This window comes from Bombina bombina, chromosome 1 (genome assembly GCF_027579735.1).
Source record: "Bombina bombina isolate aBomBom1 chromosome 1, aBomBom1.pri, whole genome shotgun sequence".
NCBI classification, from domain to species: domain Eukaryota; kingdom Metazoa; phylum Chordata; class Amphibia; order Anura; family Bombinatoridae; genus Bombina; species Bombina bombina.
Window position 1 is genome coordinate 546,823,612 of NC_069499.1, and position 144,179 is coordinate 546,967,790.

A 144,179-nucleotide genomic window follows, 5' to 3' on the forward strand; every position below is an offset into this window, starting at 1 on the left:
TACTGAGCCTATCTCGATATGCTTTTCAAGCAAAGTATGTCAAGATAGGAAGAGAAGTAAATACACTCTTTAAATCTCTTAAAGGGACACTGTCCAAACAAATTTAGCGTTGGTGATTCAGATTGAGCATGAAATGTTAATCAACGTTATAATTTAATCCGATTCTCAAATGTTAACAATTATCTTGTTATCTTTCTTTGCAAATCAATAATGATATTTGAGATTACGGACAATTGTTTCAAAAAACCTGGGCTGTCCTTGATGATTGTTGGATAAATTAATCCACCACAAAAAACCAAGTTCAGTCAAGAGTACTGAAGCTAATAAATTATCTATTTAATGCCTTATTTTTAAAGTAATGATAGCAACATCACAAGGAGCATTCATAATATGAGACAATTTTTAAAGTTGCTTAAAATAGAATACTCATTCAGAATGTATAAATCATTCATTTTTTAACTGTCTCCCTTTAAGTATATTTTTAGTTCATGTCCCTTTAAATAAACATTTCACAATAATGCTTGAAATATCAGAAACCTAGGCAGCTTCCTTTTGATAAATTAGTATAACATATGAGTATATAAAATTTATATTAACTTCTGGATTGTTTTACACACCGACTGAAATATATGTTGTAAAGGAGGTATTTCGGAGTCTTCAGCTTAGAGGGACATTAAGCTATATGTTATATATGCATTTTGGATAAGATTATAATATTTGAACAACTTAATATGTTTTGGTATTCAATCATTAGATTGTAATTATATATATTTTTGGATTAAATACATATCTACATAGGCTATTTTGATGCTGATTGTTGGTTGCACATAGATACCTTATGTAATTGACTAAGATATGTGCATTGGTTTTTTTTTTACAAAGTATATTTAAAGACTGAATGTAATTCTATAGTACTTTCTAAATATGTTTAAATTCTTTTATGAATTATTTAAAAATCAATACACAATATACTTTGTGAATGTCCCTTTAAGGACCAAAATATTTGTAATGTTGATTTAACATTGTCAAAATAAACTAAAGGGGAATGAAAATTATATATAGATATGTGGTCTAACCCAAGAGGTAAGATTTTAAAAACTACATAATATTATTAACTATAGTTAAATGACTCCACTAGAAAATCAAATCGATTAACCTGCCATCCAATAACTAGCTTGTGAAAAATATAAAGTTAAATGACCTACCATTTATAAATGTAAAAATTAAAATAATTTAGCAAATAATGTTTTGAGATACCTAAGGAAGATACAAGATCTTATAAAATTAATTTTACATTCAACAACACTGTCACTTTAATGTAATTGAACCACTTCCCCTTCTTAAAAGTGAAAAAAATTAATTTTTGAGAAATTGACTACATATCCCAAATTATTTTAACATCTAAGAATTTCAAAAGAAAAGCATCGATGGATCTCACTCCCCAATGAATGTTAAAAAAGATAGTTTAATGTAATATTCTCTGAATCAGTGGATTTTCCACAATTAATGCATTATTTGATCTTATGCATGTGCTTGTCAAATAGACAACTACCAGTCATGGGAGTCAAATTGATTTTTATTGACAGATTATATGGATATTTATTATAATCTGTTCCAAAGAGTGTATTTAATACTAAAATGTTTATTATTACCATTTTAAAATTTAATAGTTTCTGAACCAAAAATAAAAAAATATTCCTGGAAGTCATCAGATGCCAATCTGAAATGTAAATTTTTTTTTTACAAAAGTTAATACACACGTAGTCAAATATTCATAAAATACATTTACAATCATCTTGTGTCTATGCTCTAACTTTGTTCAACATTTTTTAAAGATATTTATTAATTATATTTAAAAAAATAAATAAAAATATTGTGTAATAAAATAAAAAAAATAAAAAAATCTGATTTTCGAATTATACATAAAAATGTATATCACATTTCAATAATATATATGTTGAACATAAGTGTCATATTTCATGTCCATTCAAATACCTCTATATCAACTATAATATGTATTCCTTTTTATGATTGTGATCCCTAAATATCTAATGATGAAATATGTATGACTAATGTATGTAAGCTACCAATAATCAACATTCTTCCTGTGATTCTTAACTAGCATGCATTGGTACACCAACCTGGATAATGCATGGTCTTTGAAAGTCAATTCAGGGGTAAACAGTTGATCTTCAATAGGTGTCTTATTCATCATTTCAAAAATAGAGGACTGAAATCCCATCTAAAAATTAGAAATTCATCTAAGTGTCTGATTGTGATCCCTAAATATCTAATTAAGAACTAAATATGACTAATGTATGGAAGTTACTAATATTCAACATTCTTCCTGTGATTCTTAACTAGCATGCATTGGTACACCAACCTGGATAATGCATGGTCTTTGAAAGTCAATTCAGGGGTAAAAAGTTGATCTTCAATAGGTGTCTTATTCATCATTTCAAAAATAGAGGACTGTGAAATACCATCTAAAAATTTTAAAATCATCTAAGTGTCTCCAATAGGATGCCTCAACAGCCTTATTCTATTAAATAGTTGGCACTTACCATGTGAACATGTCTTTGTATGCTTTTCAAGGCCAGCAGATTTGAAAGATAATGCCAGACATGATCCCATTGGTATACTTCAATTTCAATCTTGGCTTTTTCCACTGTCAGTCTGGGCAATCTTCACTGTCAGGCTTCTAATTCTTCCCTTTCAGTCTTTAGATTAAGTCAGCTCCCTAATGGCATAAAAGGTTTATTCAAAATTACTACAAGTGTGTGAATCATTTCTCTAGCCCTCTCCCACCCACCATTTCATAAGAAATTTCTGTCACTAGCTTACTGTGTAGCATCTTGTGTTATGTTCTATCAAGTGTGAAGATGAGTCATATTGAGCAGAACAAACCTCTAATGTGTGACATTGAACCATAGTCATGCTAGAGGATCCCTTTCTGAGTATTTTCATTTTAAGTAATGTGTAAACTAAATACTAGTTTAGAAAATGTATGCCATATGATGTATTTGTGTACAATTCATGCCAGCAACAGTCCAGACATTTATACTTACCAGCTGATGTCCTCTTTAAAAACCAGGTGGCAAAGACTCGCTACAGGACCCAATGGCCAGAGCATCACCTATATTAATAAATGAAACACATTTTTAGCATTTGATGAACAATCCTAACATGTTTGCACAATTCTCTACTTGTCATTTCCCTACAGTTCACATCTATTGATAATACTCCAGTCTAACTTCTATTCTTTACCGTCTAAAGTTGCGGTTGATGATGTCTGCTCTGACATTGAGCCCCTCGTCCCGGAATGGCCCCTCTAGAACAGGATCATCCTCCTCATCTCTGAGGAGGTTTCTGTCCGGCCGGACGGCCTGCAGCATCAAAGCCCGCTGTGCAATATTATGCAGGACGCTACAGGCTACAACGATCTTAGCCACCTTCTTTGGGTTGTACTGGAGGGCTCCTCCCGACCTGTCCAGGCACCTGAACCTCATCTTCAGGAGCCCGAACATCCGTTCAACCACCGCCCTGGTTCTCTTATGAGCCCTATTGTAGCGCTCCTCAGACACATCAGTCGGGCTACGCAAGGGGGTAATGAGCCAAGGCCGGCTCATGTACCCAGAATCACCTATAAATTATGAACAGAACATAATTCAAACAGAATCCTCAAAATAGTATTTGTAGTACAATAAAAAGTTTTGTACACGATAATCCATTAACAAATGTTTATTTTAACTTTAAAATATCTAGTTCAATATTATTCTCTATCTTCCCATTTCAGCTAAGACATGCTACATATGCGTATTTCTCCTAAATCAAGCCATGTGTAAAATGCTAACTACATGGTTACATTACATTCTCTATCTGAGCATTTAAGGTAAGACATGCTACATATCTGCATTGACCTAAAAGACATTTGCGGAAAGAGACAATGACATGGTTAAATTGCATTAGCTAATATCTTCCCATTTCAGCTAAGACATGCTACATATGCGTATTTCTCCTAAATCATGCCTTGTGTAAAATGCTAACTACATGGTTACATTACATTCTCTATCTGAGCATTTAAGGTAAGACATGCTACATATCTGCATTGAACTAAAAGACATTTGCGGAAAGAGACAATGACATGGTTAAATTGCATTAGCTAATATCTTCACATTTCAGCTAAGACATGCTACATATGCATATTTCTCCTAAATCAAGCCTTGTGTAAAATGCTAACTACATGGTTACATTACATTCTCTATCTGAGCATTTAAGGTAAGACATGCTACATATCTGCATTGAACTAAAAGACATTTGCGGAAAGAGACAATGACATGGTTAAATTGCATTAGCTAATATCTTCACATTTCAGCTAAGACATGCTACATATGCGTATTTCTCCTAAATCAAGCCTTGTGTAAAATGCTAACTACATGGTTACATTACATTCTCTATCTGAGCATTTAAGGTAAGACATGCTACATATCTGCATTGAACTAAAAGACATTTGCGGAAAGAGAAAATGACATGGTTAAATTGCATTAGCTAATATCTTCCCATTTCAGCTAAGACATGCTACATATGCGTATTTCTCCTAAATCAAGCCTTGTGTAAAATGCTAAATACATGGTTACATTACATTCTCTATCTGAGCATTTAAGGTAAAACATGCTACATATCTGCATTGAACTAAAAGACATTTGCGGAAAGAGACAATGACATGGTTAAATTGCATTAGCTAATATCTTCCCATTTCAGCTAAGACATGCTACATATGCGTATTTCTCCTAAATCAAGCCTTGTGTAAAATGCTAACTACATGGTTACATTACATTCTCTATCTGAGCATTTAAGGTAAGACATGCTACATATCTGCATTGAACTAAAAGACATTTGCGGAAAGAGACAATGACATGGTTAAATTGCATTAGTTAATATCTTCACATTTCAGCTAAGACATGCTACATATGCGTATTTCTCCTAAATCAAGCCTTGTGTAAAATGCTAACTACGTGGTTACATTACATTCTCTATCTGAGCATTTAAGGTAAGACATGCTACATATCTGCATTGAACTAAAAGTAGACATTAGCGGGGGGAAAATATATGGTTAAATTGCATCCTATAGCTGAACATTACGCTAACATTTTAAAACTACAGTGGCAATTGTCAAAATAATTAACCATGTGCACAAATACTCACCAACGAGATAACCAGGGGGCATTTGTCTTTCCTCAAACTGTCTCCACAGGGACGACAGAGAGAGGATGCGGGCATCATGACAAGCTCCTCCAAAATTCGCACACACATGCATAATCCTCATCTGTGCGTCACAAACATACTGCACGTTGAGGCTATGAAAATGTTTGCGATTTCTGAAGGGCGAGTCATCAATTGGAGCACGCAGCGCAATGTGGGTACAATCTATGGCTCCCAAGACATTGGGCATTTGAGCAATATCAAAGAATTCCCGCTTCAGGCGCCTCCAATCACCATCATTCTGTGGGAATCCTATGTATTGCTTACTGATACGTACCATGGCGTCCAGAAAGTTATCAAACACCCCAGAGAATGTACCTTGAGCCAGGCCATGCATGTACAGTTCTCCGGATTGAAAACTCCCGGAGGCCAGGACGTATAGACAGCTTAGCATCCTACTCATGGCGGGAACAGCAGTCCTTATTCTTATACGTGGCTCCAAATGAGGTTTAAGAAGATCGTAAAGGCCAATGAGCTGTTCGCGACCTCAAAGTCGCTCATGTTTTCCAAGGTGGGTCTCACCCTGTAGACACGAGGACCTCGAACCAGATGACCCCTTCGTCTCAGTCTGAGCCGCCGAGGCTGCCTGATTCGACCAACAGCTAGTTCGCCAATAGCAGCACCAGCAGCGTCTACCATGTCATCGTCATCCATCTTTCAAAACAGCGTAACAAGGTAAGCACTTGATCTGATGTGGATCACAAGTGATGCATTGGCCATGTTGTTTGGGGGATTTATAGTACAATTAGTCCAATGGTAGTGAGTTTGTAATGATTGCTGATTGTATTCACCTGTTTGTATGTGAGCGGCGCAAATGCTTTCACAGTGGGCGTTTATTTGTTGTTTGCTGAAATGTTATTTTCAAACAATGATTCTCAATGTGAAAGTGTCAAAGATCACACATACAGTGCATGTTTGTAATGTTTGTTCAGATGCGTAATCAATATTTATTAAACACGATCTTATAGTAACAAGCACACGTCCAGGCTAACATGAATGAAAGTGCATAGTTGTGTATAATGTGCATCGAATGTGATCGATCAATGTTGCTGCAATATTGTTTGTAAACGATAAAGTAACAGCTGCCATCTGTAGTATTGTGTATATATAAGTGATTGCCGAGCTGTCAATATTGTATGCGTCCCTTTAAAATCGCACTAATGCTGAATAACTTCCGGCTGTCATCTGTAGTATTGTATATATAAGTGATTTCCGAGCTGTCAATATTGTACGCGTCCCTTTAAAATCGCAATAATAATTCCGAACTTCCCGTCTGCCATCTGTAGTATTGTATATATATGAGTGATTGCCGAGCTGTCAATATTGTATGCGTCCCTTTCAAATCGCAAGAATAATTCCGAACTTCCCGTCTGCCATCTGTAGTATTGTATATATAAGTGATTGCCGAGATGTGAATATTGTACGCGTCCCTTTCAAATCGCACTAATACTGAATAACTTCCGCTGTCATCTGTAGTATTGTATATATAAGTGATTGCCGAGATGTCAATATTGTATGCGTCCCTTTCAAATCGCACTAATACTGAATAACTTCCGGCTGTCATCTGTAGTATTGTATATATAAGTGATTGCCGAGATGTCAATATTGTATGCGTCCCTTTCAAATCGCACTAATACTGAATAACTTCCGGCTGTCATCTGTAGTATTGTGTATATATAAGTGATTGCCGAGCAGTCAATATTGTATGCGTCCCTTTCAAATCGCACTAATACTGAATAACTTCCGGCTGTCATCTGTAGTATTGTATATATAAGTGATTGCCGAGCTGTCAATATTGTATGCGTCCCTTTCAAATCGCACTAATACTGAATAACTTCCGGCTGTCATCTGTAGTATTGTATATATAAGTGATTGCCGAGATGTCAATATTGTATGCGTCCCATTCAAATGGCACTAATACTGAAGAACTTCCGGCTGTCATCTGTAGTATTATATATATAAGTGATTTGCGATCTGACAATATTTATTAATTGTCCCATTGAAATCGCCTTAAAAATGCTGTTCCAAACTGTTGTTTACGTATATGTTGTATTGTAGTATTGAGTGTTAAAGTTCCGAAAGGGGCGGTACAGTCGTGAATCTGTGATGTGTATGGTTGAATCTTCTAATGACGTCATGATATTATTAACCTGCCTATGTAGTTCTGAAATCCTCATTGTGTTGTTGTATTGTGCTACATTGTTATTGTGTGCTGAATAAAATCTAAATGTGTGCTTTGTGGTTGCGTGATGGGTGATGCGTGTTATGTACATGTACGTATATATTGTGATTGTGTCCCACATATGCTGACTTCTATATAGCGGTCTGGCATTGTTGTTCCTTCCCATAAAGTGACATCTGTAATCTGGTGTACTGATGTTCTTGTTGTACGTAATTCCTAATGGTTTCTGGTGATGGAATCATGATGTTAAAAGTACAGTAAAATCCATATGTTGTGTTTTGTGATTCCTCTAGAGAATGTAATGTGTTTTCCCCCCATCATTTGAATGCACATGTATGAGTGAATGTTAAAAGTAATGTATGTGCATCCATGAGTGATAATGTGTTAAGCCTATGTAGATATGCTGTTGCTGCAAGCATATGAGTTGAATAACTGAAATGCAATAATAAAGGTAAATGAGAATTGTTTCCCATTGTGTAGTGTTTGTGAATCCTGAAAAGTTGACATTATTTTTGTGTCCGTTTAAATGTAATATTTTTAAAACAAAAATGTTGTTACTAGTGATGTTGATTTGTAGTTGATGTAATATAAAATTCTGAAAGAATTTAATGGTGTTGTGAATATTCAAACAGTAAAATCCATAAATCCACCATAGGGAAATAGTAATTTCTTGATCTATTTATCATAGCTGGGTGTAACGCATGAAATCATGTCTTTTCTAGCGCTGGTATTTGGAGTTTTTCTGTCTACGCTATTTGAGTGCGTTAGGGAAATGAGGGTTTCGCGTGCACGAGCACGTATTCCCAATAGAAGTCAATGGAGGCTCTAAAATTTGTTCTTGTTTTTTTTCTAAGACTGGTTTTCCTCGTAAAGTGAATGACGTCATGAGCTTTTGTGAAAAAGTAACTAAATCGTGTTTTTTTTGTAATAAATAAATATTTTGTGTATGTCATGTGGTGTATATTGTTTGTATGCATCGATGAGTGTATATTTGTGATAATGTTATTAGTTAGATGTAGGTATATGAGGGTCTTTTCCCGTGTGTCAATGTAAGTCAATGGGAAAATGGATTTGTGCTGTTTTTTTTCTAACACCCGAGATCTCGCAACTTTAATCCTTTGTATTTTGATGAAAAATTATTAAATATGAAAAATAAACATAGTGTAGTGTTTGTATGACTGTAAGTGTAGTTTGTGTAATATTTTTTATTTGATTCGTGGATCTTTTTTTTGTCGGTATATGTTTACTACTGGGTCTGAGGTGTCGGTAGAAATGTGAGCGTTAGGTGTTTTCTGAGTGTCTGTAACTGAACTCTAAATACCGGAGTCCGTAAGAAACCCGCGTTAGGAGCCTCTAACGCTGGTTTTCACGGCTAACGCCAAACTCCAAATCTAGGCCATAATTTGCATAAATAAAAAGAGAGAAGCACTCAACCTGGGAACAAACAATAGCATAATAGCTTGTTCTATGGCTAGTTACCACCCAAGAAGCAGCCTCCTTTTGCTCAACATGTGCCTTTCACAGAGAAGAACTTTCCTGTAGCATATCAGTCTGATGTTGACTTAGCAGTACAGTTCAGCCCTGAAATACCAGGCAATCCCTCTCTGAACGAGAGAAATGGCAAAACTCCAGACGTACGTTTCGGCCTATTTTGGGCCTTATCAGTGAGGTGCAGCCATATCCCTCTAGGCACACTGAGCAACGGGTCCACGTCTGGATTCCCGCATCACCCTTAGGTAGACTTCCCTCAGGGTCATAATTTGCATAAATAAAAACAGAGAAGCGCTCAACCTAGGAACGAACAATAGAATAATAGCTTGTTCTATGGCTAGCTACCACCCAAGAAGCAGCCTCTGTTTGCTCAACATGTACCTTTCACAGAGAAGAACTTTCCTGTAGCATATCAGTCTGATCCTGACTTAACAGTACAGTCCAGAAATACCAGGCAATCCCTCTCTGAACGAGAGAAACAGCAAAACCCCAGATGTACATTTCGGTATATTGTGGGCCTCGTCAGTGAGGTGCAGCCATATCCCTCTAGGAACACTGAGCAACGGGTCCGCATCACGCTTAGGGAAACTTCCCTAAGTGTCATAATTTGGATAAATTGATTGATTTTCTATTACAGTACTACACTATTTTTAACTCTTTCATTTTTACTCTATCTGCAAAGAAAAATCCAAAGATCTGAAGAATTATACACATCCCAAGGACTATATACTTGCTATTAATTTTTGTCATATTATAGTGCACAGTGTTGTATATTACATTTTGTTTTTCACTTTACTTTTACTTTTATGTATTAGTATCTACATATAGTTATAACTGATTATTTCATTTTTTTATAACTCACATCTTTAATATAAACTTAGTTAAATTAATTATTCAATCTTTTTGTCCAATTTCTATAGTGAAAGTTTGACAACATAAAATGCCCTAAACATAAGAGCCCCAGGAAGAGGTTGGTTAATCACCAGATATAACCATATATTTGGACTTGTCCTAACCATTTTTTTCAGCAATCAGTTCTCACACTCACCTCCCACCTACTGTTAGAAGCTCACCAACTGGTACTCCCAAAACCTGGAAAATCTCCATTAAATGTACATGAAACACATTTCATAACCCACAAAATAATTACATAGTGAAAAAAAAAAACCTTGCTGTTCCACAACAAAACCAAGAGGTGTGTCATAGGACTGCAAAAGAATACAAACGGCTAAATTACGAGTTTTGCGGTATGAGTGAAAAAGCAGCGTTATGGCTCTTTTTCACTACCGCTGGTATTACGAGTCTTGCAGGTATTTCTGCACCGCACACTTTGTTGGCTGTAACGCAACGTAACTACTGCAGCTTTCAAAAAGTCTGTTTCAATGAGACTTCCATAGCGCCGGTATTACGAGTTTGACTGGGAGGCCAAAAAGTGAGCGGTACAGCCAATACCGTCAAGATCCATACCGTAAACTGAAAGTCAGTAGTTTTGGGTTTTGCGCTACAAATCTGTAACATAACTAAAGTGCCACAAAGTACACTAACAACCATAAACTACCTATTAACCCCTAAACCGAGGCCCTCCCGCATTGCAAACACTAAAATAAAATTATTAACCCCTAATCTGCCGCTCCCGACATCGCTGCCACTAGAATAAACATATTAACCCTTAAACTGCCGCACTCCCGCATCGCAAACAATAGTTAAATATTATTAACCCCTAATCTGCTGTCCCTAACATCACCCCAACCTACATTACTGTTATTAACCCCTAATCTGCCGCCCCCAATGTCGCCGCCACTATACTAAAGTTATTAACCCCTAAACCTAACCCTAAGTCTAACCCTAACACCCCTAACACTTTAATATAATTAAAATAAATCTAATTAAAAATTCCTATCATTAACTAAATAATTCCTATTTAAAACTAATTACCTATAAAATAAACCCTAAGCTAGCTACAATATAACTAATAGTTACATTGTAGCTATCTTAGGTTTTATTTTTATTTCACAGGCAAGTTTGTATTTATTTTATCTAGGTAGACTAGTTAGTAAATAGTTATTAACTATTTAATAACTACCTAGCTAAAATAAATACAAATTTACCTGTAACATAAAATCTAACCTGTCTTACACTAACACCTAACCTTACACTACAATTAAATAAATTACATTAATTAAATACAATTAAATAAATTACAAAAACAAACAAACAATAAATTACACAAAATAAAAAAGAAATGATCAGATATTTAAACTAATTACACCTAATCTAATAGTCCTATCAAAATAAAAAAGCCCCCCCAAAATAAAAAAAAACCCTAGCCTAAACTAAACTACCAATAGCCCTTAAAAGGGACTTTTGCGGGGCATTTCCCCAAAGAAATCAGCTCTTTTACCTGTAAAAGAAATACAAACAACCCCCAACAGTAAAACCCACCACCCACACAACCAACCCCCCAAATAAAATCCTAACTAAAAAACCTAAGCTCCCCATTGCCCTGAAAAGGGCATTTGTATGGGCATTGCCTTTTAAAGGGCATTTAGCTCTTTCTCTGCTCAAACCCTAATCTAAAAATAAAACCCACCCAATAAACCCTTAAAAAAATCTAACACTAACCCCCGAAGATCCACTTACAGTTTTTGAAGACCGAACATCCATCCTCAACGAAGCCGGGAGAAGTCCTCATCGAATCCGGGAGAAGTCTTCATCCAAGTGTCAAGAAGTGGTCCTCCAGATGGGCAGAAGTCTTCATCCAGATGGCATTTTCTATCTTCATCCATCCGGCGCGAAGCGGCTCCATCTTCAAGACATCCAGCGCAGAGCATCCTCTTCAATCGTCGTCTTCTTGAAGAATGAAGGTTCCTTTAAATGACGTCATCCAAGATGGCGTCCCTTGAATTCCAATTGGCTGATAGAATTCTATCAGCCAATCGGAATTAAAGGTTAAAAAATCCTATTGGCTGATGTTCCAATCAGCCAATAGAATGCAAGCTCAATCCTATTGGCTGATTGGACTAGCCAATAGGATTGAAGCTCTTGAATTCTATCAGCCAATCGGAATTCAAGGGACGCCATCTTGGATGACGTCATTTAAAGCAACCTTTATTCTTCAAGAAGATGTCGATTGAAGAGGATGCTTCACGCAGAGTGTCTTGAAGATGGAGCCGTTCCACGTCGGATGGATGAAGATAGAAGATGCCGTTTGGATGAAGACTTCTGCCCATCTGGAGGACCACTTCTTGCCGCTTGGATGAAGACTTCTCCCGGCTTCGTTGAGGATGGATGTCTGGTCTTCAAAAACTGTAAGTGGATCTTCGGGGGTTAGTGTTAGATTTTTTTAAGGGTTTATTGGGAGGGTTTTATTTTAGATTAGGGTTTGGGCAGAAAAAGAGCTAAATGCCCTTTTAAGGGCAATGCCCATACAAATGCCCTTTTCAGGGCAATGGGGAGCTTAGGTTTTTTAGTTAGGATTTTATTTGGGGGGTTGGTTGTGTGGGTGGTGGGTTTTACTGTTGGGGGTTGTTTGTATTTTTTTTTTTACAGGTAAAAGATCAGACCCAGTAGTTAATGATATACCGCTAACAAAAACATCCACAAATCACTTCAAAAACATTACACAAAGTACACTTACACTCATTCAAACAATTCACAATATTTATTTTTCATATTAAAATTTTTCATGTCAAAATAGAACGGATCAGTTACGAGATCTCGGGTGTTTGGAAAAAAAAAGGCACACAAAACCATTTTACATTGACTTACATAGACAGACGGGAACATACACTCATCTAGTTACATCTAACTACAAATATTATCACATACATACACAAATCAATACATACAAACAATATACAGCACATTACTACACAAAACATATTTTTATCATGAAATTAACACAATTTAGCTACTTTTTCACAGAAGCACATGACGTCACTCACTTTACGCTCAACACAAGTGTTGGATTTTATTTCTCTTCAAATTTTTCTCGTCCATTGACTTCTATGGGGAAGACGTGCTCCTGCACGCGACCGGCAGATTTACCCAACGCACGCAAAATGCATAGACTTGAAAACTCGTAATACCAGCGTTACAATTGTGGCACTAACTCATTCATTCTTGCGTTAGTCCCGCTATGACAAATAGATCAAGAATTTACTATTTCCCTATGGAGTTATGGCTTTTACTTGTGTGAACATCACTATAACATCAAATTCTTAAAGGAAATTACATCAACTACAAATCACCATCACCAATACGAAATCGGTTTTAAAAATTACATCATATTTAAACGGACAGAAAATTAATTTTTACATTTCATTATTCACAAACAGTAGCCAATTGTAAACATGTCTCATTTACCTCTATTATAACATTTCATTTATTTAACTCATATGCTTGGATGAACAGTATATCTACATAGGCTCACCAGATGATGATTGATGGATGCACATACATGACTTTTGTCATTGACTCATACATATGCATTGATATTCAGGGGAAAAAACACATATAAACAATGAACACATTTACATCATACAACTACATTGTGGAAGGTTGCTTAAGATTGGATTCTCTCTCGTAATCATGAAACATTAATTATAGATTTAGTGTCCCTTTAACATCACAATTTACTCATAATATACCATTAGGAATTACGTATAATAACAACAATGCTATAATGCTTTACATAAATCAGCATATGTGGGAGAGAATCACAATACATAGATATATGTACATAACACGCATCACACAAGAACAAAACACACATTTATCTTTTTAATCAGCACACAATAAGAATGCTGCAAAATACAACAACAGAACGAAGATTTGCAAACTAGACAGGCAGGTTGCTAATATGATGACATCATTCAAAGCTTCAACCATACAGATTACACGGTACAGCCTTAGGACTGTACCGTCCCTTTCATCAGTTTCTCACTCAATATTACATATATACGTAAATGCGAGTTTGGAACATCTTCATTTTTATTGCGGTTTCAATGGGACACGAAAAATATTGACATCTCGCAAATCACTTATAGATAGAATATTACAGATGTCAGCTGGAAGATCTTCATTATTATTGTGATTTCAATGGGACACGTAAAATATTGACATCTCGCCAATCACTTATAAATATAATATTATAGATGTCACCCGTTACTTTATCATTTTGAAACAATATTGCAACAACATTGATCAATCAGATTCTATGCCATGTCTATGCACACATTATACACAAGTATGCACTTTCATTCATGTTAGTGTGGTCGTGTGCTTTTTACTATAAGATTGCGTTTAATAAGTATTTATTACGCATATGAACAAACATCACGAAGATGCACTGTATATGTTATATTTTACACTTTCACATTGCAATTCCTTGGTGGAAAACAAAATTTCAGCAAACACCGAAAAATCCGCCCACTTTCAAAGCAATCACGCCGCTCACATACAATCAAGTGAATACAATAAGCAATCATTATGAACACGCTACCATTGGACATATTGCACTATAAATCCCCCAAACAACATGGCCAAAGCATCCCTTGTGATCGACATTGTATCAAATCGCTTTTATGTTTTTGCATACCTTGTTACTCCTTGTGTGTTTGCTCTGCTGTTTGGCTTTGTGCTGTTTGGCTTGGCAAATATGGATGATCCGCAGTTAGATGTTGCTGGTGCTGTTGCACAAATTATGTTCAACCGAATCAAGCATGCTCGACATCTTCTCCAAGAGAGACAAAGGGCTCGTCTGGTTAGAGGTCCTCGTGTTGAAAGGATGAGGCCCACCTTGGATAACATGAGCGACTTTAAGGTTTATAACAAGTATAGGCTCAATCGCGAACAGCTCATTAGCCTTTACTATGTACTTAAACCTCATAATGGAGCCTTGTAGACGTATGCGGACTGCGATCTCTGGCATGACTAAGATGCTAAGTTGCATACACATCCTGGCCTCCGGAAGTTTTCAATCCGGAGAGGGGTATAAGCATGGGCTGTCTCAGGGTACCTTCTCTGTGGTTTTTGACAACTTTCTGGACGCCATGGTATGAGTCAGTAAGCATTATATAGGATTCCCTCAAAATGATGGCGATTGGAGGCACCTGAAGAGGGAATTCTATGCAATAGCTTGAATGACCAATGTCTTGGGAGCAATAGATTGCATCCACATTGTGCTGCGTGCTACAGCAGATAACCTGCCCTTCCGAAATAGCAAACACTTCCATAGTCTCAATGAGCAGTTTGTTTGCGATGCACGGATGCGGATTATGCAGGTGTGTGCGAATTTTGGCGGAGCTTGTCATGATGCCCGCATCCTCAGACAGTCGTCCCAGTTTGAGGGCAGACAGTTTCCCCATGGGTGGCTCGTTGGTGAGTACTTGTGCACAACATGGTTAATTAGTTAGACAATTGCCACTGTAATTTTAATAAACAGTTGTGTTTGTGTAATGTGCAAAATGTGCAGCTATAGGATGCGCTTTAACCATTTAATTGTCTTTCAGCAAATGTCTAGTTTTAGCTCCAAACAGATATGTAGCATGTCCTAGCTTAAATGTGCAGCTATAGGATGCAATTTCACCACTTCTGTCTCTTTTAGCAAATGTCTTGTTTATGCAAAATACGCATATGTAGCATGTCCTAGCTTAAATGTGCAGCTATAGGATGCGCTTTAACCATTTCATTCTATTTTAGCAAATGTCTAGTTAATGCGAAATACGCATATGTAGTATGTCCTAGCTTAAATGTGCAGATATAGGAGGCGCTTTAACCATGTTATTGTCTCTTTCAGCAAATGTCTAGATTTAGCTCCAAACAGATATATAGCATGTCCTAGCTTAAATGTGCAGATATAGGATGCAATTTAACCATTTCTGTCTCTTTTAGCAAATGTCTTGTTTATGCGAAATACGCATATGTAGCATGTCCTAGCTTAAATGTGCAGCTCTAGGATGCGCTTTAACCATGTAATTGTCTCTTTCAGCAAATGTCTAGTTTTAGCTCCAAACAGATATGTAGCATGTCCTAGCTTAATTGTGCAGCTATAAGATGCAATTTAACCATTTCTGTCTCTTTTAGCACATGTCTCGTTTATGCGAAATACGCATATGTAGCATGTCCTAGATTAAATGTGCAGCTCTAGGATGCGCTTTAACCATGTAATGGTCTCTTTCAGCAAATGTCTTGTTTTAGCTCCAAAAAGATATGTAGTATATCCTAGCTTAAATGTGCAGCTATAAGATGCAATTTAACCATTTCTGTCTCATTTAGCACATGTCTCGTTTATGTGAAATACGCATATGTAGCATGTCCTAGCTTAAATGTGCAGATATAGGATGCGCTTTAACCATGTAATTGTCTCTTTCAGCAAATGTCTAGTTTTAGCTCCAAACAGATATGTAGCATGTCCTAGCTTAAATGTGCAACTCTAGGATGCAATTTAACCATTTCTTTCTCTTTCAGCAAATGTCTAGTTTTAGCTCCAAACAGATATGTAGCATGTCCTAGGTTAAATGTGCAGATATACGGCTAGATTACGAGACTTGCGTTAGCCTTAAAAAGCAGCGTTAAGGGGTCCTAACGCTGCTTTTTAATGCCCGCTGGTATTACGAGTCAGGCAGGAAAGGTCTACCGTTCACTTTTTTCCGCGATTTTAGCATACCGCAAATCCCTTTACGTCAATTGCGTATCCTATCTTTTTAATGGGATTTGCCTAACGCCGGTATTATGATTGCCTTAAAAATTGAGCGGTAGACCCTCTCCTGGCAAGACTCCTACCGCATTTAAAAGTCAGTAGTTATTATTATTTATTATAATAGTTAAAGGGCCACTGTAAGTAAATATTTTCTATGCCTGTTACTAACTAACTACTCCAAATACGCTTTTTATCAATAGCATTTCATTAACATATCTCTACCGTATATCAGAAATCATGTCAGCAAATTTAATTGTTTTCCAAACCCACTCCGTGGGTATCCTTTGCTCTGTACCAATCCGCTTACAATACCTAGGTTTCAAAATGGCGCTTTAAACACAAAGTTATTGGTTTAAGTATTTTGAACACACAGTGCTGAAAATAGTGGGCAGGATAACGTGACATCATCGGCGAAAAAAAGATATAACATTTAGAACGTTATGAAACTTCGTTTTGGAGAAAATATAGGTCAGTAGGTTTTAATTAATGTTTATTAACTTTAATATGTTAGTTGTTTAGCTTAAAAATTATAACATTAAGTAATCCTTTAAGAGTTTTATGGGTTAACGCCGGAACATAAAGCTCTTAACTAAAGTGCTAAAAGTACACTAACACCCATAAACTACCTATTAACCCCTAAACCGTGGCGCCCCCCCCCCCACATCGCAAACACTATAATAAAATTATTTAACCCCTAATCTGCAGACCGGAAATCGCCGCCACTGTATTAAATATATTAACCCCTAAACCGCCGCACTCCCACCCTGCAAACACTAGTTACATTTTATTAATCCCTAATCTGCCGTCCCTAACATCGCCAACACCTATCTACATATATTAACCCCTAATCTGCCGACCCCAACTTCGCTGCTACTATACTAAAGTTATTAACCCCTAAATCTAAGTCTAACCCTAACACCCCCTAACTTAAATATAATCTAAATAAAACGAAATAAATTTACTACTATTAAATAAATTAATCCTATTTAAAACTAAATACTTACCGATAAAATAAACCCTAAGCTAGCTACAATATAACTAATAGTTACATTGTAGCTAGCTTAGGATTTATATTTATTTTACAGGCAACTTTGTATTTATTTTAACTAGGTACAATAGTTATTAAATAGATATTAACTATTTAATAACTTCCTAGTTAAAATAAGTACAAATTTACCTGTAAAATAAATCCTAACCTAAATTACAATTACACCTAACACTACACTATAATTAAACTAATTACCTAAACTACCTACAATTAATTACAATTAAATAAACTAAATTACGAAAAAAAAACACTAAATTACAGAAAATGAAAAAAGAATTACAAGAATTTTAAACTAATTACACCTAATCTAATCCCCTTAATAAAATAAAAAAAGCCCCCCAAAATAATAAAATTCCCTACCCTATACTAAATTACAAATAGCCCTTAAAAGGGCCTTTTGCGGGACATTGCCCCAAAGTAATCAGCTCTTTCACCTGTAAAAAAAAATACAATACCCCCCCCAAACATTAAAAACCACCACCAACACACCCAACCCTACTCTAAAACCCACCCAATCCCCCCTTAAAAAAAATAACACTAACCCCCTGAAGATCACCCTACCTTGAGACATCTTCACCCAGCCGGGCACAAGTGGACCTCCAGAGGGGCAGAAATCTTCATCCGATCCGGGCAGAAGAGGTCCTCGAAGTGGCAGAAGTCTTCATCCAGACGGCATCTTCTATCTTCATGACATCCAACGCATATCATCTTCTTCATCCGATGGCTGATGACTGAATGACTGGTCCTTTAAGTGACGTCATCCAAGATGGCGTCCCTTGAATTCCGATTGGCTGATAGAATCCTATCAGCCAATCGGAATTAAGGTAGGAAAAATCCTACTGGCTGATGCAATCAGCCAAAAGGATTGACCTTGCATTCTATCAGCCAATCGGAATTCAAGGGACGCCATCTTGGATGATGTCATTTAAAGGAACCTTCATTTGTCGGGAGTCGTCGGAAGAAGAGGATGCTCCGCGTTGGCTGGCTTCAAGATGGACCTGCTCCTCTCTGGATGGATGAAGATATAAGATGGCGCCTGGATGAAGACTTCTGCTCGTCTGGAGGTCCTCTTCTGCCTGGATCAGATGAAGACTTCTGCCCCTCTGGAGGACCACTTGTGCCCGGGTGGGTGAAGACGGCTCAAGGTAGGGTGATCTTCAAGGGGGTAGTGTTGGGTTTTATTAAGGGGGGATTGGGTGGGTTTTAGACTAGGGTTGGGTGTGTGGGTGGTGGGTTTTAATGTTGTGGGGTATTGTATTTTTTTTTGACAGGTAAAAGAGCTGATTACTTTGGGGCAATGCCCCGCAAAAAGCCCTTTTAAGGGCTATTTTTAATTTAGTATAGGGTAGGGAATTTTATTATTTTGGGGGGCTTTTTTATTTTATTAAGGGGATTAGATTAGGTGTAATTAGTTTAAAATTATTGTAATTATTTTTTATTTTCTGTAATTTAGAGTTTGTTTTTTTTGTACTTTATTTTATTTTATTTAATTGTATTTAATTGTAGTTAGTTTAGGTAATTAATTTATTGATAGTGTAGTGTTAGGTGTAATTGTAATTTAGGTTAGGTTTTATTTTACAAGTATATTTGTATTTATTTTAACTAGGATGTTATTAAATAGTTAATAACTATTTAATAACTGTTGTACCTAGTTAAAATAAATACAAAGTTGCCTGTAAAATACATATAAACCCTAAGATAGATACAAATTTAACTATTAGTTATATTGTAGCTATCTTATGGTTTATTTTACAGGTAAGTATTTAGTTTTAAATAGGAATAATTTATTTAATTGTAGTAATTTAATTTTGTTTTATTTAAATTATATTTAAGTTACGGGGGTGTTAGACTTAGGTTTAGTCTTAGGTTTAGGGGTTAATAAATTTAATATAGTAGCAGCGATGTTGTGGGCGGCAGATTAGGGGTTAATAAATGTAGGTAGGTGTCAGCAATGTTAGGGACGTCAGATTAGGGGTTAATAATATTTAACTAGTGTTTGTGAGGCGGGAGTGCGGCAGTTTAGGGGTTAATATATTTATTAAAGTGGGGGCGATGTCCGGTTGGCAGATTAGGGGTTAAAAACTTTATTTAAGTGTTTCCGATGACTTGGCAAGATTTGCCCACTCTTCTTTGAAAAAACACTCCAAATCTGTCAGATTGCGAGGGCATCTCCTGTGCACAGCCCTCTTCAGATCACCCCACAGATTTTTGATTGGATTCAGGTCTGGGCTCTGGCTGGGCCATTCCAAAACTTTAATCTTCTCTGGTGAAACCATTCCTTTGTTGATTTGGATGTATGCTTTGGGTCGTTGTCATGCTGAAAGATGAAGTTCCTCTTCATGTTCAGCTTTCTAGCAGAAGCCTGAAGGTTTTGTGCCAATATTGACTGGTATTTGGAACTGTTCATAATTCCCTCTACCTTGAATAAGGCCCCAGTTCCAGCTGAAGAAAAACAGCCCCAAAGCATGATGCTGCCATCAACATGTTTCACTGTGGGTATGGTGTTCTTTTGGTGATATGCAGTGTTGTTTTTGCGCCAAACATATCTTTTGGAATTATTGCCAAAAAGTTCAACCTTAGTTTCATCAGACCATAACACATTTTCTCACATGCTTTTGGGACACTTCAGATGTGTTTTTGCTAAATTTAGCTGGGCTTGGATGTTTTTCTTCGCAAGAAAAGGTTTCCGTCTTGCCGTCTACCCCAAAGCCCAAACATATGAAGAATACGGGAGATTGTTGTCACATGTACCACACAGCCAGTACTTGCCAGATATTCCTGAAGCTCCTTTAATGTTGCTGTAGGCCTCTTGGTAGCCTCCCAGACCAGTTTTCTTCTCGTCTTTTCATCAGTTTTGGAGTCCAGTTCTTGGTAATGTCATTGTTGTCCCATATGTTCTCCACTTGATGATGACTGTCTTCACTGGTATATCTAATGCCTTGGAAATTCTTTTGTACCCTTCTCCTGACTGATAACTTTTAACAATGAGATCCCTCTGATGCTTTGGAAGCTCTCTGTGGACCATGGCTTTTGTGTAGGACGCGACTAAGAAAATGTCAGGAAAGACCTACTAGAACAGCTGAACTTTATTTGGGGTTAATCAGAGGCACTTTAAATTATTTAACATGGTTTTGAATGTGATTGCTTAATTCTGAACACAAGTTATACAACCACATTATTTTAGTTTTTTGTTTGTTTACTTCCCTCCACCTTAAAGATTTGAGTTTGTTTTTCAATTGAGTTGTGTGGTTTATAGGTCACATTAAAGGTGGAAAAAGTTCTGAAATGATTTATCATGTCTAATTTTTTTACATCACAGAAACCTGACATTTTAACAGGGGTGTGTAGACTTTATATCCACTTTATATGAAGGACTTTATATACAAATATACCATCACTTTAAGGGTTTTTAGGAGACAATAAAAGATTAAGAAAACTGCAAGTTTCCCTCCTCTTAATCAGATCTCTACAATTGGTACTGAACCCCGTAGAACTCAAAAGGTACAAATCCAAACTTAGCCCCTTACACTACAGATGACCATAGCACACAGGGACAGAAGCCATCACTGCTCCGATCTCGGAGAAAGGAGGCGGGTCACGTGATTTGAAAATGGCACGGCCGCTTCATTCCTAAAGTAAAGAAGGCGGAAACATGGTGCCTGATACTCTAAAAGTAGCACAAATATAAAGGACTATGAGAAAACAGAGCACTAGCTTTCTCCTCATCTCAATCTGACTACACCGTGGATACCACTCCAACTAGGAACGGAAGAGACAGGAGGGAGAGACAAAATCGGCATGAGGAGTGAACAGTGCTTAATAAAGCGCACACTCCCTGCCGATAGAGAAAAATGCCTCTTCCTTACTAGATAATTAAAATCATAAAAAGACATGTCTGCAAAAAATGTAAAATAAACCTATACATAAAAAATCTTAAACAATATGTTTGTTCCAAAGAAAATGAGCCTTACACACTGATTAACCCCTTCATCACCCATGAAGAAGCAATCTGTCTCTCACATAAGTCACAATAAGTGCCTGCACGCTGCCAAAGAAATATCCCAACTAGGGTTATATAATGTCCCAATCAGTGTTGCAGATTATTGAAAAGTGCACAGTCTCCCATACTTAGAAGATAAAAGGCACTTACCTGCATCTAGCCGTCAGGCAGGTGGACAGTTTACAAGGCATGAGGACACATCTCCTCACAAAGACCGTTAGACAAAAAAATAAAAATTATGCTTACCTGATAAATGTATTACTTTTTTGACACGATGAGTCCATGGATCATCTTAATTACTAATGGGATATTCACCTCCTGGTCAGCAGGAGGAGGCAAAGAGCACAACAGCAGAGCTGTTAAATAGCTCCTCCCTTCCCTCCCACTGTAGTCATTTGAAAGGAAAAGCCAAGGTGCAGAGGTGTCTGAAGTTTACAATAACCAACAACCTGTCTAAAAGAACAGGGCGGGCCGTGGACTCATCGTGTCAAAAAAGAAATAAATTTATCAGGTAAGCATACATTTTTTTTTCTTTTTTAAGACACGATGAGTCCACGGATCATCTTAATTACTAATGGGATTCAATACCCAAGCTAGAGTACATAGAAGTAGCCGTAGCTTTCTGTCCCTTACGTTTTCCTGAGAAAACCACCAACAAAGAATAAGACTGACGAAAGTCCTTAGACGCCTGCAGGTAAAACTTTAAAGCACGTATCACGTCCAAATTGTGCAGAAGTCTTTCCTTCTGAGAAGAAGGATTAGAACCCAAGGAAGGAACAACAATCTCTTGATTAATGTTCTGATCTGAAACAACCTTAGGAAGAAATCCTAATTTAGTACGTAAAACTGCCTTAGCTGAATGAAAAATAAGGTAAGGTGACTCATACTGTAAAGCCGAGAGCTCTGACACTCTCCGAGCAGAAGAAATAGTAACAAGAAATAAAACTTTCCAAGATAACAACTTAATATCTAAGAAATGTATAGGCTCAAATGGAGCCCCTTGAAAAACTTTGAGAACTAAATCAAGACTCCATGGAGGAGCAACTGGTTTAAACACAAGCCTGATCCTGACCAAGGCCTGACAGAATGATTGTACATCTGGAACAGCCGCCAGACATTTCTGTAACAAAATAGATAATGCCTAGATTTGCCCCTTTAGGGAACTCGTCAATAAACCTTTTCTCCACACCTTCTTGCAGAAAAGACAAAATTCTAAGAATCCTAACTCTACTCCATGGGTAGCCCTTGGATTCACACCAATAGAGACATTTACACCAAATCTTATGGTAAATCCTTCTAGTTACAGGCTTATGAGCCTGAATCATGGTCTCTATGACCGAGTCAGAAAATCCCCGATTGGATAAAAGTAAACGTTCCTTTAGAGAAACTAGGTTTGGGTGAAGGAAGGGCCCCTGAATCCGAAGAGCTTTCCTCAACGGAAGTCTCCAAGGTGGTAGAGATGTCATCTCCACCAGATCTGCATACCAAATCCTGCAAGGCCAGGTCGGTGCTATGAAGATCACCGAGGCCCTTTACTGTTTGATTCGAGCAATTACTCGAGGAAAAAGAGCAAAGGAGGAAACAGGTATGCTAGATTGAAGATTCAAGAGGGGCCACCAGAGCATCTATCAGTTCCACCCGTATCTCGTGAGCTTGGAATTCTGTTGCGATGCCATGAGATCTAATTTCGGCTAACCCCACTTGAAAATCAGGTTGGAGAACACTTTCGGATGAAGTTCCCACTCCCCAGGATGAAGGTCTGCCCGCTCAGGAAATCTGCCTCCCAGTTGTCCACCCCTGGGATGTGGATCGCCGACAGGCGGCAAGAATGGGCCTCCGCCCACTAAATTATTTTGGATACCTCTGTCGTCACTAAGGAATTCCTTGTTCCTCCCAGATGATTGATGTAAGCCACTGACGTTATGTTGTCTGACTGGAACCTGATACACTGTACCGAGGCTAACTGGGGCCAGGCCAGAAGAGCATTGTAGATCGCTCTCAGTTCCAGAATGTTTATGGGTAGAACAGACTCCGACCAAGTCCATGTTCCCTGAGCCCTAAGAGAGCCCCAGACTGCTCCCCCCCCTAGAAGGCTGGCATCTGTTGCCACAATCACCTAAGATGGTCTGCGAAAGCAGGTTCCCTAGGAGAGATGATCTAGAAACAACCACCATAGTAGAGAATCCCTTGTCTCCTGCTCAAGTAGTAATCGAAGAGACAAGTCCGCATAATCTCCGTTCCATTGTCTGAGCATGCTAAACTGTATAAGTTTGAAATAGAAGCGAGCAAACGGGATGATGTCTATTGTCGCCACCATCAGCCCGATTAACTCCATGCAGTGGGCCACTGATGGCCGAGAAGTGGACTGAAGGACTAGACAAGCATCGATAATCTTTAGTTTCCTGAAGTCAGTCAGAAAAATCTTCATAGACAGGGAGTCTATTATGGTTCCTAAGAAAGTTACCCTTGCATTTGGAACTAAGGAACTCTTTCCCAAATTCACCTTCCACTTGTGAAACCACAGGAAGGATAATACCGTATCCATGTGAGATCTTGCTTGATGTAAGGATGGCGCCTGGACTAGGATGTCGTCCAGATAGGGCGCCAATGTAGTGCCCCTTAACTGAAGCATCATCAACAGTGATCCCAGAACCCTTGATAAAATCCTGGAAGCTGTGGCAAGACCAGAGGAGGGAAGAGCCACAAAGTGGCAGATTCTGTCCAGGAAGGTAAACCTTAGGAACTTGTGATAATCTCTGTGAACGGGAACATACACATGTGTCCTTTAACTCCCCAGTTGTCATAAATTGACCCCCTTGGATCAACGGAAGAATGGAACGAATAGCTTACATCTGAGGACAGTACTCCGAAAAATTTGTTGGAATAAAATCCCAGACCTTGTCCCTGAAACTGAACAGAAACTATCAAGTCAGGGAGGTCTCCTATGCAGAGTAAGAACTCCTCTTTTCTACTGCAGATAATCTTGAAAACAAAGACCTGCCCCTGGGAGAAAAATCCTGAACTCTATATTGTATCCCTGGGATATAGAATTCTCCCGGATTGGGGACAGGCCTGTCATGCTGACTTTGGTTCATCAGCAGGATCTCCAGATTCCAAGATTGACTGAGTCAACAGTAAAATTTGGACAACTCCTGCTTGGAAGACAGAGTTAAACAACTTCCTTTGAAAAATCGAAAGGAAGTGAACTATACTTACAACTGCTTTCTAATTCTGAGGGAAGGAATTATCCTTACCTCATGTAATATCAGAGAAAATTTCCGCTAAAACAGATCCAAACAAGGTCTTCCCCTTATAGGGAACCACCAAAGGATTTATACTCAGATGAGGCATTCGCAGTCTTAACGTTCTGCTGGCCTTATGGCAAAGCCTGAAATCCTAGCTCCCAGTTTAAAAACCTTGAAGTGGAGCATCAGACATAGCAGCGTCAGCTAACTTAAGTGCCTCAACCCTATTCTGGATTTCTTCGAGAGTAGTGTCTATCCTGATAGAACAGACAACGCATCGACCAGTATGCCACTGCACCGGTGACAAAGTAATGCAAACCGCAGGTAGTTGTAACGGACATACACACAATTCCTGGGTACCATTGGAAAAAACTCATTGAAAGAGTCTGCTAAATCTGGAGAAAAGGGGATACCCAGTTTCTCCCTATCCTTCCAATCATCCTTATAAAGATTGCTGGAATTAAAAGAATTGACTACGCCAGAGAAATCGGCGACGTCCCGGGTAGCTCAAACCTCCTAAAATAACCAACGGAGGTGCTCAAGCTAAAAGGGCCATAATACCCAAATGTTTAAACACTTGAAAGTGCTGCAGCAAAGCTGTAAAAAGCTGACTAGAAAATATCACCTGAACATCTCTATGTAAAAAAGAAAGATATTTTACCTCAAAAGTTCCTCAGTAGCCACATCCCATTGTAAAGGATTTCTAAGCAGTAATTCAGTATGTCTGTCCTGGGGCAGCTGAAGGGATGAGCCTTGTGCACTCTCATCTTATTTCCCTATTCAGTTTAAAGAAAGTTTACTATGAAATCTCATGAGAGTTAAGTCAAATCTCATGAGATCACAGTAAAAGAGTTTAGGACCTCAGCACTGTTGATGCTGATTGACTGCTGTTCATTTCTTCATTTATTTTTTTTGGGCTGCAGCTGAGTATAACTTTTTACACAGAACTTACTCTGCTGAGCTGAGGAGATTGTGAGGTAAAATATCTTCCTTTTTTTACATAGAGATCCTCAGGTGATATTTTCCTCTCAGCTTTTTACAGTTATACTGCATCAGTTTCAAGTGATTTAGCATATGAGTATTATGACCCTTTAACTGAAAGAAAACACTTCAGTATCAGACAAAGGAATTACACAGACAGAGTCTGAGCTTTCCCCTTATATACTACCGAAGTATCCTCCTCTTCATGCTTCAGGGAGATACTACTGTATTAGCAACTTTTCCTCAAGCGATTTCCCTACAGTATGGGAAAAACAGACTATACAACAGATATCGCTTAAAAGTGTCGTATGGAAGCGATGGCTGGAGAATAACTAGGTGAAGTTTGTGAGGAAGCGCAGGGCACTGCATGAATATTTTATTCCTCTCGAAAAAATCTCTCACAACATAGGGAACAGAGAACAGATGATTAATCAAATAAAAGGTTTTTAATAATATTAACATATAAAAACCGTTACTGTCTCTTTAAATTTGAAAGAGTAACTCCTTTATTTAAGTAGCAGTCCTTTAATAACATAGTGAACAGAGACAAAATGATTAATCAAATAATCTGAACTTTATAATTAATCAAATAAAAGGTTTTTAATAAAATTCACATAAAAACTGTTGCTGTCTCTTTAAATTTGACAGAGTAACTGCTTTATTTAAGTAGCAGTCCTTTAATAACATAGTGAACAGAGACAAAATGATTAATCAAACAATCTGAATTTTATAATAAAAGTGAACACATAAAGACCGTTACTGTCTCTTTAAATGTTAAAGAGAAACTTTCGTATATGGTGGGCAGAGATGATTTAAGAGATCACATAACAGACTCTACTGTCTCTTTAAGTTTAGTTTAAGAGAACAAGTTTTGTTCTAAGGTAAGCAGAAAACAGGGGTGGATCGGTACATAAGGAAATCCTTTGTTGTTCAAGATTGCTGCCTCAGCAAACCCCCTCTACACCTAAGCTTAACGCAGCTTAGGTTCCTGTCAGCCCATCCGCACAAGATTCTGCTGTAACAGAAGCGCTTCTCTAAGCGCTGTGACGGATACCCCCGGCTACCCCGACTGGGTAGCTCCGCCAAAAGGGGTCCTGCTTCCTCCCTGCCGACTGTAGCAATGTAGCTGGCAAGTGACCACAGCCTGTAGACACCCCTGATGCCTGACAGCACAAGTACTTAGGGTCCCACCCTGTGGCAGACTCCAGCTACCCAGACTAGGTAGCTCTTCCAGCGTGTCCTTCCTCTGCCTGGAACAGGCTGCTATGTAGCTCAGGATAGTGATTTTAGCTGGAGCTCACCCAAATAACTAGACACACTAGCATTCAGGTTACACAGGAACTGATTTTATTGAAAACACACACTCCTTTTATACAGAGAGCTCATCTTGATAAGACCCTAGACAATCCCACTATTTTCCTGCCATTCCCGCCCCTCCAGACAGCCTGGCACCTCCATAGGAGCCACAGTCTCACATAATCCCAATACTTAGGGGTGGCGGTTTCGGGTGATTTCGGGCACTTCCGGGGTGTCATTTTAAAGCTCTCGGTCCCCAGATGCCACAGTCCAAAAATCAGCATGATTCGGGACCGGAGTTACAGTCCGTTGAAGTTATGGGGTTAGGGGAGTCCAAAACCCCCAGTTCCCAAAGGAGCTCCCCTCTGAAAATTGCCACAGCTCTTGTCCTCCATAGGGGCTACCAATCCCCAAAAGAGCAGAGCTCTGGAGTAAAGGGCTGCTGGAGTGACCAGGGTTAAAGTTAGCGGGTGTTCTGCTGTCCTGTGGCCGACCGTGAGTTCCAGGAGCCAGGCCAGCCTGAGAGGGGTAAGGCGGGTATCCGTTGTGAGGCGGCCGACCGGGAGTTCCAGGAGCCCGTCCAGCCTAGGAGGGTTTTCCTGGTCATAAACTAACTCTTCTCTGAACACAAAAACAAGCCAACACAGAGCAAACAAACAGTCTCCAGAGATGGTGGTTGCTCTGAGGAGCCCAAAAAACAATGAGAAACAACAGGGGTGAGGTTGTAGTGGGGTGGGGGGGTAGCCTTAGCCGTCTGATATCTGTGACAAGTGCCAACACCTTAAACTAAATAACCCTTCCGAAAACCGGAAGAGGAACAGCTGCACAACTAAAATGGCGACACATAAGTACCGCCCATCGTGGGCGTATCAATAACTCTCTGCCGCCATTACAAACTTTGTAAATAATTGCGTAGTTCATAAGTTTTAACATAAAAAAACCCCTACGCACTGAGCCTGCTCTAATGTTCATGCAGCAGCGCCCAAACCCGTAATAGTTAATATGTACTCTCCCGGTCGGTTAAAATTATGTTATGAAACCGCCAGGATATGAGGGGCATGTCTTTGAGCCCCAGTGCCTGCATTTAAGTTTGCCTATTATCTCCTAAAGCAGTAGGAGAATCTATCAACTTTAATGATACTTGTAGAATAATAAAAGCCAAACTGTCATAGTGCTCCCTAACATCATAGGAGAATCTATTCCTTATTGGTAATGAGGCTTTGAATAAAATAATACAGTGCCCAAACTTTTTTTCTGATTTCTTCTTCTATCCCTAGACAAAAAGTTAGCACTTACCTCATCTTCTGCCTGACAGCAAGGCAGATCCCAGGTTTAAGAGGTCCTCTCCCTCCCGTTGACCTGTGGAAAAAAGGCATGCTGAGTAATCCTTTTCCTCAGACTAAAGGCATACTGGGCAGCAAATACATGGGAGGCGCAGTGAGAATTATGTCCCACAAGTTCCCATTGCTCTAAAGCCACAAAAGCTCTACTGAAGAGACTGATATGGACAACGGCTACACCCTAGGACAATATTGCACTACTTTAAAAATAATAAACTCTTGATTGAAGAATCTTTTCTAACACCTCACTTTACCTCTTCCTATAACTAACATAGGCAAAGAGAATGACTGGAGTGGGAGGAGCTATTTATTAGGATATTGTATGGGTTACCTTAATTAGACCTAAAAGACCCACAATGCTGCCCAAAATACCAATATTCCCCCAATAAAGGTTAGATTAAATTGTTAATGTTTAAAGAAAGATGGGAAGCGCTAAAAAAGCTGTGGGATGGATATCTATTCAATCTTTTTTATTTGTACAATTCCACTAGTTTGTTATTATGCATAAATCACTATTTAGCGTCACTCCACTAGATACTCTTGAGTTAACTAGTGTACTGTGTCTTTAAATATGTTGTGGTTGTTTGTGACTCCCCTGATGGTTATCTGAAAATTCCTAAGCAGTGTTTCTTATATTCCCATTAACATAATCTTATACATAAATTCAGTGCTGAATATAATTTATTTATAACATTACTATGTCTTTTTCAGATACACAAATGAATAGTATCCTTTTAAAACCTTTATAAAAACAGTTCTTCGTTTTTTAACCCCTTAACGACACGCGTCGTACAGGGTACGTCTTGCACAAACTGGTCTTTAAAGACCAGCGACGTACCCTGTACGACGTTGGGGTTGAAAGCCACTTTCTGGTTATTGTAGTGATGCCTCGATATCGAGGCATCACTGCAATAACATTTTTCCCCATCCGATGCAGAGAGAGCCACTCTGTGGCCCTCTCTGCACCGGACATCGATGCCGCGATCGTTGGTGGGTGGGAGCAGACGTGGGAGGCGGGTGGGCGGCGATCGATGGCTTACCTGTGGGCGGGATCGTTGGCGGGATTGCTGGGGGGCGCGCACGGACGCGCGTGTGTGCACAGGGGAGGCGGGCGGGCGCGCGCACGGGGAGGGAGCGGGTGGGAACCATTACACTATGGAACAGTGGTTTCTATTTAGAGGGAGAGAGGGGGGATAAATATGTTAATCGAAGGGATCTGGGAGGGGGTGGGGGTTTAGTCTTGGGGGGGGGGGAAGCTACACTACAGAAAAGTGGGGGAAAAATAAAAAATATACATTTTTTTTGTAAACTGGGTACTGGCAGACAGCTGCCAGTACCCAAGATGGCTCCCAATAATGTAGAGGGGGAGGGTTAGAGAGCTGTTTGGGGGGGGGGGGATCAGGGAGGTTTGGGGCTAAGAGGGATCCTACACAGCAGCATATGTAAATATGCTCCAAAAAAGAAAAAAAAAAAAGATACCTTTTATTTTAGTACTGGCAGACTTTCTGCCAGTACTTAAGATGGCGGGGACAATTGTGGGGTGGGGGAGGGAAGAGAGCTGTTTGGGAGGGATCAGTGGGTCTGATGTGTCAGGTGGGAGGCTGATCTCTACACTAAAGCTAAAATTAACCCTGCAAGCTCCCTAATTAACCCCTTCACTGCTAGCCATAATACACGTGTGATGTGCAGCGGCATTTAGCAGCCTTCTAATTACCAAAAAGCATTGCCAAAGCCATATATGTCTGCTATTTCTGAACAAAGGGGATACCAGAGAAGCATTTACAACCATTTGTGCCATAATTGCACAAGCTGTTTGTAAATAATTTCAGTGAGAAACCTAAAATTGCGAAAAAAATTACGTTTTTTTTAAATTTGATCGCATTTGGCGGTGAAATGGTGGCATTAAATTTACCAAAATGGGCCTAGATCAATACTTTGGGTTGTCTACTACACTACACTAAAGCTAAAATTAACTCTACAAGCTCCCTACATGCTCCCTAATTAACCCCTTCACTGCTGGGCATAAAACACGTGTGGCGCGCAGTGGCATTTAGCAGCCTTCTAATTACCAAAAAGCAACGCCAAAGCCATATAAGTCTGCTATTTCTGAACAAAGGGGATCCCAGAGAAGCACTTACAACCATTTATGCCATAATTGCACAAGTTGTTTGTAAATAATTTCTGTGAGAAACCTAAAGTTTGTGAAAAAGTTACCATTTTTTTTTATTTGATCGCATTTGGCGGTTAAATGGTGGCATGAAATATACCAAAATGGGCCTAGATCAATACTTTGGGATGTCTTCTAAAAAAATATATATACATGTCAAGGGATATTTAGGTATTCCCGACAGATATCAGGGTTCCAATGTAACTAGCGCTCATTTTGAAAAAAAGTGGTTTTGAAATAGCAAAGTGCTACTTGTATTTATGGCCCTATAACTTGCAAAAAAAGCAAAGAAGATGTAAACATTGGCTATTTCTAAACTCAGGACAAATTTTAGAAACTATTTAGCATGGTTGTTTTTTGGTGGTTGTAGATGTGTAACAGATTTTGGGGGTCAAAGTTAGAAAAAGTGTGTTTTTTTCCATTTTTTCCTCATATTTTATAATATTTTTAATAGTAAATTATAAGATATGATGAAAATAATGGTATCTTTAGAAAGTCCATTTAGTGGCGAGAAAAACGGTATATAATATGTGTGGGTACAGTAAACGAGTAAGAGGAAAATTACAGCTAAACACAAACACCGCAGAAATGTAAAAATAGCCCTGGTCCTTAAGGGAAAGAAATTGAAAAATGGCCGTGTCCTTAAGGGGTTAAAAGTTCTTTGTCTTTTAAATTGTGGCCACAATTATATCTCTGTTCAAAGTTCAAAATTTGCAAAAAAAATATAAAAAATTGCTCCGTGCATGCACAAAAGGATAAAAAGTATTGCAAGATGTGATCGATCTTTATTCCTATTCCTTATGTCACTTTGTGATAGAGTTAGTTTGTATTGTGCTGATCCTTATGTTAAAGAATACAATTCCTCTACAAAGTCAAATTAAACAATGTCTCTAGTTGAAGTTTACCCCTTACTGGACCTCCGATGGCTTAAACACCTCCTCTCCCTGGGTTATGGAAGGGCTGCGTTCAGTTGTATTTCAGCATCTTCGCTGTATGGCGGTCAAAATTCCCGGTGGATCCCTTCTACCCAGTCACGTACCTTGTTTGTACCTCGTGACTTTGGAGGGCCAATCGGGAAACCGGTAGTCGAAAGGGGAAGAATCTCTGATGTTCCTTTCAACGTTATGTTTTGAGCCAGTAAGATTCTCATTTTATAGGCGTTCTAGGAAAGAAAAAACTCCTATCTTCACTTCATATTTAATGGATGTTAAATCATGTTCAATGTGTAAATGTATACATTATATTCATTCTGTACCATATCAGTTCTGTAATAAATTGTTACATATGTATCAGTGTGGGTTATTTGACATATTGTATATTTCTTTCTGTTATTTCCATCTTAATTGTATTTGGAATTGTTTGCTTCATTTCTTTATTCCATTTTATATTCTATCCCATATCTTGCTATGGGTAATATTCTTTTGTTTTCCTTATGTTGTATGGGGGCTTTATATGATAATCCCATTAATAGAATAACGAGTATTCATATACTGTAGGGAAAGAAATATGCTAACCATTTTCTTGTCGTTTGTATTTATACTTTAATACTGTGATATCATTAAATTTGTCCCACAGTATTTTAAACTTTACTATAGACGAACTTGGATAAATATCTATGGTTTATAGCCTTATAATACATTTATTTCCAACTAAATGGTAATATTTATTCTAAGCTAAAGAATATTTTTGGACTATAATGGCAGGTGTTTTTACCCTTTCTTTACCACTTTGTATTTGGTTTACAATAATATCCCTATTAGTATCATAATAGGGATGGGAGGAACTATTTAACAGCTCTGCTGTGGTACTCTTTGCCTCCTCCTGCTGACCAGGAGGTGAATATCCCATTAGTAATTAAGATGATCTGTAGACTCATTGTGTCTTAAAAAAAGAAAAGAACAGAGTAAACCTACTCTGGCTTTCTGTACCATGGGCAGCAAACATGTTAGGAAAACGCAGCAAGGCCCACCTTACAAGTTCCTAACTGTTTTAAAGCCACCACTGTCCTACTGAAGAGACTAACGTGGAGAAAGGGAAAGATCAGAGTAAACCTACTCCGGCTTTCAACCAGTTAAAAATCTTGCTTGAAGAAATCCTCCATGCACCAAAGAGAATGACTGGGGATTGAGGTATGAGAAGTGATACTTAATAGCTTTGCTATGGTGCTCTTTGCCTCCTCCTGCTGGCCAGGAGTGATATTCCCAATAGTAATTGAGGACGTTGTGGACTCAACATATTTTAGGAATAAAGTTGTATGTTCTTTCTGAAACATGAAAAAAACCTTTTGGGTTTCATGCCCCTTTAAAGTATAATGCAGATTTAATATTTTGCTTTTTGTAATAACACTGAAAATGTATTTACATCTGTTTTAAAGGGACAGTCAACACCAGAATTGTTGTTGTTTTGAAAGATAGATAATCCCTTTATTACCCATTCCCCAGTTTTGCATAAACAACAGTTATATTAATATACTTTTAACCTCTGTGATTACCTTGTATCTAAGCATCTTCTGACAGCCCCCTGATCACATGACATTTTATTTATTATCTATTGACTTTCATTTTAGCCAATTAGTGCAGTGTCTGCCACAATCCACAGACGTGCTCACAATGTTATCTATAGGGTTTACCTGAACTAGCTCTCCCCTGCTGTGAAAAGCAAGTACAAAAGCATGTGATTATAGAGGCGGCCTTCAAGGGCATAGAAATTATCATATGAGCCTTCCTAGGTCTAGCTTTCAACTAAGAATATTAAAAGAACAAAGCAAAATTGGTGATAAAAGTAAATTGGAAAGTTGTTTAAAATTACATGCCCTATTTGAAACATGAAAGTTTTTTTTGGACTTGACTGTCCCTTTAAAGGCAAAGTAAAGTCAAAAATACATTTTACATGATTCAGATAGTGTGTAGTTTTAAACAGTATTACACTTCAACAAAGCAAATATGATAGTTTATTGTAAACTGAAGTAGGCTGAGCTCAGGAGTGTGCACGTCTTTAGCACTCTATGGCAGTAAAGTTTCTCTGTATAAGATTGCTATATATACACACATAAGCACATTGCTTAAACTGACAGTTTACCCTTTAATTTGATCCAGTTAACCTGCTGGAGTGTATTCAATTGTTTACAAGTAGTTCCTTTACCCCTATATCTGCATTTAGAAAAGCTAATTTAGCCTGTGGTATCCCTACGTATACTGAAAGGGACATGAATTGGCTTCATTCTTCAGCTATCCTTCGATGAAAAAAAATAGCAATGCACATGGGTGAGCTAATCACTCGAGGCATCTGCAGTCACTAATCAGCTCCTGAGCATATTTAAATATGCTTTCAACAAATGAGAATGAAGCAAATTAGATAATGGAAGTACATTGGAAAGTTAATATATATATATTTTTTTTTTAATTGAATGTCACTATGTATGGGCTATCGCCAATCTATGTAAAACAGAAAAAAATACAATCCCAGTGGGGTGTAGAGGATATAAGTAATAAAATGTTAATATTCAATTGTTTTGTCCTGATACACTGGCAATGAGTAGTCAATACATGGAATAGATATCCAGAAGAGGTGGTATGGTATCTCAGCATTGCTATGGTTAATCTGAAATGTTCTCTTTGTGTAACATCTGTATTTGTTAAGGTATGCAGTGATCCTTAAGACCACCCCCTCCTCCTGGTGCCTGCTGTCTCTTGGTAACACGGTTTAAGGACTTGCAAGAAGTTTTTAGATGATTGTAAATTTACCCAAAGGGCTATGGTCTTAACAAGAACAAAGGAAGACAGATAATTGAATGTTAAAGAAAAATTATTCAGAACTTGCTTGAAACAGAAAGAGTAACATCAGAAGGAAGTTCTCACACATACCTATTGAAGCTTGGTAACATGTGCAAAGTGTAGGCGTCATGTTTAGTTTAAGTTCCAATTTTAATTCAAAGAACTGCATCTTTGCATTTATTCTTGTTCTTTTTGTCTTCTGTTTTTGTAATTTGGCACTGTGTAACCTGCATTTGTCTTGTTATTAAACATATAATCTAATTCTGTCTTTGGGCTCTAATATCTGAATTTACACTCTGAAGAGACAAGGTTAAAGCCACTTTTATCTAATTGTTTCTTGTCCATTTGGCCCATAAATATTACATAGGGTCCACAGTGTATTCTCTATTTTTATTTGTACAGTTATATATCTCCCTTCAGGGTCCAGTTCTTGTCTTATAATTTTATATCCCACATTTTTATTGAAGAATACAGCTACTCCTTTCTTACGCTTATTGCATGGTGTGGATATGATCTCCGCTATCCAATTTGTTTTCAGCTTTTCTATCTAGGGCCCTTTTAAATGAAGTTCTTGTAAGCATATGTTGGGTGAACCTTTTTTGATCATTTTAAGGACATTTTTGCGTTTAGCGGGGGAAGTAATTCCCCCTACGTTCCATGACATTATTTTTAATGGTGTGGTCATTCTAGCCATTTAAAAAAAATAAAAATTAAATATCGCTGGCGGAAGAGGGAAGTAGATTAAGAAGGGGAAATGAGAGAGGGAGAGAGAGAGGGGGAAAAAAAAAGGGAAAGAAATTTTTTTTCACTACTAGTGGCATCCTGTAAAACAGTTCTTTGTTTTTACTGTAGTTTCATATTGCAATGTTATTTTCATTACAAAAGGCTTTGGCTTCATTTACCGAATTTAAAGCTATGGTGCCCTCCATACTGAGTACTGTTATTTTTGCAGGATATTTCATCATTGCTTTCAGCCCTGCTTTGATCAGGCCTGTACAATATGGCGCCATAGCTTTACGTTTGGCAGATGTTTCCAGGGAAAAATCCTGGAATAGGTATACTTGTTTCTGTTCTATTATTAAAGTGATGGTAAACTCTCCCCTTTTTAAAATCAGATTTGGAATGTAAGCGCTATTTTAGATGGAGTTTAATTCATTAGCTGTAATGAAGATGCAGTATAACATGCTTTTTAATATAGATATGAAATTCAAATACTGCATGCTCCTCCACCCACTTCAAAAGTTTGAATTTTTGTCCAATCAGCGCTCTCCCCATATGGCACTTTTGTTGTAGCTAGAGTTTTGTTGTAGCTAGAGCATTGATTGGAGAGTAATTCAATCATTTAGCTGACAGGAAAATTGAATTTTGAAGTGGGTGGTGTAACGTGGGGTATTTGAATTTCATATCTATATTAATAACTAAGTTATAGCGCATCTTCATTGCACATGATGAATAAAACTCCTTCTAAAATAGCGCTTACATTCCAGATCTGATTTTAAAAAGGGGAGAGTTTACCATCACTTTAATGGTTGTGTTTTTCTATACTGCCTCATTAAGTTGATCTTATCTTGAAAATATAAGATCCCCTCCAGATGTTCTCTAATGTTACCAAGTCTGTGTGCTCTCTCAACTTGCATTTTTCCCTCAGTTATCTGTATTCCTAATAAATTTGGCAAAGTTACTTCTCCGAATCTTAATAGATCTGTATATTCCCTGGTCTCTGGTAGGCCCACTACTCTAACGTTACTACGTCGAGATCTATCTTCCAGATCTTCTACTTTCAATTGTAGTGTCTTGATCTGATCTGCATATAATCTTACGTCTTTATCTTGTGTATCCATTTTATCCTCCAGATCAGAGACCCTGCCTTCAACTTCTGTCATTCTAATTGAAAACTGTTTAACCTCTTGCGAGAGATCAGCTATCTCACTCTTTATAATCTCGAATTGTGGTAGGATCAGATCTGCTAATTGGTTTATTGTTAACTGTACCTCTGAACTTTTCCCCATGCTTTCTGAGTCTACTTCTACAATACTTTCCTGTAACGATTTCAGTTTTTTATCTCTTTTAACCGGCATATTGGGTGATCTGTTTCTCATGTTTGTGATGTACTTATCCATATACAAGGGTAACTTTCCTCCCCCCCTTTCTTTTCCTCTTTTAACCGTGGATATACTCAATATTTATTCAATCCCTTTTCTCCCACCAGTAATTACCGTGCCTATTCTCTTTAATATAGCGATTATAACCTATACAAACCTCTTATAAATTTTCAAGCAATAGCTTTTCCACTTGTAATCTCAGTTCCTGTGTAACTAACTTATTAGACTTTATAGGGTGCTCACTCTCTAGAATATAATAATTGTGCCATTTCTACACCTTTAATCAGTTTTTAAGTGATTCCTTTCAACCTGTGACCTCAATCCCTTCCCAACTACCTTTCTGGTATTGAAACTACCTTATCATTTCTATATGTGTCTGTGTGCAACAACAAAAAAAAAAAAAAGGAGAGAAAAAGAAAATTAACCTCTTGTTCACAATCTATAGTGTCAGAATCATAATTGTAAATATAGCAATGCCTTCTGTTATCTCTTAGTTTATCTTTCTTTGTTATGGATATATGTCTTAAATAAACATTTTACTCCAAATGCCTTCTACTATTAACAATCAACTTCTCCTGACCATTCTAACATTGCCACATTATGTAAATACTTCTGATATCTAGCCAGAAAAATTCTATCCAAGAGAAAAAGCACAACATTTTTATTTTTTTTTAGCAGCTTTACGACACCCCAGAGCCTTTCTGGAGGATAAGTGTCTATCTTTAAACAAACTGTATCTTCTGTATATCTCTACTAGATATCCAGCTAGCTTTTTAAACTTTGTCCATTAAAGTCCACCAAATAATGTTTCTTTGTACACTTAGGGCTCTATTTATCATCATAATTCTCCTACTTTTGCGCCTATAATTACTCTGTCGGATTTATTCTCCTATTTATCAACACATTTTACGCCCAAAATAAGCTGTAATACGACCTAAAAATGCGACCAGTTTTTCGCTCTCGCCAAGGTGCGCCAAATACAGCCAAAAAACCATGGATTTCAGTCGTATTTTTAGAAATACTCCCAACAAATTGCAGAAAATCATATTTATCATTATTTTGCGCCAAAGGAGAACCTATAATTCTCCTATAAATCCGACCGTGAAAATACTCCATAACCCAGTAGGAGAACTTTGAATTTTCTCCCATATTTTATTCATAGAAGATGGAGTTTTTTTTTATTTTGGCCGCTATTTCTCTTGCTCAGTCCCATGAAAATCGTGAAAATGATGGAAAAATGTTCCAGAGACGGCAAAGAGTTCCTCGATTGTTTTTGCCCCGTAGTGGACTTGAGGCATTATCCGATCGTGAAATTAAGCGCAAATTCAGGATAAACCGAGAAAGCATTTTGAATCTATATTTTCTGATTAAAAATGACATTGATCCCCGAACCAGAAGAACAAGGGCAATACCTGGACTTTTGAAATTACTGGCAGTTTTACATTTTTTGGCAACCGGATCTTTTCAGGCTGTATCCAGTGATGTTGTGGGCATGAGTCAGCCTTCATTTTGCCGCCATTTAACAATTGTTTTAAAAGCAATTCTAAAACATCTTTCTAAATTTATTTATGTTCCTAGGAATGTGCATGAATGGCATACAGTGAAGTCCAACTTTTACCAAGTAGCCGGTATGCCCAATGTTCTTGGTGCTATAGATTGCACCCATATTGCTCTTAGACCACCATCCCTAAGGGAGGAGCAATATAGGAACAGGTTCCTGGATCATGTCACGATTTCCACATCCTAAAACAATCTGCACTATTTTCTGCTTTTGAACAGGGCAACATGCCACACGGTTGGCTATTAGGTAAATATGAACTTATTTCCATATAATCTAATTATAATGCAATCAGTTCTCTGTATTTTTTGGAAGTTTTTTTCTGATTTGCACTTTATACATGTCATAAATATATATGAATTATGATTAATTGTAATGTTTAAATTATTTATAATCTCTAATCAATTTTTCCATTTTAAAAAATAGGTGATAGTGGTTATCCGTGCCGAACTTGGCTGTTGACACCTGTCCCAATGCCACATACCAGAGGAGAAATTAAATTTAATTAATCCCACCGTAGCACAAGAAGTGCTATCGAAAGAACTTTTGGGGTTTTAAAAATGCGTTTCAGAGTTTTGGATAGGTCTGGAGGAGCACTTCAATATTCGCCTGAAAAATGTAATGATATAATTCTAGTTGCATGCATGTTGCACAACATTGCAATTTCCCAAGGCAATTTAGAGGAGGAGTGTCCCAATGATCCCACAGATGACACTTATATCCCTCAAGAAATTATAGGCAGACACACTACAAGGGCAGGTGTACAAAATTGATTGGAAATTATTGAAAGATATTTTTCATGTAAGTATTATTGCAAACTATTTAGCATTGTGTATTATTTTATTAAATTTTCTGTATTTGAATTACTAATATTTTTTTTTTTTTTTCAGAATACATGTCATCACCCTGAGTTTGAATTCTTTTATAAGAAATGTACACAAGTCTTTGATATTGAAGTTAACTCCACCCATTTGAAAAAATAAAACTTTTGCTTATTTATCAAAAATCGTTTCTTTTATTAAGGGATAAATATCTTTAATGAAAATATAACCAAAACAAACTATATATAAATATGAATAATACAAACTTTAAAACAAACAAAGCGAAAATAAATGTAAATCACAACAAAAACATAATTTATGTAAGAACTTACCTGATAAATTCATTTCTTTCATATTAGCAAGAGTCCATGAGCTAGTGACGTATGGGATATACATTCCTACCAGGAGGGGTAAAGTTTCCCAAACCTCAAAATGCCTATAAATACACCCCTCACCACACCCACAATTCAGTTTAACGAATAGCCAAGAAGTGGGGTGATAAAAAAGTGCGAAAGCATATAAAATAAGGAATTGGAATAATTGTGCTTTATACAAAATCATAACCACCACAAAAAAGGGCGGGCCTCATGGACTCTTGCTAATATGAAAGAAATGAATTTATCAGGTAAGTTCTTACATAAATTATGTTTTCTTTCATGTAATTAGCAAGAGTCCATGAGCTAGTGACGTATGGGATAATGACTACCCAAGATGTGGATCTTTCCACACAAGAGTCACTAGAGAGGGAGGGATAAAATAAAGACAGCCAATTCCTGCTGAAAATAATCCACACCCAAAATAAAGTTTAACGAAAAACATAAGCAGAAGATTCAAACTGAAACCGCTGCCTGAAGTACTTTTCTACCAAAAACTGCTTCAGAAGAAGAAAATACATCAAAATGGTAGAATTTAGTAAAAGTATGCAAAGAGGACCAAGTTGCTGCTTTGCAGATCTGGTCAACCGAAGCTTCATTCCTAAACGCCCAGGAAGTAGAAACTGACCTAGTAGAATGAGCTGTAATTCTCTGAGGCGGAGTTTTACCCGACTCAACATAGGCAAGATGAATTAAAGATTTCAACCAAGATGCCAAAGAAATGGCAGAAGCTTTCTGGCCTTTTCTAGAACCGGAAAAGATAACAAATAGACTAGAAGTCTTACGAAAAGATTTCGTAGCTTCAACATAATATTTCAAAGCTCTAACAACATCCAAAGAATGCAACGATTTCTCCTTAGAATTCTTAGGATTAGGACATAATGAAGGAACCACAATTTCTCTACTAATGTTGTTGGAATTCACAACTTTAGGTAAAAATTCAAAAGAAGTTCGCAACACCGCCTTATTCTGATGAAAAATCAGAAAAGGAGACTCACAAGAAAGAGCAGATAATTCAGAAACTCTTCTGGCAGAAGAGATGGCCAAAAGGAACAAAACTTTGCAAGAAAGTAATTTAATGTCCAATGAATGCATAGGTTCAAACGGAGGAGCTTGAAGAGCTCCCAGAACCAAATTCAAACTCCAAGGAGGAGAAATTGACTTAATGACAGGTTTTATACGAACCAAAGCTTGTACAAAACAATGAATATCAGGAAGAATAGCAATCTTTCTGTGAAAAAGAACAGAAAGAGCAGAGATTTGTCCTTTCAAAGAACTTGCGGACAAACCCTTATCTAAACCATCCTGAAGGAACTGTAAAATTCTCGGTATTCTAAAAGAATGCCAGGAAAAATGATGAGAAATACACCAAGAAATATAAGTCTTCCAGACTCTATAATATATCTCTCGAGATACAGATTTACGAGCCTGTAACATAGTATTAATCACAGAGTCAGAGAAACCTCTTTGACCAAGAATCAAGCGTTCAATCTCCATACCTTTAAATTTAAGGATTTCAGATCCTGATGGAAAAAAGGACCTTGTGACAGAAGGTCTGGTCTTAACGGAAGAGTCCACGGTTGGCAAGAGGCCATCCGGACAAGATCCGCATACCAAAACCAAAACCTGTGAGGCCATGCCGGAGCTACCAGCAGAACAAACGAGTATTCCTTCAGAATCTTGGAGATTACTCTTGGAAGAAGAACTAGAGGCGGAAAGATATAGGCAGGATGATACTTCCAAGGAAGTGATAATGCATCCACTGCCTCCGCCTGAGGATCCCGGGATCTGGACAGATACCTGGGAAGTTTCTTGTTTAGATGGGACGCCATCAGATCTATATCTGGAAGTTCCCACATTTGAACAATCTGAAGAAATACCTCTGGGTGAAGAGACCATTCGCCCGGATGCAACGTTTGGCGACTGAGATAATCCGCTTCCCAATTGTCTACACCTGGGATATGAACCGCAGAGATTAGACAGGAGCTGGATTCCGCCCAAACCAAAAATCGAGATACTTCTTTCATAGCCAGAGGACTGTGAGTCCCTCCTTGATGATTGATGTATGCCACAGTTGTGACATTGTCTGTCTGAAAACAAATGAACGATTCTCTCTTCAGAAGAGGCCAAAACTGAAGAGCTCTGAAAATTGCACGGAGTTCCAAAATATTGATCGGTAATCTCACCTCCTGAGATTCCCAAACTCCTTGTGCCGTCAGAGATCCCCACACAGCTCCCCAACCTGTGAGACTTGCATCTGTTGAAATTACAGTCCAGGTCGGAAGCACAAAAGAAGCCCCCTGAATTAAACGATGGTGATCTGTCCACCATGTTAGAGAGTGTCGAACAATCGGTTTTAAAGATATTAATTGAGATATCTTCGTGTAATCCTTGCACCATTGCTTCAGCATACAGAGCTGAAGAGGTCGCATGTGAAAACGAGCAAAGGGGATCGCGTCCGATGCAGCAGTCATAAGACCTAGAATTTCCATGCATAAGGCTACCGAAGGGAATGATTGTGACTGAAGGTTTCGACAAGCTGTAATCAACTTTAGACGTCTCTTGTCTGTTAAAGACAGAGTCATGGACACTGAATCCATCTGGAAACCCAGAAAGGTTACCCTTGTCTGAGGAATCAAAGAACTTTTTGGTAAATTGATCCTCCAACCATGATCTTGAAGAAACAACACAAGTCGATTCGTATGAGATTCTGCTAAATGAAAAGACTGAGCAAGTACCAAGATATCGTCCAAATAAGGAAATACCACAATACCCTGTTCTCTGATTACAGACAGCAGGGCACCGAGAACCTTTGTAAAAATTCTTGGAGCTGTAGCTAGGCCAAACGGCAGAGCCACAAACTGGTAATGCTTGTCCAGAAACGAGAATCTCAGGAACTGATAATGATCTGAATGAATCGGAATATGCAGATATGCATCCTGTAAATCTATTGTGGACATATAATTCCCTTGCTGAACAAAAGGTAAGATAGTCCTTACAGTTACCATTTTGAACGTTGGTATCCTTACATAACGATTCAATATTTTTAGATCCAGAACTGGTCTGAAGGAATTCTCCTTCTTTGGTACAATGAAGAGATTTGAATAAAACCCCATCCCCTGTTCCGGAACTGGAACTGGCATAATTACTCCAGTCAACTCTAGATCTGAAACACATTTCAGAAATGCTTGAGCTTTTACTGGATTTACTGGGACACGGGAAAGAAAAAATCTCTTTGCAAGAGGTCTCAACTTGAAACCAATTCTGTACCCTTCTGAAACAATGCTCTGAATCCAAAGATTGTGAACAGAATTGATCCAAATTTCCTTGAAAAAACGTAACCTGCCCCCTACCAGCTGAGCTGGAATGAGGGCCGCACCTTCATGTGGACTTAGAAGCAGGCTTTGCCTTTCTAGCTGGCTTGGATTTATTCCAGACTGGAGATGGTCTCCAAACTGAAACTGCTCCTGAGGATGAAGGATCAGGCTTTTGTTCTTTGTTGAAATGAAAGGAACGAAAACGATTATTAGCCCTGTTTTTACCTTTAGATTTTTTATCCTGTGGTAAAAAAGTTCCTTTCCCACCAGTAACAGTTGAAATAATGGAATCCAACTGAGAACCAAATAATTTGTTACCCTGGAAAGAAATGGAAAGTAAAGTTGATTTAGAAGCCATATCAGCATTCCAAGTTTTAAGCCATAAATCTCTTCTAGCTAAAATAGCTAGAGACATAAACCTGACATCAACTCTGATAATATCAAAAATGGCATCACAGATAAAATTATTAGCATGCTGAAGAAGAAGAATAATATCATGAGAATCACGATGTGTTACTTGTTGCGCTAAAGTTTCCAACCAAAAAGTTGAAGCTGCAGCAACATCAGCCAAAGATATAGCAGGTCTAAGAAGATTACCTGAACACAGATAAGCTTTTCTTAGAAAGGACTCAATTTTCCTATCTAGAGGATCCTTAAACGAAGTACCATCTGACGTAGGAATAGTAGTACGTTTAGCAAGGGTAGAAATAGCCCCATCAACTTTAGGGATCTTGTCCCAAAATTCTAATCTGTCAGACGGCACAGGATATAATTGCTTAAAACGTTTAGGAGTAAATGAATTACCCAAATTATCCCATTCTTTGGAAATTACTGCAGAAATAGCATTAGGAACAGGAAAAACTTCTGGAATAACCACAGGAGCTTTAAATACCTTATCTAAACGTTTAGAATTAGTATCAAGAGGACCAGAATCCTCTATTTCTAAAGCAATTAGTACTTCTTTAAGTAAAGAACGAATAAATTCCATTTTAAATAAATATGAAGATTTATCAGCATCAACCTCTGAGACAGAATCCTCTGAACCAGAGGAATCATCAGAATCAGAATGATGATGTTCATTTAAAAATTCATCTGTAGGGAGAGAAGTTTTAAAAGATTTTTTACGTTTACTAGAAGGAGAAATAACAGACATAGCCTTCTTTATGGATTCAGAAACAAAATCTCTTATATTATCAGGAACATTCTGCACCTTAGATGTTGAAGGAACTGCAACAGGCAATGGTACTTTACTAAAGGAAATATTATCTGCTTTAACAAGTTTGTCATGACAATCAATACAAACAACAGCTGGAGGAATAGCTACCAAAAGTTTACAGCAGATACACTTAGCTTTGGTAGATTCAGCACTTGACAGCGATTTTCCTGTAGTATCTTCTGACTCAGATGCAACGTGAGACATCTTGCAATATGTAAGAGAAAAAACAACATATAAAGCAAAATTGATCAAATTCCTTAAATGACAGTTTCAGGAATGGGAAAAAATGCCAAAGAACAAGCTTCTAGCAACCAGAAGCAATAAAAAATGAGACTTAAATAATGTGGAGACAAAAGTGACGCCCATATTTTTTCGCGCCAAATAAGACGCCCACATTATTTGGCGCCTAAATGCTTTTTGGCGCCAAAAATGACGCCACATCCGGAACGCCGACATTTTTGGCGCAAAATAACGTCAAAAAAATGACGCAACTTCCGGCGACACGTATGACGCCGGAAACGGAAATAGAATTTTTGCGCCAAAAAAGTCCGCGCCAAGAATGACGCATTTTCAGCCCCCGCGAGCCTAACAGCCCACAGGGAAAAAGTCAAATTTTAAGGTAAGAAAAATGTTAAATTAAAATGCATTATCCCAAATATGAAACTGACTGTCTGAAAATAAGGAAAGTTGAACATTCTGAGTCAAGGCAAATAAATGTTTGAATACATATATTTAGAACTTTATAAACAAAGTGCCCAACCATAGCTAGGAGTGTCACAGAAAATAAGACTTACTTACCCCAGGACACTCATCTACATATAGCAGATAGCCAAACCAGTACTGAAACGAGAATCAGCAGAGGTAATGGTATATATAAGAGTATATCGTCGATCTGAAAAGGGAGGTAAGAGATGAATCTCTACGACCGATAACAGAGAACCTATGAAATAGACCCCTTAGAAGGAGATCACTGCATTCAAATAGGCAATACTCTCCTCACATCCCTCTGACATTCACTGCACGCTGAGAGGAAAACCGGGCTCCAACTTGCTGCGGAGTGCATATCAACGTAGAATCTAGCACAAACTTACTTCACCACCTCCATCGGAGGCAAAGTTTGTAAAACTGAATTGTGGGTGTGGTGAGGGGTGTATTTATAGGCATTTTGAGGTTTGGGAAACTTTGCCCCTCCTGGTAGGAATGTATATCCCATACGTCACTAGCTCATGGACTCTTGCTAATTACATGAAAGAAATTTAAAAACCAGAAAATATATACACTTAATTTTTTGGATTCTGTGTATCAATTCTGAGATCTCCGATTCATAATTTCTAATTTTGTTTTAATATTCACTTTTTATTTCTGAATCACGTTTCAGAATATTGTTCCTTTGTTTCTGTAATTCAATGAGTTCCTTAAAAAAAGCACTTTGTTCCTGTCTAAATGAGGATGCCATATCTGTCAGTGCCTGTATGTCATTTGTTCGCTCTGTGATTGGAGGTTGTCTGACTTCTTCTGCTGTTTCATCAATGTCAGATTCGTTGACCATTAGACTTGCAGCAGGTGTATTTAAATCAGGTGATGTTGGTCCCTCCTGTGTGTGACCATGTATTTGTGTCTCATCATCATCGTCTTGATTGATGGTGTCCTCGACTAGTGGTTGCAGTGTCAATTCGACCTGTTCTTCAAAAACAAAAATAAAATTAAAAAAAAAATTAAATAAAATAAAAACAACCATATCTAACCTTTAAAATTTACCATTTCCATACATACCATCATATAATGCAATTGAACTATCTTGCATAGTTTGAAGCAATGCTCTAACACCTGTTGAGAAATAAAAGGGTTAACAAACTATATTTTCAATTTTTGAGATTTCAATGTACACATGCGTTCATTTAAAAATATTTTAAACATCGAAGAATTTCAATACCCATACAAACATTGTTTGCTTGATTACAAATTAAATTCCGTTACAAGGTTCATTATATTTATATAATTATGTTAATATATATTTTGTTTGGTTATTTATTTGTGCTTAATATTGCTTTTCATTATGCCCGTTCAAAAGGGCAATTTATGGTATTACAGTAGTCACACCCATAGCTCTATACATCACCCACCCCTCTAACCCTATGTTTTGTGATCTCGATCTCCAAACACTGCGAAGTCTCTTTTTTCTCTCTATCTACCATTTTCTTTTTCTCTCCATCACCCACACCTCTCTTTTGAGATCTCTCTCTCTCTCACCTTCTATCTCTATCCCCTCCTTTCTATCTCTCTTCCCTCCTGTGTTATCCATCTTGCTATCTCAACAGCACTTGAAAAGCCTCTGACAAACTAACGATATGATATACACATATAATTTATTTTTTATATTGCTTACATGCGCTTTCTTCTCGATCTCTATTTGTTTGGGAAGTTGAAGCTTGAGGTTCCTGAGACGTGGTTTCATGGACAAAAGGTTGGTCCTCCTGTGCATTTACCTCCTCTTCCCCACAGACATCCTCATGTTGTTCTTCAATATAAATAAAAATTTATCAATTCACAATATACCTACAAATGTAAGAACACCCCCCAACCAAAAATAAACAAAGAAATAAAAAAAAACATTTTACCTCTAAAGTCCATTGTGTCTCCAGGAACATCCAGGCCGACCACAACTGCATCCCCCATCCTGGCATAGAGAATTTGTTCGAAATCAGTCAATTCCGCCCTGTATCCTGGCCCTCCACCTGTTGCTTTAGCCGATTGTTTTGCTTGGCATACCTTTTTTTTTTTATGTTCTTTCTAATGTCGTTAACCCTCTTACGACATGCCCTTACATCCTTCGGAAAGCTACCTTCTGAAGACACAGATGCGCTGATTTGGGTCCATATTGCCCGCTTTCTCTGTGGGTTAACAGTTCTTGCCTGGTAGCCGATTATCTCCTCATAATGTTCCACCACTTGTTCCACCAAAATACAATTTTGACGATGGGTGAACATCACACTTCTCCCACTTTTTGTCTTTCCTGCTTGCAATGATGCCATCTTAAAAATGAGTAGTTAAAGTGCGCAAAATGGTATCCACAATTTAACTAAACTTAAATTAAAGTTACAAGCTAATTTAAAGAATTTGTGCATAAAGGTTGCGAGAAAAGGGCGTGAACTTTATTTTTCTGGAAAGATCCCTATGTCGCATTAGTATTTATAAATAAAAAAAAATTTAAATGAATAACGGTCATGTGTTTGGTTATGTGCAATTATTGTAATTTGAATAATATTTATATAAATTCTTATTACATGTTAGTTTTGTCTGTTAAAGTAACAATTGTTATATTTGATGGATACTAGCATAAAAAAATACATTTGTTGCAATACGGTAAAAAGTTAAGGTTTGCTTAGAAACTATTAGAGACAATTGATACAATAAAGATTATAAAGCTTAGGATGTAACTAAAAGTTAATAAAAGTTTATAATACATATTGAAACATAGATTGAAACTTATACAAATACCAATCTATATCAATATTGATTTAAAATATTGGATTATTTTATTACTTGTAATTGCGCATTTTTATATAGAAATTAGTTCCGTTACTTGGCTACACCCTAGAAATAGAAATCAGCACAGCAAGATGGCAAGATCTAGGAAATTCTCTATAGGTGAACTATTGATAATTTCATATACAATGGAAAAATATTTTCCAAAAAAAAGAAGGGGAATTTACACCTTGGACCAGGATAGGAGAAATAATATTCTCTGTGAAATGGTAAGAAGAGTGAGGCGTTTATCTGGACAGAGGAGGACGAGAAAGCAATGCCTAAAACGCTACAATGATTTGTACAGGAGACAATCTAAATTGAGGACACTTATCCGGTGTTACCTGCGCAAATGTAAGACTTTGACATAATCCAGATTTAATTTTTACAATGTATGTTACTCAGAAATGTATGTATAACATTTGAATTTTTATCAATTTCATAACATGTGCATTGGAAAACACATTTATTTTATAAAAATATCAAATTTAATTGTGTTATATAATTTTATTGTATCTCTAGAAATCACTTAGAGAAAAGAAATTCTAGATATGCTCAGAGTCTGGTGATTTATGGCTGTACATTTGTCTATTGTGATTGGCTAACACATTTTAATAGAATTTTACTTTCACAGTTATCTTGAGTGTTGTTTCTAAAGTTAATTAACTTACATTGTTTGGGTTCTCTACTTTACAAGTTTAAAAAGAGATAGTGATGTAAATCTTTGGATTCAACAGTAGACACTGTCTCCCTTGAAGAATGACACGGTTTTTATAATATGTCTGATTCTTTCTTTTATCTATTTATACTGAATTATAAGCCAACTTTGTTTTGATGTTTGTAAAAGAAAAGAATGTGTGAAAGTATGTTGTGCACATCCTAGTATTAAGGAGATTAGAAAAAAATAAAATTTTAGAAAGATTATCTAATCTATTTCTAACATTGGAAATATGGTCTTTTTCAAAAAGATATGTACAAATTAATAATTTTTCTTTTCTATTAAATTGTAGATTAAATATGACTTTACATTATATAATCTGAAAAGTGCAACTAATTTGTTTACATTTTTAAATAGTTAAAAACCGTAGAGCACCGAGATATCTGTCCAATTGATGACAATTCCTCAAGTTCTGGTGGAGAATCTGACCCCTTGCCAAGGGTGTTTATGGACAGGGAGGGAAATGATATTCCAGGTATTTATAAATTGTAATAATTTATATATATACTGTATAGATCCATACAATGTTGGCAATAAAATGAACATTTTTTGTGTTTAAGTAATAAGAAGGCAACAACGTAGGGCAAGGCCTATTATTGAAAATGAGTCAAATGAGGAAGAACTTCAGAATCCGAATTTGGAAGGTTAACTTAATTTTATTACTTTTTATTGCATTTATAATAAAAAATTAATTTAATTTGAAATGTAAACCTTTGTTTTGTTATACATAGATGATGCAGAAATTCAGGTTGAGAATTACCATCAAGATGGAGAGGGAAGTAATGAGGAGAGAGAAGAAGTGGTACAAGATTATGAAATAGAACAAGTGCTTGTGCAGGAAGACGATTTAGAAGATAGTAAGTAATATATTAGAAAAATTCTAGTAATAACAGAATATTGTACTACCGAATATTATATATATATATATATATATATATATATATATATATATATATATATATATAGATATATATAGAGAAAGAAATAAAAAAAATAGGATAATGAATTATTTTTAATTTATACAAGTGGAGTAAAATCTAAAATTTCATTTTATACAGTGATGCAAGAAGAAGAGGTGGACAGAGAGATGCATGAGGAAAATAGTTCAAATGATTCCTCTGATACCATTAATTATGACTGGGGTGAGTATATCAGACATGTGTTTATATATGGATTTAAAAATACATAAGAATAACCTTATTCTTTATTTTATACAGTACCTGAAGATCAAAACATATTGATTAACAAGAAACAGTTATTGGAGATATTAAAGAAAGCTGAAAAAGGACTTAAAGAAAACTATTCAAGTTTGCATGAAATGCGCCTTAAAATAGAAAAAATGTAACAATACAATTTAATTTTTCATAATGTGACCAAATTTTATTTTTGTGATAAAAAATATTTATGTTTAACCGTGTATTGGTGTCCAGATAAATTATTAGAAACATAACACTGAAATCAATATAACAATGTATGAGATTGAATAAGGGACAGTCTACAATTAATTTTTTTATTGTTTGCAAAAGATTGATATTCACTTTATTTGTGAGTTTAATGTTTAGCATTAACAACTCAGTTATATTAATACACTTTTTTTTTTAATCTGTGGTTACCTTGGACTTCTTCCAGCTCACTGATGACATGACTATCACTGATTATTATCTATTCTCTTGCATTAGCATTGTGTAGTAACCCCAGTGCCTGAACAGAGTGTTATCTATATGGCCAACGTGTAATTTCAAACTCTTTTGAAAAGATATTTCAAAAGCCTGTGATAAGAGGCAGCCATGAAATTAGCATATGAACTATGTTTAGTTTAAAATAAGATTATTTACAAAAAAGACATTTCACCAGAAAAGAAATGTAAAATTGTATTAATATTAATAAAGGTACAATGGCAATAGTTTACTGTCCCTAGAAACACTTTTGAAATAGTCATGTGGGTCATGCCAAGGGGGCTTGGATCATGTCAGCTATGAACTAAAAAAAATATACATTTATATATATATATATATATATATATATATATATATATATATATATATATATATATATATATATATATATATATATTTTAAAAATCAATATTTTACAAACACAATATTGAATATTTGTCAATTCAAATAAATATTGAGGAAGTAAAATTGATGTAATGCAAGGCAGATTATATTAAAATGGATTTAAAATTTATAAAAAAAAAGTATAATATTCAAATGGATTAAAAAATTTAGAAAAGTATTATATTAGTTATTAAAAAACAAAGGATAAAAATAAAAAAAAATGATATTAACATTATTGGCTCGAAATAATAGACATTGAAAGCTGTTTTAATGATAAAGCGCATTTTAAAAAATTGTGGCGAGATTTATCAATAATCCGCCGCATCTCGACAATGGAAATCAGCGATAAAATACTACTGGTTTAATGATAAATATTGGCGCACATGTGCGCCTTTGCAAGGGCGAGATGCAGCGAGTTCATAGGAGAATTGAAAGTCGTAATTCTAAAATGAATGATAAATAGAGCCCTTTATGTGCACTTGTAGGTTCTTCTATGTTGATTTGACCATTTCATTCTCTACATGTAACCATATCAGCTGCTATTGCTGATTTAGCACTTTATTTTTTCCCTGTCCTTTGTATCCGTTAATGTGCGTCAAAAAATGAGTATGTGCTTTCTGCTGGTTTCTGACAGCGTCACCCTTAACACCTCTCACAGTCACTCAATGCCATTTGGCGATTTGCAGGGCCCTTGGCTGTGCCAGTCCATCCAGGTTTATGCATACTATATGCTGCCGTTTTTAGTTCCTTCTTTATGTGCAATAGTAAAGGTCCGAAAATGGGTGTTTGTTTTCTGCCTTTTTATATTGCAGTTCTCTTTCAGCCCAGATTTTTATATTTCACAGTCACTTAATGTCCACTGCAACATCTATCATATCTATAACTCTTTGCTGCAGACACACACTGCCGGTAGAAATTGCAGTTATTAGCACCTTTTTCAGGCCTGTGTGTACCTTAATGTATAACAGGGAGTAGGGTATGTCTTTTCTGCACTTTTGTGTTGCGGCACTCTAGCAACACTGACTTTAACACTTCTCACAGTTACTTAATACCATATAGCACAAAGCAACACCCTCGGCTGTATCAGACCATCCAGATTTGTGTAAACTATGTGCTGCCGTCTTAACTCCTTTTATGGTCTTTGTGTACACTAGTGAACATCCAGAAAATAATGGTTTGTTTTTTGCCTTTTGGTGTACTCCTCGCTTTCACTTAAGTGTTATACCATTCATCAGCTCTATCTCTCTTCACCACAGACACACGCTATCAACATAATCATATTACTCTTAAAGGGACAGTAAAGTCCAAAAAAACTTTCATGTTTCAAATAGGGCATGTAATTTTAAACAACTTTCTAATTTACTTTTATCACTAATTTTGCTTTGTTCTCTTGGTATTCTTAGTTGAAAGCTAAACCTAGGAAGGCTCATATGATAATTTCTAAGCACTTGAAGGCCGCCTCTAATCACATGCTTTTGTATTTGCTTTTCACAACAGGGGAGAGCTAGTTCCTGTAAGCCATATAGATAACATTGTGAGCACGCCTGTGAATTGTGGCAGACACTGCACTAATTGGCTAAAATGAAAGTCAATAGATAATGAATAAAATGTCATGTGATCAGGGGGCTGTCAGAAGATGCAAGGTAATCACAGAGGTAAAAAGTATATTAATATAACGTGGTGGCTGTGCAAAACTGGGGAATAGGTAATAAAAGGATTATCTATCTTTTAAAACAACAAAAATTCTGGTGTTGACTGTCCCTTTAATGTTACTTGCGGTTTTACTGCACCAATTTTCTTATTTGTACTTACGTCTCTTCGCGGGTTTCCTTGACTCCGGACCACTTCACTGTTTATTACCTGAGTCCCACTTCAGCCATGATCTCTCACAACCATCGTGCGACTGAGCCAGGTCAGCTGTTTTAAAAAGGATTTACGATAATTTGCAGCCACCTGGAGTCCCACCATGCAGTTTGTTAGCCCGCCGTCTATTTCCTGCCGGTTCTTCTTTCGGCACCTTGCTGAAATTGTAGCGTATGTCTGGACCAGTGCCGCCTGACCAATGGGTGGCTATATGGAGACTTCCAGATACTCTGCTTGCCTGTCTGCAAGCCGTTCCCCGGGCAGAGCTTGCTTCACCCCACAATAAGGAATCTGTAGTCTAGGCAAATCTTTTCTGGCAACTTTCTTTTTGCACCGGCTCGATGAGCCGTTTGAGCGCCTTGCTGTTCCTTCTTGCCACGCCTACCGGAAGTCGATGCACTTTATCTAATTGTTAGTTGTGTGAATTATTGGGTTTCCAAGACAGCCTTATTAAAAACTCTTGGTGGTAGCATTTTAATTTTGGGTGGTGTAGGTAGGATTTGGTGTCCCTTTAGGTCCTTTGTAGAGGTAAAGGTGTAAGCAGGGAACCAAAGACTGAGTGCTATTAACTTCTTTATGCCCAGACTCTATCCATAGTCACGGCTGGGCGGATAGGCTTAGCCATCATATGTTCTATCTAAGTATTAGTCTTTGGTTTGCAGACAGATGTAATATAAGGAAGCATGTGTGTAAACAGTGTTAAATTAATGAGATCTGCAAGCTAGACCTATTTTAATAGGTTGTTGTTTCAACGCACAAAACCAGCTATTTCATATACACAAATAAGTAATTTTATACACTGCAGCTGATGTTCCTTGAAATTAGGAATAATAAAAATTAAAAAAAATGTATCTTGGTATGCTAGTCTTTCTGCTATATTTAAGTTCTAAACTGTGTAATAATGGTAGTGTACATTTTAAAAAAAATAAAATCAATATTTGACATTTCTTTAAAAATTAGATTTACTGAGAGCAAGAAAACAGCTCACAGAGGTAGACATTTTCTATAAACATAAAAAGTAATGTTTTACATAAGGAAAATAAAGTAATTATGAGTTTAGCATTGATTTCTTTAGCCGACAATGAGAAAACCACAAAGCATGTTCCTCAATTTTCAAAATTGAAAAGTGCCTCCAAAAATGAAACACTTTAAAAGTTGCTGGGGTGGACGACAGGCCTCCAGCACAAACTTTTTAACAGTTCATAAAATTTCAAATTCTAATTTAATAATCATCTTCTTCTTTAATCTTCTTTTTCTTCTTCTTTTTAGGAGTCTAAAAAGCCAAAAAATCAAAGTTAAATATACATAAGAATAAATCAAGTAAAAATTTTTGAAAAATGCAAAAGATTGCAGCATAAATATTACCTATATTTTTATAATACAATAAAGCACTTCATCAATAAATATGAGCAGACAATGTGTCAGATTGATTCTAGCACCTTAACATGAATCACTCAGACTTATCGCTAAAATAGAATGAGACTCCCTGGGTACATTACTCCTAAGACCATCAAGAACACCTGAAATAGGGTGATATACATGTATGTATTTACAGTGCTTACCAGTACTCACAGACAGCTTTCAGGGACTCAGGCAGAATATATATATATATATATATATATATATATATATATATATATATATATATATATATATATATATATATATATATATATAATGATAGAGATAAAGATATATATATATATATATATATATATAAAAAATGATAGAGATAAAGAGATTATATATATATATATAATGCACACTCTAGTATTAAGGCTATGAAGCCATATGTGTAAAATGTATTAATTGGCTAGGCTGCATACTATTGACTCATGACCCTATAAAAAAAAAAAAAAAAAAAAAAAAGTGTCCAGGTTTACTAGAGGCACACCTCTGTTGCTGTACTAGTAGTAGGTTCCTCCTCCTCCTCCTTTATGTCTTCTATTTTTATCTTTAACTTCTTGTCTTTTTTCTTTTTCTTTGTCGGTGGTTCCTCTGGATCCTCAGGCTCCTCTGGTACTTCTAAGAAAAAAAATAAAAAAAAATCCTGCTATTACTATTAAAAAGCTAAATAAAGATTCTATGGAAGTGAATTTACAGTAAAAATTTAGCTTCAACCAAGAAATAATTTAACAGTACAACGTTAAAAGTTGTTTAGAATTTAAAAATCCACCCCCAACTGCAGCTTATCACATGATACTAGCATCAACGTGGTTAGTTTTCTAGGATAAATGAATACATTGTTACTCTATTGCAATTTTATGGTTAATATGAGACTGCATTCAGGATTTATCAATTTGCAAAATGGACAGAATTCACATGATGTGAACTTGTCCGCATTTGATCATAAATTGTGGGGAGCATTATTTCGCACATTTACTATTGCACAAGATTTTCCTGTCCCCTTACCTTCATGCAACCAATTGTGTAAGAGTATGGTTAGTCAATAACCCAGGTCGAATGAATCAGTGTTAATTTTCATCCGGCACAGAGGGTTTATGAAGTAGCGGTTTAAAACAGCTACTTCATAAATATCAGTTGCAGGCTCAAATTAGTGAGCCTGCAACCAACCAGTACATTCAGCAAATGATATACGTCCATTTTCAGATAATTTAACTTTTAAGAAATGGGATAAGATAAGATCAGAGCAGTAATTGCATAATTTAAGGCGAATTTATGGCATTTTAAGAAGCTAAAAATCTCTAGGGATAAACAGGACTATGACAAAAAAAAAAGTTTAGAAATGGTCACACTCAGGGGGTAAAATAAAATATAGGAGTGCCCGGGATAGGAATTCTAAGAAAGTAAAAATGAATGAAGTTGACACTGAATAGGATTAATTTTGAGTGCAATGGTAATGAAATTTCTAGCCCAGCTGAACCTTCCTCTTTTGTACTTCAGGCACCTGGTTAAAAAGATAGGGGAATTGATGTAGATGTTTTAAAAAAAAAAAAATACAGAGGGTCAAAACAAAACGAGAAAAAAGTACGTAGAGGAGGAAGGAACAGAAATGAGAAATACGGGAGGGTCTATACAAGAGAAACATTGTAATCCGAAGCAACAAAAAAAAAGCAAACAAGGCAAGAAACATTGCTAGGTGGCAAAAACAAAATTTATGCTTACCTGATAAATTTCTTTCCGGACATGGAGAGTCCATGTCGTCATTCCAATTACTATTGGGATATTACAACTCCTGGCCAGCAGGAGGCGGCAAAGAGCACCCCAGCAAAGCTGTTAAGTGTAACTAGCTTACCCATAACCCCAAGTCATTCAGCCGAAGGAAATAGAAAATGAAGAAACACAAGGGTGAAAAGGTGCCTGAGGTTTACGCAAAAAACTGGCGATTATAATTAAAGTGTGGGGTTGTGGACTCTCCATGTCCGGAAAAAAGAAATTAATCAGGTAAGCATGAATTTTGTTTTCTTTCCTATGACATGGAGAGTCCTCAATGTCATTCCAATTACTAGTGGGAACCAATGCCCAAGCTAGAGGACACAGAATGAACAGGAAGGGAAGGGAAAAAAAAAAAGGCAGGAGGAGCTAAACCGAAGGCACCACCGCTTCAAGAACCTCTCCCCCAAAAGAGGCCTCAGCCAAGGCAAAAAGTATCAAATTTGTAGAATTTGGAAAAAGATGCAGAGAGGACCAAGTAGCCGCCTTGCAAATATGTTCCACAGAAGCTTTTTTTGAAAAACACAAGAATAAGAGACAGCCCTACTGGAATGAGCCGTAATTCTCTCAGGGGGCTGCTGCCCAGCAGTCTCATAAGCCAACCGAATCAGACTTCTCAACTAAAGAGAGTAGTAGTAGTGACCTTCTGACCCTTATGTTTTCCAGAGAAAACAACAAAAAAGGCAGAAGTCTGTCAAAAATCTTTAGTAGCCTGTAAATAAAATTTTGGAGCCTGCAAAACATTCAAGTTATGCAAAAGACGTTCCTTATGAGAAGAATTAGGACAAAAAGGGACTACAATTTTCTGATTAATGTTTCGATCCGACACTACCTTAGGGAGAAATCCCAATTTCGTACAAAGGACCGCCTTATCTGCATGAAAGATAAGGTACGGGGAACCACACTGCAGAGCTGAAAGCTCAGAAACTCTGCGAACGGAAGATATAGCAAGGAGAAACAAAACCTTCCAAGATAACAATTTAATATCGACAACATGCATCGGCTCAAATGGAGCCTGCTGCAAAACTTTAAGAACTAGGTTAAGGCTCCATGGAGGAAACCCCCCTGGGCTTATCCCATTCCTGAGCTATAATTTCAGAACTGGAAAAACTTCCTCTGAAGATGGGAAATCATTAACTCTATCCAACTTAGAAGACTTTGTGGGGTTGACAACAACCAAAACAACCAAAGGTTCAGAGTTGTCTAAAGCAGCTAGAACCTCCTTCAGTAATAACCCAAGGTTTAAATCTAAAATTTACCTCTTCAGATTCTGAAGATTTTTCTACTAAAGTGTCAGAGTCTGAGATTTCACCTTTAGAAGCTACTAAAGTATGCTCCTCAGACAAATGAGAAAGGCCGACTAGCGCAGAATTAGAGGAAACAGATGCCTTACTAGCAGACAAATGTTTAGATTTCCTTTTACGCTTACCCGAAGTAGGGAAAGCAGGCAAAACCGCAGAAGTTATCTACGCAGCAAAATCCCCTGGCAAATAAACACCCCCAGGAGGTTGAGAGGACATGCAAGGCACTGTATGCAAAACAGACAAGTCTTGGGACATTTGAGGAGAAAGCCGAGGCATATCTAGAACAGCTATATCCTGAGACACAGGTTCGCAAGGGGTTAATTTAGCCTTATATTTTAAGGTCTTAGCTAAGCAACTTGAACAAAATTGCATAGGCAGCATTGGGACTTCTAAGCAAAGCAAACAAAGCTAAACGAAGCATACTCCTCAACTAAAAGGAAGGAGAAGTAGCTATAGCCTTCTGATCCTTGAGCTTCCCATGGGAAAAAAACAAACGAAAATCTGTAGTCGCCTGTAGATAGAATTCAGTGCACGCACAAAATTAAGGAAGTGCAACAACTCTCCATATGAAAAGAAGGGACAACAATCTCCTGAATAACACCCTGTTTGAAAACACTGTAGGCAGAACTACCTAGTACGCAGAATCCCTTATCAAAGAGAAATAAGATAAGTAGAATCATACAGTAGAGCCGAGAGTTCCGAAAATCCCCTAGCAGAAGAAAAACACAAAACCTTCCAAGATATAGCTTAATATTTAAGAATGCATAGGCTCAAACGGATCCCGCTGTAAAACCTTAAGAATAAGGTTAAAACTACAGGGAGGAGTAAAGGTCTAAAAGGCCTGATCCCAACCAAGACCCGACAAAAAGATTGCACATCTGCCAAACGCTTATGCAACAAAATAGACAACGCAGAAATGACCTTAAGGGAACTAGCTGACAAACCCTTCTCCAGAACCTCCTGGAGAAAAGACGAAACCTACGAATCCTGACTTACTCCAAGAGCAGCCACCGGATTTACACCAATACAGATATTTACGCCATATCCTATGGAAATCTTTGACACTAACGAGCCTGTATCAAGATGTCAATGACCGACTCCAAAAACCCATTAAGTGTTCAATCTCCAAAGAGTCAGCTTCAGAAGAACGAGATTTAGATAAAGGAAAACGACCCTGAAGTAGAAGGTCCCTCCTCAGAAGTAGACTCCTGGGTGGACGAGATGACATTTCCACTAGATCTGCATACCAGATCCTGCGAAACCACGCCAGTGTTTGAGAATCACCGACGCCTGCTCCTACTTGATCCAAGCAATGACTCTTTGAAGGAGACCGCCAGAGCATCTATCAGGACTGTCTGAGGATCCCTTTTTCCCCCAGGAACTTGACATTCTGCCGAGAAACCATGAGATTCGGCACCGGCTGCCCCAATTGAAGGTTAGATAGGAAAACACTTCCGGAAGAGTTCCCACTTCCTGGAATGAAAGTCTGTCTGCCTGAGACGCCATCACAACCAACCACTAGATTGTTACCTAGAAATCTTCGGATGGAGAACTTACTCTCCAAAATGGAAGTCTAACTGTTCACACAACCACAACTCAATAGTCCACCCCTTTAAAGAAGGACATATAGACAAAAACTGAGGATCTCCGCTCACTGAAAGATACTCGTCACCTTCCTACATGATCAAGGAACTCCGAGTCCACCCCCCCCCCAGGAGGCCGATGTAATTCACTTAAAGTAACATTGTTGCAAACCCTGAGGGGAATAAAATTTTAGGCTTACAGTTGAAAAAAGCAAAGGCAAAACCTCTATGCTATCTCGATAGCTTCTTAAAATGAAGGTCAATTTTGATGAATTAGTGCCCGGTTTTTAATAATCCAATTAAAAACAAGGGCACTTTAATTCATCAAAATTGAAAATTCATTTCTTTTCTTCAAAAACTTACGTTTTAATCCTGGCAGCCGCTCCAGCTATTACCCCAGCCGTCGTAAGCCTCTGCAGACGTCAAATGACGAACCCGGCTTCCTCCAATCACGCCCCCCCCCCCCCCGGAGAATCTTGCCCCGATGGAAGCCGGATTCGTAATTTTGGACGACGTGCGACAGGCAGAGGAAGTACTGGAGCGGCTGCCAGGATTAAAAGTTAAGTTTTTGAAGAAAACGTGTGAAAAGTCAATTTTTATGAATTAAAGTGCCCTTGTTTTTAATATGATTATTAAAAACCGGGCACCAATTCATCAAAATTGACCTTCACTTTAACTGAAACCTAAAGAACCAGGCTAGAAAACAGTTGAAATCCAACCCTCAATGAAGGTCGTTAACAATCCAAAATGATTATGGGAAGCCAGTATAGCCGCAGAGGCCTCCAATGAAGCCGAGCAAAAGGAAATATGGAATCCCCATCAAACCAATTCCATACATTGGAGCACTGATGATTGAACCGCAGACCATAAGGACAGGCAAACTGAAAAACCCTTGGCTCCTCTGACCTCTGTCAGAAAGATCTCATTAATAGGAAGTCTAAAGCGGATTCAGCTAGGTCCAAAGATAACACCTGGAACCCAAGGACGTCCAAATAGGGAGGCACTGCCATACCCCGGGACCACAAAAACTGCCTTCTTGAGCTGTGGCGAAGCCAACTGAAAGAGTAACAATTGCAAATTCCTTCCTTATCGGAATCAAAATCAGGAATGTATAAAATTCAGGCCCATCTCTAAAATGGTCTCTAAGTTTCCCAAACACTAAGTATGTATTGGGTACTTGAAAAGCTTGGCTAATCACCCATAGGGCTTCAAGGCGTTGCTCATTTTATCGACCTTGGAAGTATGAAAATCTGAGTGGACCACACCGGGGAACATGAACAAGAACCGTATGCTTATTTTACAATGCAGACCGAACACTAACAACCCCGGCCCTCATGCCAGAAACGAGGCAGAGTTAAGTTACTCAGCCACCTCTAGGAAAAATAAATGACGACTCTCCAATCTAACAAGGAGTTGCCACAATTTGGCATGAATATGAGCTTTACACAGTCCATTACCTCTCTTCCGCCATAGACACTAACTGAAAATAACAGATCTTTTAAAAACAGCCAACCTCGCTGTCAACTAACACTCTGTTAATCATGCAGCTTCCACACCCAGCCGAGCTAAAAACCCTTCTAAAAGCGGAGCAGGAAAATTTCCAGAGGAAAAACACTGCATACTCAGTCTTCTTTTTAAGGACACCAGCACCCCCTAGAAATGGCACAATACAAGCTCAACATTCTCTGACATAGGCAATTCAGCATAAAAGTAGGTGCCAGAATACTGATCCTGTATACACATTAATATAATAAAGGTGATCTCTGAGCCCCATATACAGTTAACATCTTCCTTGATATGAAGAATGTTAACCCAATCTCCAATGTCTCCAATCAAATGCATAAGTGCCTGCCACTAGCATCCATAAGGATATGTCCCATTTAAAACCAGAGGTTCTTAACCCCTTCAGGGCCAGCCTTCCAGAACCCTCAGAAGAACAAAAGGCACTTACCTGCATTCTAGTCATCTGGCAGTCAGACGACTCACAAAGTTTGAGAGGATGCCGCTCCTCACAGAGACCTGTGTAAAAAGAAAGAGTAAGCTTACTCAGGCTTTCTATACCAGGGCAGCAACATGTTAGGAAAATGAAGCAAAGCCACTTTACAAGTTCCTGCTTTAAATCCACCACAGCCCTGCTGAAGAGACGAACGTGGAGTACAGCTATACCCAAATTGTGATGGAAGGCCAGAGCAATCTTGCCCAGACTTCAAAATAAAAAAAAATCTTGATAGAAGAATCTTAATCAGGACACCTCATTACTTCACCTCTTCCTTGTACTAGAGGCAAAGAGAATGACTGGGGGTTTTGGGAAGGGAAGTGATACTAAACAGCTCTGCTGTGGTGCTCTTTGCCTCCTCCTGCTGGCCAGGAGTGATATTCCCAACAGTAATTAATGATGATCCGTGGACTCACCTTGTCATTAGAAAAAAACAAAAACTTTTAAATTCACAAACAACTTCTTTTGGGGATATTGAGATACCTGGTATTGAAGTAGAAAACATTTCTAATTTGAATTTTGTGGATAAGTGTCCTGAATTTGAGTTATTGTCCCTTCAAATGGAAAGTGAGGGAAATGGATGCTTTAATAGAGACAAATGCAATTAATATGAATGCATTCCAAAAGAAGTCAGATGTATATCATTTCAATACCTGATCTAAAACAGTTGAGAATGAATAAAGGTCTCTGGACAAAAAGGTAAATAGGAGCGATCACAGGTGTGACAACTTAAAGGGATATTAAACACAATTTTTTTTCTTTCAATAGTCGGATGGAGCATGCAATTTTAAGCAACTTTCTAATTTACGTCTATTATCAATTTCTTTGTTTTCTTGCGATCTTTATTTAAAAAAGCAGGAATAAAGCTTTGGAGCAGTCTCATTTTAGGTTGAGAACCTGGGTTGCACTTGCTTATTGGATGGCTAAATGCAGGCACCAATCAGCAAGCCCTATCCAGCGTACTGAACAAAAGATAGGCCGGCTCCAAAGCTTACTAAGTAACATAGCATTAGTCATAGAGGTTTCTCTGACTCAGTGATTAAGCACTAGGGGTTCAATATCCATACCTTCAAATTTAATATTTTGAGATCCTGTTGGAGAAACGGACCTTGAGACAGAAGGTCTGGCCTTAATGGTAGTGGCCAAGGTTGGCAACTGGACATCCGAACAAGAGCCGCATACCAAAACCTGTGAGGCCATGCTGGAGCTACAAACAAGAGAGGCCCCTTTAACTATACGATGGTGATCTAACCACCAAGTCAGAGAGAGTCTAACATTGGGATTTAAAGAAACCAATATTAATCGTCTCTTGTCTGTTAGAGACAGAGTCATGGACACTGAATCTATCTGGAAACCTAAAAAAGGTAACCCTTGTCTGAGGAATCAAAGAACTTTTTGGTAAATTGATCCTTTAATCATGTCTTTGAAGAAACATAAAAAAAAACAACCTTTAACACTAGTACTATGTTAACTCTAGGGGGCGCAAGAAACCATAAAAGAGAGGAACTGGTTAATCGCTCACTCCAAGGTGGTGGTAATATAAATACACTTAAGGTATAGTGCCTATAATGTGTATGATCCAAAACTATGGAGTGATAATAGTTAAATACAAATATAAATCAAAATGAATATATAATAAATACAATGCAATTATATAGTTACTCAAATTAATATCAAATAACATATAGCTCAAAACATGAGAGCAACCAAATCCAATAAGCTCTTATCTGTATATAGCACTCTCTTCAGCGATGTCCCATAATAGATCAGTCTCTTAGTGATATGATGAGCCTGTGTGATACAGGTGATATGGAGGTCACACTCTGAAAGTGGAGTCTGCTGCTTTGCCAGGTAGATAGGATCTGGATACAAGCTCTCTCTGTGAAATGGAATCACAAAAACAAAGGCGCCTCCTAGTGTGATATAGTTGGTACAAACAGATAATGTAAAGTTCAAAATGATACTCACAAGTGGAGCAGCACTCAATTGTGCCAAATCAGGCTGACTGGGATCTCAGTGTGTCCCAGCAAGAATATTGGTCTCTCCAATGTCCTACACGGACCGAATAAGCTCAGACTCTCAAAGTAAGGTTATAAAAACACCACAATTTAATGGTAAGATAAAAATCAAAGTTTCAACCACATGACACTTTAAGTAAAAACAAAATAAGCCGCGTTTCTCAGACTGCTGTCTGTTTCATCAGGCTAGTTGACACTTATTTTTATCTTACCATTAAATTGTGGTGTTTTATAACCTTACTTTGAGAGTCTGAGCTTATTCGGTCTGTGTAGGACATTGGAGAGACCAATATTCTTGCTGTGCCAGTGAGCTGGGACACTGAGATCCCAGTCAGCCTGATTTAGCACAATTGAGTGCTGCTCCACTTGTGAGTATCATTTTGACCTTTACATTATTCGTTTGTACCAACTATATCACATTAGGAGGCGCCTTTGTTTTTGTGATTCCATTTTACAGAGAAAGCTTGTATCTTTGAAGAAACTACACTAGTTGATTCGTGAGAGATTCTGCAGAAAGTAAAGACTGAGCTAGTACCAAGATATCGTCCAAATAAGTAAACACTGCAATACCCTATTCTCTGATTACAGAGAGTAGGGCACCGAGAACCTTTGAAAAGATTCTTGGAGCTGTTGCTAGGCCAAATGGAAGAGGGACAAATTGGTAATGCTTATCTAGAAAAGAGAATCTCAAACTGATAGTGGTCTGGGTGAATGGGAATATGAAGATATGCATCCTGTAAGTCTATTATGGACATATAATAACCTTGCTGAACAAAAAGGCAGAATAGTCCTTACAGTCACCAATTTGAAGGTTGGCACTCTTAAATGATTCAAAATTTTCAGATCCAGAACTGGCCTGAATGAATAGATTTGAATAAAACCCCAGACCCTGTTCCTGAAACGGAACTGGTATGATTACCCCTGAAAGCTCCAGGTCTGAAACACACTTCAGAAAAACCTCAGCCTTTACTGGATTTGCTGGGATGCGTGAGAGAAAAAAATCTTCACAGAAAGTCTTACTCTGAATCCTATTCGGTACCCTTGAGACACAATACTCTGAATCCATTGATTTTGGATAGAATCCGCCCAAATGTTTTGGAAGAATCTTAATCTGCCCCCTACCAGCTGAGCTGGAATGAGGGCCGCACCTTCATGCAGACTTGGGGGCTGGCTTTAGTTTCTTACACGGTTTGGATTTACTCCAACTTGAAGGTTTACAATTGGAAACAGATTCTTTGAGGGGAAGGATTAGGTTTCTGTTCCTTATTTTGTCAAAAGGAACGAAAACGTTTAGAAGCTTTAGAGATTTACCCTTAGGTCTTTTATCCTGAGGCAAAAAAACTCCCTTCCCCCAGTGAACTAACAATGCTAGACAAATCAGGATCCATTTCCTGTTGCACTAAACTTGCCAACCAAAAAGTTGATGCAGCTGCAACATCAGCCATAGAAATGGCAGGCCTGAGAAGATAGCCAGAATATACATAAGCTTTCCTTAGATAAGATTCAAGTTTCCTATCTAAAAGGGTCTTTAAAAGAAGTACTATCTTCCATAGGAATAGTAGTACATTTAGCAAGAATAGAAATAGCCCCATCAACTTTGGGGGTCTTCTCCCAATACTCCAATCTAACTGCTGGCAAAGGATACGGTTTTTTAAACCTTGAAGGAATAAAAGTAGCATCAGGAACTGGAAAAACCTATGAAGTAACCAGAGGAGGTTTATAAAACAGAATTTAAATGTTTACTAGTTTTAATATCAAGAGGACTAGTTTCCTCAATATCCAATGTAATCAACTCGTTGGCAGAACAAGAGAGGCCCCTTGAACTAAACGCTGGTGATTTAACCACCACGTCAGAGTGTCGAATATTGGGATTTAAGGTTATTAACTGTGATATCTTTGCATGTTGAATCAATGGTGCAGGGATTATACAAAGCTGGAGAGGTCTCGTGTGAAAATGAGCAAAAGGAATCGTGTCCGATGCTGCAGTCATGAGGCCTAAAACTTCCATGCACATAGCCACTAAAAAGGGAATGACTGAGACTGAAGGTGCCGACAGGCTGCTACCAATTTCAAACATCTCTTGTCTTTTAGAGACAGAGTCATGGACACTGAATCCATCTGGAATCCTGAAAAGGTGACCCTTGTCTGAGGAATCAAGAAACTTTTTGGTAAATTGATCCTCCAACCGGGTCTTTGAAGAAACACTAGTTGATTCATGTGAGATTCTGCATAACGTAAAGACTGAGCTAGTACCAAGATATCGTCCATATAAGGAAACACCGCAATACCCTGCTCTCTGATTACAGAGAGTAGGGCACCGAGAACCTTGGAAAAGATTCTTGGAGCTGTTGCTAGGCCAAATGGAAGAGCAACAAATTGGTAATGCTTGTCTAGAAAAGAGAATCTCAGAAACTGATAATGTTCTGGATGAATCGGAATATGAAGGTATGCATCCTGCAAGTCTATTGACGACATATAATGTCCTTGCTGAACAAAAGGCAGGATAGTCCTTATAGTCACCATCTTTAAAGTTGGTTCTTCTTACATAGCGATTCAAAATTTTCAGATCCAAAACTGGTCTGAATGAATTTTCCTTCTTTGGGACAATGAATAGATTTGAATAAAACACCAGACCCTGTTCCTGAAAAGGAACCAGCATGATTACCCCTGAAGACTCCAGGTCTGAAACACAATTCAGGAAAGCCTGAGCTTTTACTGGATTTGCTGGGATACGCGAGAGAAAGAATCTTCTCACAGGAGGTCTTACTCAATCCTATTTGATACCCTTGAGAGACAATGCTCCTCTAGCTAAAATAGCTAAAGACATGGATCTAACATAAATTTTGATATCATCAAAAATGGCATCACAAATAAAATAATTAGCATGTTGCAGTAAACGAACAATGCTAGATATGTCAGAATCCAACTCTTGTTGCGCTAAATTCTCCAACCAAAAAGTTGATGCAGCCGCAACATCAGCCAAAGAAATTGCAGGCCTGAGAAGATGACCTGTATATAAATAGGCTTTCCTTAGATAGGATTCAAGTTTCCTAAAGGATCTTTAAACAAAGTACCGTCTTCCATTGATTTTGGACAGAATTTATCCATAAATACTTGAAAAACCTTAATCTGCCCCCTACCAGCTGAGCTGGAATGAGGGCTGCACCTTCATGCAGACTTACGGGCCGACTTTGGTTTCTTAAATGGCTTGGATTTATTTCAATTTGAGGAAGGCTTCCAATTGGAAGCAGATTCCTTGGGGGAAGGATTAGATTTTTGTTCCTTATTTTGACGAAAGGAACGAAAACGGTTAGAAGCCTTAGATTTACCCTTAGGTTTTTATCCTGAGGCAGAAAAACCCCTTTTCCTCCAGTAACAGTTGAAATAAAAGAATCCAAATGAGAATTAAATAAATTATTACCTTGGAAAGAAAGATAATAATCCAGATTTAGATGTCATATCAGCATTCCAAGATTTAAGCCACAAAGCAAGAGTAGAAATAGCCCCATCAACTTTGGGGATTTTTTTCCCAAAACTCTATAGAAATTGCTGGTAAAGGATACAATTTTTTAAACCTTGAAGAAGGAATAAAAGAAGTACCTGGCTTATTCCATTCCTTAGAAATCATATCAGAAATAGCCTCAGGAATAGGAAAAACCTCTGGAGTAACCACAGGTGGTTTAAAAACAGCATTTAAACGCTTACTAGTATTAATGTCAAGAGGACTAGCTTCCTCAATATCCAAAATAATTAACACTTCTTTTAACAAAGAACGAATATTTAAACAAATAAGTAGATTTGTCAGTGTCAATATCTGAGGAAGGATCTTCTGAATAAGATAGATCCTCATTAGAGGAGGATAAATCATTATGTTACCGGTCATTTGAAATTTCTTCAACTTTATGAGAAGTTTTAAAAGAGCTTTTACGTTTATTAGAAGGCGGAAATGCAGACAAAGCCTTCTGAATAGAATCAGTAACAAATTATTTAAAATTCATAGGTATAGCATGTACATTAGAAGTTGAAGTTACTGCAACTGGCAATGAACTATTACTGATGGATACATTCTCTGCGTGTAAAAGTTTATCATGACAACTATTACAAATGACAGAGATATAATTTCCACAATCTTACAACAAATGCACTTAGCTGTGGTAGAACAGGCAGCAACGTTCCAACAGATACTTCTGAGGCAGGATCAGATTGAGACATCTTGAAAAATGTAAAAGAAAACAAAAAAAAACCATATAAACCAAAATGATCAATTTCCTTATATGACTGTTTCAGGAATAGGAAAAAAATGCAAACAGCATAGCCCTCTGATATAGAGAAAGGCAAGAGGCAAACAGCAATGGGGTATAAAACTACTGAAAAATTTGGCGCCAAGTAGGACGCCCAACGTGAGAAAATTGTTTGGCGCCAACAACATCCGGAAATGATACACTTGCGTTACCGGAGACGCAACCGTGTGTAATACTCCTGCGTCAACTAGGACGCCGGAAGTGACGAACTAGCGTCAACGAACGTACTTTTCGCACCAAAAATTCTCGCGCCAAGAATGACTAAAAGTCTAGCATTTGGTGCACCCGCGGGCCTAATGCTGCCCGCAATTTTTAAAATAAAAAGTAGTCAATTGAAAAAAAAAAAAAGACTAAACCCCAGGTAAGAAAAAATATTTCTAAATAGGTTTAATTTCCCAAATATGAAACGGACAGTCTGCACAAGGAAATACATGAACCTGACTCATGGCAAATATAAGTACAATACATATATTTAGAACTTTATATAAATGCATAAAGTGCCAGACCATAGCTGGGGTGTCTTAGGTAATAAAAAACACACTTACCAAAAAGACACCCATCCACATAGCAGATAGCCAGACCAGTACTGAAACGGTTATCAGTAGAGGTAATGGTATATGAGAGTATATCGTCAATCTGAAAAGGGAGGAGATGAATCTCTACGACCGATAACAGAGAACCTATGAAACAGACCCCCGTTATGGAAATCATTGCATTCAATCAGTGATGTGCAGTCACTAGAGGCAGGTGAGGCAGTGCTTCACCTCTCATGGGCAAAAATATATATTTTTTCATTGGCTTTAAAAAAAAAATTTTAATTTTTTTCCCCCCAGCATTTTTTTTCTTCACAGCTACATGTTGTGCAATGGAGAGGCACAATCAGGTCTGCCCACCATTACACAACATGCTGCGCCACCTACTGGATTAAAGTGGTTAAGATCATTGCATGGCCCATTAACTGCTTATTTGAGGCAGTCCTATTTGGGCTGAACCAATCCAGTGAGAGGCATTAGTAAGTGGAACTTAGGGTTGGGGCTGGATGTTAAATTATATAAAACAAAAACGGAAAAACATAATTTATGTAAGAACTTACCTGATAAATTCATTTCTTTCATATTAACAAGAGTCCATGAGCTAGTGACGTATGGGATATACATTCCTACCAGGAGGGGCAAAGTTTCCCAAACCTTAAAATGCCTATAAATACACCCCTCACCACACCCACAAATCAGTTTAACGAATAGCCAAGAAGTGGGGTGATAAGAAAAAAAGTGCGAAGCATATAAAATAAGGAATTGGAATAATTGTGCTTTATACAAAAAAATCATAACCACCACAAAAAAGGGTGGGCCTCATGGACTCTTGTTAATATGAAAGAAATGAATTTATCAGGTAAGTTCTTACATAAATTATGTTTTCTTTCATGTAATTAACAAGAGTCCATGAGCTAGTGACGTATGGGATAATGACTACCCAAGATGTGGATCTTTCCACACAAGAGTCACTAGAGAGGGAGGGATAAAATAAAGACAGCCAATTCCTGCTGAAAATAATCCACACCCAAAATAAAGTTTAACAAAAAACATAAGCAGAAGATTCAAACTGAAACCGCTGCCTGAAGAACTTTTCTACCAAAAACTGCTTCAGAAGAAGAAAACACATCAAAATGGTAGAATTTAGTAAAAGTATGCAAAGAGGACCAAGTTGCTGCTTTGCAGATCTGGTCAACCGAAGCTTCATTCCTAAATGCCCAGGAAGTAGATACTGACCTAGTAGAATGAGCTGTAATTCTCTGAGGCGGAATTTTACCCGACTCAACATAGGCAAGATGAATTAAAGATTTCAACCAAGATGCCAAAGAAATGGCAGAAGCTTTCTGGCCTTTCCTAGAACCGGAAAAGATAACAAATAGACTAGAAGTCTTACGGAAAGATTTCGTAGCTTCAACATAATATTTCAAAGCTCTAACAACATCCAAAGAATGCAATGATTTCTCCTTAGAATTCTTAGGATTAGGACATAATGAAGGAACCACAATTTCTCTACTAATGTTGTTGGAATTCACAACTTTAGGTAAAAATTCAAAAGAAGTTCGCAACACCGCCTTATCCTGATGAAAAATCAGAAAAGGAGACTCACATGAAAGAGCAGATAATTCAGAAACTCTTCTAGCAGAAGAGATGGCCAAAAGGAACAAAACTTTCCAAGAAAGTAATTTAATGTCCAATGAATGCATAGGTTCAAACGGAGGAGCTTGAAGAGCTCCCAGAACCAAATTCAAACTCCAAGGAGGAGAAATTGACTTAATGACAGGTTTTATACGAACCAAAGCTTGTACAAAACAATGAATATCAGGAAGAATAGCAATCTTTCTGTGAAAAAGAACAGAAAGGGCGGAGATTTGTCCTTTCAAAGAACTTGCGGACAAACCCTTATCTAAACCATCCTGAAGAAACTGTAAAATTCTCGGTATTCTAAAAGAATGCCAAGAAAAATGATGAGAAAGACACCAAGAAATATAAGTCTTCCAGACTCTATAATATATCTCTCGAGATACAGATTTACGAGCCTGTAACATAGTATTAATCACGGAGTCAGAGAAACCTCTATGACCAAGAATCAAGCGTTCAATCTCCATACCTTTAAATTTAAGGATTTCAGATCCGGATGGAAAAAAAGGACCTTGTGACAGAAGGTCTGGTCTTAACGGAAGAGTCCATGGTTGGCAAGATGCCATCCGGACAAGATCCGCATACCAAAACCTGTGAGGCCATGCCGGAGCTATTAGCAGAACAAACGAGCATTCCCTCAGAATCTTGGAGATTACTCTTGGAAGAAGAACTAGAGGCGGAAAGATATAGGCAGGATGATACTTCCAAGGAAGTGATAATGCATCCACTGCCTCCGCCTGAGGATCCCGGGATCTGGACAGATACCTGGGAAGTTTCTTGTTTAGATGAGAGGCCATCAGATCTATCTCTGGGAGCCCCCACATTTGAACAATCTGAAGAAATACCTCTGGGTGAAGAGACCATTCGCCCGGATGCAACGTTTGGCGACTGAGATAATCCGCTTCCCAATTGTCTACACCTGGGATATGAACCGCAGAGATTAGACAGGAGCTGGATTCTGCCCAAACCAAAATTCGAGATACTTCTTTCATAGCCAGAGGACTGTGAGTCCCTCCTTGATGATTGATGTATGCCACAGTTGTGACATTGTCTGTCTGAAAACAAATGAACGATTCTCTCTTCAGAAGAGGCCAAAACTGAAGAGCTCTGAAAACTACACGGAGTTCCAAGATATTGATCGGTAATCTCACCTCCTGAGATTCCCAAACTCCTTGTGCCGTCAGAGATCCCCACACAGCTCCCCAACCTGTGAGACTTGCATCTGTTGAAATTACAGTCCAGGTCGGAAGAACAAAAGAAGCCCCCTGAATTAAACGAAGGTGATCTGTCCACCACGTTAGAGAGTGCCGAACAATCGGTTTTAAAGATATTAATTGATATATCTTCGTGTAATCCCTGCACCATTGGTTCAGCATACAGAGCTGAAGAGGTCGCATGTGAAAACGAGCAAAGGGGATCGCGTCCGATGCAGCAGTCATAAGACCTAGAATTTCCATGCATAAGGCTACCGAAGGGAATGATTGTGACTGAAGGTTTCGACAAGCTGTAATCAATTTTAGACGTCTCTTGTCTGTTAAAGACAGAGTCATGGACACTGAATCTATCTGGAAACCCAGAAAGGTTACCCTTGTTTGAGGAATCAAAGAACTTTTTGGTAAATTGATCCTCCAACCATGATCTTGAAGAAACAACACAAGTCGATTCGTATGAGACTCTGCTAAATGTAAAGACTGAGCAAGTACCAAGATATCGTCCAAATAAGGAAATACCACAATACCCTGTTCTCTGATTACAGACAGAAGGGCACCGAGAATCTTTGTGAAAATTCTTGGAGCTGTAGCAAGGCCAAACGGTAGAGCCACAAATTGGTAATGCTTGTCTAGAAAAGAGAATCTCAGGAACTGATAATGATCTGGATGAATCGGAATATGCAGATATGCATCCTGTAAATCTATTGTGGACATATAATTCCCTTGCTGAACAAAAGGCAATATAGTCCTTACAGTTACCATCTTGAACGTTGGTATCCTTACATAACGATTCAATAATTTTAGATCCAGAACTGGTCTGAAGGAATTCTCCTTCTTTGGTACAATGAAGAGATTTGAATAAAACCCCATCCCCTGTTCCGGAACTGGAACTGGCATAATTACTCCAGCCAACTCTAGATCTGAAACACAATTCAGAAATGCTTGAGCTTTCACTGGATTTACTGGGACATGGGAAAGAAAAAATCTCTTTGCAGGAGGTCTCATCTTGAAACCAATTCTGTACCCTTCTGAAACAATGTTCTGAATCCAAAGATTGTGAACAGAATTGATCCAAATTTCTTTGAAAAAACGTAACCTGCCCCCTACCAGCTGAACTGGAATGAGGGCCGTACCTTCATGTGAACTTAGAAGCAGGCTTTGCCTTTCTAGCAGGCTTGGATTTATTCCAGACTGGAGATGGTTTCCAAACTGAAACTGCTCCTGAGGACGAAGGATCAGGCTTTTGTTCTTTGTTGAAACGAAAGGAACGAAAACGATTGTTAGCCCTGTTTTTACCTTTAGACTTTTTATCCTGTGGTAAAAAAGTTCCTTTCCCACCAGTAACAGTTGAAATAATAGAATCCAACTGAGAACCAAATAATTTGTTTCCCTGGAAAGAAATGGAAAGTAGAGTTGATTTAGAAGCCATATCAGCATTCCAGGTCTTAAGCCATAAAGCTCTTCTGGCTAAGATAGCCAGAGACATAAACCTAACATCAACTCTAATAATATCAAAAATGGCATCACAGATGAAATTATTAGCATGCTGGAGAAGAATAATAATATCATGAGAATCACGATTTGTTACTTGTTGCGCTAGAGTTTCCAACCAAAAAGTTGAAGCTGCAGCAACATCAGCCAATGATATAGCAGGTCTAAGAAGATTACCTGAACATAGATAAGCTTTTCTTAGAAAAGATTCAATTTTTCTATCTAAAGGATCCTTAAACGAGGTACCATCTGACGTAGGAATGGTAGTACGTTTAGCAAGGGTAGAAATAGCCCCATCAACTTTAGGGATTTTGTCCCAAAATTCTAACCTGTCAGGCGGAACAGGATATAATTGCCTAAAACGTTTAGAAGGAGTAAATGAATTACCCAATTTATCCCATTCCTTAGAAATTACTGCAGAAATAGCATTAGGAACAGGAAAGACTTCTGGAATAACCGCAGGAGCTTTAAAAACCTTATCCAAACGTATAGAATTAGTATCAAGAGGACTAGAATCCTCTATTTCTAAAGCAATTAGTACTTCTTTAAGTAAAGAGCGAATAAATTCCATCTTAAATAAATATGAAGATTTATCAGCATCAATCTCTGAGATAGAATCCTCTGAACCAGAAGAGTCCAAAGAATCAGAATGATGGTGTTCATTTAAAAATTCATCTGTAGAGAGAGAAGATTTAAAAGACTTTTTACGTTTACTAGAAGGAGAAATAACAGACAAAGCCTTCTTTATGGATTCAGAAACAAAATCTCTTATGTTATCAGGAACATTCTGCACCTTAGATGTTGAGGGAACTGCAACAGGCAATGGTACATCACTAAAGGAAATATTATCTGCTTTAACAAGTTTGTCATGACAATTATTACAAACAACAGCTGGAGGAATAGCTACCAAAAGTTTACAGCAGATACACTTAGCTTTGGTAGATCCAGCAGGCAGTGGTTTTCCTGTAGTATCTTCTGGCTCAGATGCAACGTGAGACATCTTGCAATATGTAAGAGAAAAAACAACATATAAAGCAAAATAGATCAAATTCCTTATAAGACAGTTTCAGGAATGGGAAAAAAATGCCAAACATCAAGCTTCTAGCAACCAGAAGCAAATGAAAAATGAGACTGAAATAATGTGGAGACAAAAGCGACGCCCATATTTTTTGGCGCCAAATAAGACGCCCACATTATTTGGCGCCTAAATGCTTTTGGCGCCAAAAATGACGCCACATCCGGAACGCCGACATTTTTGGCGCAAAATAACGTCAAAAAATGACGCAACTTCCGGCGACACGTATGACGCCGGAAACGGAAAAGAATTTTTGCGCCAAAAAAGTCCGCGCCAAGAATGACGCAATAAAATGAAGCATTTTCAGCCCCCGCGAGCCTAACAGCCCACAGGGAAAAAAGTCAAATTTTTGAGGTAAGAAAAAATATGATAATTTAAAGCATAATCCCAAATATGAAACTGACTGTCTGGAAATAAGGAAAGTTGAACATTCTGAGTCAAGGCAAATAAATGTTTGAATACATATATTTAGAACTTTATAAATAAAGTGCCCAACCATAGCTTAGAGTGTCACAGAAAATAAGACTTACTTACCCCAGGACACTCATCTACATGTTTGTAGAAAGCCAAACCAGTACTGAAACGAGAATCAGTAGAGGAAATGGTAAATATAAGAGTATATCGTCGATCTGAAAAGGGAGGTAAGAGATGAATCTCTACGACCGATAACAGAGAACCTTATGAAATAGATCCCGTAGAAGGAGATCACTGCATTCAATAGGCAATACTCTCTTCACATCCCTCTGACATTCACTGCACGCTGAGAGGAAAACCGGGCTCCAACTTGCTGCGGAGCGCATATCAACGTAGAATCTAGCACAAACTTACTTCACCACCTCCCTTGGAGGCAAAGTTTGTAAAACTGATTTGTGGGTGTGGTGAGGGGTGTATTTATAGGCATTTTAAGGTTTGGGAAACTTTGCCCCTCCTGGTAGGAATGTATATCCCATACGTCACTAGCTCATGGACTCTTGTTAATTACATGAAAGAAAACAACTTTCATATATTTTGTTGCTGTCATGTGAACCTGCTAACTTTGCTAAAGTGATAGAGAGTTCTGTTCTTCCCCTCTAAGTGCAGTGGAATGTGCCACGGTCACTTCCTGAATCCTTATACAGAGCAGGAAGAGAGGCAGAGAGAGCAGTGTTTTAGCCACATCTCATTAAAGTAAGTTTTTACTGAAAGGGATTCTGTTAGTGAAAATGATAATTTAATGAATGTGGTTTAGTGTTTTTTTTACAGCAAAGGACCGTTTTTGTATTTTGTTTACTCAAACTTTACACCCACTAACTTAGCAGCTTGCCTCTGCACTTCACACTAATTTATAGTCTCATTTTCTGAACTCTGTAGCTCTGCTGTTTTATTACTTAAAAATGCAGTGGTCCGCCCCCCCCCCCGTCTCTCTCTAGCCCTCTGTGTGTGATTGTGTCTCTCTCTAGCCCCCCCCCGTGTGTGTCTCTATCCATGTGTTGTTCTCCCCCATGTTCTCTTTCTCTCTCTGTATCTCTTCCTCCCTCTCTGACTCTCTCATCCCTTATGTGTCTCTCTAACCCTGTGTGTGTTATTGTGTCTCTTTCTCTCTCTCTCTAACCCTCTGTGTGTGATTGTGTCTCTCTTCCTCTCTCTAACCCTCTGTGTGTGATTGTGTCTTTCTCTCTCTAACCCTCTGTGTGTGATTGTGTCTCTCTTCCTCTCTCTAACCCTGTGTGTGTTAGTGTGTCTCTCTCTCTAACCCTCTGTGTGTGATTGTGTCTCTAGCCCTCTGTGTGTGATTGTGTCTCTCTCTAGCCCTCTGTGTGTGATTGTGTCTCTCTCTAGCCCCCCCCCCCCCCCCGTGTGTGTCTCTATCCATGTGTTGTTCTCCCCCATGGTCTCTTTCTCTCTCTGTATCTCTTCCTCCCTCTCTGACTCTCTCATCCCTTATGTGTCTCTCTAACCCTGTGTGTGTTATTGTGTCTCTTTCTCTCTCTCTCTAGCCCTCTGTGTGTGAGATTGTGTCTCTCTTCCTCTCTCTAACCCTCTGTGTGTGATTGTGTCTCTCTTCCTCTCTCTAACCCTGTGTGTGATTGTGTCTCTCTCTCTAACCCTCTGTGTGTGATTGTGTCTCTCTCTCTCTAACCCTCTGTGTGTGATTGTGTCTCTCTCTCTCTAACCCTCTGTGTGTGATTGTGTCTCTCTCTAGCCCTCTGTGTGTGATTGTGTCTCTCTCTATCCCTCTGTGTGTGATTGTGTCTCTCTCTAGCCCCCCCCCGTGTGTGTCTCTATCCATGTGTTGTTCTCCCCCATGTTCTCTTTCTCTCTCTGTATCTCTTCCTCCCTCTCTGACTCTCTCATCCCTTATGTGTCTCTCTAACCCTGTGTGTGTTATTGTGTCTCTTTCTCTCTCTCTCTAACCCTCTGTGTGTGATTGTGTCTCTCTTCCTCTCTCTAACCCTCTGTGTGTGATTGTGTCTTTCTCTCTCTAACCCTCTGTGTGTGATTGTGTCTCTCTTCCTCTCTCTAACCCTCTGTGTGTGATTGTGTCTCTCTCTCTAACCCTCTGTGTGTGATTGTGTCTCTCTCTAGCCCTCTGTGTGTGATTGTGTCTCTCTCTAGCCCCCCCCCCGTGTGTGTCTCTATCCATGTGTTGTTCTCCCCCATGGTCTCTTTCTCTCTCTGTATCTCTTCCTCCCTCTCTGACTCTCTCATCCCTTATGTGTCTCTCTAACCCTGTGTGTGTGAGATTGTGTCTCTCTTCCTCTCTCTAACCCTCTGTGTGTGATTGTGTCTCTCTTCCTCTCTCTAACCCTCTGTGTGTGATTGTGTCTCTCTCTCTAACCCTCTGTGTGTGATTGTGTCTCTCTCTCTCTCTAACCCTCTGTGTGTGATTGTGTCTCTCTCTCTCTAACCCTCTGTGTGTGATTGTGTCTCTCTCTCTCTAACCCTCTGTGTGTGATTGTGTCTCTCTCTCTCTAACCCTCTGTGTGTGTGATTGTGTCTCTCTCTCTCTCTAACCCTCTGTGTGTGATTGTGTCTCTCTCTCTCTAACCCTCTGTGTGTGATTGTGTCTCTCTCTAGCCCTCTGTGTGTGATTGTATCTCTCTCTAACCCTCTGTGTGCGATTGTGTCTCTCTCTAACCCTCTGTGTGTTGTGTCTCTCTCTAACCCTCTGTGTGTGATTGTGTCTCTCTCTAGCCCTCTGTGTGTGATTGTGTCTCTCTAGCCCTCTGTGTGTGATTGTGTCTCTTTTTCTCTAACCCTCTGTGTGTGATTGTGTCTCTTTCTCTAACCCTGTGTGTGATTGTGTCTCTCTCTCTCTCTAACCCTGTGTATGATTGTGTCTCTCTTTCTCTCTCTAAGCCTCTGTGTGTGATTGTGTCTCTTTCTCTAACCCTCTGTGTGTGATTGTGTCTCTCTTTCTCTAGCCCTCTGTGATTGTGTGTCTCTTTTTCTCTAACCCTCTGTGTGTGATCTGTGTGTCTCTATCTTTCTCTCTCTAACCCTGTGTGTGATTGTGTCTCTCTCTCTAACCCTGTGTGTGATTATGTTTTTCTTTCTCTCTAACCCTCTGTGTATGATTGTGTCTCTCTTTCTCTCTCTCTAACCCTCTGTATGTGATTGTGTCTCTCTCTAACCCTCTGTATGTGATTGTGTCTCTCTCTCTCTAACCCTGTGTGTGATTGTGTCTCTCTCTAGCCCTCTGTGTGTGATTGTGTCTCTCTCTAGCCCTCTGTGTGTGATTGTGTCTCTCTCTAGCCCTCTGTGTGTGATTGCGTCTCTCTCTAGCCCTCTGTGTGTGATTGCGTCTCTCTCTAGCCCTCTGTGTGTGATTGCGTCTCTCTCTAGCCCTCTGTGTGTGATTGCGTCTCTCTCTAGCCCTCTGTGTGTGATTGCGTCTCTTTCTCTAACCCTCTGTGTGTGATTGTGTCTCTCTCTCTCTAACCCTGTGTATGATTGTGTCTCTCTTTCTCTCTCTAAGCCTCTGTGTGTGATTGTGTCTCTCTCTCTCTAACCCTGTGTATGATTGTGTCTCTCTTTCTCTCTCTAAGCCTCTGTGTGTGATTGTGTCTTTCTCTAACCCTCTGTGTGATTGTGTCTCTCTCTTTCTCTAGCCCTCTGTGATTGTGTGTCTTTTTCTCTAACCCTCTGTGTGTGATTGTGTCTCTATCTTTCTCTCTCTAACCCTGTGTGTGATTGTGTCTCTCTCTAACCCTGTGTGTGATTATGTCTCTCTTTCTCTCTAACCCTCTGTGTATGATTGTGTCTCTCTCTCTCTCTCTAACCCTCTGTGTGTGATTGTGTCTCTCTAACCCTCTGTATGTGATTGTGTCTCTCTTTCTCTCTCTCTAACCCTGTGTGTGATTGTGTCTCTCTCTAACCCTCTGTGTGTGTGTTTTTCGGAACAGGAACACAGCATCTCAAGTTTGACAGTCTTGTAGCATCGCACCAGACATGGACTTGAGTGATGAAAAGCAGGCAGTGAAACTAGTAAACACTGATTGCTTAGGAGCTGTTAATAAGAGTCTGTTTTTCCTCTTGCGCTTTCCCTGCAGCATGGGAGAAGCAGACAACGCATCAGAAACCGCAGAGGACATGAGGGAAGCAATGTCTTGCAAGGTAACTCCAGTAGTGGAGGAAGCGCAGGGCACTGGCTGTATGGACGGTAAGTTTTGGGACACTTGAGGAGAAAGCTGCGGCATATATTGAACATTGTCAGAAGGCTCCTGAACAGCATCCGCCCCAGACAATGTTGACTCAGAAAAAAGTCTATCCCTGAACTGTAAAGTTCTCTCAATTACATGAGGAACAGAAAGGGATTGGCGGTTCCACATTAGCATCAAAACATAAAGAACATGTAACATCTTGCAGGGCCTCTTGGTCCATCTTCATTCACAATTTGTAGCCGATTAAAATTGAATAAAGCTATATCTTAACTTGAAATTACCTCACAAAAAACGTTACTGTGTCTTTAAATCTTAAATGTAACTGGGTTGTTTTTTTTTTTGCTTTACAAGAAATTTTTTAAAACCTTTACAATAAACACCAGACAATCTCCACACCTCAGCAGAGCCTTGCTGAGGTGCCTACCTGCCACTGGAGCATATATTCACAGATAGTAGACGTCCGGACTCAATCTAATAATGTGTATTAACGTATCTGAGGCTGTTCTGCTGCGTCACCATAACGCAGTATATAAATACTTAACCGCTATCACCGTTGGGAGTTGTGAAAACACACCTAACACATGAGCCACATCTCCTCGCCCCCAGTGCCTGCTATTACTGCCCTCATATTGTAATCCTCAACTCCCAAGGATAATATTTTTGTGTCCATTATTATAAATTAAGTGCCAATTTTCCTGCGTCCCCAGAAAAATAAACTTAATTATCTATAGAAATCTGTCCGGCAGTAAGGCAGCTCACTAGGTTTGAGAGGTCCTCTCCCTCACATGGACCTGTGGAAAAAAAAGATAAAGTCTGAGTAATCTTACTCGGGCTTTTCAGTATTAGGGCAGCAATAAATATATGGGAGGCGCAGTGAGAATTATATCCCACACGTTCCCATTGCTTGAAAGGCACAACTGCTCTACTATAGAGACTGATGTGGACTACGGCTACACCCTAGCAGAACAAACACAAGCTTGTGTTAAAATAATTAACTCTTGATTGAAGAATCTTTTCAAACACCTACCACTTCCTTGCACTAATATAAGCAAAGAGAATGACTGGGGTTGGAGGGAAGGGAGGTGATATTTAACAGCTTTGCTGTGGTGCTCTTTGCCGCCTCCTGCTGGGCAGGAGTGATATTTCCAATAGTAATTAGATGATCCGTGGACTCATCGTGGCATTAGAAAGAAAAATATACAGGGAAGATAAACATTTATTTACTGAAAAGAATTAATGCAAATCCGCCTTAAAAAAGACTGCACAAAATATAATAACATGGTGTTATGTGTTCTTATATTAAGAGAAGAGTGGAGGGTTCCCACCAGTTTTCAACTGCACGTCTTAACACACATGGCTTTCGATTGGTTAACCAAGTACCCTTTTTACAGGGGGATAGGGGAACACCAGTAAAAAACATAAAACATACCCATAACAAAATAAATATATATACCTTCTGGCTCTTCCTCTTCCGTTACTTTTTGTTTTTTTATTTTCTTCAATTTGATTTGAGGTTTCTCCTCCTCCTCTTCAGTCATTTCTTCAAATTTGCGTTTTTTTGGAACAGATGGTAATGTTGAGTCTCCAGATGGGTCATAAGTCCTCACTTCACTTTATAAAAATAAAGAGATTTTGACTTTTACTATTGTGCAGACTATCACTGTATCAGCCATAGTTCAAAAGACAAAAGAATTACTACTGCCTACATCTTCCTTCTATTTTGTGTCATATAGCTCAGTAATGGCCAACTTCCTAACACATGGGGGCCTAAGGTCAATATTTTAGAAGCCTTAAATGGATACATTTTCTATATGTTGCTATAGATCACCACATCAGCAAAGCCTTAAACATTTTAAAAACAAAATACATTTTTTAATGCAATTATTTAACAATAGCCAAACCCTACCCACCATTTGCCTTATTTGGAGAAGCCAATCTGGGCTTTAGCACGCAGACAACAATGCTAGCACTGTCAAAGTTAGTAAACATTGCAGTTATCTGATAAAGCAAAGTGTTGGCCTGGAGAAGTCACAAGGGTTTATTTCATATTCTGAAAATACGAAATTGCTCAATTTTCAGAGCTAAAATTACATGAAAAAGGGGCAAAATAATGAATAGATGGCAAAGTTGCTTCATAATGAATCATTTTATATAAAAAATCTCAAAGTGTTTACTGACCCTTTAAGGGTGCTTATAAATGTAATAAAACACACAAATAATATACTTCCTAAAAATGTCCAGTAGAACAGGGGATATAGGCCAGGTTGCTGGGCACCGTCATCTTTTGTTTGCCCTGTAGACGGCTCTTGAATTTTAGTCACCCAAAGCGTTTTTAATGAAGAGCATGTACGCTTGCGCGAAACGCATCAGCCAAAGTTTAAGGCCTGGACCCAATAAATAAATGGATACACACTTTGAGACTCATTGTTTTTCTTTCCTCTCTACATATACATTTTTATTTCTGCCTTTTCCCATGGCCACTCTGGCTCACATTCTTAGTTACGTTTTTTTTTCCTGGGGGGGGGGGGGGGGGGGGGGGACGACGACAAACACTAGTGGAGAAGGCCACATGAGGCCCTAGGGCCGCCAGTTGGCCATCCCTGATATAGATAACAGAATTGGATAAGAGACTTAGGCACCAATTCATAAATGCAAAAAACAATATTTATGCTTACCCGATAAATTTATTTATTTCCGTACATGGAGAGTCCACAAAGCCATTCCAATTACTAGTGGGATATTCAACTCCTGGCCAACAGGAGGAGGCAAAGAGCACCCCAGCAAAGCTGTTAAGTGTAACTGCTTTACCCATAACCCCCATTCAGCCGAAGGAAAATATATATATAAAAACACACAGAGAAAATCCAGCACTCACTCACAAGCTCTCAGCTAAGATTTAAAAGCAAAAATGGAAAGGTTAGTTACCGCATCTGGCCAAATGGGACAAGCCCAGGTACCTCGTAAAGGTCCTTTCCAATACCTGGGACCCTAAAACAGCCACACAATGCAAGCTTTCAAATCCAAACAAACTGGGAACAAGGGAAGGGTGTACAGGCATATGTAATCACCCTAGACATATACAAAACAAGGAAGGGAACTGCACTCTCACAAGGTACCTGGGCTTGTCCCCTTTGGCCAGATGCGGTAACTAACCTTTCCATTTTTGCTTTTAAATCTTAGCTGAGAGCTTGTGAGTGCTGGGTTTTCTCTGTGTGTTGTATTAATTTGTTTTGTAATTTTCCCTATGGTTCTTGCACCCAGACCTGTCTGGGGTTAACTGCTTGTGACTCTGGGGACAGCACAGCTTCCTGTGAGTGCCAGTGGCACCCAGGGCTGAGCATGTTGCAGGGTCATGGGATGTGTACCTGGTCCGGTATGAGAGTGCAAAAAAAAAATAAAAAAAAAATATATATATATATTTTTTTTTTTTTTAAAGGAGGGCGGGGTCGTGGACTATCAGGTAAGCATACATTTTGTTTTCTTTCCTATGACATGGAGAGTCCACAACGTCTTTCCAATTACTAGTGGGAACCAATACCCAAAGCTAGAGGACACAGAATGAACAGGGAGGGAGAAAAAAGGCCAAAGGACCTAAAGAGAAGGCACCACAGCTTGAAGAACCTTTCTCCCAAAAGAGGCCTCGGCAAAAGTATCAAATTTGTAGAAATTGGAAAAAGTATGCAGAGGACCATGTTACCGCCTTGCAAATCTGTTCCACAGAAGCTTTATATTTGAAAGCCCAAGACGAGGAGACAGCTCTAGTGGAATGAGCTGTAATTCTCTCAGGAAGCTGTTGTCCAGCAGTCTCATAAGCCAAACAAATCAGACTTCTCAACCAAAGAGACAGAAGTAGAAGTGGCAGGGCAGAAGTTTGCTGAAAATCTTTAGTAAAAAGTAAAATTTAAGAGCCTGCACAACATCTAAGTTATGCAAAAGACGTTCCTTTTGAGAAGAAGTATTAGGACAAAAAAGAATAATTTCCCGATTAATGTTTCAATCCAATACCACCTTAGGGAGAAAACCCAATATAGCACAAAGGACAGCCTTATCAGCATGAAAAATAAGGTATGGGGAACCACACTGCAAAGTTCAGACACTCTGCGAGCAGAGGAAATAGCAACCAGAAACAAAACCTTCCAGGCTAACAACTTTATATCAACAACGTGCATCGGCTCAAATGGAGCCTGCTGCAAAACTGTAAGAATTAAATTAAGGCTCCAATGGCGAGCCACAGGTTTAAAAAACACAGGCCTGATTCTAACCAGGGCCTGTACAAAAGCTTGAACATCTGGTAAATCTGCCGGACATTTGTGCCAAAGGATAGATAATGCAGAAATCTGACCCTTTAGGGTACTGACCGATAAACCCTTCTCCAGGCCATTCTGCAGAAAGGACAAAATCAAGAGATATTTACGCCTTATCTTATGATAAGTCTTGCGAGTAAACAGGCTTTCGAGCCTGACTCATAGTTTCAATGACTGCATCAGATAAACCACGTCTAGACAGAATTAGGGGTTCAATCACCAAGCAGTCAGCTTCAGAGAAAAGGACCCTGAATTAGAAGGTCCTCCCTCTGAGGTAACCTCCAAGGAAGTAGAGGACATCCTCACCAGATCCGAACCATATCCTGCGAGGCCATGTAGGAGCTATCAGGATCACCAATGCTCTCTCCTGTTTGATACAAGCAATGACTTGCCAACGGAGGAAACAGATGAGCCAGAGAAAACCTCCAAGGAACCGCTAGAGCATCTATCAGAATGGCCTGAGGATCTCGACCTTGAACCGTACTTTGGAACCTTGGCGTTTTGGCGGGACGCCATCAGATCCAACTCTGGAACCCCCCATCTGAGGGCTATCTGAGAGAACACTTACGGACAGAGCCCAATTCAAGGGATGAAAGGTCTGTCAGCTCAGAAAATCTGCCTCCAAGTTGTCCACTCCTGGAATGTGGATGGCAGACAATTGTGGCCTTCTGCCCACTGCGAGTCACCTCCTTCATGGCTAAGGAACTCCCTGGTGGTTGATGTAAGCCACAGATGTGGTGATGTCCGACTGGAATCTGATAAATCAGACTAAAGACAGCTGACGGGCTGGCGTCCGTAGTCACAATCTTACAGGAAGGTCTCAGACAGCAAGTGCCCCGAGACAGATGTTCCTGTGACATCCACCACGAGAGTCTTTTTAGAGGGTCCAGATTTATCCCCTGTGATAAATCCGAATTGTCTCCGTTCCATTTACGGAGCATACAAAGTTGCAGCGGTCACAGATGAAACAGAGCAAACTGAATTATGTCCAGGGATGCCACAATCAGACCAATCACCTCCATGCATTGATCCACAGATGGACGAAAGAGACTGGAGAAAAGGCAGGAAGCAAGAATTTTGGATTTTCTGACTTCCGTCAGGAAAATTTTCATGGACAGGGAATCTATTATTGTCCCTAGGAAACACAAAGTTGTAGATGGAATTAGAGAACCCTTTTCCAAAATTACCTTCCACCCATGGTAACAAAGAAAAAACAGCATCTTTACCAGATTGGGCTAGTTGAAAAGATGCCGCCTGAACTAAGAAGTCTAGATAAGGCGCCACAGCAATTCCCTGGGATCTGATCACTGCCAAAAACGCCCCCAGAACCTTTGTGAATATTCTGAGAGTCGTGGCCAGACCAAACGGAAGTGCAACACATTGAAAATGCTTGTCCAAGAAGGCAAACCTCAGAAACTGATGGTGTTCCCTGTGAATGGGAACATGTAGGTATGTGTCCTTCAGGTCTATGGTCATCATAAACTGACCTTTTTGTACCAAAGGAAGAATGGAACAAATAAGGAAGGAATCCTCAGGAATTCGTAGAGCCATTTGAGGTCTAGATTGAGACGGAAAGTTCCCTCCTTTTTGGGAACCAAACATTTGAATACAATCCTAAACCTTGTTCCCTTAGCGGAACTGGAACAATAACTCACAGGGAGGAGGATAGGTCCTTTAAGCAGTTTAAGAAGGCCTCCTTTACCTGGTTTGAGGAAAGTCTTGAAAGGAGACATTTTCCCTTTGGAGGGCAAGACTTGAATCCCATTCTGTAACCCTAAGATACTATGTCCACAGCCCATGGATATGGGACATCGCAAATCCAGGCTCAACGAAAAAGAGAAAGCCTGCCCCCCACTTGAATCGGGGGCGGAACCTTCATGCTGATTTAGAGTCAGCAGAAGGTTAATTATTCTGCTTTCCCTTGTTCCAGAGCTGGCTGGATATCCAAGGGGATCTTGTTTGGTCAGGTTTGGAAGAGGAGAAATTTTGTCCCTTAAAGTTACGAAAGGAACGAAAATTAGAAGTCTGACTACCTCTAGGTCTACTCTTCTTGTCCTGAGGTAGGAAAGATCCCTTTCCACCCGTAACCTCTGAAATTATTTCTGCCAGACCAGGACTAAACAGAGTCTTGGCCTTAGAAGAGACGTCGGCCGACCAAGATTTTAACCAGAGCTCTGCGTGCTAGTACAGTGAATCTAGACATCTTGGCCCCCAGTCGAATTATCTGCATGTTGGCATCACAGATAAAAGGTATTGGAAAATTTGAGAGCTTTGATCCTATCTTGGATCTCCTCCACCGTAGTCTCCTCTGCAATAAGATCCGACAAAGCATAACACCAATAGGATGCAGCCCCCGCAACCATGGCAATACTCGTTGCAGGTTGCCACTGTAATCCTTAATACATGTACATCTTTTTTAAATAAGCCTCCAACTTATCTGTTGGATCCTTAAAAGAGCAACTATCCTCTATAGGGATAGTAGTTCTCTTGGCAAGAGTAGAAATAGCTCCTTCAACTTTAGGAACAGTGCGCCATGAGTCACGAATAAGGTCAGCAACAGGAAAAATCTTCTTATAAACAGGGGAAGGGGAAAAAGGAACCTCTGGTTTATCCCATTCCTGAGCAATAATTTCAGACATCCTCTTAGGGACAGGAAAAACGTCCTCAGTAGATGGAGAATCAAATTCTATCCAATTTAGAAGACTTTGTGGGGCTGACAGCAACCGAAGGTTCAGAGTCGTCTAAAGTAGCTAGAACCTCCTTCAATAGTAACCGGAGGTGTTCAAGGCTAAATCTAAAATGAATCTCTTCAGATTCTGAAGATTTTTCTGCTAAAGTGTCAGTCTGAGATCTCACCTTCAGAAGCTACTGAAGTATTCTCCTCAGACATCTGAGAAAGATTGGCTAATGCAGTCCCAGGGTCAGAAACCTTATCAGGCAAGTGTTTAGAATTCCTCTTATGCTTACCTAATGAAGGGAAAGCCGACAAAGCCACTGTTAACTGCAGAAGAAATCTGAGTGGCAAAATCCCCATGTAAATAAAAACCCACAGGTTGATGAGAGGACACAGAAGGCACAGTATGCAATATGAGAAACAATTAAGGCTTGGGACGTTTGAGGAGAAAGCCGAGGCATGTCACGCACAGCATTATCCTGCGAGATAGCAGGTTCAGAAGGGAGTCATTTACCCTTAAATTTCAAAGTCTTGGCTAAACAAGAGGAGCAAAATTGCATAGGCAAAACAATTTGGGCCTCCAAAGTAAACTTTTTCCATGGATATGGACTGATCCTAATACGAGTCCATGGTTAAGAGGTAACATATCCCCCAAGAATTGCAAAATTAAAGAATTTAAGTGACTACAAAAAAATAAAATATAGAATATTAGATTTTAATATTGAACATATGAAGGAAAACTTAAACACAAAAAAACCCCTCAAAATTGCCAGAGGTTCCTACCACCAAAAGTAATAGCTCACTAGTAATAGGAAATACAGACTCCTTGAAGAGACCTTTGCTCCTGCGTAGCAACTGAGGTCACAACGGCACAGCTCCGCTAAACCGGAAGTGTAAGTATCAAGTGTGCAACATTTCTCTGCAGAGAAAAAAAAAGTGCAACTTTAAAACACTGCTTTACCGTTTTACACCAATAAGCCCTAAACAGCCCAACGCCTCAAACATAGTTTTATTACAAATAATAAAGGTTATGCCTTACTATTAACATCTCACATCCCAGCCAAATGAGAACTCTTTCCCTTAATTTTCATACTGAATAAATATGAAATAAATATCCATATATCATGGGCCAAAGATATTGTCCCCATATGAATCCTCTTTTAAGTAAGTTTTATTATGTGTCTTAGGTAAAAAAGGATCTAAAAAAGGATCTGCTGCTGTCCTTCTGTACCTAGAAGGCAAAAGGCACTTACCTTAGAACCAACTGCATAACATATGCTGCTCCTTATGTGTGGCAGGCACTGTACTCCCTGTCATGGACCTGTAGGAAAAGAAATTACAGTAATTAACTATTTTTTTTCAGAAAGGGGTAGCAAAGTGCTAAACGTAAAGCAAAGACTTCCTCGCCGCCTTTTAACTGCTTAAAGCCACCATTGCTCTTACTCAAGAGATTGACGTGGACACAGCTAGACCCCAAACCTTGCTTGAAGGAAAAAGTACCCATAAAAGGATTAATTTCTTCAGACACCAACTTGGCACAACCTCCATTGACAGAGGCAAAGAGAATGACTGGGGGTTATGGGTAAGGCAGTTACACTTAAAAGCTTTGCTGGGATGCTCTTTGCCTCCTCCTGCTGGCCAGGAGTTGAATATCCCACTAGCAAATTGAATGATGTTGTGGACACTCCATGTCATAGGAAACAAAAATATATGTAAGGAAATCAGAATTTACCTTTTGTGTTGATACTTGTCTGCTCTGGCCAACGCCTTCCCAGTACCACTGATCCGTTTCAACTACAAAATGAGAAAAACTTTAAGCATGACTAGTGTTTTACATGGTCAAATTCATGGAAAACAAATACATAAATCAAGACTTAAATTAAGTAGGCAACTAGCTCAGATGACCGAGCAGTCACACATCTGTATCCTACTTACCCCTTTATCTTCAAGATGCCGTAGCCGCACCTCCACTTTCGCTCTAGAGTCTACTCCAAGCTCACAATTTGTGTCCTCGCCAAGAGCATCATATCTGATGGCAAGTGATGCTTTCGCAGCCAACATACGAGAAATCTGTAAGAGGGAAGTGGTTAGCAATCTGCATACAGAAAATGTTAATTTTCCTCTTACTCATTTACTATACCCACATATATAATATACCGTTTTTGTCGCCTTTAAATGGACTTTCTAAAGATACCAAAAATTATAAAATATGATGAAAAAAAATGGAAAAAAAAACCAAACACTTTTTCTAACTTTGACCACCAAAATATGTTACACATCTATAACTACCATAAAACACCCATGCTAAATAGTTTCTAAATTTTGTCCTGAGTTTAGAAATTCCCAATGTCAACAGGTTCTTTGCAAGTTATAGGGCAATAAGTACAAGTAGCACTTATTTCCAAACCATTTATTTTTTCAAAATTAGCATTAGTTGCATTGTAAAACTGATATCTGCCAGGAAGTCATGAATAACCCCCTTCACATGTATATATTTTTGAAAAAACAACCTAAGAAGGTATTAACCTTGGGGTATTTTGACTCTTTTCATGCAACCATTTTACCACCAATCTATGCCAAAGTTTTTAGAGAAAAAAAAAAAAGTGGTGATTTTTTGAAGGCCTCATTTTTAGGGGGCTCATTCCAGTTTTCCAACTTGGAATTTTCACATCTGTCATCATGCACCCATGTACTATTTGGGACATTTATGAAGCCGGCCAATGTAATTTACCCCCATCAAACTATATATTTTTGAAAAGTAGACACCCTAGGGTATTTGAAATGCTGGTATTTTAACACTTTCCATGCACTAATTCAACCACCAGTCCTTGTCAAACTATTGGGCAGTCATTTGTGTGTTATTTATCACACACATTGTACTTTAGGCATGAATTCTCAGCTCCTGTTATGTGTTACTGCCAAAGAAGACCCCAATATGTGTCATCTCTGGAGTACAGCGATACCACCTATGCATAGGTTTGTTGGCTTGTTTGGGGGTGCAATGCAAAACTTATGACATGTTTTGGTGATTTTTTTTTCACATTTAAAGTCAGTCAATTTTGATGCTGAAGTGCCCGGTTTTTAAAAATTCGATTAAAAACAGGGGCTCTTTAATTCATCAAAATTTAAATTTCCCTCCTGTTCTGAAAAAAACAAAACAAAAATAAAAAATACAACAACTTAGCTTTTAAACTTGACTCCAGCTTTCTCTGGTCGTTGCAAGCCATTTCTGACGTCAAATGATGGATAGGTCATCCTCCAATCACGGCTCTCGCCCCCCCGGGGGAATCAGTGTCTGATTCAAAGTCGTGATTGGAGGAAGCCGGATTCCTCATTTTAGACCCAGGAAGAGGTTTTGCGATGGGTGGAGGAAGCTGGAGCGGCTTTCAAGTTTAAAAGGTAAGTTGTTTTTTTTTACAACAGGAGTGAAATGTAAATTTTGATGAATTTAAGTGCCCCTGTTTTTAATCGAATTTTTAAAAACTGGGCACTTTAGCATCAAAATTGACACTCACTTTTTTCTTCTTTGCCTACCATCTTTTGGGGGGCCTTTTACATACCCCAATTTATTTGCTTGCCATGAATGTGCATATATTTGAAAAGTTGACACCCCAATGTATTGTATATGGAGTGTTTTGACGCCTTTGATGCAACTGTTTTAGCCAAAAAAAAAAAAATTTTTTACAAAAATGGAAAGTGTATATGGTGGTAATTTTTCAATTTTCATTTTTACACACACTGCTTTTTGACTGATTTAGAAGAGATTGTTGTAAGTTATTGCAAGAAAACACTCAAGGTTGTTTTCTGCAAGACCCCCTGAGTACATCCCATGCATAGTTTTGACAGGGGTTTTGGTAAAATACAGCACCAATTTTATAACATAAAAAATAGAACAGTGAAATGTAAAAAGCTGGCATAGTAAAAGTAAAATAAATAAATAAAAAAAAATACACTATCTCAGTAACAGTAAACGTAACCAACCCCAACCCCCCCCCCCCCCAAAAAAAACGGCAAATGCTTCGCCACAGTAGGAAGGGTTTTTGAAAATAAAATGAGTAACCCCAACTCTGCTCTCATCACTGCCCGGGGAGCAGGTGCATCCTAGTACAAAATCCCCAAAATGATCTGGAGCGGAAACTGTAAAAAAAAGTCAGTTTCATTCCAGGGTTTGCTTTTTTGAACAAAAAAGCATTGTGGGTTACAATCTGCATTAAGTAAATTGCAACCTTTTTGTACCAGGCCCTTGTCCTGTATAATTAGGTAAGGCTGTAGCAGCTGAACTGCCAGATCAACCACACCCATATGCCGGTTCTAAGCCTTGATGCACACTGGCCTCATTGTGCTTTCAGCTCTGCCACGTACAGAGACCTCCAGTGTCCTCTCATTGTGGATGGTGGTAAGAAGGTACACATATCCATGTTTCTGTACTTAAAGGGACATAAACCCCAATTTTTTTCTTTCATGATTTAGATAGAACATACAATTTTAAACAACTTTATAATTTACTTCTATTTTCAATTTCTTTGTTAACTTGTTATCCTTTGTTGAAAAGCAGAAATGTAAGCTAAAGAGTATGCACCTGTCTGCAGCACTATATAGCAGCAGTTTTGCAACAATGTTATACATTAGCAGGAGCACTAGATGGCAGCACTACTTCCTGTCATGTAGTGCTTCAGCCATGTGCACGCTACCTACCTAGGTATCTCTTCAACAAAGAATAACATGAGAATGAAATAAATTTGATAATAGAAGTTGGAAACTTTTCAAAAATTGTATTCTCTATCTGAATCATGAAAGAAAAAATTTGGGTTATATGTCCCTTTAACTACCAACAGCTCTTCTTGGCGCAGAGCTGAGGTCTCCCCCCTTTGTAGCCGGGTGCGTGCAAGTAGTCCTGGGAAACTTGCGTGGTTCTTTTTAATTGTACCGCAAGCTACTGTATCAAAGCAATACAGTAGCTTGAACAAAAGGACACTTGTATAAAAATTATCTAAATACAAGTGGTACCCTTTGTTCATTAGGGGTAATATCAGGTCCCAGACAATCTTGCCAGTGTTTCCCATATGTTCTGGGCAACCTGGAGGGTCAAGGTGGCTATCTTTTCCCTCATACACCCGGCAGGCCCGAGTATTACCCAGTCTCGCTCTCAGAGCTTATACACCTTTACTCCATATCTGGAGCGCTTGGAATATACTGCTTGAATCCCAGCCTTCCCTTATACTACATCAGAGATTCATCCACACCAGTGTTGATTTTGATGGCAAATTTCAATTTAGTCTTAGTTTTTGACTAAAATGCCATTTTAGTTTTAGTCATATTTTAGTCATCTGAATTGTTTTAGTTTTAGTCGACTAACTCTTCAGTTGATATTAGTCGACTAAATCTCCAGTAGATTTTAGTTGACTAAAACCTTTTAGTTGACTAAAACCTAAGGGGTTTAGTTAAAGTGTAATGTATTATTTAAGCATTTCTCTATAATTTTCAAACTCATTATATACTCCAGGAGTAAACATAACACCTATTATTATTAATTGTATTAAGGTTTAAACATGCAGTATAGACACAGATTTAGAAACTTTATTTTGACAGCAAATTTTGATTTAGTTTTAGTCATAGTCTTTTGACTAAAAAGCCATTTTGATTTAGTTTTATAGTCTTTTGACTAAAATGCCATTTTGATTTAGTTTTAGTTATAGTCTTTTGACTAAAATGTCGTTTTAGTCGTATTTTTGTCATCAGAATTTCTTTAGTTTTATGCTCATTTTAGTCAAGTTTTAGTCAACAAAATAAACACTGATCCACACATATATTCCTTTCAGGCGTATAAGCCTCTGCAAACCTGGCAGCAAAGTGGGTAATCAGGGGTGGATTTTATACAGCCTATCAAACTAGGGATGCTCCCTAGGGGGGCACAGGCTGTTGTCACTGAAGTGCATAAAACTTAAAAAATTTCATACCTCTTCCTCAACATACACTGGGAGAAAATGGGGGTAGAACAGATGGGGTTACTGCTCCACTAGGAGCGGATGGAGGGTTTCTTTATTATAACCATCAGCATAGTGAATGCCCAGAATTTTTACAATTCGGGCACATTGATGGGGACCCATTGCTGCTTTGCCAAATATGAGTCAGGCTTTGCAGCATGGAACTGATGGGCATATAAATTAGTAATGTTCCCCAATATATCATCGCCCAGAAACCACTCCATAAACTGTTGGGGGCTAAATCCTGCCACATCCACATTGATGCATTACCTACCCTTCAGCAGCAATGGCAGCTGGAGCAACATGTCTCCTCATGGCAGGGGGCTAACAGCCACAGATACATCACTATCAGTTGAGACTGTACCTAATGATGTATCTGAGCATATGGCAGGGTCAAAATTGGGGTCTGAGTCTGACAGAGGCGCCTGACGCAAGGATGGCATATGCCTCCTCAGCACTATGTTCTCTGCGACATGATTTTTTTTTTTTTATTGTCAAAGAAAAAAATAAAAAAAAAAAACTTAAACAATTTAAAGGGACATGAAACCCAAACTTTTTCTCATGATTTAGACAGAGCAGACCATTTTAAACAACTTTCCAATTTACTTGTTATCCTTTGCTAAAGGTTTATCAAGGTAATTTTAGGAGCAGCAAAGAACCTAGGTTCTAGCTGTTGATTGTTGGCTGCATATATATACCCATTGTCATTGGCTCACCCATGTGTTCAGTTAGAAACCAGTAGTGCATTGCTGCTCCTTTATCAAATGATACCAAGAGAATGAAACAAATATGAAACATATTAAATGGAAGTAAATTAGAAAGTTGTTTAAAATCGTATTCCCTATCTGAATCACGAGACATTTTTTGGGTTTCATGTCCCTTTAAATTAAATTAATGGCTCTGAAAAGAGCCTTTGGGTCTTACAAAAAAAAAAAATTACCAAAAATAATTTTAAAAATGTAATCCACCCCCCCCCAAAAAAAATAATGCAGAGCAAAAAAAGAAAAAAATGTGATAAATGTATTTCTTTTTTGACACGATAAGTCCACGGATCATCTTAATTACTAATGGGATATTCACCTCCTTGTCAGGAGGCGGCAAAGAGCACCACAGCAAAGGCTGTTAAATATCACCTCCCTTTACTCCCACCCCAGTCATTCCACCAAAGTATAGGAGAGAAAGGAAGCAACAAGGTGCAGGTGTCTGAAGTTTATAATAACCAACAACCTGTCTCTACAAAAACAGGGCGCGCCGTGGACTCATTGTGCCAAAAAATAGATTTTATCAGGTAAGCATACATTTTATTTTTAATGACACGATGAGTCCACAAATCATCTTAATTACTAATGGGAATCAATACCCAAGCTAGAGTACACAGATGATACGGGAGGGACAAGACAGGGAACCTAAACGGAAGGCACCACTGCTTGAAGAACCTTTCTCCCAAAAGCAGCCTCAGCAAGTGTGTCAAATTTGTAGAATTTTGAAAAAGTGTGAAGAGAGGACCAAGTTGCAGCCTTGCAAATCTGTTCCACAGAAGCTTCATTTTTGAATGTTCATGAGGAAGCAACAGCCCACGTGGAATGAGCTGTAACTCTCTTTCTGGAGGCTGTCAAGCAGTCTCATACGCAAAACGTATGATACTTTTCAGCCAAAAAGAAAGAAGTAGCCGTAGCTTTCTGTCTCTTACGTTTTCCTAAGAAAACTACAAACAATGCAGAAGACTGACGAAAATCCTTAGTCGTCTGCAGGTAAAACTTTAAAGCACGAACCACGTCCAAATTGTACAGAAGCCGGATTAGGACACAAAAAAGGAACAATAATCTCCTGATTAATGTTCCGATCAGAAACTACTTTAGAAAGAAATCTTAATTTAGTACATAAAACTACCTTGTCAGAATGAATAATAAGGTAAGGAGACTCATACTGCAATGCCGAGAGCTCTGACACTCTGCGAGCAAAAGAAAAAGCAACAAGAAATAAAAAACTTTCCAAGATAATTTAATATCTAAGGAATGCATAGGCTCAAACGGAGCCCCTTGAAGAACTAAATTCAGACTCCATGGAGGAGTAACTGGTTTGAACACAGGCCTAACCCTGACAAAATGATTGTACATCTGGAACATCTGCCAGACGTTTGTGTAACAAAATAGATAAGGCAGAGATGTGACCCTCTAGGGAACTTGTCGACAAACCCGTCTCCAAACCCTCTTGGAGAAAAGACAAGATTCTAGGAATCCTAACTCTACTACATGAGTAACCCTTGGATTCACACCAGTAGAGATATTTACGCCATATCTTATGGTAAATCTTTCTAGTTACAGGCTTACGAGCCTGAATCATGGTCTCTATGACAGAGTCAGAAAAACCCTGCTTGGATAAAATTAAGCAGTCAGCTTCAGAGAAACTAGATTTGGGTGAAGGAAGGGCCCCTGTATTAGAAGGTCCTTCAACGGAAGTCTCCAAGGTGGCAGAGATGACATGTCCACCAGATCTGCATACCAAATCCTGCGAGGCCAAGCCGGTGCTATGAGGATCACAGATGCCCTCTCCTGCTTGATTCGAGCAATGACGCGAGGAAGAAGAGCTAACTGAGGAAATAGGTATGCTAGACTGAAGGTCCGAAGGACCGCCAGAACATCTGTCAGCTCCGCCTGGGGGTCCCTGGACCTCGACACGTATCTCGGGAGCTTGGTATTCTGTCGGGATGACATGAGATCCAATTCCGGCTGACCCCACTTGAGAATGAGGCCGGAGAACACTTCTGGATGGAGCTCCCACTCCCCTGGATGAAAGGTCTGCCTGCTCAGGAAGTCTGCCTCCCAGTTGTCCACCCCTGGGATGGGGATCGCCGACAGACAGCAAGAGTGGGTTTCCGCTAGGGTTGCACCGATACCATTTTTTTTAAGACCGAGTACAAGTACCGATACTTGTTTTCAAATACTCGCCGATACCAATTACCGATACTTTTTTTTTTATGTCATGTGACAGTTTACCAAGCACAATACAGACTAATTATTTAAGATTCCTTCTTTATAATTATGAAGGACTGTAGCTCAAAAGACATTATGAAATAATAAAACATGTTTTATTTGTCACAAAGTTCACAGAACATGTTTAGAAATAAAAATATTACAATAAAATATATTAACAACAACAAAAAATAATATAAAATTGCAACCAACCAAAAGTGCCACACAGTAAAAAATAGAACAGAATACTGTTTAATCATGGTGAACAAAACTATGGGCTAGATTACATTTGACTGGTAAGCTTTACCAATGCTCATTACAAGTCCTACTCCATTAAAGGCTATGGCGTTGGCAATGTGAAAAGAGCATTAGTAAAGCTTACCAATCAAATGTAATCTAAATCTAGTCCTATAATTGCAGGATGAGTGTTCATTGGGATTAACTTAAGTTTTCCTATGAGTACTCTTCCTGCAATTATATAAGCTAAGATGTTCCTCAGAGTACAGTATGTTTTGAACATAATTGTGCAAGATGAGAACTAGCAGTATAAAAGGCAATCTAGCAATTAGAATAATTTTTCAAAAGTTAGTGGCAAGTTCTTTTTAAGGAACAGAACAGAAACATCTATGCATGTTCAGCTATAAGTCTGTTTTTGCTATCAGTAAGGAGGTTCAACTTTCCACACTACTGCATGGGGCAGAAAGATATTTTTGGGCCTTTTTAGCCAGAGCTGGAAATTTCAGTTTATTAACTGCCCAGTACTTCAGGGGTTTGTCTGAACGCAGTACAGTGATCTCTCCTACAATAAGAGCAATTTGCATTGACAGAACAGTAGTAAACAATTTTTAGTTTAGTCTCCACTTCAGCTTAAAATGAAATGGGAACATGCAGTTTGAAAAAACCACCACAAGATAGCATATGGGTAGTAAGTGGAGGTATCGGTTTAAGTATCGGTGCATTTGCACGAGTACAAGTACTCATGCAAGTACTTGGTATCGGTACCGATACTAGTATCGGTATCGGTGCAACCCTAGTTTCCGCCCATTGATTATTTTGGCTACCTTGGTCATCGCTAAGGAACTTGTTCCTCCCTGATGATTGATGTAAGCCACTGAAGTTATGTTGTCCGACTGGAACCTGATCAACCGGACCAAGGCTAATTGGGGCCAGGCCAGAAGAGCATTGAAGATCGCTCTCAGTTCCAGAATGTTTATAGGTAGAACAGACTCTGAGTCCTAACTCCCCGAGCCTTTAGGGAGCCCCAGACTGCTCCCCAACATAGAAGGCTGATGTCTGTTGTCACAATCAACAAGGTGGTCTGCGAAAGCAGGTTCCCTGGGAGAGATGATCCCAAGACAACCACCATAGAAGAGAATCCCTTGTCTGCCTCCAGCAGTATTAGAGGAGACAAATCCGCATAATCTCCGTTCCATTGCCTGAGCATGTTTAACTGCAGAGGTCTGAGATGGAAACGAGCAAATGGGATGATGTCCATTGCTGCCACCATCAGCCCGATTACCTCCATGCACTGAGCCACTGATGGTCGAGGAGTGGACTGAAGGGCTAGCCAAGTATCGAAAATCTTTGATTTCCCGACTTCTGTAAGAAAAATCTTCATTGATAGGGAATCTAATATGGTTCCCAAGAAAGTTACCCTTGTACTTGGGACTAAGGAACTCTTTTCCAAATTTACCTTCCACCCGTGAGATTGCAGGAAGGATAACACCATGTCCGTGTGGGATCTTGCTTGTTGGCGCCTGAACCAGGATGTCGTCCAGATAGGGCGCCACTGCAATGCCCCGTAACCAAAGCACCGCCAACAGTGATCCCAGAACCTTTGTGAAAATTCTGGGAGCTGTGGCAAGACCGAAAGGAAAAGCCACGAACTGGACTTGTGATGATCCCTGTGAATGGGAACATGCAGGTACGCGTCCTTTAAATGCACTGTTGTCATAAAGTTTCCATCTTGAAAGACGGTACCCTGAGAAATTTGTTTAGACTCTTGAGATCTAAAATTGGTCTGAAGGTTCCCTCTTTTTTGGGAAACCACAAACAGATTGGAATAAAAACCCAGACCCTCTTCCTGTATTGGAACGGGAACAATCGCTCCCAGGTCGGAGAGGTCTCCTATGCAGTGTAAGAACGCCTCTTTTTGTCTGGTCTGCAGATAATCTTGAAAGTAGAAACCTGCCTCTGGGAGTAAAACTTTTGAACTCTAATTTGTAGCCCTGGGACACTATTTCTATTGCCCAGGGATCCTGAACATCTCGAACCCAAGTCTGAGTGAAGAAGGAAAGCCTGCCCCCTACAAGATCTGGAATAGCTAGAAGCTTAGACACATCCGCAAACCAAGGCTTTAACCATAAGGCTCTGCAAGCTAGAATAGAAAAACCCGAAATCTTTGCGCCCAGTTTTATTACTTGAAGGGAAGAATCCGTAATAAAGGAATTAGCCAGTTTAAGAGCTTTTATCCTATTCTGGATTTCATCCAGAGAAGTTTCTGTCCTGATAGCATCAGACAACGCATCGAACCAATATGCCGCCGCACTAGTGACGGTAGCAATGCACACAGCTGGCTGCCATTGTAAGCCCTGGTGTACATGCATCTTTTTGAGTAAACCCTCAAATTTCTTGTCCATATGATCTTTGAAATCACAACTATCCTCTATGGGAATAGTAGTTCTCTTAGCTAAGGTGGAAACAGCTCCTTCCACCTTGGGAACTGTTTGCCAAGCCTCCTTAATAGAGTCGGCTATGGGAAACATCTTTTTAAATATAAGAGATGGAGAAAAAAGGTATACCCAGTCTCTCCCACTCCTTAGCAATGATCTCAGAAGCTCGGTCTGGGACTGGAAACACGTCCGTCGAGGAAGGAACCTCAAAATATTTGTTCAGCTTACTCAAATTCTTAGGATCCACAACTACCGTGGAGTCACTGTCGTCCAAAGTAGCTAAAACCTCCTTAACAGAAGGAGGTGTTCTAGCTTAAACCTGAAAGATACAACCTCAGTATCAGCAAGAGGAATTACACTTTCCGAATCTGAGACTTCCCCTTCAGATTCTACTACGGAATCCTCTTCAGGCTTCTGGGAGGGGACCTCCAAAATCAAAACAACTGCATCAGAAACCTCGCTTACTGAATGTCCGATTTTCCTCTTATGCTTTCCCTGCAACATTGGAAAAGCAGACAACGCATTTGAAACCGCAGAAGACATGAGAGAAGCTTCCGCGGGAGCTAGAGAGGAAGCGCAGGGCACTGCATGTGAGGGCGGTAACATTTGTGACACATGAGGAGAAAGATGCGGCATATATTGAACCTCGTCATTAGACTCTTAGACAACATCAGCTTTAGAACAAGTTGGCTCAGAAAAAAAAAAGTCTATACCTATAATTTAAAGTCCTCTCAATACATGAGGAACAAAAAAGGATTGGTGGTTCCACATTGGCATCCAAACACAAGGAACAAGAGACATTTTGCAAGGCCCCTTGGTCAATTCTGAATCACAATAGTGCAATTATGAATAACAAACTTTAATTTTGTAGTAAAAAATATTAAGTGCAAAAAACGTTACTGCCCCTTTAAATTTAAAAGTAACTTTTTTACTTTGAATGTAAAAAACGTACTCCATTGAACTGAAAACAAAATGACACCCCTACAGCTCAGCAGCTTTGCTGAGGTGCCTACCTGACTGCAAGACCGGAGAACCTCTTTCTTTGTAGGAAAAAGATCCGGACTCTATAGGGGAACAACACAGCTGCTTTCCGGTCCAAGAAACGCATGTTTAACGTAGAACATGTATTTCTAGGTAGAGACTGGAACTTTCTGACCTGCTTGTGTCTATACACTGAGGCGCAATGAAAGGGCGCGCAACTCAGAAAGATCCACCCATCGTGGGCGTTGCTAACAATGAACTAATCTCCCGGTCGGTATTTTGTGAGAAAAACCGCCATAATTGTAAACCACCAGAGATATAAACAAATACTTGTCTCCCAGTGCCTGGTTAATGCTGTCCAGTTCTCTCAGTCTCTAAGAGTTTACATTGTCCCAATAATAAAGTGCATATTTTATGAGTCACTTATATTGTATAATGTCGATAGTGAAGTGCTCCCTTTTTTTCTGTGTGTCTTTGCTCTAGTCCCTGAAATAATAAAGTAGCACTTTCCATAAATGTCTGCCTGACAGCAAGGCAGTTCACCAGGTCTGAGAGGTCCTCTCCCTCACATGGACCTGAAAGAAAAGAAATTCCTGAATAAATATCCCTCAGGTTTTCTGGGTTAGGGCAGCATCAATATATGGGAGGCGCAGTGAGAATTATGTCCCACAAGTTCCCATTGCTCTAAAGCCACCATTGCTCTACTGAAGAGACCGATATGGACTACGGCTACACCCTAGGACAAAGCAGCAATCTTGTACTACTATAAAAATAATAAACTCTTGATTGAAGAATCTTTACCAACACCTAACTTTACCACTTCCTAGCACTAACGTAGGCAAAGAGAATGACTGGGGTGGGAGTGAAGGGAGGTGATATTTAACAGCCTTTGCTGTGGTGCTCCTTTCTGCCTCCTGCTGACCAGGAGGTGAATATCCCATTAGTAATTAAGATGATCCGTGGACTTATCGTGTCATTAAAAATTTCAAATTAGTCTTTAGTCTTGACTAAAATGCCATTTTAGTCATCTGAATTGTTTTAGTTGACTAAATCTCCAGTAGATTTTAGTCCACTAAAATCTAAGGGGTTTAGTTAAAGTGCAATGCATTCATTACAAGTGCTTCCACCGCTTGAAACCCCAGAGGACGTGTCAGGCACGTCATTAGTCCTTAACTATCTTTTTTGTAGGATATGCCTTACATGTCCTCTGTCGCCAAGGGTTTTTTTAAGTTTATTTTTATTTACTATTATCAAATTTGTTTCATTCTCTTGGTATCCTCTGCTTAAAAAACAAACAAAACAAAAAAACAAGTATGCAGGCTCAGATTCATCTGTCTGGAACACTATATGGCAGCCCTTTTGCAAGAATATGTATATTGCTATACAATTTGCAAGAGGATTACATGAAAGCAATGTTTGCTGCCATGTAGTGCTTCAGAAGTGCACGCTTCCTACATAGATATGCTCTTCCACAAACAATATTAAAAAAAAAAACTAAGCAAACGTGATAAAATAAGGGGTGTATCCAAACAGCAATCCAGAACGGTCGCACTTCCAGGAGCTCTAAATCCACCGATTTTAGGCACCTTCACACAGCTACTTTATTAAATTCCACACTTATGATAATTAGCCCTAATCGGGGTTCACCACCACATTAGTGGCTGTTTTTGACAAGCCAGAACTCAGGATCTGACAGCAAGGGCCTGGAGCGGCGGCTCACAACAGGTGGCGCTTCCCGCTCAGTGGTACCGAGGTATCTCCCTCAACTGGACACTAAAACTATCCACTTGTTACAGCTAGGCATCTACCTTAGTTAATGTAGATAAGCTGCAAAAATCTGCTCTGAAATATATCCCGCCAACATCCAGGATGGCAGGAGAATATCACCTACAACGGCTTGACGAGCACTTAGAAAAATTTGATCTTCTCATGCGAAAGATGATTAATAAAGCGCCATACGACCATCTAATTTAAGTTTCAACTGTTAACGGCAAGCCCGATCGAGTCCTCAGACACAGAGAACCCGGAAAACATGACACCTACAACTTACATGATCCAGCTAACAAACTGGCCTCCAGATATCGCAGAGGGCCCTTATGATGCATCAACATTATCAAAGCAGCCACCAAGAACCCTCAACGATACAACTTACTGACAACCGCAAGAAACAGAACTTGCCACAAAATCTACAAGCAGTGAAACCGGGGCCCCAGGCAATAGACGAGAGCGTGATACCGATTGCGGTAGGGAGGATAACAGGACAACACAGAGGTATTCCTGAATATCATCTCAAATCAGCCAATACTGCCGGAAACTGACAAGAAACAAAGATCCATTGTGAGGTCGGCTCACCACTCAATCAATTCTCCACGTAAGACGTGACGAAGGCTATACTTAAGCACCCTAGATGAGTATTCCGTATCCACATAGTGCTAGACATATGAAAAGGGTAGCCTGCAGATACCCTGCTCAGACAGCGTTTATTATGCTCTCTTGATAACCATACACAGAGCAGACCTCTTAAAATGTTTCATTTAAGTGTCCTGTTAACATACTTTAAGTTACTCTTTTTTTCTGCTATACAAAAGTTAATAATGTTGATCTCTAGGCTAATCCAGGGGCATAAGGATGTATATATTTCCATAATCATGTATTACCCACACCACTTCTACCCCACATCTTAGAGTATTACTCTCATCTCCCAGGGATCTCTCAACATAATCTCTACAGCGACACTTAATACCTATTTTTTCCTCATTGTGTACGGACAAAAAAATTATCTTAAAAAGGGAACCACAACACCTGCTTGAAATGTTTTAAACTAACTTTTTCTGTTTATCCAAAATAAACCGACTAATTCTGTAGCAATTCTTTATCTTACCACATTCTGTTGTATATAAAAGCTTTACAATTTAAACGTTGATCTGCAGCATTGGATGTGCTGTGTATGCTGCCATATTGTAACGTACATTCCACAACACTGTCACGTGATGCACACGGCACCAGCTATAACTAAATCATAGTGAGCCCTGCAATGTCTGAGAAGAACGGCATCAGGCACTGTTGAGTTTATAAATAGTGCGAGCAGGGAAAGAAGTGTAAGGGGGAGGAGAGGTGGAGAGGGAGGCACAGGGGGAAGAAAGAAAGCAAACTCACGCTGCATAAAAAACTGTAACAAGAGACATTTGCATTCATCTACCTTACATATGTTCCTCCAGAGCCTTTCTTCCCCCTGTATCTCCCTCTCCTCCCCCTCCCTTCCATTCTCGTGCTATTTATAAACATAACAGTGCCTGAAGCCGTTCTTCTCAGACACTGCAGGGCTCACTATGATTTAGTAATAGCTGGTATTGTGTGCATCACGTGACCCACTGTTGTGGAACGTACTTAAATAAACCGCATACATAGCACATCCAATGCTGCAGATCAACGTTTAATTATAAAGCTTTTATCTACAACAGAATGCAGTAAGATGAAATGACTGCATACAGCAATGTTAGTTTATTTTGCAAAATTAGAAAATGTTAGTTTAGAATATGGCAAGCAGGTGTTGTGGTTCCCTTTAAGCAGCACTGATGCAAACTCAGTCTAAATGTTTAGTATAACTTCTCTGCTATGTTTATATCTTCGGTAAGGCCTAATAGTCCAGAGAAACTGCAATTATAATATATACTTATAACCCAGTTAGAGGCTTTTCCTTTTACCTGTTGACCCTTTAACACTCCCACTATGAATCTCCATAACTATATAGAATGCAACTATATGTTTTATATATTTACAGCGTCTAATATAGCTTAAATTGAAAAACACAAACACAATTTAGAGCCCCAAGAGTGGCCTAACTAATTTGGTAGGGGAGAGATAAGTACTTATACATAGTATTCTGATTTAAATATCTACTATACTGTATATGTCTCATTTTTGTCTTCTGTATGCGTAATTATTTTCCCTTACCCTCAGTTACCCTACTAAACAATATTCCTATATATGCCCAATATTGATTATATGTGATCTTATAAAAAGACCCAAGAGAGGTCTGCATTGCTAATATTTGGACCAAACAAGAAATACACTGAATTAAAGATTGAGATCCTATGTGCTTAAGTTGTATTACATACGCATGTACCATGTTTTTTCACTATCTGTACATCTGATCACTTTGGTGATTGATATCTTATATTGTAGCATCTTTGATATACGATATGTACATTCAATTTATGACATGTATGCTCATTTGATCTAAATAAAGCTAATTAAAAAAAAAAAAAAAAACATAAAAAACCCAGTTAACATGTTAAAGGGATAGGAAAGTCAAAATTAAAACTTGCCCGATTCATAGAGAGCATATAATTTTAAGACACTTAAATTCACTTCTATTTTCAAATGTGCTTCGTTCTTAGAATCCCATGTTGAAAAAGAATACGAACACACACCAGTGGGAGCTGCTGCTAATTGGTGCCTGCACATGTTTCTTTTGCGATTGGCTACCTAGATGTGTTCAGCTAGCTGCTAGTAGTGCAATGATGTTCCTTTAGCAAAGGATAACAAGAGAATGAAGCAAATTTGATAATAGAAGTAAATTGGAAATTTGTTTAAAATTGTATGTTCTGTCTGAATCAAAAAAATGTTTGGGTTTACTATCCCTTTAATTATATGTTCTGTCAAACAAATAATTTTTGTTGTGTTTTATGTCCCTTTATGGGAAGAGAACACTACTTTTGAAAAGCAATACCTAGTAATCCAGCAAAACATTATCAATCAGTGCAAGTAGTTCTATATACACTTGCTATGATACAGTTTATATTAAGCTGACTCAATGCCTGCAGCTCATCATGCCTACCTTGCCCTTGTATTTAGGGTTAGACTGTCCAACAAGAGAAGCATGGTATATCAGACCATATTTAGGTGTGTCCCTCTTGGTCTTTAGGGCTCTGAAAAGAGCTTTCTCTGCTCCCAATATCTGCACTGTGGAAGCAGGATGTTTTGCCAAATTCAGAAGGGATCCTAGAAGACAATCCAGCAAAATATGAATTATAACAGATGATAGACCAATCAGTGATTGTGCTTTAGAACCCTGGGAGTGATGTGTGTCAAAGGGATATTCGTTTCAAACGGTTAATTGTAATAATGGGGTTCTGCAAACTATAGCCAAACAACATTAGATAAAACATCTATCACTGAATTCACAGGGTCTCAACTATGAAAAAGCACACTACATGAATTTACAAGCTGGATAAATGGTCTCAGATGAGGTAGTGACTAAAAATTGCCCTCATAGATTATCAGGCAATTATGTAAAAAATCATCAATGACCACTTAAAAACACACACCAGTAGATCTCAACATGAAATAAAATAAACAACCAATGGATAAAAGTATGAATAAACTTACCGGCATGAGCAATAAGTCTTGCTCCAACCAGTTCCCCCAGCAATACTGTGAGGTTGGGAGCAATTGCCATCATACGGTTCTTTAGATAGTCATACAATTGTGTCCTGTACTCTGTGATCTCTATAACCTAAAAAGGGAAGGGTAAGGGAAAAAAAGGGGGGGGGGGGGAGAATCAAGATCAAGAAGGTCCTATTTAAATAAGTATAATTAACGTATCTCAAGAGAGAAGATAGTTTTAGGTCTGTGCTCACCTGATCACACAAGTGCATGATATTGTTTATATCCTCCTCAGATACCTCTGTTCCCATAGAGATTTCAGCAGCTGCTTTAACATCAGCTTCTACCTCCTCTGGAAGCAGCTCTGAAAGGTCAAAACTAGCAAAGTTTGTTCTATCACCTAAATAAGAGTAGAGAAATTACAATGTGAAATGGAATCTTCTGCTCCACACAAATGAATAGAAACAGTGCTGCAGAGCTTGCAATAAGGTAGAGACCCTATTAACTAGCATATTATTAATCTCCTGATTCTGTATAAACATGGTAACTTTTAGAAAAGTAAGCATTTTGGAATTGTGATTAACAACCTATACATACAGTTGCTAGGTTTTGCTTTTAGAATTGGGCAACTAAAGCATAAAAGTAAAATAAAGTGTGTGGAAGACCATTGCAGAACTATGCCATGGTTGGAGGTAATATAGGCAAGATTGCTCTTACAAATTTCACATGGTTAGCCCATACTTCATTGGAAGGTTAACACTTTCATAATTTAGGTGTAAGAAGTTATTTCTTTTTCTATAGGTGCACTTTAGTTTATGAAAATATGGTCTCAGATGAGGTAGTGACTAAAATTGCCCTCATAGAAATATCAGGCAATTACAGAAAAATCATCATCACTGACCAGATTTTACAACAAAATATCAGGTTTATTCAGGACTTACCTACAGCACGAAGACACTTGCAATAAGCCAGATTATCAGTGATTATCTTTCCCAGCTCAGGAAAGTGCCATCCATACCATTCCCTACAACGCATGATGTAATTGTTCAGTTCTTTATCCAGGTCATCTAGAAGAGCTTAGGGCAGAAGGGTAAACACGTTAAAAAAAAAAAAAAAGGTATCTACACCAACAATCCCATTAGAAATAAAGTTATAATAGTAACAACTACTGCTAGTTTAATCTAGTGTTTGCTTTGTACTCGTTTCATAAACAGCATCACTTGTGGAAATAGACAATTGCAAATAAGTAGTAAACCATGTTCTAGAAGCCTATTACTCAAATAATTTGGTCTCAGATGAGGTAGTGACTAAAAATTGCCTTCATAGAAGCATCAGGCAATTAGATAAAAGCATCATCACTGACCATGCAGGACACTACATGCGCTAAAAACCTCATGAATTATAGATATTTATACAATGGAATAAGGACCGTTATATGGTAAAGCAAAGAAATGGCAGACACACCAAAAGTGCTAGTGAATTCCTCAGGACTGTTATGGTATACGTACAAAAGGTTTATAGATCCCCCCCCCGTTCTATACAAACAAGATAAAACAGTATGCGCAGGTAACCATTTTGTTTGTTTGAAAAATGTTGGTGAATTTAGTCCTTGCAGCATCCCATTAGAATGGACACCAGGGCAGTGTCTTTATTGTTCAACTTATAATCATAAATATAGATAGGCAACTTTACCAAACCTTAAAACAAAAGCCTTGCTTTAATGTGCACTAGTGATGCAAAGGTGGAACAGAAGAGCACTTACATTACTCTAATGGAACATTAAACAAATCTTTATTTTGTCTCACGCTCTCTAGAAAGACCAAAAAGCAAAATTTATAAACTCAACTTGCCAAAACCAGCTGCTTGATTGGAAGGGTATAGAATTTGCTTTTTAGCCTCTCTGGCGAGGTTGGGAAAAGCAGAAAAAAATGCTTACATTTTTTCTACAAAGATTGTAGCTAGCAAACATTCTAAAGTAACTAATAGTCCATAATATATATACTTACAGATGGCTTGTACAATCATTGTGTCCACTTTGTCAGGGCTGAATTTCAGTTTGTAACGAGAGAGACTAAAAAGAAAAACGTTCAATACTTTGTTTCAAGTAACTGAAAAACAGTTCTGAATAAAAAAAAACAAAAAACACCTGAACCCTTGCTTTGTTAAGTAGCTGCCTCAGTGGTAGTGACGAAAAGTTGACAAAATCATAGGTGTTCAAGTCAACAAATATCCATCATTGGCAACATGATAAAAATTAGACTTGTTATATAATGCACTTTAGTAAAAATACCATTTTATAACCCTTTAACTCTCGCTTGTTTCAACTAGTAGAGAAATATTGCCGAGATATACCTGTGAGCCAAACCAAGAGACATGGCGGATATTTCACGAGATGAAAGCCCAGTAATTAATCCATCCATCTGATTTCGGATTCCTCTCATAAGCTCTGTGACTACTGCACCATGGATGCAACTGAGGTTAGTTTTTTCCTGTTAGAGACATCACAAGCAGTAGAAATTGTCAAAATAAATAAAACTACAGCAAACGACATGTTTGGAAACCAAACACTATAAATAATATTCAATTACAGCAATCAGCTAAAGAAATACCATTTAAAAACAAAAAATAAAACACATGAGACAGGCTTTGCATAAAAATGACTACAATCACTTCTTTATGTTAAATTGCCTCACTGACCTTTATGACACCACCGAGTTTGGCATCCGCAATTGCCAGTTGTTCATGGGCCTCTTTGGCTGCAATTTTCTTCAGGACTTTCTTCAGGTTTTTGCTAATTTTCCCCTCAACCAATGCCGTGGAAGCTGCAGGTTAATAATAAAATAAGGCTATATAGCCAAAAATAGGGGGGCCCTAATAAGAGTAATTGAACATTTATATGTTTATATCAATGCAATAGCACACATAATAGGAGCTGTGTTGTAATCACATAACTGGTAAAACTATACTTGCTATGAAAGAAAACAGTGTTGCCTCAGTGGTAGTGACGAAAAGTTTCAATATAATCATTTGGTTTCATCTGTAAAAAAAATCCATCACTGGCAACAACTCATGCACTTGCTTTTTAAATTCTTCATATTTACCTGCTAATGCTTCGGTTGTGTCTTGGAACTTTTCAAAATGTTTTAATTTCACTCTAAAAAAAAAAAAAAAAAAAAAAAAAAAAAAATAAGAGGGGGGAGGGAAAAATAACCTCACTTATAATGCAATTGGCAGTAGTCCGTATATGTGCAAGAACATTTATAATATATGTGTGCAATGGGGAGGTCATTAAACTTTGACCAAGAGATAGGAATCCATACAGTTGCCTCAGTGGTAGTGACGATATGTTGAGTGAAATCATGCATATTCAATTCAACTAAGACTCCATCACTGGCAACAAGCTGAGAAACAGAAGACAGATGATGATGAAGGATTTTAACAACTTATTGGGGGGGGGCACATTTATGAGTAACACAAGTTTAATTTACGACTTTTTACTAAAAAGTTATTTAACTGGTTTACAGTTTTCAATTATAATCATTCTAATATGTCACTGCTGCCATTCATATTAATGCTTTTCTACAAATTAGCAGAATAGCTACTTCAAAAGAAACACATTCATAAAAGATTGAAAGGCAGGAGCTTAAAGAGACAGTAAACACCTTGTATTTAACAGATTTGTACAAACATATAAAAGGTGAATTAATTGTTTTTGAATGCATTAACCCCTTACTCGCTACAGCCATTTTTTCAAAAGCCAAGAGACACATGTTTTGCAGTTTATCTTCTGTCATGTGTAGCAGGGCTTGTGAAGTCTAGATGGTTCACTTCCAGTTATCAGAGCTAGAACCCCAAATATTAGAATTCAATTACAGTAGAGGGGGAGGTGTAAAACAAAAAAATAGAGTTAACAGTTACTGTCCCTTTAAAGATTAAAAAAAACTTTATTTTGGTAAAATGTTTTAAGAGACCCAACAAGCCCTATAGACTATGCAAAAGAAAAATATACAATTGATTAAATACATATTATTGACTGGGTGAGAGAGGTGTAAATGGTTTTCTAATCTTACATTTTATTTGCTTTTTCTGCTGTTTCAAATTCCTTCCATATACTGTCCACTTCCTGTAGCTTCTTCTCATCTAAGACCTGTGAAAAGAGATTTAGAAATTAAACATGTGACTTGTCCTATGTGTCTTTGGTAATCCAAATGATGCGTTTTTCTGGCAATCAAGATTAAACATCAAGTGTGTTTGTGTCAAATTATTTTTGTCCTGGCTTTATGATCTTCAATACATTTGGCAAGCCCCGGAATAGCATATTAGCAGCCTATCATCAAGGCATTACTAAAGATCTGCATACTCAATTCATTTTATAAGCATTCAAAACTCATTTGCACTTCTATTTGCAAGGTTATGCAAATCTAAAGCAACGCAAGAATGCAACATTATTATATCTTAAGACCAATTTAAAGGGATATAAAACCCCAAATGTTCTTTTGTGATTCAGACAGAGCACTTAATTTAACCCCTTAATGACCAACGACGTGCAGGGTACATCCTCCAAAAAAATGTCCTTAACGACCAAGGACGTACCCTGCACGTCGTTGGTCTTTGAAAGCAGTGGAAGCGATCCTGATCACTTCCAGCTGCTTTCATGTTATTGCAGTGATGCCTCGATATAGAGGCATCCTGCAATAACTTTTTTAAGCAGTCCGATGCAGAGAGAGCCACTCTGTGGCCCTCTCTGCATCGGCTATGATCGTTGGTGGGTGGGAGCGTGTCCAGGGAGGCCATCAGTAGAGGAGGGGGGCGGGATCGCGTGTGCACGCGCGTGCACGGGAGCGTGCACGTGTGAAACTGCCAAAAAAATAAATTGAAGTGGAAGAGGCACAAGGTGGGACTCAGTGGGAGAGAGGGTGGGAATAAAAAATATTAATGATCTGGGAGAGGGTGGGGGGTTGGGTGTTAAGGGGGGTAAGCTACACTACAGAAAATATTAAAAATAAACTTTTGATTTCAAACTGGGTACTGGCAGACAGCTGCCAGTACCCACAATGGTGCACAATAAGGCAGAGGAGGGGGGTAGAGAGCTGTTTGGGGGGGGGGATCAGGGAGGTTGGGGCTAAGGGGGGGGGGGGTCCTACACAGCAGAATTATTTTTTTTAACAAAAAAAACCAAAACTTTTATTTTAGTACTGGCAGACTTTCTGCCAGTACTTAAGATGGCGGGGACAATTGTGGGGTGGGGGAGGGAAGACAGCTGTTTGGGAGGGATCAGGGGGTGTGATGTGTCAGGTGGGAGGCTGATCTCTACACTAAAGCTAAAATTAACCCTGCAAGCTCCTTATAAGCTACCTAATTAACCCCTTCACTGCTAGCCATAATACACGTGTGATGCGCAGCAGCATTTAGCGGCCTTCTAATTACCAAAAAGCAACGCCAAAGTCATATATGTCTGCTATTTCTGAACAAAGGGGATCCTAGAGAAGCATTTACAACCATGTGTGCCATAATTGCACAAGCTGTTAGTAAATAATTTCAGTGAGAAACATAAAATTGTGAAAAATGTAGCGTTTTTTTCAATTTGATCGCATTTGGCGGTGAAATGGTGGCATGAAATATACCAAAATGTGCCTAGATCAATACTTGGGGTTGTCTACTGCACTACACTAAAGCTAAAATTAACCCTACAAGCTCCCTACATGCTCCCTAACTAACCCCTTCACTGCTGGGCATAATACACGTGTGGTGCACAGTGGCCTTCTAATTACCAAAAAGCAACGCCAAAGCCATATATGTCTGCTATTTCTGAACAAAGGGGATCCCAGAGAAGCATTTACAACCATTTATGTCATAATTGCACAAGTTGTTTGTAAATAATTTCAGTGAGAAACCTAAAGTTTGTGAAAAAATTTGTGAAAAAGTGAACGATTTTTTTTATTTGATGGCATTTGGCGGTGAAATGGTGGCATCAAATATACCAAAATGGGCCTAGATCAATACTTTGGGATGTCTTCTAAAAAAAATATATATATATGTCAAGGGATATTCAGGGATTCCTGAAAGATATCAGTGTCCCAATGTAACTAGCGCTAATTTTGAAAAAAAGTGGTTTGGAAATAGCAAAGTGCTACTTGTATTTATTGCCCTATAACTTGCAAAAAAAGCAAAGAACATGTAAAAATTGGGTATTTCTAAACTCTGGACAAAATTTAGAAACTATTTAGCATGGGAGTTTTTTGGTGGTTGTCGATGTGTAACAGATTTTGGGGATCAATGTTAGAAAAAGTGTGTTTTTTCCATTTTTTTCCTCATATTTTATAATTTTTTTATAGTAAATTATAAGATATGATGAAAATAATGGTATCTTTAGAAAGTCCATTTAATGGCGAGAAAAACGATATATAATATGTGTGGGTACAGTAAATAAGTAAGTAAGAGGAAAATTACAGCTAAACACAAACACCGCAAAAATGTAAAAATAGCCTTGGTCCCAAACGGACAGAAAATGGAAAAGTGCTGTGGTCATTAAGGGGTTAAAAAAAAAAAAAAAAGGATTCCAGTTTACTTCCGTTATCAAATTTGCTTAATTTTCATGGTATTCTTAGTTGAAGAGATATCAAGGTAGGTGTCTGGAGCACTACAAGGCAGGAAATAATGCTGTCATCTAAAAGCTATTGCAAATAGATACAATTCTTGCAAAACTGCTGCCATATAGTTCTCCAGACATGCATACTCCTGAGTTGACGTCCCTGCTTCACAACAAAAGATACCAAAAGAACAAAGAATATGTAATAGAAGTAAATTAGAATGTTGTTAATCATTAAAGAAAAGAAATTGAGTTTTATGGCCTTACATTTTTGCTAAACTCAAATTATTCTTAGCAAAAACATTTGAATTTTTTTGTATGGCTTTCAATTTTAAAGAAGTTAAAGGGATATTAAAACCACTTTTTTTCCACAGGATTCAGATAGAGCAGCAATTTTAAGCAACTTTCTAATGCACACCTATTATCATTTTTTTCTTTGTTCTCTTGGTATCTTTATTTGAAAAAGTAGGAATGTAAGCTTAGGAGCCGGACCATTTTCGTTTGAGCACCATGGGTAGCTCTTGCTGATCAGTGGCTACATTTAGACACCAAATAAGCAAGCGCTACCAAGGTGCTGAACCAATAATGGGCCGGTGTTCTGATATATTAGCTAATTCCATGACTTCTGGTGACGTGGAATCACACGTGTGATCGCAGATTCCTTCACTACGCATGCGCTTTATCGCATCAACCCTATTCTCCAGCGCATCACCACATTCCAAATGCTGCAGCTGTCAGATCAACCAAATCTGACCAAAAAGTTACTCACTGTGTATGCACTGCACCACAGAAGCTAACCTCTACAACAGAACTGCTTGCTAACCACACATATATACGATGTACTGTACAATGCATCCATCCCAAGTGAACCTTGGGAATTGAGGTTTACAAGTGGGGGCTTAACCTTCCTCGAACCACCCAGACGGATGCAAAAAAGATAGTGAAGATGGGGGGAATAAGTGAATAGTATATATGTATAATGCGGCGACTCGAAGCGCATGCGCACTGAGGGAATTTGCAGTGAGACAGCTGACTCCATGTCACCAGAAGTAACGGAATTGGCTGATATGCCAGAACAGGGATGGGGAACCTTGGCCCTCCTGATGTTTCAGAACTACATTATCCATGATGCTTAGACACTCTGAAGTCCAGTTGAGCATCATGGGAAATGTAGTTCTGAAACATCTAGAGGGCCAAGGTTCCCCATCCTTGTGCCAGAAAACAAGCTCCTAAGCTTACATTCCTGCTTTTTCAAATAAAGATACGAAAAGAACAAAGAAAAAAAATTGATCATAGGAGAAAATTAGAAAGTTGCTTAAAATCTCATGCTCTATCTGAACCATAAAAAAAGAAAAAAAAATGGGTTTTTTATCCCAATAATTTAACGAAATTCAATTATGTAAATTAAATTAATCAAATACGTGCATATATAGAATATCGACACAGCATTCGTTTGTAAGCATATTATATACAAGCCATTAATCGCAAAATATATGACTGTTGTAAACTTGAAACGTAATCAATGAAAAGTATTGGGTGATTTACTTGATCTCTTTTGCTGTGGCCAATTTCGAAAATATATAAAACGAGTTACTCCAATGATCAAGCGATCACTGGGCAGAATGTTGCAAGATCTGGCTTCTGAAAGCTGCATTTTAAAGAAGTACAACATTTTTTATAAATATATAGACTGACAAAGCAAAGTGGTGCATTCTTATTTTATTCTATGCCTAACTAAACATTCATGTTATTCGCAAAAGACGAGATACGATTAGTTTTTTGTTTGTTTTTGCTGTGATTGCCGATCATCCCTTTGCCACACTAGTGCAAATATGTGGATGTCTTAAAAGCTATAGCACATTCAGCCTCTTGCAAGTCCAGATGTATGCGACGGCCCAGATACACGATCTAAGCCACGTGTGTCACCTCTACCCCCCGTATCTGAGTTGTGCAGTTGCGATCATCTCACCAGTATGGTTTTCTCACCTTAAATATAGCGTATCCAGCCGCTGTCTCAAATAGAACCAACATGACTGCACCCCACGGTGGTCCCTCAACCGGCGGCGACACGAAACTCCTCAATAACCCCCAACACGTGCGATCGCCAACGCTACCAAGTATGCGCACAGCAAGAAAGTACGTCTGACTACTTCCGCTAAGTCACTTCCTCTATGGAGCACGCGTTCTGTTTCTGTACAATTGAGAGTGCGCATGCACATTTTGATAAGCGCAGCGATTTAGCGATTAGCGTTTCTTTTTTTATTATTTATATATATACTGTATATACATCTGTTGGTTGTATGATTATGATAAAGTTGATCGCAAGAGCTATTTAATCACTTCACATGCCATTTGCTCATATGGGTAAAATCTTAGTTTAGCGTTTTAAATTATTTTCTCGGCCATATCTCATTATTTTCCTACATGAGGGCTACCAACAATGCTACAATGTTTGTGTCTCCAGGAACAAAAATGGGAGCCATATTTTGGGGTATAAAGTCCCTGTTTTCCCCATAGACTTTCCCCAGCCAGCTCTGCTCACCTACTATTTTTAAAGTCTGTGTTTGTGTCTGTCACTTTAATAATGGGTGCCCTTTTAAGGCTGTGTGCATTTGGGTGTGCTTAAAAGCCTGTGTGCCTGCCCCTTAAAGATTGTGCATGGTGTGAGATGTTCTTTTAAGGCTGTGTGCATTGCGTGTGGATGTATACTGTTATCGTTCCCTTTAAGACTGTGCGTGTGGTATCTTTACCCACTAAAGGTTGTGTGCCTGCCCCTTTAAGACTGAGCAGGCGGTGAGCTGCCCTTTAAGGCTGCGCTAGGTGTGAGTTGTTCCTTTAACACTGTGTGGTTATGGTGCAAGTTGTCCTTTTAAATGCTGTGCACGTGGCCCTGCCCCTTTAAGACAGAGCGTTTGGATGCATACTATCGCTCCCTTTAAAAGTTTAACCACTAAAGGTTGTGTGTGCCTGTACCTTAAAGACTGTGTACGCAGATGCTGAGCTGCCCTTTAAGGTTGCGCTGCGTGAACATTATGGTGATCTGTCCCTTTTAGGCTGTATGCGTGTGGTGCAAGTTGTCCTTTTAAAGGCTGAGAGTGCTCTGTGTGTTCGTGTGCATGCACGTGCCACTGTCCCGTTAAGACAGAGCGTCCCTTTAAGGATGCGTGCATCACATGGGGATGCATACTATCGCTCCCTTTAAAACTGTGCGTGTAAACTCACTAAAAGGTTGTGTGTGCCTACCCCTTTAAGACTGTGAGCAGGTGCCGAGCTGCCCTTTAAGGTTGCGCTGCGTGCACGTTACGGTGATCTGTCCCTTTAAGGCTCTGTGCGCATGCGTTGAGCTGCCCTTTAAGGTTGTGCTGCATGCACATTATGGTGATCTGTCCCTTTAAGGCTCTGTGCGCAGGTGTCGAGCTGCCCTTTAAGTTTGGGCTGCGTCCACATTACGGTGATCTGTCCCTTTAAGGCTCTGTGCGCAGGCGTTGAGCTGCCCTTTAAGGTTGTGCTGCGTGCACATTATGGTGATCTGTCCCTTTAAGGCTCTGCGCAGGTGTCGAGCTGCCCTTTAAGGTTGGGCTGCGTCCACATTACGGTGATCTGTCCCTTTAAGGCTCTGTGCGCAGGTGTTGAGTTGCCCTTTAAGGTTGTGCTGCGTGCACATTATGGTGATCTGTCTCTTTAAGGCTCTGTGCGCAGGTGTCGAGCTGCCCTTTAAAGTTGCGCTGCGTGCACATTACGGTGATCTGTCCCTTTAAGGCTCTGTGCGCAGGTGTTGAGCTGCCCTTTAAGATTGCGCTGCGTGCACATTATGGTGATCTGTCCCTTTTAAGGCTGTGTGCGCAGGTGTCGAGCTGCCCTTTAAGGTTGGGCTGCGTCCACATTACGGTGATCTGTCCCTTTAAGGCTCTGTGCGCAGGTGTTGAGCTGCCCTTTAAGGTTGCGCTGCGTGCACATTATGGTGATCTGTCTCTTTAAGGCTCTGTGCGCAGGTGTCGAGCTGCCCTTTAAGGTTGCGCTGCATGCACATTACGGTGATCTGTCCCTTTAAGGCTCTGTGCGCAGGTGTCGAGCTGCCCTTTAAGGCTGCGCTGCATCCACATTACGGTGATTTGTCCCTTTAAGGCTCTGTGCGCAGGTGTGGAGCTGCCCTTTAAGGTTGTTCTGCGTGCACATTACGGTGATCTGTCCCTTTAAGGCTGTGTGCGCAGGTGTCGAGCTACCCTTTAAGGTTGCGCTGCATCCACATTACGGTGATCTGTCCCTTTAAGGCTCTGTGCGCAGGTGTCGAGCTGCCCTTTAAGGTTACGCTGCGTCCACATTATGGTGATCTATCCCTTTAAGGCTCTGTGCACAGGTGTCGAGCTGCTTAAGGTTGCGCTGCGTGCACATTAAGGTGATCTGTCCCTTTAAGGCTCTGTGCGCAGGCGTCGAGCTGCCCTTTAAGGCTGCGCTGCATGAACATTACTGCAATCTGTCCCTTTAAGTCTGTGTGCGTGTGGTGCTAGTTGACCCTTTCAAGGCTGTGTGGTTTTTTGTCTTTCCCTTTAAGACTGTGTGACCAGGTGCTATCCTGCCCTTTAAAGGGATACTAACCCCAAATTTTTTATTTCATGATTCAGATAGAGCATGCAATTTTAAGCAACTTTCTAATTTACTCCTATTATCAATTTTCTTTGTTCTCATGTTATCTTGATTTGAAAAGCAGTAATGAAAGGTTAGGAGCCGGCCCATTTTTTGTTCAGCACCTGGGTAGCGCTTGCTAATTGGTTTGCTACATTTAGCCACAAATCAGCAAGTGCTACCCAGGTGCTGAACAAAAAATGGGCTGGCTCTAAAGCTCACCGTACTGTTTTTTCAAATCAAGATAGTATGAGAACAAAGAAAAATTGATAATAGGAGTAAATTAGAAAGTTGCTTAAAATCTATGGCCTAGATTTGGAGTTTGGCGTTAGCCGTGAAAACCAGCGTTAGAGGCTCTTAACGCTGGTTTTAGGCTACCTCCGGTATTTGGAGTCACTCAAAATAGGGTCTAACGCTCACTTTTCAGCCGCGACTTTTCCATACCGCAGATCCCCTTACGTAAATTGCGTATCCTATCTTTTCAATGGGATTTTTATAACTCCGGTATTTAGAGTTGTGTCTGAAGTGAGCGTTAGAATTCTAACGACAAAACTCCAGCCGCAGAAAAAAGTCAGTAGTTAAGAGCTTTCTGGGCTAACGCCGGTTCATAAAGCTCTTAACTACTGTACTCTAAAGTACACTAACACCCATAAACTACCTATGTACCCCTAAACCGAGGTCCCCCCACATCGCCGCCACTCGATTAAATTTTTTTAACCCCTAATCTGCCGACCGCCACCTATGTTATACTTATGTACCCCTAATCTGCTGCCCCTAACACCGCCGACGCCTATATTATATTTATTAACCCCTAACCTGCCCCCCACAACGTCGCAGCCAGCTACCTACAATAATTAACCCCTAATCTGCCGACCGCAAAGCGCCGCCACCTACGTTATACTTATGTACCCCTAATCTGCTGCCCCTAACACCGCCGACGCCTATATTATATTTATTAACCCCTAATCTGCCCCCCTCAACGTCGCCTCCACCTGCCTACACTTATTAACCCCTAATCTGCCGAGCGGACCGCACCGCTACTATTATAAAGTTATTAACCCCTAATCCGCCTCACTAACCCTATAATAAATAGTATTAACCCCTAATCTGCCCTCCCTAACATCGCCGACACCTAACTTCAAACATTAACCCCTAATCTGCCGACTGGAGCTCACCGCTATTCTAATAAATGTATTAACCCCTAAAGCTAAGTCTAACCCTAACACTAACACCCCCTAAATTAAATATAATTTTAATCTAACAAAATTAATTAACTCTTATTAAATAAATTATTCCTATTTAAAGCTAAATACTTACATGTAAAATAAATCCTAATATAGCTACAATATAAATTATAATTATATTATAGCTATTTTAGGATTAATATTTATTTTACAGGTAACTTTGTATTTATTTTAACCAGGTACAATAGCTATTAAATAGTTAAGTACTATTTAATAGCTAAAATAGTTAAAATAATTACAAATGTACCTGTAAAATAAATCCTAACCTAAGTTACAATTAAACCTAACACTACACTATCATTAAATTAATTAAATAAAATACCTACAATTACCTGCAATTAAACCTAACACTACACTATCAATAAATTAATTAAATACAATACCTACAAATAACTACAATGAAATAAACTAACTAAAGTACAACAAATGAAAAAGAACTAAGTTACAAAAAATAAAAAAATATTTACAAACATAAGAAAAATATTTCAACAATTTTAAACTAATTACACCTACTCTAACCCCCCTAATAAAATAACAAAGCCCCCCAAAATAAAAAAATGCCCTACCCTATTCTAAATTACTAAAGTTCAAAGCTCTTTTACCTTACCAGCCCTGAACAGGGCCCTTTGCGGGGCATGCCCCAAGAAGTTCAGCTCTTTTGCCTGTAAAAAAAAACATACAATACCCCCCCCCCCAACATTACAACCCACCACCCACATACCCCTAATCTAACCCAAACCCCCCTTAAATACACCTAACACTAAGCCCCTGAAGATCATCCTACCTTGTCTTCACCTCACCGGGTATCACACCGATCCATCCTGGCTCCGATATCTTCATCCAACCCAAGCGGGGGATTGACATCCACTGAAGAAGTCCAGAAGAGGGTCCAAAGTCTTCATCCTATCCGGGAAGAAGAGTAGATCCGGACCGGCAACCATCATCTTCCAAGCGGCATCTTCTATCTTCATTCGATGAGGACCGGCTCCATCCTGAAGACCTCCACCGCGGACCCATCTTCATCCGGCGACGTCCAACTGAAGAATGACGGCTCCTTTAAGGGACGTCATCCAAGATGGCGTCCCTCGAATTCCGATTGGCTGATAGGATTCTATCAGCCAATCGGAATTAAGGTAGGAATATTCTGATTGGCTGATGGAATCAGCCAATCAGAATCAAGATCAATCCGATTGGCTGATCCAATCAGCCAATCAGATTGAGCTCACATTCTATTGGCTGATCGGAACAGCCAATAGAATGCGAGCTCAATCTGATTGGCTGATTGGATCAGCCAATCGGATTGAACTTGATTCTGATTGGCTGATTCCATCAGCCAATCAGAATATTCCTACCTTAATTCCGGTTGGCTGATAGAATCCTATCAGCCAATCGGAATTCGAGGGACGCCATCTTGGATGACGTCCCTTAAAGGAACCGTCATTCTTCAGTTGGACGTCGCCGGATGAAGATGGGTCCGCGGTGGAGGTCTTCAGGATGGAGCCGGTCCTCATCGGATGAAGATAGAAGATGCCGCTTGGAAGATGATGGTTGCCGGTCCGGATCTACTCTTTTTTTTTTTAAAGTTTTTTTATTTATTTACCAAAAGCAAAAATAAATGCCTTACAAATCGGCTTACCTTTCACCTCGCAGGGTATACCAAAACATAAATTTAGCCCAACATTTTAGGCTCACATTTCACCTCGCAGGGTGCTAACATTGATTTTACAGTAGTAGGGTACTAATTCATATAGATTAGGTCTTCACTTATAAGTCAGCCTCCTGTATTCAGATGTATTTTTGCCTATCTACTTAGACTCTACCTCCGCAATCATTCAGGTGGCCCTCTAATACTCTGCAACTACAAAGGAAACCCTTCTTGTAGAAAATTTAATATTACAGGGATAGCTGAATTGTCTATCATCTTCCTCAATTCGTATGTCTTACTTTTGGTCTTTTTTTCTTTATAATATACTCTAACTACAAACAATACGGATACATATAAATAAAAAAAAAATATATATATATATATATAAATAAAGCCAGCTCCTCTCCCCCGCTTCCCTCCTCCCGAATTATTCATGGTTCTCTTTATACATAATCATGTTGCCAGATGTTGATATTTATTTAACAAAGTTAACTGTTGAAATGTCTGCGAATCCTGAAGTGGAGAGATTATTTGTCTTTGTATATCACATGAATGGGATAATAAAAACTTCTCCCATTTTTTCATCATTGAGTTTATTTTACTCTCCAGGAAGATTAAGTGATCTTTAAAATCTAGTGTCATTTGGAGGTATTCACTGGAGGCTGGGGGAGGAGCGCAGGTGTGTGGTCAGGTGTTCTACCTGCTCTGATTCACCTTCCTACAAGCCCTTGGCGGGACTCGCGCCTAAACCCTCTGACCACGGGCGGCTTGTACAGCGGGAGATTCACTGATACCGCTACCCGAGCCTCATAGTGCCATACCACCGCACAACGAATAAGCCCAGGAGCTACGAGGAGACTCTACACGGCACTCACCTTTCTCCACCTCTCCCTCCCACCGATGCTGCGTGAGGGCTGAGGACTGCCGCTGAGCTTTGGTCTGGCTGAGTGTCTTCTCGGCCCCCTGTCCTTCCGGTGCTCTACGTGTGAGCCTTCTGGTTGCGGTGACTGCTTCCTGTCTCTCTGGTAACTGTTTTGGATAGCACTCCCCCTCCCACCGGTGCTGCGCGGGGGGGAGCTGCTGTGGGCTGCAGTCACGGTTTGGATGCCGTCCGTGTAAGCAAGCAGGCTTGAGATATAAAACATCTCCATCAGGTGCAGGGGCACACTCTCCCATACCGGAGTCCGCCCTGAGTCCAGACCTGGGCGAAGAGATCCGTGCTTGAGGCATCAAGAATACAGACTGCTCCACACCGTTGTTGATACCGGCTTTCCCCCCCCCCCACCGGTGCTGCGCGAGGGGGGTGCTGGTCTAATGGTGTGCTTCTCTTCTGGCTATAACAGCAGCTACACGGATAAGACCACACGGACAGGGTCAGGTATTCTACTGTTGTTAGTAGAGCTTTGTGCTCCCTGCTATTGCCTATCTAAAGAACTGCATGAAACATACAAACTTTTCTGTATAAATTCCGCTACAAATGTGTTTGACTCTTAAAGTAATCATGCAATCATTCTAGCTGAAAAGGTATTATAGCTGCCTACATATATCTTTATTCTCAGTGTTTAAAACAGTCATGTCTGTTGGGGATAGTAACTAATCGGGCACTTCTCCAACAGAGTGTAATTTATTTCACGCTAGAGAATTAATCTAATCTACTGGTGCTCTCACTTTGGGTCATTAACAGTAGGCTACAAATCTCTGAAATACTTAACCTGCTTTAGAATATATCAGAGCGGCCTGATTGAATAAATCTAGCAAGGTCATATCAAATATAACTTTATCTTTAAGCCTACTTATACTATTTTAGTACATTTTATATAAGAAGAAGGAAGCCAGAGCTTGGCGATCTTTTTTTTTTTTTTTTTTTTTTTTTCAGAAAAAGTGCTAAAAATAGTTATAAGCAACCTCACTATAATTCAAAGGTTTTTTTTTTTTGTTTTTTTGTTTTTTGTACCACACTCTAATGTCGCATATTTTTGAACTGTTTTGGCTGTTGTTCAAACTGGTTAAAGTGCCTCAGACAAGGTACACCCCAACACCTTAGATAAGGGAAAATAGGATCGGCAAATTGATCTTTTACTCAGGCTCTCTGATATAAATTAACAAACAGTAGGGCTAATTTTGTATATCTTGCTGCTGCCTTAGGCACAAACTTAAATCCCTGTGATTTAATATATATATATCTAACCTCCTCAAGAAAATACCAGAGAGTTCTGAATTAATAAATTTAGGAAAGTCATATCAAATACTTCTTCATATTTAAGCCTAAATATACTATTCTAGTACACATTACACCAAAGGAAGGAAATCAGATTTGTTCTTTTTTTTTTTTGGGTGTATGTGTTTTACTTTGATGTTGCATATCCCTGAACTGTCTTGTTGATGTTTAAACTGGTCAAATTGCTTCAGGCAGGGTGCGCCCCAACACCTTAAGCAAGGAAAATAAGCCTGGTAAATTAATTTTTTGTTCAGGTTCTCTGACACAATTAAACGAATAGTAGGGCTAATTTTGTATCAACCTATCACCGCCATAGGCATAAGCTTAAATCATTATGGGTCAGTATACTACTGAAATTAAAAAATAACCTAACTGCCTAGAAGTTCACAGCTTGTAATATACCTAATATTCACAGGATATTAATTTTTTGATTGTTTGGTTATAAATAAAAGAGCGCTAAACAGAACTACAGAAATAGAAAAGGAAGAAAATAGATTAGAGGTAAATAGCTTCCCCGAATACCACATATGGTTGGATAAGGGGTCATTATAAGTGTCCTGAAACATTGCTAACCTCTACAACAGAATAGATACTTTCTTTTTTCCTCTTTTCGTTTCTTTTGTCTCTTGCTCTTCTGCTTTCTGGTGGGTCTTTTTTTTTTTTTTTTTTTTTAACACGAGCACGTAAATGAATTAAGTAGACACTTCCCCACCTATCCACTCACCTTTTCCTCCCCTTTTTTTTTTTTTTTTTCCTTTTGTTTTTTTTGTTTATATATATATTTTTGAGTCTCTCTCTCACTGGGTAGTAAATACCCCATAATCTTTTTTAATCACATCGATAAATTTTTTCACAGCCACCCCAAAAATTCTCCCCCAGCTATGGCAGGAAGGCAGAGAGACAAAAAGAATAAAGCACTTCATGAAACCTCGGTTGAGGTTCATACATCTGGGAGTAGTTCCCCAGTAGAGCCACTAGACATCCAGACTTTAGTTAGTAAGATTTCAGAAGCTCTGGCTCCCAAATTTGACGCTTTAAAAATAGAAATAAAGCAAGACATCCTATTCTTATCAAACGAGGTCAAACAGTTTTCACATAGACTCTCCGAGGCAGAGCAGAGAATTTCAGATCTTGAGGACACTAATCTGTTTTATAAAAATAGTATTGAGGCCTTAAACACAACATTATTAAAAATTCAGAACAAAATGGAAGATCTTGAAAATAGATCTAGAAGGAATAATCTAAGAATCATTGGAGTTCCAGAAGAGAAACAATATGAGAACCTAGACAAATTGATCACAGAGACAATACCGAGACTATTACAGATCCCTGAGTCCTCCCCAAGGATAGTTATCGAGAGGGCCCACAGAATAGGGACACTTACTTTAAATAAAACTAACACGAGGCCAAGACCCATAATTGTTAAGGTTTTGAACTTTCAGCACAAAGTGGCAATGCTCCAGGCCTATCGCAAATATCAACCTTTATTTTTAGGCGACGTAAAAATTCTTATGTTCCAAGACTATTCGGCAGAAGTTGCCTCAAAAAGAAGGGAGATTGCCCCAGTGTGCTCACGGTTTATAAACCAAGGTGTACAGGCTGCCTTGCTTTACCCAGCAAAATTAAAAATACAAAGGGAGGGACGCACATATTTCTTTGATTCTGCCCAAGATGCAGTAAAATTTTATGATGAGATATTTCCCTCAGGACATGTTTAAAATTAGTTTTGACATTGTTGACAACTTAGATATTCTACTCAATACAAAAATGCATAGGAGTAACGTAAACAAGGGAGGGGAGGGAAGGGAGGGTAGACCTTTCCCACTAGCCTCTCCACAAGGGGATACTGGTGTTTTTTATTTCGTGTTTTTTTTTCCTGTATTTATTTACAGCCTGACAATATCAATATAGATGGTTATGAGATGCATAATACTCACAAAAGGCTTAGATCATAGCCTTTACATATCGCAATGGTTCTTGTTATATGTTGGGGTGTCTCGTCATGTCTTGTGTTTTTTTTTTTTTTTTCCCTGAATATATGTGCTGCCCTATTCTTCCATTTTTTTTTATGCAATGATTGACATGATAAAAGGTTTTAAATTGGCCTCTTGGAATATTGGGGGTATTACATCACCTATTAAACGTAAAACAGTAATAGCACAGTTAAGAAAAATTCAGACAGATATCGCATTTTTGCAGGAAACTCACCTTAAAATGCAAGAGGTTCTTAAACTTAAGTGTTCTTGGGTGAATGAAGTGCTTGCGTCGCCCAGTACCCAAAGGAAAGGAGGGGTAGCGATACTATTAGGTAAAAAGATAAAATACCAGGTTCTCCACACCAACTCAGATCCAGAAGGGAGGTTCTTAATGGTAAAAATTAAAATTGATCAAATACTTTACACACTATGTAACATATATGCTCCAAACGTATTTAGTTTCCCTTTTTGGGAAAGGCTTCAAGCAAATTTACTGTCCTATACAGAAGGTTTTCTGATACTAGGTGGGGACTTCAACATGGCACCACAATTCCCCCTAGACAGGTTAAGGCATAAGAACTCCTCTCTTAGAACCAAAAGGGACAACTTAGAAGCCAAAATGTTTCTCAAACTTTTTCAGAATCTCCGACTTAGAGATATATGGAGGTCATACAACCCAGACTCCAGGGATTTTACCTGCCTTTCTAAGGCGCACAAGTCACTGTCAAGAATTGACCTGATCCTCATAGATGAGAGATTATGCAAAGTAAAACTAGATGTTAAAATTTTACCTATTTGTATATCGGATCATGCTCCAATCTCTTTAGAGTTTTTCTCGAGCAATCCTACTTCAAGATACTCCAGATTTGTTTTTCCCACTTATCTTGCTTCTGATCTTAAATTTAAAAATTGGCTAAACACTAAGTTTCAGGAATACTCTTCCTTCAACAAAGAATACATTAATCGTCCTATAATCTTCTGGGAAGCTGCCAAGGCGGTTCTGAGAGGAGAAATTTTAGCCTATACGATAAACAGGACAAAAAAATTTAAGCTCAGAGAAAGAGAAATTATAAGATCTGTTTCTAACTCTTATAACGCCTACCTATTAGACAAAACACCTAGAAATTGGGCAAAATATACCCAAGCGTTAAAGGAAAGAGACTCCTTTCTCTTACTTAAGACTACACAGAAAGATCTGAAATTCCAAGCCAAATTATATAGGTATGGGAGCAAATCAGGAAAACTGCTAGCAAAATTAGTAAAAAGAGATAAGTGCTCAGCTATGATTGAGTCATTACAGGGGGAAAACAAGACAATAACATCTTCAGAAGATATAATTCAATCTTTTGTAGAATACTATCAGGACATATATTCCTTGAAAACCTCAAATTTACAGGCACGGGAATCTTTTTGGGATAAAATTACATATAATCTGGCACCGTCAGATCTAGTTGAAGCGCTTAATCTTCCTATAACTGAGCCCGAGATTTCAAAAGCAATTCTTGCTCTCTCCTTAAACAAAGCCTCGGGCCCCGATGGTTTACCTAATGAATTTTATAAAATACTTTCCACATCAATATCACCTCATTTACTTTCTTTATATAATGAGATTTACATAAAAGGCATTATTCCCCCACCCAGTTTTTCTGCCTCAATCACAACCTTAATTCTTAAGCAGGGGAAAGAGCCTGATAGAAAGGAATCATACAGGCCGATAGCATTATTAAATACCGATTATAAAATTTTGTCTTCCATTGTAGCAGATAGGCTGCAACTACTTCTCCCTAGTATTATACATAAAGATCAGGCAGGGTTTATGTCTAAAAGAAACTCGTCAGCAAAGATCAGGGAACTTTTCTTAACTATAGATCATTTTAACAAGAAGAGGGAGAGGGAGGGGGAGGGAAGCGCCCCAGACGCTGCAATCATTGCAATAGACGCGGAGAAAGCATTTGATTCTGTTCATTTTGATCATCTGTTATACTCTCTTCAACAATTTGGTTTACAAGGTAACTTTTTTAATTTTATCGATAATCTACATAAAACAGCTTCTACTAGAATATTAGCTAATGGTTTAACTTCTTCAAACATTTTTCTTAAGAGAGGTACTCGTCAGGGGTGTCCTCTCTCCCCCCTCCTCTTTAATATCTCAATTGAGCCCTTTGCCATACACGTCAGACAACATCTGGATGGTATTAGGATTGGTGAGAAAGAGATGAAATTAGCTTTATATGCTGACGATATTTTAATATATACGTCTAAAACATCTACGAATGTCCCTAAACTCATAGCAATCATAGAACAATTTGGGGCTTTTTCTGGTTATAGAGTGAACACGTCGAAATCCGAACTACTATGGATTAATCAATCCAAGGAATCTATGGGCAATATCCCATTCAAAATAGTGACTAGCTCCTTTAGATATCTTGGTATCTTGATCTCCTCCAATCCAGATACGTGGTATAATCTTAACATACCTCCGATATTAAATAAGATTAAAGAAAACCTGAGAACCTGGCAAAATCTTCCTCTATCATTGTCAGGTCGTATTGCCCTATATAAAATGGTCTGCCTCCCGAAGATACTATATATTCTACAAAATACTCCTTTGGTTCTTAAAGGTAAAGATGTCTTAGTATTTAACGCTGCACTGAGAAAATTTATTTGGCAGAATAAAAAGCCTAGAATATCGCTAACTAAATTGTCTCTTCCTAGAGAGTACGCGGGGCTAGCCTTGCCAGATATTAAACTTTATAATCTTGCCTTCTTGACCCGATTGATTTTGGATTGGATTTCAGAAAGAGATTATGTCACTAATAACGAATTGGAAAAAAATATTTTATATCCATTTACCCCTTTAGCTGTACTTCATTGCACGAGAAGCTCTCTACCGAAAGAAATGAAAAATATGAAAACAATATTTAATCCTTTATTAGCTTGGTGGTGAGTGTGTAAACTCCTCAATATCGAACAAGGAGTATCTAAACATATGCCAATAGTAGGCAACCCTCAATTTCAAGCGGGTCTTAATTTGTCTCCTTTCCAGAGATGGGAGGCACTAGGTTTGGGGAAAATGTATCAAATGTTGGATTTTGAAAGGAAATGCATAAAAACTTTTGATACTCTAAGAGAGGAGTTCAAACTATCCCATAAAGAGTTCTTTGCCTACCTTCAAGTAAGACACTTTGTCCTAAACTTAGTTGATAAATTTGGCTGGACTTGGTCACTAGGAAATATAGAGAAATGGCTAATTTTAGCTAAAAATGGCTTAATGTCAGTTTCCCCCATATATCGAGACCTAAATTCTCCAAAAGGCAACTCCAGCTTGGAAAAAATACTCAATAATTGGGCGGTGGCTCTATCGCAAAACTTGGGGGATATTAAATTAATTCAATATTCACTATCTGAAGTCTCAAGAATCACTCTCTCCTCATCATGGAGAGAATCACATATAAGATTATTACTTATGACCTATTTTACTCCTGAAAAAGCTGTGCGATGCAGGAACACTGAATTCAATCGATGTCCTAGATGTTCCTTACCATCGGCCAATCTTCTACATATGATGTGGAATTGTCCAAAAATTCAACAGTTTTGGCTGAAGGTACAATATTGGCTTAATACACTAGGAATTCTCCCCTTGACCCTCTTGCCAGCACACATTATTTTTCTATGGAAAGAACCGGAAGATCGAGTAGTAAACACTAAAATAGTTAACTTAGCTGTTTTAGCAGCAAGATACTTAATTTTTAAGAAATGGAAGAATAGGACAGCCCCCAGTATCCAAGAGGTTAAAAACTGCCTTAAAAAACAATGTATTCTGGAACAAATAGACACCAATCTGGAAGATGAAGGGGATATTATTTTGTTTTTCAGAAAGAGGTCGGTTTTTATTAGATCTCTTCCCTTGAATGAAATTGACAGTTTAATATACCGATTCAGAAATACTGAATTGGTCTTGCTCGGTCTCTGGTAATATTAATTTTTTCTTTTTTTTTTTTTTTTTTTTTTGTTGTTGTTTGTCTTGTTGAGTGTTGTAATGGCTTTGTCGAAATGTAATTGTCTTTTGTCAAGGGGGGGAATACAAAAAATGGAAAAATGTATCTCAACAGTTAATGACAAAGTTCGAGGAGTACTGGATTGAAACCATATGTTAAGATTAACAAGGGCTGAAAGCCCTTAAATTTTACAGAAGAGGTTTATTCTTTTCTTATTGTTTTTTCTTTTGTTCTTCTGTTATTGTTTTTCACTGTTTTATATATTGGGCATATCAAGATATGAAATGTATATTATTGTTTGGTTTCTAATTATTTGTTTTGTTCTCTTTTTATGCTGTTTCCTCTGAAATTATACGAAATCTTATTATGTCTGTTGAAATACAACAATAAAGAAAAAAAAAAAAAATCCAGTGTCATTTGAAGTAACATTTCCTTTGCGAATGTAGCTATGCTAGGTGCGTTCTTTGCTTTCCAATTTCTAAGAATTAGTTGTCTTGCTACCAAGATAGCTGTGTTAATTAGTTGTTTATTGCAGATTTCTGTCTGTTGTGCAAGAAATATTACTAATTCTGGGCTTAACTTTATTTTAATCGGTATAAATTTGTTTAGCCAATATTCTACCTTACACCAAAAATTATATATTTTAGGACAAGAAAAAAAAGCATGTATCAAATCGGTGTCTAGGGCACTACATCTTGTACATTTAATAGGTTGCCCGTTCTTCCACCTCGACATCGAACGAGGAGTAAGATATGCTCTGTTTAGTAATTTAATGTGGGATTCTCTGAATGAGATCTCTCGGGAGAAGTCTGTGATCAAGACTAAGCTTTTCCTAAAACGATCTAAATTAATCTCCCTGACATCCTCACACCACTTCGCATGGAGTATTCTAATTTTTGCTTTAGCCTGTAAAGACATAATAGTTCTATACATATAAGAAATGGAATGATTCCCTGCACCATAAATTCTAATAAATGTGTCTATGTCTTTCACATTATTTAGGCTTTCCGCTGTTAGATTATTACTATCAATAAAATGTCGTACCTGTAAATACGCATAGAATTGCCTTTTTTCCAACTTAAATACTTTGGCCAGAATTTCAAAAGGTTTAACAGTCATTGTTTGGTAATCAATTAGCTGGGTGATCCATACTAGTCCTTTCCTAGTCCAATCACTGAATACACTTGATTCCATCCCGCTTATAAAGTCGGGATTCCCCCTAATAGGTAAATACTGTGATATTTTAAAGTTTACTTGCAGCATTTGGCATATTTTTTTCCATGCCACAGTAATGTTTTGAATTGTGTACTTATACTTAGCTTTTTCCATTGGTCTTGAAACTGGGTAATGTAATACAGCTTTCAAGGAAAGGGGGGCTATCGCCTTTTCCTCATTTTGGTAATTAGTTACATATTCTGCCCCTGATATCCAATCTAGCGCTATTTTTGCCAAACAGACCAAGTTATAAACTTTTAGATTAGGGAGGGCGAATCCGGCATCAGTTGTCAGATGAGCCAGATTTTTAAGTCCTATCCGTGGTTTCCCCTTACCCCAAAAAAACTGTGAACATTCAGAATTGAATTTTTGAATATCTTTAGCTCGAATAAACACTGGTATATTTTGCATGAGGAATAGAATTTTTGGGAAAAGTATCATTTTAATAAGTAATACTTTTGCTGATAAAGAGAGTGGGAGCTTAGCCCAGGTTTTTAAGGAATCACTACATTTCAGCCAGATAGGTGCATAATTTAAGCTGTACCAGTCGTCTAAATTCTTTGATAGAATAATCCCTAGGTATTTAACCTTTCCTTCTGCAAGTTTAAACGGGTTATCAAGCAAACTGTTTCTTTTTTTGATAATCCACATAATCTCGGATTTCTTTAAGTTGATTTTGTATCCTGAGAATTTACTGAATTCCTCAATTATTCTAGTTATCAGTGGTATATTTACTCTGGAATTACAGATATAGAAGAGGATGTCGTCCGCATATAGAGACAAAACATATCTTTTATCACCTGATAAGACACCTTCTAATCTGTTCCTACATCTAATTGCCAGGGGTTCTAAAGAAATATTAAAAAGTAATGGTAACAATGGACACCCTTGTCTTGTTCCTTTCTGGAGTGTAACCCCTGGAGAACTCAGGCCATTAACTAATATATAAGAGATAGGGTCCTGATAGATTAATTTGATGAAGTTTGAAAAATTTCCCATTATCCCAAAACTGTTCAATGCTGAGAATAGGTGATCCCAGGTAATACTATCAAAGGCCTTATGGGCATCGACTGTCAGTAGGGCAAAGTCTGAGTCTTGTTTTTCCTTTTTACTCTTCCCAGTTAATGCCTGCTCTATTAAAAACATGGCAGTTCTAATATTTTTCTGTGAGGTCCTGCCTGGCATAAATCCAGTTTGGTCTGTGTGTATAATATCCCCTATGATACTTTTAAGTCTGTTTGCCAGAATACTAGCCATAAGTTTATAGTCGGAATTCAATAGGGAAATTGGACGATAAGAGTCCATACATTCTACGTCCTTGTCCTTTTTAGGTATTAATGTTACATTCGCCGCTGAGAAATACCTTAGAGGTTTGACGTTTTCCACAAAATAACTATTGAATAATCTCCCCAAAATGCAAACGACATCCTCCTCCAATATTTTATAAAATTCTACTGGAATTAGATCTGGGCCTGGAGCTTTGCCATTGGCAGCTTTCTTTATTGCTAAGGCAATTTCCTCCTCCGTTATCTCTTTATTCAGTACTTCAAGCTGATCTGCACTAATCCTTGGAGTAATAATCTTTTTCCAAAAATTCTTTTTTGCTTCAAGGTCAATTTTATCAGGCGCATATATTGTTTGAAAGTAATTGTGAAACTGTGATAAAATTTCTTTCGGAGAGATATATCTCTGGTCTTTAACCTTAATGGCTCCAATAAAATTATTTCTTTTCTTGCTTTTAACTAGGTTGGCCATAGATTTAGCTAATTTAGGTGAGAATCTCTTAAATCTTAAGTAGTTATTAACATCAGATTTTGATACCTGTTGATTTATAAAGGTTTCTCTCTCTAGCTTCGCATTCTGATAATTAGTCCAGTTAAGCTTACTGGGGTTTTCTAGATATTTCGCGTACTTGTTTTTTAACTGGTTAGCTAGTTGAATCTCCCTCTTGCCTATAGCTTTCTTTCTTGCTATCATATAGGACTTGATCTGTCCTCTAAAAAAGGCTTTTAAGGTCTCCCAGAAAGTTTCTATCTTCGATAGATAATTTTTATTAAAATAGAAAAACTCTCTCCATTTAGCTTGCATCCAATTCCTAAATTTAATATTAGATACTAAGAAAGAGGGAAAGAAAAACCCCAACTTTTTACTCTGTTCAGTCTTATACTGGCTTAATACTAAAGAAATAATAGCGTGATCCGAGATCACGATATTAGCAATATCTGTCCTAATCTCAGCGCCTAAAAGCGATTCACTAATCAAAAACATGTCAATTCTTGAAATTTTTTTGTGTGATTTTGATTCACACGTATATGCCCTCTCATCTGGGTGCTGTAGCCTCCACACATCCCTCAGTTTCAGACTTTTAACAAATTTATTTAAGCCTTCTGCTTCCCTATGATATCTATTAACCTGTGTATGTTTATAACGATCCAGATATGGATTAATTACACTATTAAAATCCCCTCCAATTATTAGCTCTGAATCTATAAAGTCTAAGAGTTTGGCAAAGAGATTCTTCCAAAACAGTGGGGAGTGCTCATTTGGAGCATAAATATTACAAATGGTAAACCTACGTTCTTGTATATCTAAGTTTAGAATTAAGAACCGGCCTTCCTTATCTATTATCTGAGATTTAATCTGATAGTCTAAATTTTTATTAAAAAGGCAGGCTACTCCTCTTTTTTTACCAACCGCCGGGGCTGCTACTACCTCACCAATCCATCCCATTCTTAATTTGGCCACTTCTATCTGATTCAGATGTGTCTCTTGTACTAGTGTTATATCGGGGGCGGATTTCTTCAGCTGATATACTATTCTTTTCCTCTTTATGGGCAAGTTAATTCCCTCTACGTTCCAGGATAGAATTTTAATCATTTTTTTCATTTATCTCTTTAGCATATTTTGATACAGCCGTACTGAACATTAATAGATAAAAAGTATAGTAGGCGGGAGGGGGGGGAGTAGAGGAGAAGGAGAGGGAGAAAAAAAAAAAAAACACTAGACATACCTACAAACAAACATACATCGTCTTTCAGCTTGTAAACTTATATATTTCCTGCTTGTCATCTTGTTCTTATGCAGCAGAATTTTGTGCATGCCTAATATTTTTAATAAACTGTTTAGCTTCCTCTGTTTTGTCTATCAGGGTAATCTCAGAATTCTGCCAAATTTTGAGTCTAGCAGGGTAGATCATAGTAGGTTTTATCCCTAAGTCAATCAATTCAGTACAGAGGGGTGCCATCTCTCTTCTTTTATTTAGCGTCTCTGAAGAAAAATCCTGAAATATTAGAATCTGTTTATTGTGCAATTCGAATGGGATAACTTTACGGTAAAGAGTAATGAGTTTATGCTTGTCCTGGAAATTTAAAAATCTTGCTATAATTGGTCTCTTCAGCACTTGGGAATTATCTTTCTTTTTGATTGCCCCTACCCTATGAGCTCTCTCAACAGGTAGTGGGAGTTGATCTGTGGGGAATCCCAGTGCTTTAGGTATTACGGAAGAAATTAATTCCATAATATCTGCGTATTCTTGTAATTCTGGTATGCCTACAAATTTTAAATTGTTCCTTCTGGACCTGTCTTCAAGGTCGTCAATACGCATTTGCATGTTCTGTATTAGTTTTACTTGTGAGTCAAGAGTAGCTTGTTGACTAAATTGCAAATCATCTATATCAGATATTCTATTCTCCATTTCAGAGAGCCTATTGGAGAACTGCTTAACTTCATTAGACAATGATACAATCTCCTTTCTAATATTATCAAATTGTGGCATGAAGATGTCAGAAATTTGCTTTACCAAACTTTCAGTATTAATATTTTGATTTATGTTTGGGTTTTTGTCTGCTTGATCTAGATCAAGGGCACCAATACTGTTACGAGTTTTTTTAGGTTGTTTAGGTGGCATATTTTCTGAGATATTTTTTGTAGTTACTAAGAATCTGTCCATAGATCATTCATACAAACTATATATATTGGAAAAAAAAAAAAAAAAAAAAAAGGAGGGAGATTGTGAGGAGGGGGGAATAAATACCCCTATAAGTGATTAGTCAAAAAAACTCTGCTTACAATACTATATAAACCTAGTGATGATTCAAGTGATTATATAAAAAGAAGAAGAGAAAAAAAAAAAAAAAAAAAAAAAGGGTGTCAAATATTATGTATTTCTATAGTGTTAATGCCAGTATTATAAACTGACATGCATTATCTCTAATTCAGTGTTACCGTGAGGAATAGGGAGAGAAAGAGGAAAAAAAAAAAAAAAAACACAACACAGATACGAATTCTCTTAGTACCTTACTGAGATATAATCCTCACTCTAATATCCCTGCCTCAGAATCGGACTAAGCTTATTTCTAGCAATACTACTGTTATCTTACAGACTCATCCAAACTAAGGCCTAGATTTGGAGTTTGGCGGTAAAAGGGCTGTTAACGCTCCGCGGGCTTTTTTCTGGCCGCACCATAAATTTAACTCTGGTATCGAGAGTTCAAAAAATGCTGCGTTAGGCTCCAAAAAAGGAGCGTAGAGCATTTTTACCGCAAATGCAACTCTCGATACCAGAGTTGCTTACGGACGCGGCCAGCCTCAAAAACGTGCTCGTGCACGATTCTCCTATAGGAAACAATGGGACTGTTTGAGCTGAAAAAAAACCTAACACCTGCAAAAAAGCAGCGTTCAGCTCCTAACGCAGCCCCATTGTTTCCTATGGGGAAACACTTCCTACGTCTGCACCTAACACTCTAACATGTACCCCGAGTCTAAACACCCCTAACCTTACACTTATTAACCCCTAATCTGCCACCCCCGCTATCGCTGACCCCTGCATATTTTTTTTAACCCCTAATCTGCCGCTCCGTAAACCGCCGCAACCTACGTTATCCCTATGTACCCCTAATCTGCTGCCCTAACATCGCCGACCCCTATATTATATTTATTAACCCCTAATCTGCCCCCCTCAACGTCGCCGACACCTGCCTACACTTATTAACCCCTAATCTGCCGAGCGGACCTGAGCGCTACTATAATAAAGTTATTAACCCCTAATCCGCCTCACTAACCCTATCATAAATAGTATTAACCCCCTAATCTGCCCTCCCTAACATCGCCGACACCTAACTTCAATTATTAACCCCTAATCTGACGACCGGAGCTCACCGCTATTCTAATAAATTGATTAACCCCTAAAGCTAAGTCTAACCCTAACACTAACACCCCCCTAACTTAAATATAATTTACATCTAACGAAATAAATTAACTCTTATTAAATAAATGATTCCTATTTAAAGCTAAATACTTACCTGTAAAATAAATCCTAATATAGCTACAATATAAATTATAATTATATTATAGCTATTTTAGGATTAATATTTATTTTACAGGCAACTTGGTATTTATTTTAACTAGGTACAATAGCTATTAAATAGTTAAGAACTATTTAATAGTTACCTAGTTAAAATAATAACAAATTTACCTGTAAAATAAATCCTAACCTAAGATATAATTAAACCTAACACTACCCTATCAATAAAATAATTAAATAAACTACCTACAATTAACCTAACACTACACTATCAATAAATTAATTAAACACAATTCCTACAAATAAATACAATTAAATAAACTAGCTAAAGTACAAAAAATAAAAAAGAACTAAGTTACAAAAAATAAAAAAATATTTACAAACATAAGAAAAATATTACAACAATTTTAATCTAATTACACCTACTCTAAGCCCCCTAATAAAATAACAAAGACCCCCAAAATAAAAAATTCCCTACCCTATTCTAAATTTAAAAAGTTACAAGCTCTTTTACCTTACCAGCCCTGAACAGGGCCCTTTGCGGGGCATGCCCCAAGAATTTCAGCTCTTTTGCCTGTAAAAGAATAAATACAATACCCCCCCCCCCCAACATTACAACCCACCACCCACATACCCCTAATCTAACCCAAGCCCCCCTTAAATAAACCTAACACTAAGCCCCTGAAGATCTTCCTACCTTGTCTTCACCATCCAGGTATCACCGATCCGTCCTGGCTCCAACATCTTCATCCAACCCAAGCGGGGGTTGGCGATCCATCATCCGGTGCTGAAGAGGTCCAGAAGAGGCTCCAAAGTCTTCCTCCTATCCGGCAAGAAGAGGACATCCGGACCGGCAAACCATCTTCTCCAAGCGGCATCTTCGATCTTCTTCCATCCGGTGCGGAGCGGGTCCATCTTGAAGCAGGCGACGCGGATCCATCCTCTTCTTCCGTTGTCTCCCGACTAATGACGGTTCCTTTAAGGGACGTCATCCAAGATGGCGTCCCTCGAATTCCGATTGGCTGATAGGATTCTATCAGCCAATCGGAATTAAGGTAGGAATTTTCTGATTGGCTGATGGAATCAGCCAATCAGAATCAAGTTCAATCCGATTGGCTGATCCAATCAGCCAATCAGATTGAGCTCGCATTCTATTGGCTGTTCCGATCAGCCAATAGAATGCGAGCTCAATCTGATTGGCTGATGGCGTAGGGGGATCTGCGGTATGGAAAAGTCGCGGCTGAAAAGTGAGCGTTAGACCCTTTAATCACTGACTCCAAATACCAGCGGGCGGCCAAAACCAGCGTTAGGAGCCTCTAACGCTGGTTTTGACGGCTACCGCCGAACTCCAAATCTAGGCCTAATTTAGCTATAACACAGTTTTTATAAAGGCCTCTATATATATAATCTTGGTTTATTCTTTCCTTTCTCTTTCTCCTCTTCTAGTCTCACTCCCCTTTTCCTATCCCCTTCCTTCCTTCTTTCTCTTTCTTTCTCTCTTCTCTTTCCTTCCTTACATAGGCTTGATATAACCGTCAAGACTACAGATTGAACTCTTGATAACTCTGAAGTCCAATTTGTTTACATAACTCAACAACTATTTACACAAAGAAAAAAAAGAAAAGAATAGAGGGTATCAACCTCCTGCCTATTACTGTAATTAAACCAGGAAATATCTTTTCCACCTTGCTAGTTGAAATACAGTATCCCAATATATGATATGGCTGTCTTCTTTTTTTGGATGTCTAGCCCCCGCTTGGGTTGGATGAAGATATCGGAGCCAGGACGGATCGGTGTGATACCCGGTGAGGTGAAGACAAGGTAGGATGATCTTCAGGGGCTTAGTGTTAGGTTTATTTAAGGGGGGTTTGGGTTAGATTAGGGGTATGTGGGTGGTGGGTTGTAATGTTGGGGGGGGTATTGTATGTTTTTTTTTACAGGCAAAAGAGCTGAACTTCTTGGGGCATGCCCCGCAAAGGGCCCTGTTCAGGGCTGGTAAGGTAAAAGAGCTTTAAACTTTAGTAATTTAGAATAGGGTAGGGCATTTTTTTATTTTGGGGGGCTTTGTTATTTTATTAGGGGGCTTAGAGTAGGTGTAATTAGTTTAAAATTGTTGTAATATTTTTCTTATGTTTGTAAATATTTTTTTATTTTTTGTAACTTAGTTCTTTTTTATTGTTTGTACTTTAGTTAGTTTATTTCATTGTAGTTATTTGTAGATATTGTATTTAATTAATGTATTGATAGTGTAGTGTTAGGTTTAATTGTAGGTAATTGTAGATATTTTATTTAATTAATTTAATGATAGTGTAGTGTTAGGTTTAATTGTAACTTAGGTTAGGATTTATTTTACAGGTAATTTCGTTATTATTTTAACTAGGTAACTATTAAATATTACTTAACTATTTAATAGCTATTGTACCTGGTTAAAATAATTACAAAGTTACCTGTAAAATAAATATTAATCCTAAAATAGCGATAATATAATATAAATTTATAGTGTAGCTATATTAGGATTTATTTTACTGGTAAGTATTTAGCTTTAAATAGGAATAATTTATTTAATAAGAGATAATTAATTTCGTTAAATGTAAATTATATTTAATTTAGGGGGATGTTAGTGTTAGGGTTAGACTTAGCTTTAGGGGTTAATACATTTATTAGAATAGCGGTGAGCTCCAGTCGGCAGATTAGGGGTTAATAATTGAAGTTAGGTGTCGGCGATGTTAGGGAGGGCAGATTAGGGGTTAATACTATTTATTATAGGGTTAGTGAGGCGGATTAGGGGTTAATAACTTTATTATAGTAGCGCTCAGGTCCGCTCGGCAGATTAGGGCTTAATAAGTGTAGGCAGGTGGAGGCGACGTTGTGGGGGGCAGATTAGGGGTTAATAAATATAATATAGGGGTCGGCGATGTTAGGGCAGCAGATTAGGGGTACACAGGGATAATGTAAGTAGCGGCGATTTACGGAGCGGCAGATTAGGGGTTAATAATAATATGCAGGGGTCAGCGATAGCGGGGGCGGCAGATTAGGGGTTAATAAGTGTAAGGCTAGGGGTGTTTAGACTCGGGGTACATGTTAGGGTGTTAGGTGCAGACGTAGGAAGTGTTTCCGCATAGCAAACAATGGGGCTGCGTTAGGAGCTGAACGCGGCTTTTTTGCAGGTGTTAGGTTTTTTTTCAGCTCAAACAGCCCCATTGTTTTCTATGGGGGAATCGTGCACGAGCACGTTTTTGAGGCTGGCCGCGTCCGTAAGCAACTCTGGTATCGAGAGTTGAAGCTGCGTTAAATATGCTCTACGCTCCTTTTTTGGAGCCTAACGCAGCCTTTATGTGGACTCTCAATACCAGAGTTATTTTTATGGTGCGGCCAGAAAAAAGCCGGCGTTAGCTTTTCGGCTCGTTACCGACAAAACTCTAAATCTAGCCGTATCTGAATCATGAAAGAAAAAAATTGGATTTAGTATCCCTTTAAGGCTGTGTGAACATTATTTTCTCAGCTGTTTGTACAGTTGTTACCGAGAGGGCTGCTTTAAGTGTGTGTGTACAGTAAACAGTTACAAATGTATAAAAAGCTGTAGGCTGAGGGTTTGATACAATGTATCCATGTAGGTGAGCAGAGCTGGCAGGGGAAAGTCTATGGGGAAAACAGGGACTTTATACCCCAATGTATGGCTCCCCTTTTTGTTCCTGGAGACACAAACACTGCAGCATTGTTGGTAGCCCTCATCTGAACCCCCATGCCAATTTTTGTAGGAAAATAATGAGATATGGCCGAGAAAATAATTTAGAACACTAAACTAAGATTTTACTGCTCATATTATTTCAATAAGTAAAGGCCTCTTAATTCAGAACTCCCATAATGGAACTAGTGCTGTGAGGTATTTATCATTGCCATAACAATCAGCTGGCAGCTAGTTCACCCATTTCAAACACTAGGGTTGCTGCAGTCATATAAGTGGATACCAAACCCAACTGTTGTAGCTCTGTTATTACATTAAAATGTAAAACTGAACTCCTTATTGTCCCCCCCCCTTCTAAAATCTCCCCCCCATCTCTCTATAACTTGACAACTCCATTATTACCCCTATCCCGCATGCCTGATGTCTTGGGGTCACACTTGACTTAGATCTTTCTTTTACTCACATTCAGGCTTTGGCTAAATCCTGCCGCTTCCACCTTAAAAAAAATCTCTAAAATTAGACATTTCCTTACAAAAGACACAACACAACTAACATTTTAATCCACACTTTCATCCTTTCCCGTCTTGGCTCCAAGAAAACTACAGCAAGGGCAACTATTACGTAAGCTAGGGTACCATTTATACAATTTATTAGGTGATATATAGACCCTGTTGATTAATTTAAAATGGTATTCACGCCAAGCTGCTGATGATGTCGCTTGCTCCACTTTCCGTATGCTACTTTTCAGTATGGCTTCATCTAACTCTACTAAATCACTTTGCCACCTTGTACATAATTTATGTAAATTAAGATCTCCTAGGGTGGAGTAGATCAATTTATACCAAAAATGAATTGAGTGGTTCCCTACTCAAAAAAAAAGAGATAGACCCTTACATATACTAGGGTGTGCCCAAGCAGTGTTAGAAAATTTAAGAACCTCGAAGAACCAGTGTTGGACTTGTAAATAGGCATAGAAGTCTGCATTTTTCAATCCAAAACAATCTTTTAGAGTATCAAAAGTATGAACCCTAGAAGAACCTGCTTCATTAAATTGAGTAGATATATTAGGTTGAAATATTTTTTATTGGTACGTATCACAACATATCAATCATGAGAATAGCATTTTAGATTTTAACAATGGTCAATCTATGCTTTACGGTGTCAACATCCTTTATTTTTGTATAACTATCCCCTCCCCTCCCCCCTCCCCTCTAACTTTAACAACAAACCAAATGTTTAACAAAATTAAAACATTAATTCTTCCCGTTGAGCAGTCAATAATGTCTCTTACTTTATTATCTACATTTTTCCTTTTTGATTTCGGTATTTGTTACCACTGTTTATTCTCTCACACTAACTGTTTTTCAGATGGATGAGGAGTATTACGGCCCTAAGCTTTTATTCCCTTGAGCATTCTGTGTTCCCTCCGGACCCAGATCAGTAATCCTACGAGCTCCGTGTTTATTCATTATCCAATGTACCCAAATATTCTGAAAGTGCCCCATCTTGCTCTGTATCCATGCTGCTGACTCAGACATTGCATAAATGCCTTCTATTTTATCTATTACTTCCGACCATCCTGGCGCCCCTACCTTCCAGTACCTGGCTATACAGAGTCTTGTGGCTGTACATAATATGTTGATCAGTGTATTAACCGCCGAATTTAACGATTCCTGTGGGACATGTAGTAAAGCCTGTGATGCTGTTAGCTTAAATGTATCTCCTAACATTTTTATGAGGTGGTTTTCAAGTTTATGCCATGTAGGTTTTATTTTTGGACAATCCCACCACATATGGATATAGGATCCAATCTCTGAACATCCCCTGTAACATGATCTGCTATCCTGAGGAGTGTAATGTGACGATTTCAAAGGTGTGAGATACCATCGATATGAAGTCTTAAGTGCGTTCTCTATGAGGTCTGCTCCTATTAATCCCTTACTGATACTAGCATAAATATTCCGCCATTCCTCTTTCTCGTACCGAGCTTCTAAGTCTATTTCCCAGTTCTCATGTAACTTCGGTTTTGTTTTGTTTTTGGCTTCCTGCAGAGCTAAATATAACCGCGATATTACTTTTTTTCCCCTATCTGATGATTTTGTAAGCTGTTCTAGAGTAGTGAGTGTAGCGGGTATATGGCCTTGCCTATATTTGTTGATTGCACTGGATACCTGGAGATATAAAAACCATGGTAAAGTGACTGGGTGTATTTTTTCTTTTATCTGTGTATATGTCATCATTTTTCCTTTATCTAAGACGTCCGCTACTCTGTAGAGTCCCTTATTCTCCCATTTGGCTACTTGTCTCTGAAAATCTATGTGTATCAGTGCTCTAAGTGGTATTGTCGTGGATTGCTGTGGAATGAGTTTCAGTGTTTTAGTCAAGTGATGCCATAGCTGCTTAGTTTTCTCTGTGATCTTCAGTTTTTGCTGTGACTTCTGTGTTTGCGTATTGGGGTTCCATATGATGTCTATTGGGTTACTATAGCCTCCTATGTCTGCTTCGATGCCAGGCCATGTAAGACCTCTGCAGCCCTTAACTATTAATGTAGTCTGTGCTAATCTGGCTGCCTGATAATAGTCCACCAAATTGGGCACACCTATGCCTCCTAAGTGTTTATGCTGTTTGAGTATGTGTGCAGCAATTCTGGCCGCTTTATTGCCTCTTATAAATCTAATTATTTCTGACTGCAAATCTTCCAGATCCTTTTGTGGGACTTTGATAGGTAGAGCTCTAAACAGATATAGCAATCTTGGAAGCACATTCATCTTTACTGCCACTAGTCTACCGTACCATGAAAAACTGCCCTTCCGCCACTTTCTTATATCGTTTCTTATAGTTTTAAAGAGAGGAGGATAATTTGCTTTGTATAAGGTTTCCGTTGAGGTTGTAATTTGTACCCCCAGGTATTTAATTGCGTTTTTAGCCCATTTAAAGTCGAAATTGGCTTCTATTAATTTTTGTGTATGCGTCGGTATTGACAATGGGAGAGCCTCACATTTGTCTGAGTTAATTTTGAACCCCGAGACCCTGGAGAATTCATCTATTAATTGATACAGATTGGGGAGGGACCTCAAAGGTTTTGTGAGCGTAAGTAAAATATCGTCCGCGAATAAAGTTAATTTGTGTTCCCCCTTTTCTAGTTGGATTCCCTTAATATCTGTGTTGGTCCTAATGCAAGCTGCTAAAGGTTCCACGCAAAGGGCAAACAAAAGGGGCGACAACGGACATCCCTGTCGTGTGCCATTTAATATATTAATGGGCCTTGATTGATACCCTGCTGCTCTTATCGTGGCTGTAGGTGCTGAATATAGACTCTTTATTGCCTTAATGAATTTGTCTCCGAATCCCACATGTTTTAGAATGTCTAGCATGTATAACCAGTCCACCCTGTCAAACGCCTTCTCCGCGTCCAGTGAAAGGAGCAGAGAAGGCGTTTCCGTTTTCTCCAAATACTCCACCAGGGCTATAGTACATCGTACATTGTCAGGGGCTTCCCTATCCTTAATGAAACCGACTTGGTCGGGGTGAATCAGTGAGGGGAGATATAGCTTTAGTCTATTCGCCAAAATTTTTGTGAAAATTTTCACATCTTGGTTAATTAACGAAATTGGCCTATAATTTTGGGGTAGTTTAGGGTTTTTTCCTGGTTTCGGGATTACTACTATCTTAGCTCTTAGTAGGTCTGGTGGGATCTGGGCACCCCCCAAAATATCATTACAAAATTTATGTATATGTGGTAACAGATTTGTTTTGTAAAATTTGTAGTATTCTCCCGAAAACCCGTCTGGTCCGGGCGCTTTGCCATTTTTGAGGTCTTTTATTGCTAGACTAATTTCCTGCATTGTAATCTCTGCCTCCATCGCCTCTACCCCTTCTTTATCTAATTTGGGCATATCTGCTTTCTCTAAAAGTTGGGACTTGATAAGTTCTGTTTGAGTGGTATGTTGTGCTGTATGCCCATTATAGAGCGTCTCATAATATTGTGCGAAGCAATCTGTAATTTCTTGTGGGTTTGATGTTACTGTCCCGTCTGTTTTTTGTATTTGTCGGATAGACATAGTTTTTGTCCTTTCCCTCAGCTTATGGGCTAGATATCTGTCAGGTTTATTTGCGTGTAGAAAATAAAATGTTTTCAGTTTATGTAGTGCTCTAAGGGAGTTATCATTTAAGATTTTATTCAGGTCTTTCCTTTTTTGTGTTAATTGTTCTAAAATTGCTTGGGTCTTGGTGGATCTATGTGTTCTCTCTAAGTCCTCAATGTCTCGCTGTAGGGTGTCTACCGTACTTCTAATCTTTTTCAGGTGTTTTGCTTTTTCTTTGATCAACATGCCTCTAATGAATGGCTTATGGGCTGCCCATATAATGCTCGGACTGCTTAGAGAATTAGTGTTTATACTCCAGTACTCTTTAAGGTGTCTGAGAATTGTAGATTGTATGTTTGGCTGTTTTAAGAGCACTGGATCATACGTCCATGATCTCTGTCTGTTTACATTTATTATGCCGTCTAGTTGTATTTGTATAATAGAATGGTCAGACCATACTGAGGCGTGAATTTTTGAAAATGTTAGGTTGGGTAGCAGAATTTGGCTAATGTAAATATAGTCCAGTTTAGTGTATAATTTGTGTGCAGGTGAGTAATATGTATGGTCCGAGGTCTGGCCATATAGTGTTGTCCATGTATCCAAAATATTGTGGCTCTCTAGTGTGTCTCTAATGGATTTAGAGATAGAGTTTAGTCTTAACTGTTTGCTAGAAATTTTGGATGAAGTGTCCTTCCTAGTTGTACTTAAGTTTATATTAAAGTCACCTGCTAAAATAATTTTTGTTTGCGACCATTGAGTCAGGATGTGGGATAGATTTGTAAAAAAGGTATGTTGTTGTTCGTTAGGAGCGTATATGTTGCACAGTGTGACCTGTGCTCCCTGTAAATTACCCCTTACTATAATATACCTTCCCTCCTTGTCCTTTATGATCTCTTCCTTAGTGAATTGGAGTGAGTTGTGTATGAGGATAGATACCCCCCTTTTTTTGCTATCAGCGGTGGCATGAAAATGTTGCTGAAAATGTTTTGACCAGTGTCTAGGGATTTGCTGTTGGACGAAATGTGTCTCCTGGAGGAATATGATTTTGGCCCCCAAGTTTAAGTATTGTGTGATCGCTGTTTTCCTTTTTGTGTCTGTGTTTAGACCCCGTACATTGTGGGATATGATATGTAACTTAGCTGCCATATGTAGTGTCCCCCCTCTTCATCCCCCTATACCTGAATAGTACGTCCTCCTTATCCTCACTTCTGTTTTTGTTATTCTGATTTTCAGTTTTCTGGAGAGAAAATTTTTCATTATACTGCTCAACGGAACTTGAAATAAAAAAAAATAACCCAATTTTAAACATAGTCACAATCGTATATACAACATTAATATTTGTCTGGTGTTTTAACTTCCACCCAAACATTTCACTTTAGTTGGATATGTAGTTATGTTAACAAAAACTGCTGGATTGCACCCTATACATATTAAAACATGAGTGCTCTAGAAACTAAGCGAACTGGCTTATCTTGCCCTGGGTATAAACTGTATAACATTAGATATAGCAGATTTGATTTAATACCTATTCATCTTTTATCTATTGTAATTAACCTAATCAACTGATGTCAAAGAATTTCAAACAATTCACATTGCATAAACTGGTTCCTACCCCACATCAGGGGGCTCACACCTGTGTCACCTATTTACCATCGTAGGCTTACAGTGAATCATAAACATTATGCCCCCAGATTATGTACTCTCCTCCTTATTGTAGGAGAAGGTTTAGAAGCACAAATGTCTACATAAATACCGTCTCATTTTTGTCTCTGGTTAGTCCTTCAAGGTCTTTGTTTTCTTTTGGGAACTTTTGTCCATCTCTCAGTTTGTTGGATTCCTCTCTGTTGTCGAGGGGGTCTTCTGTTGTTATCCTGTTGATTATCAGGATCCTCTGGGCACTCTAGTTTAAGTATCTGACAGATCCCTGGAACATCTTGTTTATCTTTGAGCGTAATTGTTTTCCCTTCGTGGTGTATATGGAGGGCAAAGGGGAATCCCCATCTGTATATGATCTGGTTCTTCCGCAATAACTGTGTTAGAGGACGAAGGGAAGACCTTTTTTGTAGTGTCTTGACACATAAATCCTGATATAGTTGTACAACAGTCCCTTTGAACTTGAAGGTAGGGTTTTTCCTCGCCGCCAGCATGATCTCCTCTTTTTCAGGAAATCTCAGTAGTTTGGTGATCACATCCCTTGGAGGTTCCGTGTCCCTCGGTTTAGCTCTCAGAGCTCTATGAGCTCTTTCCATCTGAAACTTTCCTTCCTCCGAAGATCCTGTGACTGCTTGAAAGAGTTGTAGTAAATAGGAAGTTAGATCTGGTGTTGTTATGGATTCCGGAATACCTTTTAGTCGAATATTACATCTTCTATTCCTATTTTCTAGGTCTTCTAATTTTTCATTAACTTCTGCTAGTTCTTGTTTTTGTTCAGAAATTTGTTGCAAGACTGCTGTTATCTCTTCCTCCATGGTCTCCTCCTTTTCCTCCAGGGACTCAACCCTTGTGCCCAGACTAGTGATATCGTTCTTAATCTCAGCTAAACTGTTTGTTACAGTAGTCTGAAGTGTGTCCATTTTCTCCCACATCTTATCAAAAATTGAAGTGATGTCCTGTTTAGAGACTAGATTGGTAATGTCAGCTTTAGTGGCTGGGGCATGGGATTCCTCAGCTATTATTGATTCCCCATCAGACTCCATTTCCTCTTCTGGTAATATGTCTCCTTTATCTTTGGTTTTATCTCCTTTAGAAAGTTTAAAGAAATCCTGCACAGCTACTGTTTTGAGTGGAGTTGCTGGTTTATTTTGTCTTCTGGCTGCCATGCTGTGTTTTGCAGAGTTATGCCAATGAGATTTTATTTTGTCTTTTCCCTTTCCCCTTATCTGCTTAGAAAAATAGGGCAAGAGAGGTAGAAAATGCTGTTAAAGCTTTATAGTATATATATAGTCCCTTTTTCTTAATGTTTGTAATCACTTCTTCTTTCAGTAGCACATAATAGGGTTTTTATTGCTTTTTGTGTTTTGCTGTCTAAAAAAAAAAGAGAAAAAAGGAGCACCCTTCGTTATATTATATAAGATATGGAACCTGTGGGCTACGTTAAATGCCTTGTGAACGTTATTATGCCTTCATTCTGCTGTGTTTTCTCCTTATTTCCCTTCATTGGGGCATTCTTTCTTCTCCAGTAAATCTCTCAATAAACATCTATATATATATAGCCCAGAGTGTTTTGATAGTATCCTTTTGCTTGCTGGCCCCTTTTCTAGAAGTAGCTTCCCACGTGGCGTTTCAGCCTATATACTTTTCCCCAGTGTCTCTGTGCCTTTCGCCCTATATCATGGCGTAATTTCAGGTATGGTGTGGCTTACCGGAGCTCTAGCCATATGTCCTCCGTCTGTGAGATCTCTAATCTTGACTGTGGAGTGGCTTCTTTCCGCTTAATTAGTTCTAGGCCGCCCTCTCATTGCGCCATTGCGTTGCTTCTCCTCCGCTTCTTTTGCAGCCTGTCAATGTCGGGCAGTGATTAGGAAATGCTTACGATGCCACTTAGTGCCGTTCTCTGTGCATTTTCTGTAGCAAGCACTCAGGTTTTGCTATAACTACACCCGGAGCTAATCCTTCATGCGTCCACCATTATGGCTGGCCCGGGGTAGGCCGCATCCATGGACTTTCCTAGTTTCGGCCTGGTCCTGGGAACCGGACCGCTCGAAAATTGCTCCAAAACGTCCAAAATTTGTCCTGCTGCTTCCCAAAAGTGTTTAGGAGCTGACAGGTCTTGATGATTAGGTCTTTTGGTGCCAAAACCAACTTAAAAAGTACTTATTTTTATGCTTTTTGCTCAGAGCTTAAGCTGAAAGCTTCCTCTCAGCTTGCTGGCTAGCTCCGCCCCCCGAGTAGATATATTAGACCTTTATTAACCCATCTAGTAAATAATTTATTATTCAGACCCCGGTGTGAAGCAGGGATTACCTACAATCGGTAGAAGATCAGAAATGAACGGATTAAAGGGACATGAAACCCACATTTTTTCTTTTGTGATTTAAAAAAACATGCAATTTTAAACAACTTTCTAATTTACATCCATTATCTAACTTGCTTCATTCTCTTGATACACATTGCTGAAAAGCATATCTAGATAGGCACAGTAGCTGCTGATTGGTTGCTGCACATAGATGCCTCGTATGATTGGCTCACCCATGTGCATTGCTATTTATTCAACAAAGGATATCTAAAGAATGAAGCAAATTAAATAATAGAAGTAAATTGGAATGTTGTTTAAAATTGTATTCTCTATCTGAATCATATAAGAAATGTTTTGGGTTTAGTGTCCCTTTAAAGTGAAGGTAAAGTTTTTGGTTTTTGCAGCCTGTATTCTATTCCTCATCTAACATATAGTATGATCGCAACTTTTTTTTTTTTTTTTATATATATATATTATAGTTATAAATACACTTTATATTTACATTCCCGGCCGTTCCTAGCTCCGCCCTCCATGTATTTCCGGATAATTGCCTTTATTACTTCAAATGCGCGTTCCCGATTGCCGGAACAATTGCGTATGCGTACCATTCCCCATACAATTGATTTGCGCATGCGTGACCCCAAAAATGTTATGCCTAAAGCGCAGGCGTCAATCGCTGCAACATAGTGTATTCAATGACAAGCTATCAATGATAGTATTCAATGCCGGCGACGCTGAAATTTGCGGTGGTTTGGTATCCTATATACGAGCGTAACCTAGAAGTTACACTGGTATATTTCTGCCGTCGCCCGTAGTTTTTTGGGCCATAGGCAGGTATACCAAACCAGCGCAGTTTGGTATCCAATATACAGCGTAAGGACTTACGTGGCGAAAATGGAGAAATCTTACTCCATTTTCACCTCGCCACAAAAAGCAGCCATAGTAAGCCTTACGCTGTCTATTGGAGCCTCGTAACTCCCTAAACTAGCTCCAAAATAAACCTAACACCTAACGCATGTGCAATGTCTATCTACCTGTCAACCGCGATCCCCCGACGCAATCCCTAATAAAGTATTTAACCCCTAAACCGCCGCTCCCGGACCCCGCCGCCATCTACATTAACTACCCCCTAATGTGATCCCCCTACACCGTCGCCAACAATATTAAACTACCCCCTAAAGTGAGCCCCTTACACCACCGACATCTACCTTACCTACCCACTAAAGTGAGCCCCTTACACCGCCGCCATCTACCTTACCTACCCCCTAATGTGAGCTCCTACCTCGCGCCATCTATTTTAAAATTATTAACCCCTAATTTAATCCCCCTACCCCGCCACCACCTGTATTAAATGAATTAACCCCTAATCTAATCCCCCTACCACGCCGCCACCTATATTAAATTATTTAACCCCTAAAATACTAAACTATCCCTACCACTAAACCCAAGTCTAATCCTACAAATAGCCCTGAAAAGGGCTTTTTGCGTGGCATTACCCCAAAGTAAACTGCTCTATTGCCAGCCCTTAAAAGGGCTTTTTGCGGACCATTGCCCTAAAGTAATCAGCTCTTTTACCAGCCCTTAAAAGGACTTTTGGTGGGGCTTTGTCACAAAGTAAACTGCTCTTTTGCATCTAATCTAAATCCCCCTACACCGGCCCT

General features: G+C 38.7%; 1 protein-coding gene, 1 long non-coding RNA gene and 5 other non-coding genes across 7 annotated transcripts; 1 reads left to right on the forward strand and 6 right to left on the reverse strand.

Moving 5' to 3' along the window:
- The first annotated feature begins 38,674 nt into the window (after positions 1–38,674).
- LOC128638804 (uncharacterized) lies at positions 38,675–39,153 on the forward strand. Its single transcript, XR_008399122.1, has 2 exons — positions 38,675–38,948; positions 39,038–39,153. It is a non-coding gene; the product is annotated as an uncharacterized LOC128638804 (long non-coding RNA).
- Positions 39,154–52,985: 13,832 nt separating this feature from the next.
- NOP58 (NOP58 ribonucleoprotein) lies at positions 52,986–110,703 on the reverse strand. The gene is made up of 15 exons (XM_053698686.1): positions 110,559–110,703; positions 106,054–106,130; positions 105,085–105,137; positions 104,681–104,805; positions 104,336–104,472; positions 103,990–104,054; positions 102,925–103,059; positions 102,238–102,383; positions 101,987–102,113; positions 101,436–101,599; positions 85,922–86,056; positions 85,719–85,780; positions 78,462–78,619; positions 53,936–54,066; positions 52,986–53,314 (listed from the first exon to the last, which is right to left on the reverse strand). The coding sequence occupies exons 1-15, from the start codon at positions 110,601–110,603 to the stop codon at positions 53,264–53,266; spliced, it is 1,611 nt and encodes a 536-aa protein (XP_053554661.1). The 5' UTR covers positions 110,604–110,703; the 3' UTR covers positions 52,986–53,263.
- LOC128646145 (small nucleolar RNA SNORD11B) lies at positions 101,831–101,913 on the reverse strand. Its single transcript, XR_008400211.1, has one exon. It is a non-coding gene; the product is annotated as a small nucleolar RNA SNORD11B (small nucleolar RNA).
- Positions 102,808–102,886, reverse strand: LOC128646142 (small nucleolar RNA SNORD11). Its single transcript, XR_008400209.1, has one exon. It is a non-coding gene; the product is annotated as a small nucleolar RNA SNORD11 (small nucleolar RNA).
- On the reverse strand, positions 104,147–104,233 carry LOC128646128 (small nucleolar RNA SNORD70). The gene has a single exon (XR_008400200.1). It is a non-coding gene; the product is annotated as a small nucleolar RNA SNORD70 (small nucleolar RNA).
- Positions 104,964–105,053, reverse strand: LOC128646126 (small nucleolar RNA SNORD70). Its single transcript, XR_008400198.1, has one exon. It is a non-coding gene; the product is annotated as a small nucleolar RNA SNORD70 (small nucleolar RNA).
- LOC128646127 (small nucleolar RNA SNORD70) lies at positions 105,299–105,387 on the reverse strand. Its single transcript, XR_008400199.1, has one exon. It is a non-coding gene; the product is annotated as a small nucleolar RNA SNORD70 (small nucleolar RNA).
- Positions 110,704–144,179: the final 33,476 nt, after the last annotated feature.

Bases quoted from the DNA above. Each gene is read 5' to 3' on its own strand.
- NOP58 (XM_053698686.1), bottom strand. From the start codon at position 110,603: ATGTTGGTTCTATTTGAGACAGCGGCTGGATACGCTATATTTAAG. The intron at 101,600-101,986 runs GTAAGTTTATTC...ATTGTCTTCTAG, and splicing joins AAGACTTATTGCTCATGCCG to GATCCCTTCTGAATTTGGCA. The intron at 54,067-78,461 runs GTATATATATTT...TTTTTTTCTTAG, and splicing joins GGAAGAGGAAGAGCCAGAAG to AAGTACCAGAGGAGCCTGAG.